Raw genomic sequence first — 143,597 nt, 5'->3', positions numbered from 1 at the left:
CGACTTATTGTTTACTCGCCATTCACATAATGGCGCCAAAGAACTAGAAGCAAAAGTCAAGTCTAATACGGATTCCTTACCAGAGCTAATATCAGTTCGTGTCTTCCTCCCATCATTCAAACATACAAGATTTTTACTGTCCAGAAATTCCTCTAACACTCCCCCATTGTAGTCTGTTTTGTCACTCCCCCATAACAAATGGTGTGCATTAAAATCCCCACACCATATAATATTTCCTTTCATGTCCATTTCCTCCAGCTTATTTAACTCTAACTTTTTACAAGGATTATAAAAATTAACAACCATAATCACCTTCCCTCCCATCCAAACCTTTATCACTACATACTCCAAATCCCCTTCCCTGTCACCTATCTTGTACGGAATACCTTCCTTAATCAACGTAAGACACCCACCACCAGTCCCTTCTTCCCTATCATATCTAACAGCAATATACCCATACAGTCTAAAATCCAAAAAAGGCTTCAACCATGTTTCCTGAATACAAATTAGGTCAGGTTTTTCTGTCTGTTCGTATATAAACTGCTTAAAATCTTGACCATTTGACAAGAGACTCCTGGCATTCCACTGTAAGAGTAATATGGTTATAAGAACTAACCACCACATTATCCCTCTTGACTTGCCTGACTAATTAGTTCACCTCTTATATCCTCCCACCTGATATTCTTCATGTCTAAACTATGACATGCCGCCTTGACAATAATCTGGATACTCTCCGTCTTGGACTTCACATCTGAAGTTGCATTTATTACCCCCGCAACGAATGTCACCATCTTCTTCTTCTCTTCTTCTGTTTTCCTTTCAACCATTGCCATAACCTTCTCCACTACTTGTTTCTCCTCTACCCTGTGTTTCCCAATCTGTCTCTCTTGCTCCACCATTTTACATGCCTCTGCATATGTCACTCTCTGCAGTACCCTGGTTTTTTGAACGACTGTCTGCTGCCTCAACACTTGACACCCCCAAAAAGCAACATTGTGCTCCCCTCCACAATTACAGCATTTAGGTTTTACTCCCACACCACACTTCCCATATTCATGATCACCAGAACATCGAGCACATCTCCTCTTCTCTTTACACACTTTGGCAATATGTCCAAATTCTTGGCAATTGAAACACCTCATTGGTTTAGGCACAAACTCCCTCACACTGAATCTTATTAATCCAAAGAAGACCTCTTTTGGTACCTCTTTCGTGTCAAATTCCACCACCACAGTTTCTGTTTCTACTTTCTCCGGACCTCTCGACATTCTCCTTGCTCCTTTAACTTCCCCATTTCTCAGTTTTAAATTCTCCATCAGGTCTTTCATATTTACATTCAACGGCACACCCACAATAACTCCTTTATTTCCACTAGTGCTCCTTTCCCCTACTCTTGCAGTAGTCTTCACTTTGACTTTGCACACCCCCACAAGTTTCCTAGCTCTTTCCACCTGCACTTCTGTGTTACAACCCACCTGTAAATTTCCATCTCTGAGGATCTTAGCATACTTGATTTCCCCAACTTGTGCCTTAAGTGCTCTTGTCAGCTTAAGTGGATCTATTTTCTTCACACCCTCTTCCTCAAACCTGACAATGACATTCATACTCGGATTCGTTCCTTCTTCATTACCTTCACTGTCAGTCCCTTCCGTACTACCCTCATTTCTCTTTTTCCTCTTCCTTTCACTAGCTCTGCGCCTCTTCCCCCCCTTTCCCACTTTTTCCCACTCATTCTCGTCACCCTGACCACCAATCTCTTCCTCTTCACTACCATCCATACTATTCCACTCACTCCTCCCGCTCTCCATCGGGTGCCAACCCTGGTCTATGAGAAGAAGTCTGCAGGAGACCGTTACCGGACCTGTACAGGCCTTCGGCCGACTCTCCTACTTACCTCACTCACACACCAAACCACCAAAAGACAAATCACAAAACACGCCAGTTAACTCAGTGAGGAGCAGACCCTGTACGCCCCCAACTCCTGCTGCTTCAGTTAGGGAGGAGGACGGTAGTGACGTGGCATTTTCAAAACACATCTTTCATCCTTCCGCACTGAGAAGCAAAACTTCCAGCTTACTTAGTTTTTCTAAGTTAAGAAAACTCAAATAAATTGAGTTTATCAGCGTTTTTGCATAAAAGGTACTGGTAACTTATTTAATTTAAATCGAGTTCTAATAACAAATTAATTAAAATTGAGTTCAGCCTATTTAATATTTTTAATTAAACACAATATTACATTTTACAGTGTAAATAGTTGTTTTTTTGTATTTTATAATTTATTTTTTACATTTTATGAAAAGGGACCGGTTGGAACACTCCGTTTTGCATAACTATTTTTAAATCCCTGTAAAACTGCAACCACATAAGCTAGCGCAATAATTTTTTTGGTATATGAAACCGGAGGAATTGTACTTATATTTTATGCCATCAGCTTGTCCTAAGCTGTGGTTTCCTTCCACATATGGCCTTTCAAAAAATTTCTAAAAGGTATTTACAGCAACAAAAACATAATATTCCAGAAACACACTTTGCTGACCCAACCAGCTGTTCATAACACTTCCTAAGTCGGAATAGACATCAGCGTGAACTACCGCATGCTTGCCATTACCTGCCTGAAATTGGAAGTGATGTCATTTTCGCCGAAAATTTAGTTTTTACCTTCAGGGCTGTATAAGCCTATACTGTTGTTTTTAAAAATCATGTTGACTTTATTCCTTTTCGTTTCTGGGATGCTTAGAACTCAAATTGCACTGCTGGAAATAGTTTATTTTGATGCACATGATGTTTTTTTGTTTTTTTTTGGGGGGGGGGGGGGGGGTTGTTGCAAATTTACATTATAATATTTATATTCGATTTTCCTGCAGTATATAAAAATTGGTATATCTAAAAAATAAAACTATGAAGACACTCAAAATAAATTTCCTGTGGTGCGAAAATATTTTGTGCATTTTTTTGTATTTAAAGTTTTGAGGGATAAACCTTTTAAATTTCTCTAACTAAAAACTAAAACTAAAATGATTTTCATTTTTTTGTAGTTTTTTTTGCACTTTTTTGCAATTTATGTAGTTACTATGGACTTAATGCATACATATTATTACAATTTGTGATACAACGGTTGTATTGATGTATAGAAACTTGAAATGCTCCCAAAAATGGCACTAAAGCATGTAAAAATAAATATAATATAATAAAATAAAAAGATAAGCTCTGGTGGACTTGGCTCTATGGTAGGTCTTAAAGGTATTATTAAAAGCATATTTATATATAAACATATATAAATAAAAAACATGTTTTTTACATTAGTAATTCATTTTTTACATAATTTTATATTATTGGTGATAATAAATTAATTAAAGCAACAAAACAACCTACGCCTACGCTCTGTTCTTCAGCTATACTCTGAAGGCCACATAAAGTTTGGAGGTCTGCAGTGATTGACTGAGTAGAAAGTTGGAGACCTCTGCATGTATCAGTATCCAATAGATTTTACGTAGCCTACCACTTCATGTCTGAGTTGCTGTCGTTCCCAGTCAATTCCACTTTGTTATAACACCACTAACAACTGACTGTGAAATATTTAGTAGTGACAAAATTTCACCACTGGACTTGGAATTGGACACAGTTGGCATCCTATCACGGTGCCACACTGAAATTCACTGATCTCCTCAGAGTGACTGATTCTTTCATAAATGTTTGTAGAAGCAGCCTGCATGTCTAGGTGCTCGATTTTATACACCTGTGGCCATGGAAGAGCCACAGGTTTCAATGTGAATTCAATAATTTGGATGCGTGAGTGAATACATTTGGCAATATAATGTACCTTTTGAATATTTATTCATACTAATTATTATAGTACAGTAAGTATTTCTTATCCATTTACTTGATTACTCAGTTGAATAATCAACACAGCACTTGATTACTAAAATAATCAATAGCTGTAGTTCTAAATAAGACTCAGTACTGTGACCTGTTTGAATGGTCAGTAGTAACAGCTGCATATGTGAACTGGAAGAAAAACACCATTTCTTACCTTCAGCATTTCCAGAGATGACAGTAATGAGCACTAAAATTATAAATAAATTAACGCTCATTAGACCTTATACAACTGACTAAATCCAAATAAATATAAAGTAAAGCTTCTGTTAATGAGTCAGTGCCATTCAAACAATGTCAGACGTGTACTTACAGAAAAATCCCATCGTGCAGAGCAAAGAGTGCCCCATCGTCACATCCAGCCCTGCTGCACAAAGAGTTTTAATTTGAACAAAGAAGATGAAGAAAAAAATGAAGTTGTTTTTAGTTTAGATACAACAAGAGTTTTTCTACAGTTTCTTCCTCTGATTGGTCTCTCTGTGCTTCCTTCCCTTTACACAAAACTCAAACAGCTCCTGTAGCTTTGACCGCAGAGGTAAGGGGGCAGATTTACATTTCCTGTCCAATGCAAAAATAGAAGTTTGATTCTTTTGTTGACATCTTTCTCTGTAACATACAAAACTGTTCTGTTGTTCCAAGTCAGGAGGTCATTTTTATATTTACCATTTTCTTCTTTAAAGCTCTTCTGTGATTTTTGCAGTTTCCAGTGGATCATTGTCACGCTGCATTATTGCTCTTCTAACACTGCGAGTAGAAATATGAAAGCATCCTTTTCTGCTTTGGAGCCTGTATTTTCTGTAAGGTCTTTTTAATTAATTTGTTTTTTTGTCTTTGTTTATGAGTCTCTTCATGCAAACATGTACATTTTATTTGACAGTTAGGACAAACACTATCATGCAGTGAAAAGGCTCCTTTGATATTTGAATGTTTCCACCTTGTGGTTAAATTCTGGTTTTAAGTTTAGTTGAGACCCAAACACAGGAAATGACTCAGTGTGTGGCTGAACTGAAACTAAAGACCTTTATGTTTCACAAAGTAAAGTAACAAAGAGCAAATAAATTCATAGTTACATTTATTATCTGTTGCTATTTAAAACAAAGCACAAACTGATTTATTCTGAATTATTTGTGTTGCTTTGACATCTTACCATCTGACTACATGTAAACACAATAAAAGGATACAAACTGATGATGTGAAATAATCATATAAACACTGTAATAATGATGTTTGTGTTGAACACTATATGTTACCAACCAAGATCATGTGATTCTGTTCAGAGACAGTTCAAAAAGTAAACCCACATGCAGAGCAGGACTCAGAGTACAAAACAAGGGTGACCTTTATTTCCATAAGAACACATCATTAGAAAGAATGAGCATGATTTATTGATGAACAGAACATAGGTAGGTGTTTGGCGGTCAGACTCCGATGGCCCATCTCGGTAGAACAGAGAATTTAAAATTTACAGTTTGATGATTTAAAGTCTCACACACAACCCGTCAAAATGGGAGGGGGGGCGGCTGCTTCCAAGTAGAGCATATTTCATTCATAATGATGTCAATCCAAGCCCATTATGTATTCATGATTTGAATCCTGGGTTGTGCAAAATCACAGAAATAAACCCTAGACAAAGCATATCTGTGAACTAAGGTGTAGGTCTATTAGATTATGTTGTGATGATCTGATGATCCTCGGGTTGGGGAATTTGTGTTAATACTGGAGTGCAAAATTAAAACCAATGGAAGATGGACAAGAAAAGTTCAAAGCCATCAGGTCTTCAGTTTAGAAAAAAAGAGAAAAGAAGAGGAGGAGAAACAAGCAAAAGATGCAGGTAAGCAGATGTGTCATTGGATAATGGCAGGTCATCCTGAAACAATCAGAATCAGAATACTTTATTAATCCCTAAGGAAATTATGTGGATTACAGTTGCTCCAAGAAGAAATTCTGGTAAAAATAGTAACAGTAACAGACTAAACTCCAAACAACACTATGTTACAGATTTTAATATTAATTAGTCATTGTCACTTGTTGATTTGTCCTGTTCTCATTATATGACAAATTATGATGGCTGTTTGGTAGCCGTTTGCATGCTATGGATACTTTCTCTCTTTTAATATATATGTGTGTGTGTGTGTGGGGGGGGGGGGGGGTCAGAGTTCAAGATATCAGTAAACACTTTCTGGATATGTTTATGGTCTCAATCGCCAAAGTCTTAAATGTTACTCACGTCTTAATTTTGTAAAATGTGATCCTCATCAGAGTCAAAAAGGTAAATGAAGCACCGTGTGCTTCAGGATGTTGCTACCTTCTGACTGAAAAGCCCCTTCCTCATGTGTGCTGTATGGTGATGACTTAAAGCAAGACACGTGCTTCTCAAAAGAAACCATGGCAAAGATAAAAGTGAGGCCAGACTAGACAGTAACTAACAACAACAGCTTTTGACACTCATGTAAGCACTGTAGCTGCTCAGAAAAACACGGGCATTATTCTGTATTGTCTTGTTTATAGTGACTTTAGACGTAATGCACAAACAATTACATGCATTACGTAATCGGGGGGGTGGGGCAAAGGAGAAGTGATGGTATCCCTATCATGAGTGTTAATGATGAAGCTTAGTCTTCATATTTAAGTTTCGTGGCGTTTCTTTTCGGAGATTCTTCAGATGATGAGGATATAAATCAAGCTATATTTGCCAGTTCGGAGAGTCACATGTGAGTAGCAAACTAACAGAATTTGAGCTTGAGAGACAGTCATAGCTTTCCCGAATTGTCAAATTAATAGAAATAGTTTTGGGTATAAATCGTTATGATCAAAATGACACATACATATTGTATTAACTGGTTTCATAAGACCAGTTTCTAAAATCGTGTAAAATGTGTGGCTGATACTTTTTATTTTCTGTTTTGGGGGAAAAAAAATTCTCAGTTTAAGAGATACTACTGGAACTGTCAAGGAAAATTAGCACAAACAGCAGATCAAATTTACTGTAAGTCGCTCTGCTGTGTGGGAGAGAGCCTTGCATAGTATCTAAATGATATCTTACAATCTCAACTGTGTACAATTCTAGTAACTATTATTCAGCTGCAGGACTTGATTTTCCTGCGAGTGGAAAGAAGATTTTAAGGCCAGATAAACATGTTGAACAACATTCACTGGAGGTGATGGCAGACTTTGTTTACCTGCTTTTTTCTTGGCTTTTTCTTTTTTGGGGCGTTTGACCTCAGCATACATCAGACTGTCCTCTAAAAGAGAAGTCAGAGCTCAGGATACATTTGATCAGCAGATATATGAAATAAACCCAAAGCACTTGGGTCTATATGGACTTAGAGGGGGGTTTAAAAAAGCTGTGGCTCAACCAGTTACCCCTATACAGAAAGTCTCCTCTGGCAGTGGCGGTCCTAGCCTGTTTGGCGCCCCGGGCGAACACACCCTCTGCCCCCCCCTTATTGGAAGCAGCAACCCCCCCTCCCGACGGGGTTGTGTGTGAGACTTTAAATCATCAAACTGTAAATTATAAATTTTAAATTGTTATTGATCCCTTTACCCCTGGTCCTAAAGTGTATATTTATTTTCTTACTCTTCTTATATTTATTGTTTGTTTACTTGCGCTGTTGTAACTGGAGCCTCGTCGTCTCATCTCTCTATATACTGGACTGTATGTAGCGGAGATAATAAATAAATAATAAAGTTTACTTTGACTTCAGCACAGCAGCAAGTAGTAGTGATGTGCGATACCACTGATTTCCTTTCCGATCCGATACCAAGTAAAATCCAGGGTGGTATCGATACTGATCCGATACCGATACTCTGTACAAAAACTTAATGTTTAATTGTATTTCATAGTACAATATAGAATTGCATTATGTAATTGTAATAATAATATAATAATATAGCTTCACAATGATTACAGGACATCAGACTACTTGTTCTTATTGCTTAATGATGCAGAATTATCATATAGAAATAAAAAACTTGAAGTTGTGCACTATTTGAACATGTTGCCTGCCTGCAGCACTAAAGGACACCGCAAGACACGTCTGTCTCGCCCTAGCAGCACCTGTCCTTCTCCTCCTCTTCAGTTCGCCTCAACATAAGCTCATCATATTCTGTGATATGATTTACTCTGAGGTGTTTGACGAGGTCAGTGGTGTTGCCTCACAACACCTCACTGTCTTGCCACATATCGCAAACAGTGTTGGTCAAGTTACTTGAAAAGAGTAATCAGTTACTAATTACTGATTACTTCCCCCAAAAAGTAATCCCGTTACTTTACTGATTACTTATTTTCAAAAGTAATTAATTACTTAGTTACTTTTTAAAAACACGATTTACAACCTGAATAGGTAATAAAGCGATAGATCTTTCAGCCCAATTCTACTTTTTCTGCCTAATCCATCATACAAAATGTAATCAAATGGAAAAGTCTCTTTTTAAAACTTTAAACTTTAAATCTTTTAACTTTATGCATCAAGCAAAAACTTAATTATATGCAACATTCTCTGACTGGAAGAAATTTGTTTAACATTTAAACCTATTTTCTGTACATTCCAGCACATAAAATAAAATATTTTTTTGTATTTACACTCACTCTTTCAAATACAAGTAAAACACAGCAGAAAATAAATAAAATCAAAGACTAGCGGTCCTGTTGCTCTATTTTTGTCAGGGTTCCTGGGTCGTTGACCCAGTGTTTTCCGTTTTGTCATGTTCAGTTTATTTTCACATCCATGTTTTCTGTGCCAGCCTGTCTCATGTTCCAGTTCCTTCCATACATCATTAGTTAGCCTACACATCAGCTGTGCTCTCACCTGTCTCCAATCATTGTCATTTATTAGTCACGTATTTAAGCCCTCTGTTCCCTTCAGCCCTTGTCGTGTCATTGATGTTCGTATGATGTCCGTATGTATGTTCAGTTCAGTCAGTCAGCCATCCATCCAGTCTTTCAGCCAGTCAGTCAGTCTTTCGTTCCTGCCCTGTTCATCCACGCTTGATAATAAACCACCTTCAGTTCTTCACTATCCACGAGTCCTGCGTTTGGGTCACTTCCTCGCCTCCACACACGATGCCCCTGACAGAATGACACGACCCGCTTTTGAAGAGGGAGCGGCGCTGGCCGCGGCGCTGGCCGTGACAGTACCCCCCCTCTAAGGGCTGGCTCCCGACAGCCATAAACAAAAAACCAGAACGAAACAAGAGCACCAAACCAGGGCGGGCGGAGGGGGCCCAGGATGGAGGGACAGAAACCAAACAAAAAACAAGGAGCACAAGAGTCCAAACAGTCCAAACAACACAAGAAAACAGTTCAAGAACACCGGAAAACACATCAAAGACCAAAACAAAACTAGAGCTCAAGAGTCCATGAAAGGTTCAGGGGGTCGACCGGGAGGTCGGCCACACAGGAGCCAACACAGGTCAGGGGGCCGGCCAGGCACACGGCAACGGGCAAACAGTTCAGGGGGCCGACCGTGCACACGGCAACGGCGGCGACGGGCAAACAGTTCTGGTGGCCGACCGTGCACACGGCAACGGCGGCGACGGGCAAACAGTTCTGGGGGCCGGCCACGTGGAAGGCAGTGGCGGCCACTGAGCAGATCCGGAGGTCGGCCGCGATGCCAGCGGCGGCGACGAACTCTTTCTGGAGGCCGTCCTCGACGGCCATGATGCCAACTTAGAGGCCTGGAAAACGGCCGGCAGAGCGGTGGCGGAACAGGACGGACCGGGTCCCATGACGGTGCGGCAACCGCAGGGCCAGACGATGGCAGAGCAGAGGCCGGGCCAGGCGTGGACGAAGACACAGAGGCCGGGCCAGGCGTGGACGAAGGCGGAGCAGAAGCCGGGCCAGGCGTGGACGAAGGCGGAGCAGAAGCCGGGCCAGGCGTGGACGAAGGCGGAGCAGAAGCCGGGCCAGGCGTGGACGAAGGCGGAGCAGAAGCCGGGCCAGGCGTGGACGAAGGCGGAGCAGAAGCCGGGCCAGGCGTGGACGAAGGCGGAGCCGCTGCGGAACCAGAGGGCAGCGAGACGGCTGCTGCGGAACCAGAGGGCAGCGAGACGACGGCTGCGGAACCAGAGGGCAGCGGGACGGCTGCTGCAGGCGTGGATGAAGCTGCGGCTGCTGCAGGCGTGGATGAAGCTGCGGCTGCTGCAGGCGTGGATGAAGCTGCGGCTGCTGCAGGCGTGGATGAAGCTGCGGCTGCTGCAGGCGTGGATGAAGCTGCGGCTGCTGCAGGCGTGGATGAAGCTGCGGCTGCTGCAGGCGTGGATGAAGCTGCTGCAGGCGTGGATGCGGATGCTGCAGGCGGCGATGATGATGATGATGCTGCAGGCGGCGATGATGATGATGACGGCTGAACAGCCCTCCCCGGACCGCCAGCAGACGGGAGGATGTGCTGTCTGGGTCCTCCAGGACCCTCAGCTAAAGAGGTGTGGTGCTGGGTGGGCTCCTCGGACCCACCAGCAGATGTGGCATAAGGCTGGACGGGCGACTCCGGCCCTCCAGCTGACGACATTTGAGGCTGGCTGGGTTCTCCCGAACCCCCAGCTGACAACACTTGAGGCTGGCTGGGCTCCTCAGGCCCTCCAGCCGACGAGGCAGGATGCTGTCTGGGCTCACCTGAACCCCCAGCTAACGAAACTTGAGGCTGGCTGGGTTCTCCCGAACCCCCAGCTGACGACACTTGAGGCTGGCTGGGTTCTCCCGAACCCCCAGCTGACGACACTTGAGGCTGGCTGGGTTCTCCCGAACCCCCAGCTGACGACACTTGAGGCTGGCTGGGTTCTCCCGAACCCCCAGCTGACGACACTTGAGGCTGGCTGGGTTCTCCCGAACCCCCAGCTGACGACACTTGAGGCTGGCTGGGTTCTCCCGAACCCCCAGCTGACGACACTTGAGGCTGGACGGGCTCCTCGGACCCTCCAGCTAACGACACTTGAGGCTGGCTGGGTTCTCCCGAACCCCCAGCTGACGACACTTGAGGCTGGACGGGCTCCTCGGACCCTCCAGCTAACGACACTTGAGGCTGGCTGGGTTCACCTGAACCCCCAGCTGACGACACTTGAAGCTGGACGGGCGACTCGGGCCCTCCAGCCGACGAGGCAGGATGCTGTCTGGGTTCACCTGAACCCCCAGCTAACGAAACTTCAGGCTGCACGGGCTCCTCGGGCCCTCCAGCTGGAGTAGATGCAGGGCCAGAGGCAATTGGGACCCCTGACTGAGGGTGAAGATGAGTGGCTGACTGAGCAGAAGAAAAAGCTAACGATTCCTTTACTAACTGCGCTACTGACTGGGTTATGGACTGTAACAAAGTTTGTAGTAAGTCTGATTGTGGAAATGACTGAGCTATGGGTAGCGGAGCTGAATGTGGTGGAGGTGGAGACCGAGCTACGGGTGACTGAATTTGAGATGAAAACATTGGTGGAGGTGGAGACCGAGCAACCGGTGGCTGCTGAGCAGGGAACACTGGACACTGAGCTACAGGTGACTGCTGAGCAGGGAACACTGGACACTGAGCTACGGGTGGCTGCTGAGCAGGGAACACTGGACACTGAGCTACGGGTGGCTGCTGAGCAGGGAACACTGGACACTGAGCTACGGGTGGCTGCTGAGCAGGGAACACTGGACACTGAGCTACGGGTGGCTGCTGAGCAGGGAACACTGGACACTGAGCTACGGGTGGCTGCTGAGCAGGGAACACTGGACACTGAGCTACGGGTGGCTGCTGAGCAGGGAACACTGGACACTGAGCTACGGGTGGCTGCTGAGCAGGGAACACTGGACACTGAGCTACGGGTGGCTGCTGAGCAGGGAACACTGGACACTGAGCTACGGGTGGCTGCAGTGAAGGTTGTAGTGATGGTGGTTGAGATGGTGACTGAGCTAATCCTCCTGAGCCTTCAGAACACGAGAAAAACGGCTGGAAGCGCTCACCTGAGCCTCCAGCTGACACAGAAATGGGTGCTGGCACCAGCTGAACACCAACCCCTCCCACCTGAGGAACTGAAACGGGTGGAGGGGAATGCTGGGCTCGAGCTACCCTAGGAGCAGGAACAAGAGGAGGGAGAAGCTCAGGAACGGTCTCAAAATGCCCAATATCACAAACTGGGTCTCGGCATTTAGTTTTTGCAGAGTGGGCAACCTCAGAAACATGCAACTGGGACACAGAACAGTCCTTGGGGGAAACAGTCTGTTTATCCCTAGGCACGAAAGGTGACTGAAGGGAGACTCCGTCACTCACCCTAGGCGGTTGTTTGAGATGAATCCCAGGCTCCTGCTGGAGCTGTGAGTGCTGGCGGCGTGTTCGCGGCCTCCCTGTTGAAGAGGGAGCGGCGCTGGCGGAATGTGACGAGGAAAGACTCTGCTGTGGTTGCTCCTTCGGTGATGTGGAAACGCTGGGTGAGTCGGGTGGCACGATAATAATTCCTAACATTTTGTAGAACGCCTGTGCAGGCGTAAGCTGGTTGTTTGCAGGCTCGTAGTAATCCTCCCGGGACCGGCTGGAGCGTTTTCTGCGCGACCGGGGCGTCCGAGGGGAGGAAGCAGATGAGTGGGCCGAAGGGTAGGCTGCTAGTGAGGAACGGCAGCACGGAGGCCCTCCAAGCGCTAGCCGGGTCCCGTCAAAACGGGAGCTGCGCTTCCACAGTGAGTCCGCTGGATCCATTACTGGTCGCGTCGTTCTGTCAAGGCTCTGTGTGCGGGCAGGCGGAGAGGAGGATCCAAACGCAGGACTCTGACACTGAATTGTAACTTAAAACCTCAGCTTTATTGCTGGCACGAAAACAAAACATGAAGTGAACACTGAAAATGGAGAACCAAAACACACAGGCATAAACTGATGGTACGACGCGACGCTGGGTTGAGGAAAACACAGGGCTTAAATACACAGGGTAGTAATGAGGGAATGGGCAACAGAAGGGAGACACAGCTGGGAGAGATCAGGGCTGACGAGACTGGGGAACGAAGCTAGACACACTAACATAAGACAAGGACTTTCACAATAAAACAGGAAACATGAATCACTACTCAGAGACACGGACTCAACACAGAGAGACTGACAGAAAATGACACATGGAACTGAACTATAAGTGAAACCACAATTCCTAAAACGTGGATAACAGAAACATGAAACTCCAATAATAATAATCATCATAATCATCACCACAACAAGAGAACAACAAAACAATCCCAGAAGCAAAATAAACCAAAGCATAATAAACTCAAAATACTGGGTCCGACGGACCCAGAACCGTGACAGTTTCACCTCCTCAGATGACTAGGGCCCAGCCTACACCCACACCAGTGCCAGCTCCCAGGAGGAGGGCAGCTGCGATCCAGTCTACCTCCACACCCGCTCCTGTCTCTCGGGTGGGGGTGACTGGTGTCCAGCCACCTCCCGTGCCTGTCCCAGCGCCCAGGCTGAGGGCAGCCAGAACACAGCCTGACTTCCCTAGAGGCTTGGAAGAGCTAACTGGTCCACCTGCTACTTCACCTCTTCAGCCACCTCCTGATCCAGCCTTTCACGCCCTCGCATTATCACTGGTTAGGCTAGCTGAGGTTTCTCCTGCTCAGGCACCAGCTTTACTAGCCCAGGCTGTAGCTTTATCTCTGTCACTAGCTCAGTCTGTAGCTCAGCCATTAGCCACGCTCACCTCAGCTCCGTCGTTAGCCACACCCACCTCTGTTCATTCCTTAGCATCCCCGGTCCAGTCAGCTCCCTCTCCTGCTGTTCAGCTCCCGGTCCCGTCAGCTCCCTCTCCTGCTGTTCAGCTCCCGGTCCAGCCAGTTCACTCACCTGCTGTCCAGCCTGCTCCAGTCCAGCCTGCCCCTGTTGTCCAGCCTGCTCCAGTCCAGTCAGTCCAGCCTGCTCCAGTCCAGTCAGTCCAGCCTGCTCCTGTTCAGTCTGTAGCGCAGGCTGCTCCACTCCAGTCAGCTCCACTCCAGTCAGCTCCACTCCAGTCAGCTCCACTCCAGTCAGCTCCACTCCAGTCCTCTCCTGTCCAGTCAGCTCCACTCCAGTCAGCTCCACTCCAGTCAGCTCCACTCCAGTCCTCTCCTGTCCAGTCAGCTCCACTCCAGTCCTCTCCTGTCCAGTCAGCTCCACTCCAGCCCTCTCCTGTCCAGTCAGTAGTCCAGTCCTCTCCTGTCCAGTCAGTAGTCCAGTCCTCTCCTGTCCAGTCAGTAGTCCAGTCCTCTCCTGTCCTCCAGTCTCCCGTAGCCCAGTGTCCTGTTCCTCAGGCCCCTATAGCTCCGTCTCCTGTCCCCCAGTCTCGTCCTCTCCAGTCTTTTTCTGTTCCCCAGTCGCCGATCCTCCAGCCTGTTCAGTCTGTCCTCCGGCCTTCCGTAGCCCAGCCAGTTCAGTCTGTAGCCCAGCCAGTTCAGTCTGTAGCTCAGCCTCCTGTAGCACAGCCTTCTGTCGCCCAATCACTCATCCACCAACCTGTTCTGTTCCCGGACCTGCAGCCACAGCATCCAGAGCCAGCTGTGAGCTCTCCTGGTCCTCAGCCAGGGGTTTCCGCACCCGCTGGCCCGGCCGCTCCTCAGCCAGGGGTTTCCGCACCCGCTGGCCCGGCCGCACCTCAGCCAGGGGTTTCCGCGCCCGCTGGCCCGGCCGCACCTCAGCCAGGGGTTTCCGCGCCCGCTGGCCCGGCCGCACCTCAGCCAGGGGCCTCCGCGCCCACTGGCCCAGCCTGTCTCCAGCCAGGGGCCTCCGCGCCCACTGGCCCAGCCTGTCTCCAGCCAGGGGCCTCCGCGCCTACTGGCCCAGCCTGTCTCCAGCCAGGGGCCTCCGCGCCTACTGGCCCAGCCTGTCTCCAGCCAGGGGCCTCCGCGCCTACTGGCCCAGCCTGTCTCCAGCCAGGGGCCTCCGCGCCTACTGGCCCAGCCTCGGCTTCGGATTCGCCTTCTGCTCCGCCTGGCCCAGCCTCGGCTTCGGATTCGCCTTCTGCTCCGCCTGGCCCAGCCTCGGCTTCTGATTCGCCTTCTGCTCCGCCTGGCCCAGCCTCGGCTTCGGATTCGCCTTCTGCTCTGCCTGGCCCAGCCTCGGCTTCGGATTCGCCTTCTGCTCCGCCTGGCCCAGCCTCGGCTTCTGATTCGCCTTCTGCTCCGCCTGGCCCAGCCTCGGCTTCTGATTCGCCTTCTGCTCCGCCTGGCCCAGCCTCGGCTTCTGATTCGCCTTCTGCTCCGCCTGGCCCAGCCTCGGCTTCTGCTTCGCCTTCAGCCTCACCTGGCCCAGCCTCGGCTTCTGCTTCGCCTTCAGCCTCGCCTGGTCCTGCGGCTGCCACGCCGTCGCCCAAGCCACGTTCTGGAGGTCAACGCCGGCGTGGCCGCCCACCAGACCTGCTCAGTGGCCGCCGCCGCCTTCCTCGCGGCCGCCCACCGGACCTGCTCAGTGGCCGCCGCAGTCTTCCTCGCGGCCGCCCACCAGATCGCCTCCAGCGTCTCGGCCACCAACCACGTGGCCGCCCGCCTGAACTGTCTCGTTTTGGACTCCGTCCCTCCGTCCTGGGCCCCCTCCGCCCGCCCTGTTCTGGTTTTTTTTTCCTCTTTCGGCCGTCGGGTGCCGGCCTTTGGAGGGGGGGGTACTGTCAGGGTTCCTGGGTCGTTGACCCAGTGTTTTCCGTTTTGTCATGTTCAGTTTATTTTCACATCCATGTTTTCTGTGCCAGCCTGTCTCATGTTCCAGTTCCTTCCATACATCATTAGTTAGCCTACACATCAGCTGTGCTCTCACCTGTCTCCAATCATTGTCATTTATTAGTCACGTATTTAAGCCCTCTGTTCCCTTCAGCCCTTGTCGTGTCATTGATGTTCGTATGATGTCCGTATGTATGTTCAGTTCAGTCAGTCAGCCATCCATCCAGTCTTTCAGCCAGTCAGTCAGTCTTTCGTTCCTGCCCTGTTCATCCACGCTTGATAATAAACCACCTTCAGTTCTTCACTATCCACGAGTCCTGCGTTTGGGTCACTTCCTCGCCTCCACACACGACGCCCCTGACAATTTTCACCTATAAAGCAGGAGTGGGTTAGGTGGAGGTTTACCCTGGTGCAGGTGTGCCGCGGGCGGTCAGTTGAAGACTCCGCGAGTTTCTTTGTGAATTTCGTAGCGCACTCGCTGTTTGCTTGGAAGTTTAGGGGTTTTGTCGCTGTAAAAAGAAGTTTTCTTCCCACGCACAAGGGACACTAATGTTTTTGTCACTTTTTATGGAATCAAACTCAAAATAAGGTCAGTACTTCCACGCTTTAAACGTCACTGTCATGAGACATTCTCGCAAAAAATCACGGTTTTAGTAACGCAGTAACGCAGCGTTCCTACATGAAAGTAAGGGTAATCTAAGGGTAATCTAAACCGTTTTTGCAATAGTAATCCAGTGTTGCCAATTTAGTGACTTTGTCACTATATTTAGGGAGTTTTCAGAGCCCCTTAGCAACTTTTATTCTAAAAAAAAACGACTAGTGACAAATCTGGTGACTTTTTCTGGTGTTATTGGATATATGACAACTTTTTGACGTGAAAGCGCATATCGCTCTTCTCAACAAGCAGCGGGTGCTGCCGTGGGCACCTCGACCATGCCAAAGCGCTCACAGGCAGAGGATAGTCCTCCCCCAGCTGCTATCAGGGCAGGAGATGTTCCCACCTATGCGTCCAAACTGCAAATGAATCGCTTATTAGTGAAGCCGCTGCTCCCGCACTGACTGTAACGCAATCAGTTCTTATTTTACTGCTATGTTACTTAAACACACACACAAAGTAACTCCACCAGAGTGCCTATTTCGGGTCACTTTTGCCGGTCCAAGCACAGATAAAGGAATAATTGCGACATAAACCCCCCCCCCAATAATTGCTAAAAAAAATTAGTTTGTAATTCTATATAAATTCTAAATGCATTTAGAACGTTTTTTTACTCACTTTATGTCTCTTCTTTTTTTCTCTCCTACAACATGGGTTACAATGATATTAGCATGACCAATTATGCAAATTAGGCGATGATGTCGTTTAGCAAGATTTTTAGCAATGATATAGTTTCTTTCCACTGTGTTCCTGTTAATAAAAAAAACTACAGATTTACCCCAAAGTACTAAAATATCGACATTTTAATATGAGAATCGATTCTAGAACATAAATTACTGGAATCGGAAGAATCGATATTTCAGTATCAATCCGCACACCTCTAGTAGGAACCATCGATGAGCTAATATGAGTAACACTTAACAAGGTTTCCTTTACTGTTACAGAGAAAGTGGTGCTGTCAGCGTTAATCTCGTTGAAATGACTTGAATGCCATAACAAATCTCTGTTATCGAGTTAACCCAGATCGCCCCATGCATGGGGCTGCACAGCTAACATGTTAACGACCTAACCGCGCTTTGAGGCCATGCTATACGTAAAACAACTATACGTAAAACAATTACACCATAAAGATGGTTTGTTTAGTGGTTTATTTCATTGCAACCTGTAATTCATTGCAGTTTACTTTTATTTGTTTAATTGTTTACAAAATGTTTGATGTGAGGAATAAACTGCAGTGGAGTTTGAAAACAACATGGCTGTGTGTGTTTGGAGGATGTTTTTGTGCAGAAGATTTTCTTGTAAAACAAAGCAAAAAAAAAAAAAAAAGTTTGGGAACAACAACTGCACTAACATGTGATCAGATTTATGTGAAGGAATTTATGTTTAAGCAATTTTACTTTCAATGTAAGTGATATTTTCATTTGAAAATGCCCTAAATTGACTAGTTTTAACAGGAGACCTGGTAACTAGCCTGGGAAATTTTTAGCTGACGCTTAATTTTTGTATCAGTAGGTGACAGTGTGAGACCGTGGTTTGGCCTGTTGTTCACAGTCAGAAGCGGATGCTTTGCGCTGGTCTCTCATTATGGTAGAGTATTCAGGAACAACAAGCCACGTCTCCCTGTCTGATCTTTTTGTTCCTGCTTGCAGGACACATATAGCTGTCTACAGGTGCTGCCACTCGGTACCTGTAACACATGATTAACCATTAGCAAAATCACATATAGATATAATTAGCACTCTGTGTTACGCTAACCATAAGGATGTGGATGTTACAGTATGTCCTTTACTTCACCCTTGGATGGAGATAAGCCAGAGGACTTGAACCTTGTTGAAAAAATAAACATTTAAATATATTTACAACATGTAACAACTAGGAAGAAAACAATATTGTTCCTACAGAATCTGATTTTCAACTAAAAGATGGACTTTCCTCTCCAGTAATCTGGCATAGATCTTCCAGGACAGGCTGCGAACTGTGATCCTGTAAAGTTGGAATACACTCTCCAGTCTCCCTGCCTGAAGAGAAGAACCCTCACCCCAGTCTGCCAATCCAAAGGCGCTGTCCCCAACTTCCACACAATATTGCAAGAGTGTGTCAGCCATAAATCCATGAATCCCTTCCACACTATATACAGTGTGGGTATTTAAAGGCTTAAAACCTTCATTTTTGATAAAGCTTATAGTTAGGCCTGGATCACAAGACCCAGAATCCTCCTTTAGTGTAGGCTACTGCAGGCTTCCCATGATGCACTGGGTATTTCTTGTCCACTCACCTTTTTCACGCATTATGTTGTTTACTTTCTCCTCTCTCTCCTCCCACCCAACTGGTCACAGTACATGGCAGCCCCTCCCTAAAAAATTAAATTGATACTTCTATATTTAAATTGCAAAAATGTTGACTATAGCCCTCCAGTCAACCTCAATAAATAAATGAAACTTATGTACTCTACAAATCTACAAAAAGTAAGCCGCCTGTAAAAGATAAACTATTATTATTCCCAAGGATGGGAAATTCACTTTGTTACAGCAGCAAGATGTTTCACACACAGAGGTGCACCTCTGTGTGTGAAACAAGAAAGCTACCCAGGAATTTTCTGTGCTGAATAAATGGCAATATTTTGATTATTGTCTTGTTTAGATATCTGAAGAATTTCATCAGATCACAAGCAAAGACCTCCTGGGGACCTTCAATGCATCCCTCGACAAATTTGGGCCTGGCCTGCTGAAACTGTACCGGTCTAAGAAGGGAGCTCTTGGTGAGGACATGGAAGACCTCTTGGATAAACTTGATGAACAGGTAAGTGCTCCTTTACCTGACATTTTTAGAAGAGAGTATACTTTTCTCATAACAGAAACAGAAAATAACGTTAGCTTCAGCCAAAACACATCAATGGAAATGAATGTCATCAGTCATCACTTTGTTTTTATTTGGCGGTATTTTATTTAATTTGTAAAAAGAAAGTAAAATTGTTAACATGGTGTTTTGTTTTTTAAGTTTTACGTGTTGCTGGGTCTGACCTGTACTTTATTTTCATTAATCATTACAATAAGAGTTCAGATTTTGCATTGTGTGTAAGTACACCACGTTACTATACTAATTTAAATGCTTGTTCTCCACTGAATACTCTTTAGACATCCAACATTGTGTCCCACCGAAAGACAGCAGCACTGAGAGGCAGTGCTGCTGTCCTCAGAGAGGATGCAACAGAGGTTTTCCTGAAGTGCTTAGTAAGTACAAAAAAGTAATGAAAGTAAAACTAATTGCTATGAGATGTTTTTAAAGTATGATTTAATCCAAAGTGGAAATGTACACCTCCTCAGTGCAGTCCAGATAATTTTATGGTGAGGATTGCAGTTGTCATAACTCTCGCTGCTTTTTTTACCTGGTCATTGTTAGTGGGTGTTCAACAGCAGAAAATATTTTTGTACAAAACTCATCACAAGGTTGGTTGGTGAAAGATATTGTGCCATTAATTAAAGGAAAATAAGCTTTTTCTTTTTAAAACCTCCATGAGTCAAATGACCATCATGGTATAGAGGTTAAAGTTAAGATCTTTAGAAATGTATTTTGTCTTTAATTTTTCTTACATTTTGTTCAACAGTTCAACACTGATTTTGGAATCAGTGTTGAACGGTGCATCAGTTGCCATCCTCACCATCCTACAAGATGACGATGCCGATACGTCTGTGCGAGAACATGCTGTTGTGTTGGAAAGAGACATTGTGCTACATAATATTCCCGACCTCTCTACTGCCTTGGCATACCTCTTCGGCCTTCTGTATGCCCTCAACATTGATTATCCAAAGCAGATGAGTTATACCTTTGAAGCAATTCAGGCCATCTTTTTTGAGCTCGGTGGCTCTCAATGCTCACAGCGCATAAGGTCTCTAAAAACAAAGCTTTTGCTCTGACTGTTAATGGGGAAGCCAGACATGAGTTTAACTTGTGTTCTTAAACCTAAATGTCCACAGTACAACATTATGGAGCACATGACCAGCAACAGGGTTGGGTAGGGGATGAGGAGTAATCCTAGGCAACACAGCAGTCATCCTGCCACTTCGCCGTCTCTCCAGCGCGGGCCCAGACCTGCCCGTGTTCTCCAGGAGGAAACAAGCATCAAAGGCATTGGAAGGGGAGGGGGGATGAGTGAGTGCTTATCAGTGTAAGTGTATGTGTGTGCGTGTCCATAGCTCAGCTGAGACAGTGTCCTTCGCCCTGCCAGGCTAAGTAAACAGTCTGCAAGCCAACCCAAGTGGCCTTGCATAGAGTGGGAAGAACAGTCTAAACACAGTCGTTATCAGGGAGTTTTTGTTCAGCTCCAGCCTTGAGCCCACTGCTGGTGCTGAGGGGATAGCCGCATTATGATGGTAGTTTTTCTTTTGTGCGAACAACTCATGAGAATTTCAAAGCTGTTTTTTAACACTCCGACACTGGTCTCTCAATCTCCCGTTGGAGAGCCGCGAGCTCTCAAACTTGCACTCCGTGGTCTTGTCATTCTTGTGCTCAAAGAGCCGATTCTGAGAACTCACTACTGCAGTGAGCTGCTCCACGATGTGATCCAACTTTCACTCAGAGATGTTATTCTGAGTGAACCTCTCCTTGATGTAATCCAATGTACGCAGCCGTAAGCTTCTCCAAGATATTAACCATGCTGCACTCAGTGAGCCCATTCTGAGAAGTCACGCCTCGTCCCATCGTTTCAATCCGAGCGGGCAGCCTTTGGGGGGGTTTGAACAGCCGGTTCCGCTTTCTTAATTCTTCGATAAGCCAGGGCCAAGCCAGCTGCGATCAGCAGGAACCCTGTTATCATGGTTCCGAATAGGTAGATATCTTCAGCGTCCTCGATCGACAGTCCCGCCAGGCACACGATCCTCCATGTCTGCCATCCGTCCATCGTGTATCCAGCAGGGAAAGTCCCTCCAGAGCACTCGGGCTTTCCCGAGCCCAGACTTCTCGTTGAGAAAAGGGTGTCAGTAGCATTCAGAGACGAGTTGATCAAATCCATTCTCTTTTAGGTTTTAGAGAACAGACTGTGAGAGAGTGTTCCAGGGAAAGTAATACACACGAGACAAGACAGGGACACAAGAGGCTAAGCAGGGAAGCTAAGGGGAAGGAGGAGAGGAGAAAAAGTGTGACTGCCTTCGCCGAGAGCCAAACGAGAAGGTCAGATGAATCTGTATTGTTGAGAATATATGGTGAAATTTTGTCTTGTAATATTTTAAAAGATTTGTTATAGTGTTTTTCACTCCACCTGAAGCATAGAACTGGTATTTTACCTGGTAGTTCCCTGTTCATTGATGGTAACATTTCTAATAACTTTTAACTTCTGTAGTTCATCATAGTAAGCCCATGTAAAATGTCAATGTCTGGGTATATAGGCAATCGTTTGTTGCACTACCCTATTTAGTGTGCAATAGTTAAGTTAAGCTTTTACAAGAAGTTAGTGTGTGAGCGTGAATGACTAAGCTGCTGGAAAGTTTTCTTTTTTGGTTCTGGACTCTGGAATTTGAATGTCTCTGCTGGGGTGCTCAAAGCACCCAAAAGAAACTGGCAACATGTTTTTTTTTTCTGTTTGTTTACTTTTTTTACAGAAATTCACCCCACTACCCATGACCTTCTGATATATATACTAAAAGCACTGTTGAACAAAATAAACAAGTTTTTAGATAACATTCAGTTGTGCTTTGTTTTATTCTATATCTGTTTGAGTGTTTTACAATAACAATAACAGCATACATTTTCCTTTATTTATATAGGTACTGGAGTAAGAATTGCATGTTAATTCAACAGGAATATCTTTGTTTGGTGAAGGCAGAAATACATGGCATTGAAACCAGAATTTCTTTGTTAGACTTACAGGATTATCCTAATTAGGTGAACAAGTAGATCCAAGCTGGCAGAACTTGAAAATCTTAGTTAAGTCAACAACAGTTGGCAAAAGTTGAGAAAACTCAAAAATATCTTGCATCATGTTGCCTTGAAATTTTACGTTTTCTCAACTTTTTCGTTTTTACAGTGTGTAGTGCTGGTTGGACCAACTGAAGCCTTTTGGTTTGTTTGTTTTTGTTTCTCCAGACAGAATATAAAATATTCACATTTTCTTTAATTCAAATTGTGCTGTCACTTAAAAAGTAACATTTCATATGTCATGCAAGAAACATAAACTGTAACGTAAATGTAAAATGAGCAGTCAGACTTTCATCATGAAATTTCAAAGCCAGATTTAGTATAAGCCTTATTATGCATCAAACAGCTCGTGTCCAGGTTCACCAAAGAGTCAGTTTTGTGACTCAAAGCTGTCGGCCAAATTCGCACGATGAAGTGTTTCCACGGGAGAGGAGCTGCATTATTATAAACTGTTCCACCACATAAACCTGAAAACTGCCTGTAGCAGCTGAACTGTGTGATGTGTAGAAGAACATCAAATTTTATTTAGCATCAAATCCATGTGTTAATGAAGAACATGTTCCTGTGCCATGTGCATAAATACACATCAATCTTGTTTTTGTTTTTTTTTCTGTGGGCTTTGTGAGGATGCAGGTATTTACGAAAGTCTGACAGACTAACACAGTCATGTGACGACACTGTGAAGAGCTGAGAGTAGCTTCTTCCTCTGTGCAGAAATTTAACTTAAAACCTTAAACCAGCTTTAATTCTGTTTAATTTCAACAAAATCCATGTATCATTATTGGAATGGACTAACACTGCACCCAAATCTCATCCACCTGTGATTTCTCCCTCTTATCGTGTGTTTTGAAAGTGAAAGTCATTGACAAGCGAATATGAGAGTGCACTCATCCAGCTCTGAAACACCACAGATCACTGTCAGATCTGCGACGTACAAAATTTAAGTATCTGTCAAACTGCTACAATTAATGCAAATCAGAAAGATCGGAAATGTTTAGGCTGATGTCTGAATTGTGCAGCATATAATAGTGTAACGATTGTTAGAGGTTATTTTACTGTGATAGGTTGATTATCTCTGTGCACTGTTGCTGTTTCTTTAAGAGACATGTTTGTTTGACAGAAGTAATAATCACTCAAGTCAGTGTGAGGGCTTTCTTTCCCTTTTTGTACTTTTAGGCCACATGTTGAAACTCATAGCCACAAATTTCTCTTTTTTTGGTGAAACCTTGGACTCGTCTCTAAATCTTCCAGCAGAGATCATCCAATCGGATCCTTTTAGGGAATCGGACCTCTAAACTGTCGGTCGTCATGAGACAGGACCACCAACAGATACCTCTTTCCACATTTATCTTCGCCTGTGTTATCACTCCGCAACAAACTTGATGCGCTCCAGACAATTGTCAGGTTCCCGAAGGAGTAAAACTGCGCCTTTCTGTTTGTTGTAATGGAAACTCGGCTTAAAGAACAATGATGTGTTCATGTTGAAGTCGGAAGTTTGGAATTTTCAGCTGGAACGCCCCATCAAGACAGCTACCAAGTCAATAAGCTCCACCTGCCCTGACTTAACGGGAGTGGCGGATGAGGAAGTTGGAGGAAGGAGAGATGACTGACTTTTAATTACTTTTATACAAAATGATTGATTACACGGATATAAGAACAAACTAAGCATTTTGTGTTTTATGATCTTGGATTATGTTCCTTTGGACTCCCTTGGAAGCTAATTATGGCACAGCAGGGAATCAAACTGAAGAAGAAAAGTAGGGTCAAAAGAGCCAAACCACAGAGAGGGATAGGTCTGAGTGCAGGAGTGGGAGTGTTACAGTGAGCTTGGGGTACATGAGCTATCATATTAGGCATTCCTCCATCACTCCATTGTGATGCAGTGTTTTGGTCCTGTAGCAGCAGTGTGCAGTATTTTCTTTAACAAGTAAAAAAAAGTAAAAATAAAAGTATAAATCTGTAAGTTTGGTCAGCAGCTGTGGTTCCAGAGGAGATCTTTGGGGTTAGACCAGGATCTCTGAGTTTATGGTTTCACTACAGTTAGCTACAATAATGCCATAAATTCACAAAGTTACACATTAAATGGTGGGAAATAACACCAACAACTATATAGTGTATTATGAAGTACTACAAAACAACAACAAAGTAAAACTCCTGTGCTGTGGTGTTTCATTGGCTACTTTAAAAAAAGGGATATCAAGTATTACTCTAACAGTGTCCTCAGCATCTGTAGCCCACTACACCCCAGATCGTTCAATGACGCCAGTAAACTGAGGACTCATCATCTCCATCCACAAACATAAGTGTAAAGTTTTCTGGGTTGTAACACTTCTCACATGCTAAACTGCTCCAAAAGTCTTTTTTATAAATCTTCTTTGGAAACATGTTGACTCGACTTATTGATCACAGTCCTGTCAAAGCAGATCAGCAGATTCATTATAATTAAGCTGTTGAATGATCAGCTCATAAACAAAAGATATTTTCATGTTTTCAGTGTTTTCTCCATCCAAGCTCATCCCAAAGTCCAGACATGCAGTTGATTAGGAAAGAGAGCTGATCTGAATGTGCTGCTGACTCTTTGAATATTGTGATTTCCTGATGACCAGGAGGAAAATGTCTGGAAAACATGCAGAATGTTTAGAATGAAGTAGGCTGTGGAAATGTGCAGTAAATGAAGGTTATAGTGGGAGACACCTGGTCCTGGTCAGATGAGCCACTTTAACTTGCTCCTTTCTTTTTAGCACACAATGATTATTTTGATCTGTGTTTTATTGTCATTATTTTAAATGGACTCAGTTGACAAAGGACCAGTATAGCAGTAAAACAGCACAATGGATGCAAACAGTAAAGTTAGATTAAATTAAGACATCAGCCTAAAGAGCAACATAACAATGAGGTCACACAAAAGAAGCAATTATGAAAGTTTGACTGCAAACTACAGATCTGCTAAAATAATGAATCAGCCAACTAGACTTGATAATTACATTATAACAAGATGTTGAAATTGATGTTATTTATACAGCAGTTTAACCTGAAAAGAGGACGTTACTCTCAAATGGTGAGGGATTATTTACAGGTAACATTTAGTGCAGAAAAGGGTGTGTGGATAAACTGCACACATGCATTCCTGGGATTACTGTTCCAGAGTAATGCAATAAGAAACCAGCAGGTGGCAGCAGTGTGCTGTTGGCACTGTCTCCTCACAGCAAGAAGGTCCTGACTGGGTTTTCCCCGGGTCTGTGTGGCCTGTTAGATTGACTGGTAATTCTAAAGTGGTCGTAGGTGTGAATGTGGGCCTGAACGCTTGTGTGTCTCTGTCTGATAGTCATATGACACAATTGTGACTTGTCCAGGTGTACACTGCTTCTGGATTGAGGAGTAATAATATTTTAAAAACAAACAGACAAAGAAAGCAGAGCTACACCTCATAGTTTTTATTGCTATTGCACTTGCTATTGGCAGAGGATACATTCAAAATTTTATATTAAAGCTTAAAAATGAATAAAAATATCAGCTGAATATAAAGAGCATGGATCTGAAACAGGACACATCTCTGTGTGCTTTATGCTAAGACACAGTGCCAACTCTATATTATATTATTATTCAATATCATCTTCATAAACACTAAAAACTGAGCATGTCTGATATTTGGGCAGCAGAGGAGCAACAGTGGATTCATTAAATGCTTCTTTTGGCTTTGCTGCTGCAGCTCTCTTCACTGACCTGTAAGACAAACACACAAAGAACAGAAATGTCCAAGTTTCAGGATGTTCGCCATTTAATAACTTGAAGAATAACTCATCCTGCATGGTAGCATAATTACCAGGAAAGCTTCCTAATGTGATTTCAGAATAAACTGCTGCATCAGCTGCACGACTTGATTTTCCTGTAAGTGGAAAGAAGATTTTAAGACCAGATAAACATGTTGGACAACATTCACTGGAGGTGATGGCAGACTTTGTTTACCTGCTTTCTTCTTGGCTTTTTCTTTTTTGGGGCGTTTGACCTCAGCATACATCAGACTGTCCTCTAAGAGAGAAGTCAGAGCTCAGGATACATTTGATCAGCAGGTATATGATACAAAGCTGTTGGACACATGTGGATTTAAACTCTGCAGTTTTGTCAACTGCAGCCATTAACAGCATTAATGCTACACTCCCCTTAATGATTCTCGCTCTTTGTAGTTTCACTAGGTCATTACTTTAGCTGCCAAGAAAAGAACAGACTACTTCAAGTGCTAAGCGCAACATGTAAGAACTATTGACGGGATGTAATACGTCACAAGGTTTCCTTTACTGTTACAAGAAAGTTAACAATTTAGAATTTTGAACAGAGGATATTTTATTTAAGCAAATTAGCAGGGGCAAAGCAAAATCTTAATCAACTAGTAATAATCACTTGATTCATTCACCTGAATTTTATCCTAATATAACTAATCTACTCTGTGCTAGCGCTGATTTCAGATATAGTGTTGAGGTGAGGAGAGGGGTAATCAGCGCTCCTCTCCATCCTGTCCCTGAAAGTCCAAATGAGGAAGCAGTAACCCAGTACAAAGTCTTCCAACTCTTTTGAGAGACAAAAAAATAATTATTTCAGTTCATGAGTTCACAGTGATTGGGCAACTGAAACTTTTGACTGTGAACTCCACAGTGCTTTCTTCTGATGTTGCTGATGTTACTCATTTGCAGCAAACTAGAGAATGAACCTCAAACCTTCCTAAACAGCTCCATTTATACTCATCTGCCCGTCTGCATCACTCCCTTCTTTCATCCCTTACTCATATTTTATATGCCCTACATCTATTCCACATACACACGTTTCCATGCTATTGGCACATCCAATACTTCCCTGTATCAAAAACAGCTTAAACAGTGCTCTGCTGTGCCTCCAGTGATCGAGCACACTCAGATTATGTGTTTTATTTGATGGTGTTTGGTTATGTGATCAGTGGTGTGATTCAGAAGCTATGGATGCTGTAAATCCAGTTGAAAAGTGGACTTTTCTGCTTCCCTGATTAAAGACTTTAATAAAAGGCAACCTAAAAGATTAACCTGTGATCTGATGTAGAGACTGAACTCAAACTGTGGAAGAAGTTGTTTTGAGTTCTTTGCAAAATGTCTGACCTGCTGTGCTTCTGAATCACTCAATAAATTTGTTCTCCAGTGTGTTTGAGTGCTTTGAATGAACACAACAACACAACAACACAGTATCATTTTAAACAAATACACCTGATTTAATGACTAACCCACCAAAGACATAAATGACTGCAGATTAACTCTGCTGATGTGTAGCAGCTAAGCTTGGTAAGTGAATAACTAAACTCCATGTTGACCTATAATTAGCTGCAACATAATGAAATGACACATTTCAGTACAAACACTGAATGAGACTGTTGTGACTGTACCTGCAGCTCCCGTCTGCACCTCAGAGTAAACAGCACTCTGCGCTGGTTTATGATGCTTCCCTGTGAAGATGATCAGAATATTTATCATGAGAAAATAATTAACTGTTAAAGTTTTTAAAATATTTATTTATTATATTTTTACTTTACATTTACATTTAATTGCACATGCGTTATGTACTTACGCTTCTTTCCAAAGTTTTTAAATTCAGTAAGAGCGTATGTGACATCTTGATGTTCATCTGATCCTGAAATGTTCATATTTTAGTTTCAGGATTGTAAACATTTCACATGGAATTAGTTTCATTAAATCAAAAACACGTTTCATCTGTAACTGCTCTGTGCTTTTCAACACATATACTGCACCATTTCTGTTGTCTTCCACTTGGCTAACAGATTCATAGAGGTTATTGGTACCTGAAATAAGATGAACAAGTTAAAGATGCAATCAGGTTTGAAAAATTCCTTTTCTTTCTAAAATCCAAATCTAAAAACTGTTACTGTTAATGAAGACAGATATAAAAGTCAATATTAACATTGATAATAAAGATGGATTAAATACTGACCAGGATGAACAGAGTCGTACACATGAGTTTCATTCAGGTTGACTCCATGATTTGTGGAGGAGCCCGGACTGTGACTCTCAGACTGGATCGACCTAAAACATGAAATAAACACAATAAACTCAAAAGTAACTGATGTTTGTTTAAAATAATAATAAAAAGTATTTTACCAACCTGGTGAAGCATGAATCTGTGAAAGAGACAAATGTTATTACACATGTTTGTCATGTATAAATTGTTCCACTGATATTTAGTGTCATGAGATCAGAATACATGTATATGTGTGAATAATTAAAGTGTATGTAGTAAATAAACTCTCTAATACAGCATGAAAAGAAGAGGCTCTTACACTTGGACTGTCTGCAGCGATACAACAAGAGCAGGAGAATAATAATGAGAGAGACTCCACAAACCAGTCCAACCATCAACCACACAGGAGATGAACTGGGTCCAGTTACTGTAACAACAAAGAATAATTAATTAATAATAACATGTAAAAGAAGCATTCTGAGAGCACAAAGGCAGCTCACTCTGTTGACAGTATTTACTTTCAAAGAAAAAAATATTGTATTTTCAGTGTATTTTGTTTTATTTGTACTGTGAGAAGTTTGTAGTGAAGTAAAAATAGGTCCAAAGGCAGATATCTTTCACCTATAAATGAGTCTATCTACTGTGTGTGTGAGTGTGTGTGTGTATGTGTTGACCTTAACTGCACTCAGTTTCACCTCTCACCTCACCAGCTAAAACTTGCAACCTTTCCACCAGACTGAAGGCCCGCACGTACACAACTGAAACTATATGTGTAATATATTGAATAAATGTTTTATTCAAATGCCACTACTCAAAGGTTAATCTTCTTCCTTATATAAAAATATAAATGGATAACAGATAATCAAGAATAACATGATATAAGTGTGCTGTAAGCGTGCATGCAATCTTTCCCCAGCTCTAGTCAACCTCACAGTAGATTGGCTAATCATAGCGCCAGCCAAAAGCTCTTGACCCTCAATTAACGGACTGAGCCACAACTCCTTTAAAGGCACAGAATGCAATGTGTATAAAAATGATTATAACCATTCCTGCAACAAAGGTTAAATGTTGCCAGTATATTTGCTCTTCTCAATGTGGTCTGAAGCTATATCCTGTTAATACAATATGTATGCTGTTGGTTATATGATAGCAAAGAACATTTTCCTTTACCCCACACAACAAAGGCAGATGTGAAAAGTAAAAGTGAGGTCAGAGGTCAAACAAATGATATTATAAATCTTTATACAGTATTTTCTATATGTTGACAAGACCCACATCTTTGTAAGAATCATAGTTTCTGTGTTATGAGGATTTTTATTTAGTCATAAAGTTGACCTTGAAGTCCTCGGTGGATGTAAGCCAAATGTTAATGGATAGTTAACATGACTGCAGCTCGTCAGTGAGGTAACCAGGCAGGTCTGCTGGATCCTTTCTAGGAAAATAAGGTTTGTATGCTAACAGATTTTCCCCTTTAAGATTCATTTTCATGCCATCATTCACCTCCAGTCAGACGCCTGCCACCTTGGATCATTACCCCCCTATTCACCACCACTGCTGCCCCCCTCGGAGCCTCTTCCTCACTTGCCTGCCTGCCCACCCTTCAGCAGTTTCCACGGACCTCTGCTTTATCCTTTACCCCCAGCTAGTCTGGACTCCAAGTAAGTCATTGTTGCAGCCACTTTATGAACACTCTCTGTCTTGTCACATTCCCTCTCAGATTTCCTGCCCTAACTGCTCTCTCCTCTCCCACAGATCTGTCGCCCTCACGCTGTTATGTCCGCTCCTCTTTCCTGTCTCTCTCACCTCAGTTAAGATGTTTTTGTAGGACTCGCTCCTTAAGTTTAGGTTCATTTATGTTTTGTTCTTGTCGACTGAGTCAAAGCTCGCAATCTGTTGTGTTAAATAAATTATACTTTGTTTGAATAAAGAAACTTTCACTGATTACATCCTCTGCTGTTTTCACCTGAGTCCCACACATGAGTCCTGAATCACAACGATATTAAACCTGACAATTTAGAGATATTACATAATAGTTTTATAAAGTTCTGACTAAACAGACCCAGGTGGCTTCAAACATTAAAAGAGATAATATGATGTTATTTGTCAGTCATGAAACTCATTTACAGAAACACATCAAATGTTTTGATCCTGCTCACCTTTAACTGACATCCAGCTCTGTGCTGACTCTCTTCCTGAGTACTGACACTTGTAGAAACCTTCATCAGACTTTGACACTGCAGAGATCTTCAGCTCCCCTCGGGGATCATTTTGAATAAGTTTGTCATTGTGATAGAAAAACACATTGGAAAGTATTTTTTGTGTTCTCAAACTGCAGCTCAGACTAACAGAAGCTCCCTCAGTCACAGGATGAACAGGACTCACCAGGATAGGACCATTACCATCATCTGTGAAACAATCACACACAATTGTTTCAGTCAGACCAGCTGATGCAAACCTTTGAGAAAAAGCTGTGAGTCGTGTCTCATGATCTACATGCAGACCTGGTTTTCTGAGTGATTATGAGGACTGGAAATATAGTTGGGATGTTCCCTGCAGGAGTCAAATTATTGATGGTGACGTTATTGAATGGTTAAAGGTGAAATTGTAAATCTTTGTATGTTTGTGTTATTTCGCATGACGTGTTTCCCAAATTTCTCTCTATTGAGACATTAAAAGTTCATCTAATCTGACGACAGAGATGTTGAGCTTTTTTGAGTTTTATTCTGACAGAGAAAATAAAACATACTGTTGGCAAATTATGACAAACTGGATTATGAAAAGATGAAGAGAAATTAGACCAACAACCAAGAATATTTTGATGCTTCGTTGCCTGAAATTGTCTGAAATTCTCATTTTTGTTTGTTTTGCCACATAGAATTTCTTCACATTCAGCAAAGCTGAGACAAATGTTCATGTGACGTCTAAATCATTCAGATCCAAGAAGTAAATGTATAATAACATACTCTGTACAGTGATGTTGACTGCACTGCTGAACTCTCCTGATCCAGACTCACACCAGTACACTCCAGTATCTGACTTTGATGTGTGGATGTTACATGTGGATCCAGTCATTCTCCTACAGTCAGAGTACAGTCGACCGTCCTCAGAGAACTTCCTCACTCTCCACTCAGTGAAGTTTCCCTCACAGGTCAGTGAGACAGAGTCAGAGGTGAAGTGTTGCACTCTGTCAGGACTCACTGTGAGAGACGCTGCTGAATGAACATCTGGAAACAACATGCAGTGAAGAGACAAAGCTCACAGATGTTAGGATTCAAAATATCACAGTGAAAATATTTGTTTATTTGAAGCTTTTGTTTTGAAGATCAAATTTAATAGTTCAATATGATAAAGTGTTTGTTTGGTGAGACAACACTGAGTCTGACAACAAGCCCTGAATCACACAGACAGTCAAATCAATGGAAAACAAAGGAGCCGAATACTGACATGTTTAAGATGATCTAACCCACATGCTTTATCTGCTGGCAGCTCATGTAGAGCTGGGTACACGTCATGTGACATCATGAGCTTTGAGTCATCACTCTCAGCATTATCCACCTGATACAGATCACTCTGAACACACTTCAGTCATTTGCTGTAATGTTTCTGTCATAATTCTGTGATATTGTCTGTTTCACAGATTCCTTCTACAGTGAGATATTTTGCAGCAGCAGGACCAAAACTAAAAACCTTGAAGTATATTTTAAATGAACAATAACAGCAGCTGTTATTTGTGACGTCTTCTTCTAGCGTCCATCTGTAGTCAGTGTTTTTCTTGTATTTGTCAGAGCTGTTAACCTGCCTGCTGACATCTTTGTTTCTTTATTAACTATATTTGACTTTTTTATCTGAACACCTACCTGAGCACTAAACAAAGAGTCTTAACTGTGTAAATCCTGTCTGTGCACTAAGTAAAAATAATCAGTACAAACAGTAACATGAGTTTAAATATCAAAGTAAAAGTATTCAAAGAGAAAACATTTAAAATCTCATAGATGTCTTTTGTTTTTCATGTTATCACATTAAAGAAAAACTGAAAATTAAGAAAAGGAAACAAAGAAATTCAGTTTGGTTTGATCACAGAGAAAAAGGAAAATATTCAGTTCAGTTTTAATGTACACAGACATCAGTGGTTGTCATGGAGATGAGATTTTAATGGTCTAAATCTTGGTGAATAAAAATGATGACCTAACATGAGCTTATTGAAAGGACAGAGAGAAACAAACTGACCTGCAGACCAGACAAACTTTGGTTGACTGTGATCAGTGTGATACTCTGGGTCTCCTCTTCCAGCTCTGCACACATATCCTGCTGTGTGTGTCTGTCCATGAATGATGTAGGAGTCCTGTGCAGTCCCACTGCCATCAGGTAGCAGCTCATAACTGGAGGATTTCTCTGATAGATCAGGAACAGCTTTATACCAGTAGAAGCTCCATCCTGCAGACGGATGTTCAACCTCACAGTTCAGAGTTACTGAGGCTCCAGGACTCAGCCATGATGGAGACACAGTGAGGACAGGACGGGGTTCATCTGTTCAACAAAGATTTTCTCTCAGTGAACATGTAGTACAGTCTCTGAACAGTGAGCTCAGTTTATACAAAGAATAATAATCTCAGTCTATATGAACAGAAACACATTTTACAAAGTGTTCAAACAGCTTAAAGCAAATATGACTTACTGTCAGAAACTGTCAGTGTGACTGAATCACTCCACTCTGTTGTGTTATGCTGTGAACTTTTCATTCTGCCCTTACAGCGATAGTTTCCACTGTTGGATGATGAAGCAGATCTAATCCTGTATTCAGTTTGATTTGGAGGTTTTATGGTGCTGTTTGTTTCCCACTCATAATCCCACTCAGTGTCTCCTCCATGGATCTCACAGCTGACAGTGATCGTCTCTCCTCTGTATATCTCAGACCAGTTTGGATACAGAGTCACAACAGGCCTGTTTGACACTGTTAATGTTCAAGAAAGTACAATAAAAACACATGAAAGACGAAAAATTCAATTTCCATCAGATGTAGTGATTTGTAGGAAGTTACATTTAAACTCACCAGTTGTGTCAATCCTGACTGACTCACTGTCCTCTGTGTAATAAACTGGTTCTCCTCTTCCTCCTCTGCAGCTGTAGAGTCCTCCCTCTGAGACACTGATTTGTCCATTTGTCACAGGTTGAAAAGATTTCCCATCTCTGTACCAGTAGTATTTCCATCCAGATGATGATGATGATGATGATGATGATGGGCTCACAGAGCAGGTCAGGGTCACACTGCCTCCTACTGGAACAGCTGTCCTATCAGCTCTCAGTTCAGCCTTTGGTTTCGCTGCAGTTCAGTTTAGAACAAGAACATAAAAGTAAAAATGACTGAATCAGAACAATTTAAAGATCTGGATGGAAACATGTGAATGATCAAATATCACAAAACCATAGTTGAGATAAAACAAACTGTGCCACACAAAATATTCTGTAATACTCTTTTGATCAAAACAGTGAATCTTTTTTATTTACTTTTGTGTATTTTCATTTATTACATACATGCACATTTCAAATAATTAATTTGAAGCATGACTGAGTTTATTGATCAATAATGAGGAAGTAACCCAGGTTAATATGATCTGATTGTATTTTGAACATTTGAGAGTGTGAGCAGTTATCATTTCATTGGTGTTGTTTTGTACTTTTGTTTTTGGTGTATTGGAATTTGGTGAGTCACAGTTGGTTTTCTTTGGTGTCAGTTAGCATGTTATGTGCTTGTGTTCTTTACTCAATCTGATGTTGAAGCCTCTGATAGCTAAGATGAGACCTAGTAAGTTTGTTTTATATTCTTTTGCTGTGGAAGCTGACATTTCCTGTCGCACAGATGTCTTTAGACCACACTAATACACATAGTCAAATTCACCGCTGCCATTACAGGGAGCAGTTTGGATGTGATTTTCAGCTGAGCTGTTAGGAATGCTGGAAATAAGACTCCAGTGTTTGTGTTGCAAAACAGATCAGGTTTATTAGCCGAGTGCAGATCTTGGCGCTGAAATCTGAGACTGTTGAACCTCGATGGTGATCCACGCCTAGCAGATCTGAACTTCCACTGAAATCTTCTGTTCCTGCTGGATCAACTCATATTCCAGAGATCAAGAAACTGACTCACACTTCTGAACTGTGGTAGGACTCCACCATAATCTCTGTTACTGCGACGCACAGAGGACTTAATCCAAGAACTGATTCCACACCAGACTGTGACTGTGAAAGGTTTTCTCTGTAAACCTGTGGACAGCTGATTTTGTGCGTTCAGTGTTGTAATTCCATCCATTGTGTTGGTGTTGTACTGGTAACTCATTGTGTTACTGATTATAACTAACCAGCCACTCTGCAGGTCTAGTGCATGCACTGCAGAGTGGCTGGTTAGTTATAATCAGTAACACAATGAGTTACCAAAGTTAACAATGTTAACTTTCTTTCACTGCAGCTCTCTGCACACCGCAAGGTAAATTTGTCTGTATATTGCACTGTGTTTAAAGGGTAAAAGAACTCCATGAAACGTAGTTTTGAGCACTGATTTTGTTTTGCAGACGCACAAAACTGCTGTGGTGGGGTGGCTGTAGCTCAGGAGGTAGAGTGGGTCAGCTGCTGATCGGAAAGTTGGTGGTTCGATCCCTGGCTCCCCTAGTTTGCATGCCAAATATCCTTGGGCAAGATACTTATGGCGTATGAATGCGCATGACTGATAGTTAGAAAGCACTTCACGTAGTGCTTGTGTGAATGGGTGTGTTGTATAGAGCGCTTTGAGTAGTCCAGGAGAGTAGAAAGAACCAGTTCATTTACCATGTGGAACTTGCACTCCTGTAACGTGTTGAGCTACAGAGTTCATGTATTGTGTGAGCAATACATGAACTCTGGTGAGTCTCGAATTGTGCAAATTAAATTGTGATTCACAGTCCCGTTTCTAACTTATAAAAATTATAAAACTTTATAAAACAGCTTCTATGTGATTGTAGAAGCCGTTAACGATGTCTTAGATGTGTTAGCCCTGTGAAAAGTATGCTAGTGTACCCACGTGCTACCTCTGCAGGTGCAAGTGTTGCATTTTAAGGAGAATTTGATTTTGAGGAAAGAAAAGCTAAATTTGAGTGAACAAAATTAATTGCTGTGTGCAAAAATGTATTTCAGTGTTTGTTGCTTGCATTTCTCAACATTTCTGCGCTGCGCGTTCAACTCTTTCTGTACACCGTTATATTTGTGCCACAAAACCAACCAATCACACACTTGGATGCAAAAAATTCTGATGGGCTGTTTTATACTTCAATCAGCTCGAAATAACGAAATGCAATATCCCAGAATGCATTTCGTCCAAAACTCAAACGGATCACAAAATAAACTTTTGAGATATTTTCAGGCGAGAATGGTGCTGTGTAAACTTCAAACATCTGCTCGATTTATTAAGACGTCACATATTTGCAAAAGTGCTCTAACGTTTTCAGAGATGCTTTTTACCCACCAGCTGACCACATAGCTGGACTGGCCATTGGGCATACTGGGTATTTGCCCGGTTGGCCAATGGCAATTTTTAGATTTTTCATGTTTGTTTGTTTTTGTAACAGTATAAACAATGAAGGGTGGTGGGTTAGCCAATTGGTCATGATCAAGTCTGGGTGGACCAATTACACACAAAGCTGGAGTTATTCTGTGTCTTTGCTGCACAGCTGCCTCTTCTTCTCTTGTTCTCACCCCCTCCCTCTCTTGTTGCTACTTCAGTCATGGAACAGATCAATAATCAGCTGATTGGCTTTTCTGTCGGCTTTTCTGCGAGTCCCGTCTCTCTTGTTTGTTTATCGCCCACTTTGCACCAAAAAGAGGAAACCAGTGGATGTCGCTCGAAACAACAGCAGCATGTTTAAGCTTGATCAGCTGTCATTTGAACTTATTTAATATTACTTTCTAGTATCAGCTGATGTTTGCTGGAGCCACAGCTGTAAAAGCTGCTGCTCATGATATCGGTTTGGATATGTGGTGAGAGGGAAACATGAACGTGATACACTGAATACAAATCATATATATATATATATATATACCAACAAGACAGTGTATATTACTGCCACAAAAGCGTTTTTTTTCATTTAAAGGATTTATGGGTTTTCCTATAATACTTGGTGGTCTAGTCAATACACGGGCAGATTTTTGGACGGCACACTTGGGATGTCATTGTCCTCCATTGTCCATGATTACATTCGTTGCAGAGAAACAAGCACAGGGCTCTCATTGATTTAGCGTTATGACTAATTATATATTTTCATGTACTTTATATTTATTTTTTAGTTGAGGACATTTTAGGAGGACACTGCCAATAAAGTTACACAATTACGCAGTGAATTTGTGTTTATTATTATATCTACAAAATTAAACCAATTCATGGCGCAAAAAAATGTTAGGGACCGCTGATCTAAGTGACTTATATACAGTGGCGGTCCTAGCCTGTTTGGTGCCCTGGGCGAACACTCCCTCTGATAGGTATAACGTGGCAATGAATTACGCATTTGTGGCCACGAAATAGATAACGTGCGCACATCATATTGATACAATTCCTGGACAGCTGCGTAGAGACATAAGCATAAGATTAGGCTAAACCTATACACCATGGACAGAGACAGTATGAATGAGTTTTATTTTAGGCTGGGAATGAGCTACAAATGCATTTTGAAAAGCCTGCAATGCAAGGAAACGTTGTTATGGAGAGACATTTAAACAGGATATTGAGAGCCAAGTTGCTTTACAGACGTAACTGTGACCTGGATGCTGGGATAGATTTTATTGTCAACCAACTGCAAGGGCCTGGGAAGGATCACGGTTATGGGTCAAGTGTTTCGTGGCTACAAATAAGTATTTCGTGGGCACGTGATACCCATTTCGTGCACACGAAGTAGTATTTTGTGGCCACAATTCATTTATTATTTGGACCATGTCATCAGAGGGGCAGCATGAGTACGAGCAATTTTTTTTATCTTTTTTTGACAATGCCCGTGATGCCGCCCTGGGCAACTGCCCGTATCAAAACCCGCTACTGCTTATATATTATGTTTAACCCTAGTAGGGAAAGACCACGGGGGGGTTGAAAACGATGTGCTGGGAGCCTTGACCAGCCGATCAGCTGGTGGGTAACAGGCATCTCTGAAAACGTTAGAGCACTGTTGCAAATATGTGATGTCTTGATAAATCAAGCAGATGTTTGAAGTTTACACAGCAACATTCTCGCCTGAAAATATCTTAAAAGTTTATTTTGTGATCCAAATGCAACACTTGCACTTGCACAAAATTTTTTATACGTGCGCTTAAAATAACGGCACAAAAATAACGCCATAGCTTACATGTGAGGTTTTAACTAACTGACCATTTGAAACACTTTTCATGGTTTAATTGATTTGCACTGAAATGTATTTTTGTCGTTGGTATATTGGTATTGGCCACTAGGGATGGGTACCGATATGGGTTCTGACAAAAAAATAAAAATATAAGAGGCTTTTGGACAAAGTTTGTGTTCTCCATTCTTTAAGCAACGGTTTGAGCAACGTTTAAGCACCGGCACTGTTCAAAAGTAACGGTTTGGCACCGGATAAAACCTAAATGATACCTATCCCTATTGGCCAGTAAGAACTGTATAGATGATATCTAAAGAAAAAATATAACACTTAGAGGAATTTGATTTTACCCTTGTTTAAATGACATACAGGGAAAATTAGTCGGTAGCAGGGCCTTTTTTAGCCAATTTTTGGGCGTGCTGAAGCAAATTTTTTTTTTTTTTTTTTTACAATATTTGCTGTTTGTTTGACACACTACTAAAAATATAAAAATCATACAGTACTTGGTTGAGACGTAATATTTTAACAACAAAAGTATAGATACCCCCCCCCCCCCCCCCCTCTCCCAAAATGGTTTGTTCCAGCTCACCTCTCCCCTCCCCTGACTCTAGCGCCCTTTCTGCCAAACCGATGGTGGCTGAGACACAGCAGAGCGGAGGTGTGAGTGCCTGGCTTAAAACAGGACATATTAGCTGCATTTAACCATCAGTTACTCTTTATATAGTTAGGTAGGAGTCAGGCCATGTTTCTTTTTAGCTGAAAAACATTACACCCAGGTAAGCTGCAGTGTTCAAAACGTGTTTTCTGACGATGTTTGCTACCCTACAATCCGTCCTGCTCTGTAGTAAAATCAGCAACATTTGACCTTCCTGCTGCTCCCATTCAAATGTATACAGCCTATTTAAAATCTAAAACTTAAAATTGCCTGTAGCCTACTGTTGTTACCATTATCCTGTTTTAAATGGGTACTAACTAGCTAACTGACTGGGTGCCCATTAACCTTATAAATCCTGTTGTGTGTGTGTGTGTGTGTGTGTGTGTGTGTGTGTGTGTTTGTACAGAGAGACAGCCAGGTTCATAATGGACATTAGGACGTTTTCAACAAAAAAAAGGAGCCACATTCAGGTAAAAGTGTAAGAACAAATGATCCATCAATCAAGAATAATGTTGGATCAGTGTTTCAATATTTATATCTTTTATTAGATGTTCATGTGGTTTGGTTATTTGCCTTTTGGTTGAAAGTACACTGAGAGAGGACTTCTTGTTAGGGATCTTAATAGTATTTTTTCATATTAATGTCATTTTTTCATCTAATTGAATCTATTTGTGTATGATTGTCAGTCCAAAGAGGGAGAGAGGAAAGAGGGGAATGTGAGGAGAAAGTACAAGGTCAGGAAGAACCAGGTGAGGAAACAGACAGGGAACAGTGACAGGCAAAACAGAAACTGTTAAACTGACAAGAGAAAAAAATTAATTTTCCTCATACAATTTGGAAGTTGTGTTCTCCTGATATTAAAGGTGCTATACAGAATCTGCAAAACAAACTGTGTTGAAACATTTTTTGAACACAACATTATCATTGATTGGGGAGATTAAAATTAATGATATATTTTTATGTGGTTCAGCCACAACTCTACTAAAACCTCAGGTAATAATAGATTGGGACAACTTTTGGAAAATCCAGTTGTCTGAGTGACTGCCGCAGTACGTACATCACATTTGCATATCATAAAGTGCCAAACGGTGCCCTGGTGGAGTGAGGAGCTGTAGAGAGAAGCAGATGCTCTGTTTATATTCTAAAGATGTTTTAAGCTTGTTTCAAAGATTCTGTACAGCAGCTTTAAATGTTTTCCACAAACACACATACACTTATCAGTGTTTCTCAAACTTTTTACAGTGTGTACCACCTGAGAAAATGTCAAGCTCTCCCAAGTACCACTATGAAAGCATGAAACTCATAAATCTTACAACACAAAATTAGTATTAGTAAATTAGTCAAATTAATATCTGCAGTAAAGATTTCTTTCATACATTGTGTGCATTGTACCATAGGCAAAGTTGCCCCCATTTTTATAATTTTCTTAATCAATATTTTGTACATTTCAAGGACTCTTCTGTTTTTGGAGTGTATTTTTATGTGTCTGTATTATATTAAACATACACATTAAAAGTGAATCTCTGTCCAAAACATGCAGTCAGTTTACTTTTTACTCACTGTAAGCATCATTCATTATTCTCCCCCAGTAATTAAGGTTAGAAATTTGCAGACTTGCACAGAGATGGCAAAATTATTATGATGAAAATGGAGACGAAGCTAACAGACGACGAGGACAAGGAAGCACCAAGGAGACAGTCAGAGAGAACTCGAAAATAGCGAGCTAACTTCCTGCTAACTTCTAACTTCGTTAAATTTAATACATTTTGTTTTCATCAATACCTGGATGTTAAACGTAATTGTTACACCTGGTAAAGCAGTAACACTGATCATTTTATTAAAGATGATACAATTTAGTCAGTTTTTAACTCTCAGTGATGCTGCAGGGTTCGTTTGACTTTGGGACCTGAAGTGGACGGAGGTTTGGAACCAGATTATTCTGCGAGGCTCCGACAATCCACCAAGCAATGCGGCTTCGTAGCTTACCATTTTTTGACAGATTTTTGAGCGCTGTGGACCACATAAAATCGGTTCGAGGTCAGTAAGCACAGCCAGAATTCATATATAAGGCGCACTGTTGATTTTTGAGAAAATTAAAGGATTTTAAGTACGCATTATAGTGTGTAAAATACAGCATACAGAAGAAAATAATATATCGCGATATATTTAACGTTAGCACACATGCTTCAAATTATACCATGATATGGATTTTTGTCCATATCGCCCAGCCCTAACCTGAATTAACAGACCAGCGTGTTCTGACAAACCATCCTACTTTGACAAACCGTCCTACCGTAACTAGTTTATGCACATTTCTGCTGTCACAGAGTAATTCCAGCACAAATTTAAGTTTGTATGACGCTTTGCCACTTAACTTTGCCCATCAGAGTCTGCTTGTAGCTCATAATTATAAAGCCAGGACGGTTTGCCACTTCATTTTACCCGTTAAAGTATGCTTGTATGTAACAATCACAAAGGTAGCATGGTTTGGCACTTCATCTTATCCATCAGAGTATGTTTCTAGCTCTTATTAACAAAGGTAGGATGATTTGGCACTTAATTTTAGCTGTTAAAGTATGCTTGTAGGTCATATTCACAAAGGTAGCATGGTTTGCCACTTCATTTTACCCGTCAGAGTATGTTTCTAGCTCTTATTAACAAAGGTAGGATGATTTGGCACTTAATTTTAGCTGTTAAAGTATGCTTGTAGGTCACATTCACAAAGGTAGCATGGTTTGCCACTTAATTTCGTGTTGTGCGCATGCCCAGAAACAAGGATGGTAGGATGGTTTGTCAGGTAGGATGGATTCCCAGAACACCACGTCCAATAAAATGAGTCCATATTGTCGTCTGCAGTTCATAGTTCATTAAGTGAAAAACATGCAGTGTGTGTTGTTCATGAGACCAGACTCTTTAACTCAAACCTGAAACCTCTAAGATTCATTTCAATAATGGACAACATGTACGGGCTCAAATTGTGGTCATAAGTATTTTGTACTATCAAATGTGTATTTGTGAACTGAGTTTTGTTTTGTAACCTTGTAAACCAAAATATGTGAAAATTGTATTTTTGTGCATCTACAGATGAGAATGTGTGTGTGTAAAAAAGATTTGTTTGTAAAAAAATATTTACACGGGTTACATTTATTTTTTGTTAAGGTCTGCTTACTGATATAAAGCAAAAAACTATTTGTGATTTTATACTACACACAGTAATTTTGACCTGATTGTTCTTCCTTTCAGCTGATTGGTTAATGTCAATCACAAATGTAACGATCCAATCAGAAAACAGATGGTTTGGCTGCTTGGGGTGCTTTACTGAGCTTCAGGTCCTGGAAGGGTAATACAGTTTAGTGATGTGCAATACCACTGATTTCCTTTCCGATCCGATACCAAGTAAAGTTACGGGTGGTATCGACGATACTGATCCGATACTGATACTTTGTACAAAAACTTAATGTTTCATTGTATTTCATAATACAATATTTAATTGTATTATGTAATTGTAATAATAATATAAAGATATAGCTTCATAATGATTACAGGACATCAGACTACTTGTACTTATTGCTTAATATTGCAGAATAATCATATAGAAATTAAAAAAACTTGAAGTTGTGCGCTATTTGAAGACCTGCCTGCAGCACTAAAGGACTCCGCGAGAGACGTCTGTCTCGCCCTAGCAGCACCTGTCCCTCTCCTCCTCTTCAGTTCACCTCAACATACGCTTTTAATATTCTGTGATAGGATTTACTCTGAGGTGTTTGACGAGGTTAGTGGTGTTACCACAAAACTTCACTGTCTTACCACATGTATCAAATACCGCATCTTGGCTTTTTGTGGAGGTAAAATACGTCCACACATCACCCTGTTTACAAACAGCCATTGTTGTGAGTGCGCACGCCAGAGGCCGCAACACATTTATACAGCCGTATTTTGCATATGACTATGAAAGGCGTAAGAGGAAGTAGTTCCTTCCGATTTCGACGATCCGAATGATATTGTTTCTTTCCACTGTGTTCCTTTTAATGATAAACTACAGATTTACTCCAAAGTACTAAAATATTGATATTTTAATATGATAATCGATTTTAGAACATAAATTACAGGTATTAGAATACTTTACTTAACTGTATGATTACTGTATGCTGTTATAATTAAATTAAATGCTGTTTTATGCTACTTTTGATACAAGATTAAAAACAAAACCTGTTGTGTTTGAAATACAAAGTATTTTGTTGTGTTTTTGGATGAAACATTGTGCAGTAAAAATTAAAATGACTAAAATGTGTCCAACTTACATAATACAGTTAATTTGGTGATATCACTCCACTTCGTTGAGGAAAAGCTTCTTCTACCCCGGCAGCTGTATCCTCCTCTGTCAGACTCAGCAACTGTGATGATTCTGTATTTTCTGGATGTTGGAGGTGTGTTTAACTTGGCTGGTCTCCATTCATATGTCCACTGAGCTCCTTCACCTCCATAAATCTCACATCTGACAGTGACTGTCTCACCGCTGTATATCTGAGGCCAGGATGGCTGCAGGGTCACAGTGGGCTTAATGGGAACTATTCACATAACAATGATCCAGTTAGAAGAAGAGAAACATGAAAACTCTGCTGTTTATAACATAAGAGCAGAGTCATTACAAAACAGCTGATTCACAGAGAAACAAGTTAAACATTTAAAAAAGTCACAACATAAAAGTTTAAACTGTAACACAATATTTTCAGTAAAATGTAAAAGGTAAAGTATTTACTTTGCACATTTTTTGTTCAGATTCCTAAAATTACAGATTATTTTTCATGAGTTGACAGCAGATTAAGAAGACTGGAAGAAATTATCATGTGAGAAACATTTTCTAAAAGTTCTGATGAGGTCATCATGTGAAACTGGTGCAGCTGCTGATTTGGGACATTGGAGTGTGTCACACTTGTAGTTGTTGTATAACAAACAGCTTCTTGTGGCTCTCACTGATTTTCCATGAACTGAACCTTAAACCACTGATCCACTAATGGATCTGTTCTACACTGGAGGTTCTTCTAGCTGTCGTATCATTAAAGACATTATGACACTCATGAACACCTTTATTTTTCATTAATTAAAAAAGTAGAAATAAATTGATGCCATTAACAATAATTACAGGAAATAAACTAAGTGGAACCTGTAATGTAGCAGAACAGTCTCTAATAAAATGAGGTTATATTGTAGTCAAACCTGAAACGTCGAGGAATTAATGTAAAAATGCTAAAAACAAAGGAAGTAACTGATCTGCAGTGATAAACTCCACATGTGCAGCCATGAGGTCAAGATGGGACAGACTGGGATTATTACATTTGGACTGAATTTTTTCATCAAACTAACAAAATCTTTTTCAGATGTTTCATTTAGTTATTATTAAATATCTTTATAATGATATTAAAAGATATTTTAAACTACTTTTGATACTAAACAACTAAATAAACCTACAGTGCTGTTGAAAGACAAAGTGTTTGGTTGAGTTGATGAAAATATGCAGTATAAATTAAAATGTGTGAAATATGTCCAACTTACCTGTTACTCTCAATGTGGTGATGTCACTCCACTTGGTCCAGGAAGAGCTTCTTGTGGCCCGACAGCTGTATCCTCCACCATCAGACTCAGTAACACTGTTCATTGTATATACACTGGATGTTTCATGTATGTTTTGCTGGCCTCGTCTCCATTCATACGTCCACTGAGCTCCTTCATCTCCATGAATCTCACATCTGACAGTGACTGTGGTACCGGTGTATATTTCTCCTCCATATATCTGAGTGTAGTGTGGCTGCAGGGTCACAGTGGGCTTAGGAGGATCTGTTCAAATAGAAAATATCACATCATCAGACTTATAGAAATATAAAATGATCATTAAAGCTTTCCTGGTTTTATTGCTCTTGTTAGTGGTAATCACATTTTTTTTTATCCCAGTGACAATTTGACTGAAAATCAACAATAAAAAGGTTAATTTAAAAAAGAATCATATTAAACCTGGTAATTTGCTGATATTTAGAATCTACCAACAGAGTGACTGGAAACAACCAGGTGTGCACAAATCTGTGAGACTGAACATCAACACATAAACACATAATATCATCTAAACAACTTCAGTCTCTCAGATTTTACATTGTAGAAAAGAAGTTTTATACTCGCACTCTTTATTTATTTCTAAATTTGCATATTTATACATTTATGAACATATAATCCAGAGTTGTCAGTGGGCTGTGATTCTTCTGAATAACCTGAGACCTTAATTTCCTGTCAGGTATAAAATCCCTAACATATTATACACAATATCCATTTTACTTTAACTGTTTTTAACAAATTAAATTTTTACTTTTCTTTTTCACTGCTGTAAATATAAAAATTCCTGCGCTGTCTCATAGTGTAAGGCCCTATTTTCACTTTTTATGCTGCTCTAACACAACAATTTGCTTTGTGGATCAATAAAGTATCTATCTATCAGTATTGACCTGTTTAATATGTGTCATGTTGTAAACTCATTGTGCTAACTGCTGGATTATTCACTTACAAGATCTCTGTCGCTAGTTTACAGGTTTCCCAGTGTTTTTGTTATTAGTTCCCAGTTTTTAGTTTCATTTTGTTTTTGCAAGTTTTTTTCTTTTCGTGAACATTTTACCACTGCAATAAAGCAGCATTTTAAGTTCATTCCTCTGATGATTGTTTTGCGTTTGTGTCCTACATCCTCCCTGCCACACAGCCGTATCATAACACTGTGAGCGATTTACTCTACTTTTGATACTAAAATAAGAACAAAGCCTGCAGTTTTATTGAACGACATGATATTTTGTTGTGTTTTTGCATTAAACATTTTTTTTTTTTAAAAAAGGTGAAATATGCCCAACTTACATGACACAGTCAGTGTGATGATGTCACTCCACTGTGTTAACAAATACCCCAGAAACCCACAGTACTGTTGAAATTATTTTGTTTTGTTTGTGAAATTAAAATGAGAGAAATATGTTCAACTTACAGAAGACAGTCAATGTAATGACATCACTCCACTCAGTCCAGGAAGAACTTCTTCTGCCCCGGCAGCTGTATCCTCTACTGCCAGACCAAGTAGCTCTGATGATTTTGTATTCACTGGATGTTGGAGGTGTGTTTAACTGGCCTTGTCTCCATTCATACGTCCACTGAGCTCCTTCACCTCCCTGAATCTCACATCTGACACTGACTGTCTCACCGCTGTATATCACATCACTGTATATCTGAGTCCAGGATGGTTGCAGGAACACAGTGGGCTTCGGACGAGCTGTTCAAATAAAAAGATATCATTAGCAGTCTGATAATTTGACTTGAAAATCAACAATAAAACATTTTGTTTTTATTAAATAAATTAAACCAGGTAATTTACTGATCTTTATATTTGGCTGTTTACTTATTTCTACATATTTGCATGTACATATTTATACATTTATGAACATGTAGGGTATGAGCTGTAAGTTAGCTGTTGTTTGCAAACAATGCTGTTGAACATCCAATACATCCAAATAATCTTCATTCAGAAAAAAAAAATGAATTCTTTCTTTGCCGTAAATTCATGATATTTAATTTGGGAATTACAAGATGAACAAATCAAAAAACTGCTGCTATGAGTAAACATACCAGCAGTTAGAGAAAGGCTAACGTAGCAGAGCAGTCTCTCCTAAAATGAGGCCAAATTGTAGTCAAATGGAAACTTTGAGGAATTAGGAAAAAAGAAAAATGCTAAAACAAAAGATCTGCATCATGACACTGAGCTGCAGTGATGAAAAGCAACTGAGCTGAATAAACTGGGATAATTAAATGTAGTTTTTCAACAAATGTACTGAATATGTTTTTCTTTCCCAGATGTTTCACTGTCAGTGATCACTGTATGTTGTTATAATTAAATTAAAAGCTGTTTTATGCTACTTTTGATACTAAATTAACAACAAAACCTGTAGTGTTGTTGAAAGACAAAGTATTTTGTTGTGTTTTTGGATGAAACATTGTGCAGTAAAAATTAAAATGAGTGAAATGTGTCCAACTTACATAATACTGCGAATGTGATGGTATCACTCCACTCTGTCCAGGAAAAGCTTCTTCTGCCCCGGCAGCTGTATCCTCCAGTGTCAAACTCAGTAGCTCTGATGGTTCTGTATTCGCTGGATGTTGGAGGTGTGTTTAACTTGGCTGGTCTCCATTCATACGTCCACTGAGCTCCTTCACCTCCCTCAATCTCACATCTGACAGTGACTGTCTCACCGCTGTATATCTGAGTCCAGGATGGCTGCAGGGTCACAGTGGGCTTAGTGGGAACTGTTCACATAATAATGATTCAGTTAGAAGAGAAATATGAAAACTCTGCTGTTTATAATGTAAGAGTAGAGAGACTGCAAAGCAAATGATTCACAGACAGCCTGAAAATCAAAACAAAGTCACAATGAAACAATTTATAGCTTTCACACTGTAACACAACATTTTAACATAAAATGTAGTAGAATTTACTTTGTAAAGTTATATTTTATTTATACTCTAAAACTCACAGATTTTTCTGCTTTACATTTACTTTGAGGTTAAAATCAGCGTGGATAACCAGAACACTGATGAAGCTGGGAGCCAGTATAAAAAATGGGAGTGCTGGGATCCTATGTGATGTGATGTGTTCGAGCTCAAAGCCTGGCAGCTTAAATCTGTTTGGTCTGCAGTCATTCAGCTGATTGTTTGCTGAGACTGTTGCAGTAATCTAGGCAGGGGCACCGTAAGAGGAAGAAAAGTGATGACGAGTCTAAGAGCCTGTGACTGACAGGGGCCCAGGAAAGAACAGGCAACTATTTTTTTTATGAAGATTATTCAACTATCACCACAAAATAATGTTTGCTTCACATGGTACTTTTAAATGATTATGTTTCATTGTGTTAGTTTTGTTTTTTTCAACAAAGAAGAAAATCTGCCTCTCCCTTCCTATTTCATGATTTGGTTTGGTCCAGGTGCAGCTGATGCTGAGGCTAGAGCAGCACCTCTGCAGGACAAAGACTGTAGGATGGGTCTGTTAGAAGTAAGGTCTGTTTTTTTAAAAAGAAAAGTGAGACAGGTGGAAATTAAACTCAGAGGAAGTCTGCAAGAAAAGCTTTCCTACTATTAGCCAACTTACTTCACTTCTAACAGAAAACAATGTGTTTGTGTGTTTTTTAGCCAACATGCAGTTAGTTGGTGCAGTCAGACCCTTTGTACATATGTATGTTAAATCACTTATCTGCTGACCTGCTGGCAAGACAAACAGATCAAACCTCTGGCTCAGGCTGAGCTGTCCCACTGCCTCTCCCCACACCCACACTCCTGAAACTGAACCAGCCCACTGATATCTGAAGGAGGAGGTGAGTCTTTTATGTCAAATGTGTCTAGTTGAGGGAGGCCCTTTGGGAATTGGATTTTTTTCTACACAATATTTATTTGGTAATCAAAGAGTAATTTGAAGGGCAGACTGTGCCAAAGTTCAGGCAAAACAATCACAAAGGCCCAGTCTTAGTCTTAGCCTGTGTTTTAGTCTGCTTCTAGGAACAATTAGAAGCAACTTATCAGCTGACCTTAGAGTTCTGTTTGGAGTTTGTTTATTTAAACGATCAGAGAGCTCTGAGGGAGTGAATCCATTCAGAGACTTAAAAACAAACAGTTAAACAATCATTAGAGCCTGACTGCTACCAAAATAAAGCATATCACACTAGCCTGGATGAAATAAATGCATGAATTACTTTCTCAAAGTGAACAGATGACAAAACGTCCTTCATTTTTGCAAAGGCCCTCAGGAGGCAGAGTCTGGCTTTTACAACAGAATTTATTTATTTCTCAAATGAGAAACTGTCATCAAAGATCACCTGCAGAGTTTTTACAAAGGGAGTTCTGAACTTTTTCAGAGGAACAAGGTTACACTTAACAGCAAAACGAGGTTCAGGAGGTTCAAATAATACGATTTGTTTTTTGATCGTTTACATTCCAAAAGTTTATTGGCAAACATGATTTTATGTCGTCAAGTCAGTCTAGCAAAACTTTTAAAGAGACTGTAAAACTCATGTCATCTGTTGGAAGGGTGATTTATAGGAGTTTGATGGGCAGCAAACATTAAAATCCCCAAGAGTTAGAATGCAGTCAAATCTTTATATGATTCCAAGTAAAAGGGTGGAAATAAAATCCTTGTTTAACTTGAGGGGATGATAAACAAGCACAGGAGGAGACAGATCCACCATAAATAATTATAGTTCAGAGCTGCCATAAATATCAGCAGTGAGGTGTTGGCAGATAAAAGGGTTCAAATAGATGCAAGACCTCTGCTGTAACCAGGTTCCTGCAGGAAGCTGCCTGTGACTGTTGCAGGTGGTGAGAGCTTTCAGTCAGCTGAAAGAATTAAAACCTTTTTAGTTCCACCAGGTCTCAGCACAGAGACATATTTTAATTGGCTTTACTTTGTTTAAAAATGTTTATCCAAATAATTACTTAGGTTATATTTGCCATTATTTAATAGCATAATTACAAACAGTAATTTAAGCAGTAAAAATGTCTTCTGCACCTTTTTATAGATAAGAATTTAAATTTCAATCATTAAAAATATAAAAATGTAATAAATAGTTTGTGTACATGTCATGGGTCTTGTGCAAAATTTAAAACAACATCTGTTCAGCATCTGTTCAGGCAATGTGTTTCAACAACAACATTTAAACTTTTGTCTGAGTTTATTTGGAGGACAGTAGCTCACATTCAGTTTTGAAACACTGATGCAAACTCTGCATTTGCAGCCAAAGACATAAAGAAATTGGGAATGTTTATTATTTCATTTGAAAAAATTTGATTTTTTTCTATTCCAGATGTTTCACTGTGAGTGATTACTGAATGGTATTATAATGGCATTAAACACTGTTGTACAAAGCTTTAGACACTAAACTAAAAAAAGAAACACACAGTACTTTTGAAATTATTTTGTTTTGTTTGTGAAATTAAAATGAGAGAAATATGTTTAACTTACGTAATACAGTCAATGTGATGACATCACTCCACAAAGAACCTGGGCCCCGGCAGCTGTATTCTCCACCATCAGACTCAGTAGCGCTGCTGATTGTGTATTCTGTGGATGTTGGATGTATGCTTGACTGGCCTCGTCTCCATAAATACGTCCACTGAGCTCCTTCACCTCCCTGATTCTCACATCTGACAGTGACTGTCTCACCCCTGTATATCACACCGCTGTTTAACTGAGTCTTGGATGGCTGCAGGAACACAGTGGGCTTAGGAGGAGCTGATCAAATAAAAATATATCATTAGCAGACTGATAATTTTGACTTGAAAATCAACAATACATTTTTAAAAATAAATTAAACCAGGTAATTTACTGATCTTTATATTCCACTATTTGCTTTTTTCTACATCTTTACATTTACATATTACACATTTATAAATATAATCCATGAGTCATCAGTTAGCTGTTGCTAACAATGCTGTTAAACCTCCAGTGATGGATTCAAAGCTGGAGGCTGCTCTGCTCTCATAAAGTGATTATTAATTCATAAATGGTGAAATACAAAGTTTTCATGTCGCACCAAAGTCAAAACTAGACTGGCAAAGAAAAACTAAGAGTAAAGGTTCAGTAACCAGGAAAGGAGCACAAACTGTTTTTTAAATCACTCTAAAAATACAAAACAGCACCATGAACTCCTCTGTGTCTGTAAGTGATCTGAAGACTGAACACAGGTGAAACGATGTACTGAGCCTAATAATTAATAATTTGACAGATTTAGTGGCTTAAGTGCTGGTGATTAGTGAATAGTGATTTCCTCTACAACTGGGAGAAGACCTTTTTCAACTCTCAAAAAATATTTAAACTCATCAGTTTCCTGAATGACGACTGAATCGCTTTCAGTTGTGACTAAACTTGTGTTTCTTCTCCTTCCTCTGCAGGTGTAGATGCCTCCATCAGAGACAGAGATTGCACTCTTAGAGCTAAAAGAGATGATCTCATTTTCAGATGAGGTTTTTCTGAGCTCATATTCTATGTCAGCAGAATCCTTCACATCACAGGTCAGCGTCACACTGCCCCCTGCTGGTGTGGTTGTGCTGTCTGCTGTCAGAGTGGCCTTGATTTTAAGTTCTGTAACTTAGAAAAATACGAGGCTATTATTGTGGCCCGTTTAGTGGAAGAAGGAAAAACCCACCACATCTGCCACACAGATGTTCCAGCTGCAGTTTTATTTCCTACTGCAACTGTGACTCAAATACAAGGTGAAGAGCAGGTGAGCCTGGCTGAGTAATACGCCACCTGGTGGTTTGTTCTGAGTGTGACAGAAAGCCTGAGACTGTGAGCCTGAGCTCAGGGTTAATGAACATGACTAACAGAAAACCGTCCACACTCATCTGTGGATCTGTCACAGCAGACGTGCAGCAAAAGTCACAAGTAATAAAACAGACAACTGGAAAGCAGGTGAGCTGTAACTTGACCACATGTCTGTATTTTAAGTGCTTCAGGCAAAACTTTAAGACTTTCCAGCTGATAATATCTGTGCACACAGATGTTTTTACAGATTTACAAACCTGATTATACCCACACGGATAATAAAATGCACACAAGAGTTTATATATGTACACATGACTTTGATAAAATCTCCAAACTAAGCTACTATCATAGAAACACCAAATTTGAGAAAAAAGTATTTTGTCCATTCTTCCAGTAGAGTCCACAGACTTGTAAATATGTGTCTCTGTAACAATGAGTGGAGTGCAGAGGTGTGAACTCAAATGCAGGAAGCAAAATCACTTAAATAAAACTGAATTTTACTACCCAAATCGTCTAAAAATGAAAATACATACAAAGAATCAAAACGTAAAACTAGAAATAAATAAACTGTCAATAGCAACAACTACGAGATGAACACACGTGAGTGTTCACAAAGACTGAGAAGACACAGCAGGACAATTTAAACATGAAAGAAACCAAACCTTCAAATTAAAGAGGAAATATCTTTTAAAAAAACTAAACAAAGACGAGGAAGAAGCACTCAGACTAAAATGATGAAAGACTCTTGTGTATGTGAAGCCTTTTGCATTTATGACTTTAACAACTTTTAGAGGTTTTTTTCAAGAGGACACTGAGGCAGACAGCACACCATGCCACTATAAATAACAGAGTAAAAATTCATAATAACACTCACTAAAGTCTTCAGGCAGGACTTTAACTGACTGACCTGTGGTTGAGTCTGTTTTCAGATTAGAGTTTCCTGCATTTACCCTAAACTCATCACGATGTGCTGTAAAAAATTAGATCGATCCTCCAGTTCATCAGCATCTTGTGAATCATAACTGTGATCTGTGAGGATGGACAGATAAATACTCATGAAATGGAAATCAGTCAGTTTCAAGGCAACAAACTCTAGTAAATATAAAGTTTGTGTAGCAGCTGAGTGAAACATCTGCTCACATGGTTGCACTCTTGATATGATCATTTTAATATTTTAACCAATAAATGCAGTGGAGTGTGAGCTGTATTATATACAATATTTTGTCCCTCAGGTTATTCCTGAAATATATTTTGTTTCAAGTTTGACATATGACGGGTCACATTTATTCATCTGCTTCTTCCTGGTCTGTCCATGTCAAAGTCCGCCATCTAGTGGTTAAATGGAGGAAGTGCCGAGTAATAATGGCTAGAGCTCCGTGTCTGTGATAGTTCTGCATCTGTTGCTCTTGAGATGGGATAAAGTGTAAGTTTGGGCAGATGATAGATTGTTTCTACATATTAGTGCTCTGTCCTTCTTGTGGGTCTGTGAAGTTTGTTACATTACTACTGTAAGCTAACTGTTAGTGCTTTGTTTTGCCTGTTAGCATAAAACATGTCAGCATGTGGTTCTTCCTACATTACTTGACAGGCTTTGTCCATTTATTGTTAATGTTATGATCTTGCATTGGTTATGTGACATTTGTGCATCTACACTGAGATTAAATGTACCTGCTCTGTGTTGTTGTTACAGTTTTACAGAATGAAAGTGGTACAAATGGTACATCAGTAAAAGCTCTGAAGAACGCCACAGTCTCCACATGGAGCGCTTACTGAAGCCATTTATGTTTAACTGCACAGGCTGAATAGAAGCATTCAGACTGTGCAGAAGATAACATGTAAACACAGGGAGGATATTATTGAGCACATTATTGGAGATAACAGCTACATTGTCACGGCGAGTGAGATGAGCCGTGTGGAGATGAAAAAGGAGGATCCAATTGTATATTTTTGCACTTGTAAAGGTGTGAAGGTGGTTTATTGAATAAACAACAAAGGGAAAATGGCAAACGAAGCCAAACTGAACTATACTGGAAAACAACTAAACTACAGCGCAGAAACCAGAACATGAATGAGAGCGGGCGGAAACAGATGACAGTTGACAGCAGGAAAACACACAGATGAAGCAGGGTGGATACACAGACAGACCAGCAACTACAAAGACAGAGGACGCGACTTAAATACACACAGAGAAACACAGGGAGATTACACACAGGTGGGGAACACAGCTGGGAATAATCAACAAGACGAGACAGAGGTAAAACTGAACACACTCACATGAGACGCAGACCTTCACAATAAAACAGGAAACGAGAACACTACACCAAGACGCAGACCTGACACTGAGAGACAGACAGACAGAGAATGACACATGGAACCTGAACTAAACTAAACGTGAGATACAACCGAGAACAAATCCTTAAACATGAATAAACAGAAACATAGAATTCAAATAATAACCAACATATCACAAAGGTAACAAAATGATCATACAAGAATAAACCAAAAGATTAGAACTCAAAATACTGGGTCGCACCGACCCAGAACCGTGACATACATATATGAACAGGAAGAAAATAATCATTTCTTACCTTCAGCATTTCCACAGATGACAGTACTGAGCACTAAAATAATGAATAAAACCTCATCAGACATTATACAACTGACAAGATCAAAACAAAAACAAATTAAGACATTATTAAAGATAAACAGTATTAACCAGTAATCTGTTTGTCAATAAAATAAAATAAACATAAAAAGTCTGTTGTAACACAGTGTGTAACTATAAGTGATGCAAAAAGCAGCAGTGTATCAAACATTTAAACACTTGAAGAATCACAAGTCTGCTTTGTTCCAGCTCTCAGGTAAACAGGTTAAAGCAGTGACACACTGTAATTCTCACAGATCAGAAACATTTTCATTAATCGCTGCCATTCAAACAATGTCAGACGTGTACTTACAGAAAAAGCCCATCATGCAGAGCAAAGAGTGCCCCATCGTCACATCCAGCCTGCTGCACTCTGATCCACAGATAATCAAACAGTTTTACTTTACAGATAAAGAGAAGTCATATTTAATATAGACATGACAAGAGTTTTTCTACAGGCTCTTCTTCTGATTGGTCTCTCTGTGCTTCGTTCCCTTGCACACAAACTCAAACAGCTCCTGTAGCTTTGACCGCAGCAGTTGGTTGACATGTTTATATTTCCTGTCCACTGCAAACATAGAAGCTTGTTTCTTGTGTTGTGTTGTTTCCTTTCTCTATAATATACAAAGCTGTTGTGTTGCTTCATGTAAGTATGTTTTGCCCTTTTGGGGGATTTTTTGGGTGCAATATTGTTTATTATTTGTCTCCTGGCAGGTCTCTGCAGACTGGGAGTCACTGAGAGTGAATATACCAAAACAGCTTTTCTACTTCGGTGCCTGTATTTTCACAAAAGCCTTTTTAAATGTGTTTTTGTCTCCTTTTGATTGTTTAACAGATGAATTAAATTAAATTCTTACTTTAGGCTGCATTAAAATGTCTTTATTTTATTTGACTCTTAGCTGAAACATCATCATGCAGTAATATAGTGAAAAGGCTCCTCTGACCTCAGACCTGTGAATGTTTTCACCTTGTGGTTAAATTCTGGTTTTAAGTTTGGTGGAGACCCAAACACAGGAAATGACTCAGTGTGTGGCTGAAGTGAGACTAAAGACCTTTATGTTTCACCAACTAAAGAACAATTAAATTCATAGATAAATTCAAAGTTATATTTATTATCTGTTGTCATTTCAAAGTAAAGCAGGAACTCATTTATTCTGCAGACTGTTCTTTGTCTTGCTTTGACATGTATGTACAGATGCACACTGACCTTAGCCTCTGACTACATGTAAACACAATAAAATAAAACAAACTGATGATGTGAAATAATGATTGAAACACTGTAATAATGATGTTTGTGTTGAACACCACATGTTACCAACCAAGATCATGTGATTGTGTTCAGAGTCAGTTCAAAAAGCAGACCCACATGCTAAATGGTTCTTATATAGCACTTTTTCTACTCTTCTGAGCACTCAAAGCACTTCACACAACTTGTGCATTCACCCATTCACACTCGCACATTTTTCTTAGTGCTTTCTGACAAACATTCACACTCTGATGGATCTCTCGGAGAGCAATTTGGTGTTAGTATCTTGCCCAAGGATATGTGATAAGCAGACTAGGGGAAGCCAGGAATTGAATCAACAACCCTCCGATCAGTAGATGATCTGCTTTACCGCCTGAGCTACAGCCACCCATCCAGAGCAGGACTCAGAGTACCAAACAAAGGTGACCTTTATTATGAAGCTGATAGTTTCAGGCCTCAATGGTAACAAATGAAGAAAACTGAGTTACAGATAACTGATCACAGGAACACAGAGACTTACCTGTGGGTCATCACAAAATCTCTATTGAGATCACAAAAGTGTCAACTTACACTTTCCAGTCAACATAAATAAATGACTGAGACTTAAACACTGTGTGATTCCACAGACGTTAATCTGTCTGTCCAAATGATTCAGTGATGTGTGGACTAATATATCAGAGGATACTGTGGTGTATTACCTACAACATGACTGTAGACGGATCTTATCATAATTATTCCTGAAAGACTTTTACCTTTATTTTTACTCATGTTGCCATAGTAACTTTAACCTCCGGAGACCTGAACTCTTTCATAGCATTTTTATTTCTCTTTGCTATTTGGGCTGATTGGGACCTGATGAATGTAAAAACAAAGAATTACTTTTTACTTGATTTTGCTGTACAAGGGCCTGATATCCACATATGGGGACATTCGTTTGAAAGTTCGATAGAACAGTGGCAGTAAAATGTCCTCGTGAGTGGATATCAGGCCCTTGTAGAGCAAAATATAGTATTGTGGTCTAGACAAGCCAAAATGTGATGTCCACATATGTGGACGCCACCGGTTAAATCTTGAAAGCATGCTGAGAAAATGCACAAAGCATTGCAACAAACCACATGTTGCTTCATTGTGTTCAACTGTTCACTTATAACTGGACCAATCTTCCAGTTCTCCTTTACACTCACTGAGGTTTGATGACAAGAATAAGACGACACCACATTCACACCAGAGTTTTTGAAGTGTTTTAGAGCAGTGGGTTGATGTAGATGGTTGTTTGTCCTTGTATATTATGTGCATGTGATCACAGCCCTGGGCCCTGTCCTCAGGCCTACGTCTTCCTTCTGCTCTCTTTCAGGTGCTGTTTGTTTTCTGTGTCGCTTCCTCTTTTTTCTTTTTTCTTTTTTTTCAAAATCTCTTTGCTTCTTCTAATTTCTTCTTCCTAATCTGGACCTCCCCACCTGTCAGCTCTGACACTGTTACAGTAAAGATGTTTAATCTTTTTTTCTTTTACTTTAATACCTGCAAATAGTTAATTTAGCAGTTAAAGCACAGTTTCTATGATGAATTATTCTCCCTCATTTTAACTCTGCAGGCTGACGAAGGAAACAACAAAAGATCATTGAGGTTTGTTTCAGTGCAGAGATGGTGCAGCTAAGACTGCAGCTCTGTGTGAACTTGCAGTTATACAAATAACAATGTTTACACAATATTTTCCATCATTCACGTCTTTTTGAGAAGTGATCCTTCCTGTCACAGTCTGATCTACAGGTCAGAGTTTAAACACTTTCTGCATATGTTCATGGTCTCAATCATTAAAGTTTTACATCTTATTGACATGTTAATATTTTAAAGTATTGTCCTCATCAGGGTATGAAGAGGACAATAAAGTGCAGTGTGCTTTAGGACCTTATGTTTGCTGGATACTGATGGCTTAAAATAAGACACTGCTACACACTAAACTGTTGGCTCAAACCACAGGCTGCATTTCCTCTTTTGTATGTGGCCAAGACGAAAATGAGGTCGTTCAATAGATTAAAAATAAACCTGTGGCAGAACAGACAGTAACCACCAACAACCCTTCACACACATATCGGCACTGTAGCTATTCTGTATTGTCATTTTTGTGGTTTGATCTTAACGTCTTTAAATTTAATGCAGAAACTGATGTCATGGTCCTCCAGTCCTCTCTGACTTCCTGTCAGTGCTGTTGTTGTTCCTCTCTCTCTCTCTTGCTGTACTCTCCACCTGGGTGGTGCACCATTCTGGGTTCCTGCCTTTGGCCAAAGCAACTGCTGCTCATCTGTAGGCTTTGCTGGATTGTTGTACTTACCTTAGTTACTGTAACCATGGTTCTCTCTTGCTTCCTTTGTCGTGTTTTTTGTTTGGATGTGTTTCCCTTCCCTGGATTCCCTGGAGCTCCCTTTCCCTTCACCATTGTATAAAGCACTGGTGTCACTTCTGTAAATAAACTCACCTTTATTATGAACATTCAGAGTCCCACGTTTGATGCTCAACATCTCATCACGTTTTTAAGTTGTTGAGTTTGACTATACACTGCGTATTTGGACACATGTTGGCAGTGCTGCCTAAAACAGTGCAGTGTAATAGCAGTAAACAGTGAAGGGACAGTTTATAAAAAAGATCAAATTAATTTTGAGCAGAAATGAGTTCAGCTTATTTGTGCAGCTTTTACAACAGTTCTTGGTTCTCATGTGACCTCTCAGGAAAATGAGTTGCCGACCCTGTTTCAGAGGGTCTCTGTGCCACAGCAGCGACCCAACGTCACACCGACACCTATGTGACGTTGATCTGTGAGGTGCAGAGCAGGTCATCTACTAATTGGAAGGTTGATGGTTCGATCACTGTCTGCTCCAGTCTGCATGCCTAATATCCTTGAGCAAGATACTAACCGCACGTTGCTGTCAGATGCATCCATTGAAGTATGAATGTGGTGAATGTTAGTTACAGATGATCTCACACCACCTCAACATAGTATAGTATAGCAGGTATTGGTTTATAGGTTAGCCTGTAAGCATTTGTATACACACACAAACAACAGCAAACTAAAAAATCAACAACACAATATAGTGTTTGGGATTTCTGAGGTCCCTCAGAGGTTCAGCAGTGCTGGGAATAGTGGGAGTGTCTGTGGGAGGTGCTTGGGTAATAAAAGGCCATGCAGCAGGTGTAGTAGGCCTCTTTGTCTCAGTCTTAGTTTTAAAAACTAGTGTTAATGAGGTACCAGCTGACTTATTATATTTTTTTAAGTTATAGTTTAATAAGAATGTAATCATTTTGGACCACTCAGCATTACAGTCAGTTTGGCTCCTCACGAATCAGCTCTGAGCCTGAAGGACTGAAAAGAAACCATTTAAACTTTCATGGCTGCAGAAAAAGATTCAGGGACTTTGTGATTTTTTCCTTATTTTCCAGCAGAGACCCAAAGTTCAAATGTGGCCTCAGACATTTTCACGAATCTCAACTCTGTTTAAGATGCTGACACAATGTGGACAAATGCTTTTGGGCAGGTTTGTGCATTACAAATGTTTTATCATGTCAAATCATATAAGTAATAATAATACTGTTTCATCTTTGTGTCGGTTATTCTAGTACGTTTTTTTATTTATTCATCATTTCTATGAGAAAAACAAGAAGGGAACATTTTCTGACATTAAAGTGGCAAATTTATGAGAAAAAAGTGGCTCTTAGTGCTGAATTGCCGTCACCTGCAGTAACTGATACTCAATGTCTCATTTACAACAGAGACCTGTTTCAGACAAACATAAAATTTACAACAGCATGTTTGTGATATCAGTGTTGTGACCTGTGTATTGTTTAAGAAATGATATGCTCATTCATACAAACAATCACCGATCATTTTAATCCTGTAAGGAGACAAAAGTGATCCAGAGGAAACGTTTTAAGTGCACTGACGTCTGCTGCATCAGCAGTAAGATTATTTCTAAATTATTGAACCTAAAATCTTCCAGATTTAAGACGAGGATTATTTCAGAGGCTTAACTGGTGCAAACAGTCAAAACTCAACATATGATTAAATGATTTGTTAACACATATTTGATTATTATTTTTTAGCCTTTTTCTCTATGACTTTACTTTGTATTTACTCAGCCCAGAAACAAAAGTAGGCTAAATAAATAACTTAAAAATTTTGCAGTAAGAAAGTAGAAACAAAACACTTTTATTTAAAAAGCTCGATTTGTGAAAAAAAAAAGATTGCTATGGTTACTGCAGGATGTTGCTTATAAGTTTGCTTAGAGGCATGAAAAACAAAAACACCAAAGAACAACAATGTCAGCTCTTTCAAACAACAAGGATTTTATTTCTCAGTTTTACTGACAAACTGAATTTATATAATTTATTAGGCAAGAGAATTTAAACAAAAACAAAGTCAAGCAATAAATGTTGTAATGAATGAAAAAACATTTTCCCACATATTAGATAAAACATTAAAGAGTGGCGGGTTTTATAACACATATTTAAAGTGTTGCAGTGACATATTTCTAGGATCTAATCCAGCTCATTACCAAAACTGTCTTTTAATAATTTTACAGAGAGCACAGGCAGCAGCAAAACAGAACAACACAACCAAAGATTTTACAAAAACATCAGATGATGCCAGGAAACAGACCAGTTTACTGTTCTTTAGTATAATACTCTATAGAGGAAAATCCTGAATGCATAGTTGTTATTAGGGCTGTCACAAATAATTATTCTGATAGTCGAGTAGTGACCGATTATTTTTTTTTGCATCAATTGGACATAAAACGTACAGCTTATTGCATCAGCATGCATCTGCTCTTATATAACTATCATTAGCTTACAGCTTGAAGTGTTTAAGGTAAGTGCTAACTAAAAATAAAGACAAGATCATAGTGCCATGTGAAGGCTGTGTGCAGGCAGGAAAAGGACCCAAAATGCACACTGACGGAAGCAAAAGGTGAAATTAAATACAGCTTTAATGCTGGACGACAAAACAGAAAACTGGCTGAACTAAAATACAAAATAAACTTACGCAGGCAGACAGAACACACAACATGAATGAGGGTAGATCATGACATATACAGGGAAACACAAGGCTTAAATACACAGAGGGAGCAGTCAGGGAATGGGTAACAGGAGGGAAACACAGCTGGGGCAAACCAGGCCTAATGAAACAGGGGAAGCAAAACCAGACACATTAACATAAGACATGGTCCTTCAAAGTAAAACAGGAAACACAACACAGAGACGCAGACTTTACACAGGGATACAGCAACTATGGAACAGAACAGAAACCAGAAGGCACAACTCTGACAAAGAAACCAAAAGACTAGAAATGATAAATAAAGGCAAAAACCAAAGTACTATAATAATGAAAACTCAAAACTCTGGGTCAATGACCCAGGCACCAACACATAGTTCGAAACAAACCAAAAACAAGGAGCCAGAGACCAACAGCACTGAGGCCTAGGAACAATTCAAAATGAAACAAACAAAAAGTCCATGAAAGGCGCAGGGGCCCAGGTAACGGTCTCGAAAAGGTTCAGGGGGCCGGCCTGGAGGTTCACAGCACAACAGTCGAAAAACATTTTAGGTCAGGAGGAAAAACTGTGCGAAAAGCAACGGCGGCGACGCTGCAGGCCGGACAGGACGAAGTGAGGCAGGACCAGACGGTGTGGCTGAACGGGCCCCTGGGACTCTCCAACAGAGGCAGAAATCTGGACGGGCCCCTCGGACCCTCCAGCAGGAACAGGCAGCTGAGTAAATGACTGAGGAGGTAACTGAGCTGGTGACTGAGCTGATAGGTGAGCTAATGTTCGAGCTATGGATAGAAGTTTTAGATGTATTGATATTTGTAACGATGGTAGTAATGGTGGGTGAGGTGCTGGATGAGCAGATGGCTGAGCTAGGTTTTCTGAGCCTACGGAGCCTGAAGAAAACTGCTGGACGGGCCCACCTGAGCCTCCAGCGGGGTCAGAAACAGGTGCAGGGGCCTGCTGGGCACTAGCTGCTCCCACCCGCGGGTGTAGGTACTGGTGCAGAGGAAGGCTGTGTCCTGGCCAGCCTCACCCTGGGAACCGGAACAGGCACCGGCGACGGCTGGGCAGCTGCTGTCCCACCCGAGGAACAGGTACGGGTGCAGGGACTAGCAGAGCTTCAGCTGGCCTGAGAACCGGAGCAGGGATCAACTGGGCCCTAGCCCCCCTCACCAGAGGAACTGGGTCCATGGGATGGCTGGACCACAGCTGCCCTGAGAGCAGGAGCACAGAGAGGCAAAGGAGCAGGCTCAATGAAAACCAGCTCATCTATAATAGGTGTCGACCCTTTCCCACCACGTTTAACAGTCTTTGTTTTGGCGAAAGCGAGCTTCCATAAAACACTTGTTTTACAACATTTGTAAGTTATCTAAGTGACTTACTGTATATGTCATGTTTAACCTGAGTAGTGAAAGACTGCGGGGGTTTTGAAAACGTGAGCCTCGACCTCCCAGTCAGCTAAGGAGCTGGTGGGTGACAGACGTCTCCGAAAACGTCGGAGCACGTTTGCAAATATGTAATGTCTTGATAAATCAAGCAGATATTTGAAGTTTACACAGCTACATTCTCAACTGAAAATATCTTAAACATTTATTTTGTGACCCAGAAAGAGTAATATTAAAACAAAGTAGCTGCCGCCATAGTTGGAAACTGGAATTGGCTGGGCCGCACTATGAATTCTGGGTTAGGTTGGGCCACAAAGAATACACCCAACCTATTCTTCCAATCTAAGGAAAAGGACGCATTTGGAGGAGTCTTCGAGGTTGGACAGTCTTTGTTGTGTTGCTGTTATCAACCTACAAATGCGCCCTGCAAAGGATGCAGCCCCTGAATTTGGACACAGCTACGATACTGGAGACGGCTTCTTCTTCTTTGGCGTTTAACACTAGTTGACGTGATCGTGACTAGTCAACGAATCGTGGCAACCCTAGTTGTTATTATGGGATGACTCTACACAGGTTTAGCTGAGAGGTCGGTGACAGAAAGTGATTATAGGGTTGTAGCTTACACCGTCCCGATCATTGTGTTCTTATTTCTTAGAGCAAAAGAAGTGTGAGTCTGGACAAATGAACAGAAAAACTAAACAGAGGCAGATTTTGTTGGCGTTGATATTTTTTATATTGTCATTTGTGCTAAAATATATAGATATATAATCATCGCCTTTATGTGTCCTAATATGGCTATCATTATGAAGAAAAAAGTCCATGAGGTCAGAGGATTTATTTTAAACCTTCTACTATTTCCTTTATCTGTGTCTGTGCTGACAAAATGTGCTTTCTTTATTTAGAGAGCAGCTTAGTCCAGAGATGAGCTATGTTATACATTAGGAAAGCACCATGTTCTGTTTCTTTTCAAGTGCAAGACTTCACACCTTTAAATGTTCATTTGAGACATGACCTATTACAAGGTCCTGTTTTTATAGTTTAGCAAAGCGCTTATTTCTGCTTTTCTGCAAACCTCATACACACAGTTTAAGCTCATTGAAAGGTCGCGTGTCTATGTATGGTATAGCTGGAAACACACACACACACACACGCACACACACACACACACACACACACACACACACACACACATACACACACACACACACACACACGCAGTCTGAGCAGAAGAAAAGCTGCTCTGGAAACATGAGCAACAGTTTGACAGGTGACCAGAAAGATGGTGAAGCTCAGCAAACACGAAGCAATTTGATACCAGAACAAAAGAGAAATGTCTCCTAAGCACAGCAACGACTTCACAGTTTAAAGAAGAGCAATGATTCATAACCATCAAAGAACAACTCAGAGGATAAACAGAAGAAAGTGATTTGATTGGAGAGGAGAGTGATTCTCAGAGACGGTAACTGAACAGGAGACGTGACGACTTTCAGGACACCTCACTGACATTCATTGATGCAGATGATGATTTGGACTGTGAGTAACACAAAGATAACAGTTATATTTGTTACCATTTATGATATTTTGACTCTAAATGATGTATTTGTTATTATTGTAAAGCATTTCTAAAACCAGTAAGACTGAGATTTTATCCACTTCTGTCTGTAGTTTTGTGTCATGGTCACAAGTCTGTGAATATAAAGTGAGTGTAATCTCTAAGAGTTCAAACTTAAGTGCAAATTAAAATATTTTGATGAAAATAAAACCATCAGAAATGTTTACATGAACCAAATCACAAAAACTGGAAGATGGAAAACATGTAAAACAATCAGGTACTGAGCAGAATTAATGTGTGGAAATGTCACATCAGGTGTTCAGCATTAAAGGGGACATGAAACACTACATGTATTAATGCTAATGTACATCATGGAGCCCAGCTCTCAAAAACTGACACAGATGTAACTCTGACTGTGAAGCTTCATTTAAGAAATAAGTGCTTAAAGTTATAAAAACACGTTCAGCGCCATCTTCTGTCAGTACAGAGCATCACATCACCAGGTCAGTTGGTTAGTTTCAGTCAAAAGACTCACATCAGTTTATGTTAAGTAACTAATAGCAGAACTAATAACTCAGTGAAAATAAGGACACTAAAACTAAACATCAGTTTAATGGGGTCACTGTTGTGCTGCAACAATGACTTTTATGTTAAAGCCGAGGATATACTGTCTGCTTTCACCGTCTGTCTCTTTCGCAGTAAGAGGTTCTGCGTTGTTTGGCGAGCTGCACTGACACAGGAAAATCCAGCTGTTAGCTGTAAGGTTCAGGTCTGTGAAGCACTTTATGAAGGAGGACTTCATGGACGAAAGTCTGTTTGACATGTTTTATGAACTTTAAGTTCTTATTTCTTAAATCTGGTTTCACAGACAGTTACATCTGAGTCAGTGTTTGAGAGCAGGGCTCTAAGATGTAAATTATCGTTCATACATGTAGTGTTTTTAATGTCCACTATAACAGACAAATATAATTTCATGCATTTGTCATTTGAACCTGTTTTACATACAAGAACATGTTTGAGTTAATATTGAACTAATTTTCATGTAGAACCAGTTAACAGTGTCCCAGCTGTAGATCTTCTGACGTGAGCTGAGAAAAGAAGTGTTTCTATAATCTGCTGCAGAGGACTGTGGAAATGCTTGCTGCATAAATCAGCAGCTACAAACACTGAGAACCTGCCTGGATATCAGCATAAGGACGTGTGTGAGGGGTCACTGGCTGCCCCTCATGCCTGTCCCACCTGTGGCTTCCTGTTGGAGAACAATAAAGTTTATTATAAAAGCATTGTGTCCCCTTGATGCAAAGTGAAGTTTGCTAACACGAGAAAAATGCCGCCGGACCAAACTTATATTATTACCCCCCCCCCAAATTAATTTAATACTAATTAAAAAAAAACTTTCCAAACCAGGTTTTTGTTTTTATAAAATTAACTTTGGTGTACTCACTCTTAGTTCTAAGATCTTTAAACTCGATAAGAGAGGAGGTGATGTCCTCATATTCATCTGAACCTGAAATGTTCATATTTTTATTTACAGGATTGTAAAAACATGTCACATGAAATTAGATTCATTATATCAAAAACAAGTTTCATCTCTAACTGCTCTGTGCTTTCAGCACATATACTGACCATTTCTGCTCTTCACTTGTGTGACTGATTCATAGACGTCAGCAGTACCTAAAGAAAAAAACAAGCCAGGCTCACATTAATCATTTTAAGATTAATGTGACTCTGTAAGATCTTTAAATGTTATTTAAAAAACTCGTGAACTCAAACTGAACCCAATAAATGTTTGTGTTAATGGAGGTGTAATAAAAGTCTATATTAATAATGATAATAAAGATCAGTTTAAATGCTGACCATGTTGAAGAGAGCCGTACACATGAGTTTCATTCTGGTTGACTCCATGATTTGTGGAGGAGCCCGGACTGTGACTCTCAGACTGGATCGACCTAAAACAGGAAATAAACACAATAAACTCCAAAGTAACTGATGTTTGTTTAAAATAATAATAAAAAGTATTTTACCAACCTGGTGAAGCAGGAATCTGTGAGAGAGACAAATGTTATTACACATGTTTGTCATGTATAAATTATTTCACTGATATTTTGTGTCATGAGATCAGAATACATGTATATGTGTGAATAATTAAAGTGTATGTAGTAAATAAACTCTCTAATACAGCATGAAAAGAAGAGGCTCTTACACTTGGACTGTCTGCAGCGATACAACAAGAGCAGGAGAATAATAATGAGAGAGACTCCACAAACCAGTCCAACCATCAACCACACAGGAGATGAACTGGGTCCAGTTACTGTAACAACAAACAATAATTAATTATTAATAAAGTGTAAAAGAAGCATTCTGAGAGCACAAATCTCTGCTAAGGAGGCTCACTCTGTTGACAGTATTTACTTTTAAAGGAACAGTATTTTATTTTCTGTGTGTGTGTGTGTGTGTGGGGGGGGGGGGGGGGGGGGGGGGGGTTTGCTTGTTTTATTTGTACTGTCAGAAGTTTGTAGTGCAGTAAAAATAGGTCCAAAGGCAGATATTTTTCAACATGGCAACAAGGGCAGATGTGAAATATAAAAGTGAGGTCAGAGGTCAAACAAATGATATTATAAATCTTTATACAGTATTTTCTATATGTTGACAAGACCCACATCTTTGTAAGAATCATAGTTTCTGTGTTATGAGGATTTTTATTTAGTCATAAAGTTGACCTTGAAGTCCTCGGTGGATGTAAGCCAAATGTTAATGGATAGTTAACATGACTGCAGCTCGTCAGTGAGGTAACCAGGCAGGTCTGCTGGATCCTTTCTAGGAAAATAAGTTTTGTATGCTAACAGATTTTCCCCTTGTTTCAGGGCCTTCCTGCTTTAAGATTCATTTTCATGCCATCATTCACCTCCAGTCAGACGCCTGCCACCTTGGATCATTACCCCCGCTATTCACCACCACTGCTGCCCCCCTCAGAGCCTCTTCCTCACTTGCCTGCCTGCCCACCCTTCAGCAGTTTCCACAGACCTCTGTCTTCATCCTTTACTCCCAGCTAGTCTGGACTCCAAGTAAGTCATTGTTGCAGCCACTTTATGAACACTCTCTGTCTTGTCACATTCCTTCTCAGATTTCCTGCCCTAACTGCTCTCTCCTCTCCCACAGATCTGTCGCCCTCACGCTGTTATGTCCGCTCCTCTGGCCGGTCTCTCTCACCTCAGTTAAGATATTTATGCAGGACTCACTCCTTAAGTTTAGGTTCATTTATGTTTTGTTCTTGTTGACTGAGTCAAAGCTCACAATCTGTTGTGTTAAATGAATTATCCTTTGTTTGAATAAAGAAACTGACTGATTACATCCTCTGCTGTTTTCACCTGAGTCCCACACATGAGTCCTGAATCACAACAATATTAAACCTGACAATTTAGAGATATTACATAATAGTTTTATAAAGTTCTGACTAAATAGACCCAGGTGGCTTCAAACATTAAAAGAAATAATATGATGTTATTTGTCAGTCATGAAACTCATTTACAGAAACAAATCAAATGTTTTGATCCTGCTCACCTTTAACTGACATCCAGCTCTGTGCTGACTCTCTTCCTGAGTACTGACACTTGTAGAAACCTTCATCAGACTTTGACACTGCAGAGATCTTCAGCTCCCCTCGGGTATCATTTTGAATAAGTTTGTCATTGTGATAGAAAAACACATTGGAAAGTATTTTTTGTGTTCTCAAACTGCAGCTCAGACTAACAGAAGCTCCCTCAGTCACAGGATGAACAGGACTCACCAGGATAGGACCATTACCATCATCTGTGAAACAATCACACACAATTGTTTCAGTCAGACCAGCTGATGCAAACCTTATAGAAAAAGCTGTGAGTCGTGTCTCATGATCTACATGCAGACCTGGTTTTCTGAGTGATTATGAGGACTGGAAATATAGTTGGGATGTTCCCTGCAGGAGTCAAATTATTGATGGTGACGTTATTGAATGGTTAAAGGTGAAATTGTAAATCTTTGTATGTTTGCCCATACGGTAAAAAAATATATTTTAAAATACATTTTGAAATATATTTCAAAATATACAAAAAATGGCCAAAAAATATATGTGCTAAAATATATTTTAAAATATATTTATATACTTTGCATTTACTGAATATGTACTTACTAAGTACCACTGTTCAAAAGTTGAATAAAGAAACAAACAAATGTTTGCCTATTTTTAATTAAAAGCACTTTGTAGAACATCAAATCAGTTACAATGTAGAATCAATGTTATGTATAGTTTACAAATGACAAAATGTTCACATAAAATCATGACAGCATTTAAATAATATCACCCACTACTAGCATTCTGTAATTTACTGTCTCTTTTGAAAACTTATCACTACATAAACAGCACAAGACTTAAGAGCATTTAACAGGAGCAGGAAAATAAAAAATACTGTTGGCAAATTATGACAAACTGGATTATGAAAGGATGAAGAGAAATTAGACCAACAACCAAGAATATTTTGATGCTTCGTTGCCTGGAATTGTCTGAAATTCTCATTTTTGTTTGTGTTGCCACATAGAATTACTTCACATACAGCAAAGCTGGGACAAATGTTCATGTTATTTCTAAATCATTCAAATCCAAGAAGTAAATGTATAATAACATACTCTGTACAGTGATGTTGACTGCACTGCTGAACTCTCCTGATCCAGACTCACACCAGTACACTCCAGTATCTGACTTTGATGTGTTGATGTTACATGTGGATCCAGTCATTCTCCTACAGTCAGAGAGTCGGCCGTCCTCAGAGAACTTCCTCACTCTCCACTCAGTGAAGTTTCCCTCACAGGTCAGTGAGACAGAGTCAGAGGTGAAGTGTTGCACTCTGTCAGGACTCACTGTGAGAGACGCTGCTGAATGAACATCTGGAAACAACATGCAGTGAAGAGACAAAGCTCACAGATGTTAGGATTCAAAATATCACAGTGAAAATATTTGTTTGTTTGAAGCTTTTGTTTTGAAAATCAAATGTAATAGTTCAATATGATAAAGTGTTTGTTTGGTGAGTCTGACAACAAGCCCTGAATCACACAGACAGTCAAATCAATGAAAAACAAAGGAGCCGAATACTGACATGTTTAAGATGATCTAACCCACATGCTTTATCTGCTGGCAGCTCATGTAGAGCTTGGTACACGTCATGTGACATCATGAGCTTTGAGTCATCACTCTCAGCATTATCCACCTGATACAGATCACTCTGAACACACTTCAGTCATTTGCTGTAATGTTTCTGTCATAATTCTGTGATATTGTCTGTTTCACAGATTCCTTCTACAGTGAGATATTTTGCAGCAGCAGGACCAAAACTAAAAACCTTTGAAGTATATTTGAAATGAACAATAGCAGCAGCTGTTATTTGTGACGTCTTCTTCTAGCGTCCATCTGTAGTCAGTGTTTTTCTTGTATTTGTCAGAGCTGTTAACCTGCCTGCTGACATCTTTGTTTCTTTATTAACTATATTTGACTTTTTTATCTGAACACCTACCTGAGCACTAAACAAAGAGTCTTAACTGTGTAAATCCTGTCTGTGCACTAAGTAAAAATAATCAGTACAAACAGTAACATGAGTTTAAATATCAAAGTAAAAGTATTCAAAGAGAAAACATTTAAAATCTCATAGATGTCTTTTGTTTTTCATGTTATCACATTAAATAAAACCTGAAAAATAAGAAAATTCAGTTTGGTTTGATCACAGAGAGAAAGGAAAATATTCAGTTCAGTTCTTCTTTTGGGGAGTTTTAATGTACACAGACATCAATGGTTGTCATGGAGATGAGATTTTAATGGTATAAATCCTGGTGAATAAAAATGATGACCTAACATGAGTTTATTGAAAGGACAGAGAGAAACAAACTGACCTGCAGACCAGACAAACTTTGGTTGACTGTGATCAGTGTGATACTCTGGGTCTCCTCTTCCAGCTCTGCACACATATCCTGCTGTGTGTGTCTGTCCATGAATGATGTAGGAGTCCTGTGCAGTCCCACTGCCATCAGGTAGCAGCTCATAACTGTAGGATTTCTGTGATAGATCAGGAACAGCTTTATACCAGTAGAAGCTCCATCCTGCAGACGGATGTTCAACCTCACAGTTCAGAGTTACTGAGGCTCCAGGACTCAGCCATGATGGAGACACAGTGAGGACAGGACGGGGTTCATCTGTTCAACAAAGATTTTCTCTCAGTGAACATGTAGTACAGTCTCTGAACAGTGAGCTCAGTTTATACAAAGAATAATAATCTCAGTCTATATGAACAGAAACACATTTTACAAAGTGTTCAAACAGCTTAAAGGAAATATGACTTACTGTCAGAAACTGTCAGTGTGACTGAATCACTCCACTCTGTTGTGTTATGCTGTGAACTTTTCATTCTGCCCTTACAGCGATAGTTTCCACTGTTGGATGATGAAGCAGATCTAATCCTGTATTCAGTTTGATTTGGAGGTTTTATGATGCTGTTTGTTTCCCACTCATAATCCCGCTCAGTGTCTCCTCCATGGATCTCACATCTGACAGTGATCGTCTCTCCTCTGTATATCTCAGACCAGTTTGGATACAGAGTCACAACAGGCCTGTTTGACACTGTTAATGTTCAAGAAAGTACAATAAAAACACATGAAAGACAAAAAATTCAATTTCCATCAGATGTAGTGCTTTGTAGGAAGTTACATTTAAACTCACCAGTTGGGTCAATCCTGACTGACTCACTGTCCTCTGTGTAGTAAACTGGTTCTCCTCTTCCTCCTCTGCAGCTGTAGAGTCCTCCCTCTGAGACACTGATTTGTCCATTTGTCACAGGTTGAAAAGATTTCCCATCTCTGTACCAGTAGTATTTCCATCCAGATGATGAAGATGATGATGATGATGATGGGCTCACAGAGCAGGTCAGGGTCACACTGCCTCCTACTGGAACAGCTGTCCTATCAGCTCTCAGTTCAGCCTTTGGTTTCGCTGCAGTTCAGTTTAGAACAAGAACATAAAAGTAAAAATGACTGAATCAGAACAATTTAAAGAACTTGTTGGAAACATGTGAATGATCAAATATCACAAAACCATAGTTGAGATAAAACAAACGGTGCCACACAAAATATTCTGTAATACTCTTTTGATCAAAACAGTGAATCTTTTTATTTACTTTTGTGTATTTTCATTTATTACATACATGCACATTTCAAATAATTAATTTGAAGCATGACTGAGTTTATTGATCAATAATGAGGAAGTAACCCAGGTTAATATGATCTGATTGTATTTTGAACATTTGAGAGTGTGAGCAGTTATCATTTCATTGGTGTTGTTTTTTACTTTTGTTTTTGGTGTATTGGAATTTGGTGAGTCACAGTTGGTTTTCTTTGGTGTCAGTTAGCATGCTATGTGCTTGTGTTCTTTACTCAATCTGATGTTGAAGCCTCTGATAGCTAAGATGAGACCTAGTAAGTGTGTTTTATATTCTTTTGCTGTGGAAGCTGACATTTCCTGTCGCACAGATGTCTTTAGACCACACTAATACACATAGTCAAATTCACCGCTGACATTACAGGGAGCAGTTTGGATGTGATTTCCAGCTGAGCTGTTAGGAATGCTGGAAATAAGACTTCAGTGTTTGTGTTGCACAACTGGCCAGGTTTATTAGCCGAGTGCAGATCTTGGAACTGAAATCTGAGACTGTTGAACCTCGATGGTGATCCACGCCTAGCAGATCTGAACTTCCACTGAACTCTTCTGTTCCTGCTGGATCAACTCATATTCCAGAGATCAAGAAACTGACTCACACTTCTGAACTGTGGTAGGACTCCACCATAATCTCTGTTACTGCGACACACAGAGGACTTAAGGACAGCTGATTTTGTTTTGCAGCTGCACAAAACTGCTGTGGTGGGGTGGCTGTAGCTCAGCAGGTAGAGCGGGTCAGCTGCTGATCGGAAAGTTGGTGGTTCGATCCCTGGCTCCCCTAGTTTGCATGCCAAATATCCTTGGGCAAGATACTTATGGTGTATGAATGCGTATGATTGATAGTTAGAAAGCACTTAACGTAGTGCTTGTGTGAATGGGTGTGTTGTATAGAGCGCTTTGAGTACTCCAGGAGAGTAGAAAGAACCAGTTCATTTACCATGTGGAACTTGCAATCCTGTAACGTGTTGAGCTACAGAGTTCATGTATTGTGTGAGCAATACATGAACTCTGGTGAGTCTCGAATTGTGCAAATTAAATTGTGATTCACAGTCCCGTTTCTAACTTATAAAAATTATAAAACTTTATAAAACAGCTTCTATGTGATTGTAGAAACCGTTAACGATGTCTTAGATGTGTTAGCCCTGTGAAAAGTATGCTAGTGTACCCACGTGCTACCTCTGCAGGTGCAAGTGTTGCATTTTAAGGAGAATTTGATTTTGAGGAAAGAAAAGCTAAATTTGAGTGAACAAAATTAATTGCTGTGTGCAAAAATGTATTTCAGTGTTTGTTGCTTGCATTTCTCAACATTTCTGTGCTGCGTTCAACTCTTTCTGTACACCGTTATATTTGTGCCACAAAACCAACCAATCACACACTTGGATGCAAAAAATTCTGATGGGCTGTTTTATACTTCAATCAGCTCGAAATAACAAAATGCAATATCCCAGAATGCATTTCGTCCAAAACTCAAACGAGGCAGTGAAATATTACTCTTTCTGGATCATAAAATAAACTTTTGAGATATTTTCAGGCGAGAATGGTGCTGTGTAAACTTCAAACATCTGCTCGATTTATTAAGACGTCACATATTTGCAAAAGTGCTCTAACGTTTTCAGAGATGCTTTTTACCCACCAGCTGACCACATAGCTGGACTGGCCATTGGGCATACCGGGTATTTGCCCGGTTGGCCAATGGCAATTTTTAGATTTTTCATGTTTGTTTGTTTTTGTAACGGTATAAACAATGAAGGGTGGTGGGTTAGCCAATTGGTCATGATCAAGTCTGGGTGGACCAATTACACACAAAGCTGGAGTTATTCTGTGTCTTTGCTGCACAGCTGCCTCTTCTTCTCTTGTTCTCACCCCCTCCCTCTCTTGTTGCTACTTCAGTCATGGAACAGATCAATAATCAGCTGATTGGCTTTTCTGTCGGCTTTTCTGCGAGTCCCGTCTCTCTTGTTTGTTTATCGCCCACTTTGCACCAAAAAGAGGAAACCAGTGGATGTAGCTCGAAACAACAGCAGCATGTTTAAGCTTGATCAGCTGTCGTTTGAATTTATTTAATATTACTTTCTAGTATCAGCTGATGTTTGCTGGAGCCACAGCTGTAAAAGCTGCTGGTCATGATATCGGTTTGGATATGTGGTGAGAGGGAAACATGAACGTGATACACTGAATACAAATCATATATATATATATATATATATATATATATATATATATATATATATATATATATATATATATACCAACAAGACAGTGTATATTACTGTCAGAAAAGCGTTTGTTTTCATTTAAAGGATTTATGGTTTTTCCTATAATACTTGGTGGTCTAGTCAATACACGGGCAGATTTTTGGACGGCACACTTGGGATGTCATTGTCCTCCATTGTCCATGATTACATTCGTTGCAGAGAAACAAGCACAGGGCTCTCATTGATTTAGCGTTATGACTAATTATATATTTTCATGTACTTTATATTTGTTTTTTAGTTGAGGACATTTTAGGAGGACACTGCCAATAAAGTTACACAATTACGCAGTGAATTTGTGTTTATTATTATATCTACAAAATTAAACCAATTCATGGCGCAAAAAAATGTTAGGGACCGCTGATCTAAGTGACTTATATACAGTGGCGGTCCTAGCCTGTTTGGCGCCCTGGGCGAACACTCCCTCTGATAGGTATAACGTGGCAAGGAATTACGCATTTGTGGCCACGAAATAGATAACGTGCGCACATCATATTGATACAATTCCTGGACAGCTGCGTAGAGACATAAGCATAAGATTAGGCTAAACCTATACACCATGGACAGAGACAGTATGAATGAGTTTTATTTTAGGCTGGGAATGAGCTACAAATGCATTTTGAAAAGCCTGCAATGCAAGGAACCGTTGTTATGGAGAGACATTTAAACAGGATATTGAGAGCCAAGTTGCTTTACAGACGTAATTGCGACCTGGACGCTGGGATAGATTTTATTGTCAACCAACTGCAAGGGCCTGGGAAGGATCACGGTTATCGGTCAAGTGTTACCGCCCTGGGCAACTGCCCGTATCAAAAACCACTACTGCTTATATATTATGTTTAACCCGAGTAGGGAAAGACCACGGGGGGGGGGGGGTGAAAACGATGCAGCAAATTTTTATTATTTTTTTTACAATATTTGCTGTTTGTTTGACACACTACTAAAAATATAAAAACCATACAGTACTTGGTTGAGACGTAATATTTTAACAACAAAAGTATAGATACCCCCCCTCTCCCAAAATGGTTTGTTTGTTGTTTTTTTAATCAATATTTTGTACATTTCAAGGACTCTTCTGTTTTTGGAGTGTATTTTTATGTGTCTGTATTATATTAAACATACACATTAAAAGTGAATCTCTGTCCAAAAAATGCAGTCAGTTTACTTTTTACTCACTGTAAGCATCATTCATTATTCTCCCCCAGTAATTAAGGTTAGAAATTTGCAGACTTGCACAGAGATGGTAAAATTATTATGATGAAAATGGAGACGAAGCTAACAGACGACGAGGACAAGGAAGCACCAAGGAGACAGTCAGAGAGAACTCGAAAATAGCGAGCTAACTTCCTGCTAACTTCTAACTTCGTTAAATTTAATACATTTTGTTTTCATCAATGCCTGGATGTTAAACGTAAGTGTTACACCTGGTAAAGCAGTAACACTGATCATTTTATTAAAGATGATACAATTTAGACAGTTTTTAACTCTCAGTGATGCTGCAGGGTTCGTTTGACTTTGGGACCTGAAGTGGACGGAGGTTTGGAACCAGATTATTCTGCGAGGCTCCTGACTACGGCAGTAATGCTCCGACAATCCACCAAGCAATGCGGCTTCATAGCTTACCATTTTTTGACAGATTTTTGAGCGCTGTGGACCACATAAAATCAGTTCGAGGTCAGTAAGCACAGCCAGAATTCATATATAAGGCGCACTGTTGATTTTTGAGAAAATTAAAGGATTTTAATAGTGTGTAAAATACAGCATACAGAAGAAAATAATATATCGCGATATATTTAACGTTACCGCACATGCTTCAAATTATACCATGATATGGATTTTTGTCCATATCGCCAAGCCCTATCCTGAATTAACAGACCAGCGTGTTCTGACAAACCATCCTACTTTGACAAACCGTCCTACCGTAACTAGTTTATGCACATTTCTGCTGTCACAGAGTAATTCCAGCACAAATTTAAGTTTGTATGACGCTTTGCCACTTAACTTTGCCCATCAGAGTCTGCTTGTAGCTCATAATTATAAAGCCAGGACGGTTTGCCACTTCATTTTACCCGTTAAAGTATGCTTGTATGTAACAATCACAAAGGTAGCATGGTTTGGCACTTCATTTTACCCGTCAGAGTATGTTTCTAGCTCTTATTAACAAAGGTAGGGTGGTTTGGCACTTAATTTTAGCTGTTAAAGTATGCTTGTAGGTCACATTCACAAAGGTAGGAGGGTTTGCCACTTAATTTCGTGTTGTGCGCATGCCCAGAAACAAGGATGGTAGGATGGTTTGTCAGGTAGGATGGATTCCCAGAACACCACGTCCAATAAAATGAGTCCATATTGTCGTCTGCAGTTCATAGTTCATTAAGTGAAAAACATGCAGTGTGTGTTGTTCATGAGACCAGACTCTTTAACTCAAACCTGAAACCTCTAAGATTCATTTCAATAATGGACAACATGTACGGGCTCAAATTGTGGTCATAAGTATTTTGTACTATCAAATGTGTATTTGTGAACTGAGTTTTGTTTTGTAACCTTTTAAATCAAAATATGTGAAAATTGTATTTTTGTGCATCTACAGATGAGAATGTGTGTGTGTAAAAAAGATTTGTTTGTATAAAAATATTTACACGGGTTACAATTTTTTTTTGTTAAGGTCTGCTTACTGATATAAAGCAAAAAACTATTTGTGATTTTATACTACACACAGTAATTTTGACCTGATTGTTCTTCCTTTCAGCTGATTGGTTAATGTCAATCACAAATGTAACGATCCAATCATAAAACAGATGTTTTGGCTGCTTGGGGTGCTTTACTGAGCTTCAGGTCCTGGAAGGGTAATACAGTTTAGTGATGTGCGATATCACTGATTTCCTTTCCGATCCGATACCAAGTAAAGTTACGGGTGATATCGACGATACTGATCCGATACTGATACTTTGTACAAAAACTTAAAGTTTCATTGTATTTCATAATACAATATTTAATTGTATTATGTAATTGTAACAATAATATAAAGATATAGCTTCATAATGATTACAGGACATCAGACTACTTGTACTTATTGCTTAATATTGCAGAATAATCATATAGAAATAAAAAAAACTTGAAGTTGTGCGCTATTTGAGAACTAAAGGACTCCGCGAGAGACGTCCGTCTCGCCCTAGCAGCACCTGTCCCTCTCCTCCTCTTCAGTTCACCTCAACATACGCTCATCATATTCTGTGATAGGATTTACTCTGAGGTGTGTGACGAGGTTAGTGGTGTTACCACAAAACCTCACTGTCTTACCACATGTATCAAATACCGCATCTTGGGTTTTTGTGGAGGTAAAATACGTCCACACATCACCCTGTTTACGAACAGCCATTGTTGTGAGTGTGCACGCCAGAGGCCGCAACACATTTATACAGCCGTATTTTGTATATGACTATGAAAGGCGTAAGAGGAAGTAGTTCCTTCCAATTTAGACGATCCGAATGATATTGTTTCTTTCCACTGTGTTCCTTTTAATGATAAACTACAGATTTACTCCAAAGTACTAAAATATTGATATTTTAATATGAGAATCGACTTTAGAATATAAATTACAGGTATTAGAATACTTTACTTTACTGTATGATTACTGTATGTTGTAATAATTAAATTAAATACTGTTTTATGCTACTTTTGATACACAATTAAAAACAAAACCTGCAGTGTTTGAAATACAAAGTATTTTGTTGTGTTTTTGGATGAAACATTGTGCTGTACAAATTAAAATGACTAAAATGTGTCCAACTTACATAATACAGTTAATTTGGTGATATCACTCCACTTCGTTGAGGAAAAGCTTCTTCTACCCCGGCAGCTGTATCCTCCAGTGTCAGACTCAGTAGCTGTGATGATTCTGTATTGATGGGATGTTTCAGGTATGTTTTTCCAGCCTCGTCTCCATTCATACGTCCACTGAGCTCCTTCACCTCCCTGAATCTCACATCTGACAGTGACTGTCTCACCCCTGTATATCTGAGTCCAGGATGGCTGCAGGGTCACAGTGGGCTTAGTGGGAACTGTTCACATAATAATGATTCAGTTAGAAGAGAAACATAAAAACTCTGCTGTTTATAACATAAGAGGAGAGTCATTACAAAACAGCTGATTCACAGAGAAACAAGTTAAACATTTAAAAAAGTCACAACATAAAAGTTTCAAACAGTAACACAATATTTTCAGTAAAATGTAAAAGGTAAAGTCTTTACTTTGCACATTTTTTGTTCAGATTCCTAAAATGACAGATTATTTTTCATGAGTTGACAGCAGATTAAGAAGACTGGAAGAAATTATCATGTGAGAAACATTTTCTAAAAGTTCTGATGAGGTCATCATGTGAAACTGGTGCAGCTGCTGATTTGGGACATTGGAGTGTGTTAGAGTGAATTGTTAAATGTTTGTCATTTTTAAGCTTACCATCTACATTGTTTAACTGTGTGAGGAAAGGAATTCTTTCTGTCCTCCCCTCCCTAAATTCTCGAGGTTCTGGGTGGGGGCTGTAGTCTTTTATTACTTGTGAAGGTCTCCAAAAGTTGAATCTGTTCATCTGGACGTAGCGTTTTGTGGGAGAAACGTTTCGTCACTCATCCAAGTGACTTCTTCAGTCTCAGCTGACTGCAGGTTTCCCCAAATCTTATAAACAGTACATTTGCATAATGACTGAAACCAGCCCACTGAGGGAACAATGGGCTGTGAGGTCAGTTCCTTAATCATAATTATGCAGATTCCCATGGCCATTGATCAACAATCACTGACCAAAACCCACTTATCAAAGAGCACTGATCAATGGCCATGAGTACCATTCACAGAGAGTTGGGGAATGGCTGCAATCACAGCATTGTAAGATGGTGAAAGATGTACCCTTAGGCCCCCTCCTCGATTCAGAGATGGTCTTTCCCTTTTCATGTAAATGGCCTCCTTGACTCCGCGCTCAAACCAGCGTTCCTCCCTGTCCAAGATGTGTACATCCTCATCATTGAAAGAGTGTCCACTGGCCTGTAGGTGTAAATAGACTGCAGAGTCCTGGCCTGACGAGGTAGCTCTTCTGTGTTGTGCCATCCGCTTCGCCAGAGGTTGTTTGGTTTCCCCGATGTATAAATCCTGGCAATCCTCCTGGCACTTAACAGCGTACACTATGTTACTCTGTTTGTGTCGGGGGACCCGATCCTTGGGGTGGACCAGTTTTTGGCGCAGCGTATTTTGGGGTTTAAAAGCCACAGAGACGCGGTGTTTAGAAAAAATGCGTCTCAACTGCTCCGATACTCCTGACACATATGGGATCACTACAGGTTTTCGCTTGGGCAGCGGTTGTCCTTCTCTCCTGGATCGGCTGGAGCTTTCTTTAGGTGTCTTTCCAGCTTTGACAAAAGTCCAGCTGGGATAACCACATTTACTCAGGGCCTTCTTGATGTGCTGTTCTTCTGCCTCCCTGGCCGCTGTGTCTGTGGGGATGGTGTTCGCTCTGTGTTGTAGCGTCCTGATGACACCCAGTTTGTGCTCCAGTGGATGATGAGAGTCAAACCTTAGATACTGATCCGTATGTGTAGGTTTACGGTGCACGTCAGCTTTTAGATGTCCCCCATTACTGACGGAAATCTCACAGTCTAAGAAGGCTAACCTGCCACTTTTCATATCCTCCCTGGTGAATTTGATGTGTCGGTCCACCAAATTAATGTGATCCGTGAAATGTAGTACGTCCTGAGATTTGATTTTCACCCAGGTGTCATCCACATACCTGAACCAATGGCTTGGTGGTGTTCCAGGGTAGGATGACAAAGCCCTCTTTTCCACTTCTTCCATGTACAAATTGGCCACGATGGGTGAAACTGGGGAGCCCATGGCACACCCATGTTTCTGCCTGTAGAACTGACCCTTGTATGTGAAGTAGGTGGAATGAAGACACAGGTCCAAAAGCAAACACACTTGGTCGATGCTGAGAGTGGTCCTGTTGCTGAGGTTGGTGTCATCCTGTAATCTCTTACGGACTACCTCCAACGCTTCCGTGACTGGGATGCAAGTGAAGAGAGATGTAACGTCGTACGAGACCATGGTTTCATCTGCCTCCATAATGACATCTCTCACCTTCTCAACAAAATCCAGGGTGTTCTGGATGTGGTGTTCAGAGCTGCCCACCAGCGGGTTGAGGATCGAAGCCAGAAACTTGGAGATGTTATAGGTGACCGAGTTGATCATGCAGACAATTGGTCTTAAAGGTGCACCCTGCTTATGTATTTTCGGTAAACCATACAGACTTGGTGTAGACTCCCCTGGGTACAGCCTGTGGTATGAGGTCCTGTCGATAGCCTTGACTTGTTCTAACTGCTTCAGACAGTCTATCACCCTCTTCCTGTAGCCACTTCCTGGGTCTCGTTTCAGTCATTATGCAAATGTACTGTTTATAAGATTTGGGGAAACCTGCAGTCAGCTGAGACTGAAGAAGTCACTTGGATGAGTGACGAAACGTTTCTCCCACAAAACGCTACGTCCAGATGAACAGATTCAACTTTTGGAGATTTACTTTCCTGGATGATTGAGAATGCATCAAGACTTGTGAAGGTCCTTTTGATGTAAGCTTCCTGCCCAGCAGGAGGTCTCTGACACACACATACACACACACACACACACACACACACACACACACACACACACACACACACACACACACACACACACACACACACATATGCATACAGTCTTTGTAACCAAGGGGGTTTATGAGGGGAGGTACTATTGTTTTGTGTGAACTGTGTTCTCAATAAAAGGCAGCAGGAGGAGGCCATCGTCGGGGTCATTTTCGTGCAGGACACAGATGAGGCCTCCCTTGCGCAAGTAATCGATCGATCGCTGACTGTCTTGTTTTCTTTCATGATGAATAAGTCTCTAGAACTATCGGGTTTGTGGAAACAGACCCAACAGAGTGTGTCACACTTGTAGTTATTGTATAACAAACAGCTTCTTCTGGCTCTCACTGATTTTCCATGAACTGAACCTTAAACCACTGATCCACTAATGGATCTGTTCTACACTGGAGGTTCTTCTAGCTGTAGTATCATTAAAGACATTATGACACATGAACACCTTTACTTTTCATTAATTAAAATAAATAAATGCCATGAACAACAATTACAGGAAAGAATCTAAGTGGAACCTGTAATGTAGCAGAACAGTCTCTAATAAAATGAGGTTATATTGTAGTCAAACCTGAAACGTCGAGGAATTAATGTAAAAATGCTAAAAACAAAGGAAGTAACTGATCTGCAGTGATAAACTCCACATGTGCAGCCATGAGGTCAAGATGGGACAGACTGGGATTATTACATTTGGACTGAATTCTTTCAAATTAACAAAATATTTTCCAGATGTTTCACTAAGTGATTATTAAATATCTTTATAATGACACTAAAATATATTTGAAACTACTTTTGATCCTAAACACAAAATAAACCTACGGTGCTTTTGAAAGACAAAGTGTTTGGTTGAGTTGATGAAACATTGTTCAGTATAAATTAAAATATGTGAAATATGTCCAACTCACTTATTACTCTCAATGTGGTGATGTCACTCCACTCTGTCCAGGAAGAACTTCTTGTGGCCCGACAGCTGTATTCTCCACCATCAGACTCAGTAACACTGCTGATTGTATATTCACTGGATGTTGGAGGTGTGTTTAACCCGTTTCGTCTCCATTCATACGTCCACTGAGCTCTTTCACCTCCATGAATCTCACATCTGACAGTGACTGTGGTACCTCTGTATATCTCACCGTTGTATATCTGAGTGTAGTGTGGCTGCAGGGTCACAGTGGGCTTAGGAGGATCTGTTCAAATAGAAAATATCACATCATCAGACTTCTAGAAATATAAAATGATCATTAAAGCTTTCCTGGTTTTATTGCTCTTATTACTGGTAATCACGTTTTGTTTTGTTTTTTTTATCCCAGTGACAATTTGACTGAAAATCAATAATAAAAAGGTAAAAAGAAAAAAAAAATCTGATTAAACCTGGTAATTTGCTGATATTTAGAATCTACCAGCAGAGTGACTGAAAACAACCAGGTTTGCACAAATCTAATCTGTGAGACTGAACATCAACACATAAAAACACAATATCATGTAAACAACTTGTGTTTCTCAGATTTTACATCGAAAAAAAGAAGTTTTATACTCGCACTATTTACTGATTTCTACATCTTTACATTTGCATATTTCTACATTTATGAACATATAATCCAGAGTTGTCAGTTGGCTGTTCTCCTTCTGAATAACCTGAGACCTTACTTTCCTGTCAGGTATAAAATCCCTAACATATTATACACAATATCCATTTTACTTTAACTGTTTTTAACAAATTAAATTTTTACTTTCTTTTTCACTGTTGTAAATATAAAAATTCCTGCGCTGTCTCATAGTGTAAGGCCCTATTTTCACTTTTTATGCTGCTCTAACACAACAATTTGCTTTGTGGATCAATAAAGTATCTATCTATCAGTATTGACCTGTTTAATATGTGTCCTATGTTGTAAACTCACTGTGCTAACAGCTGGATTATTCACTCACATTAGGAACAACATGTAGAAAGAATTTACCGACTGTTACGCCCCTCAAAACAGAAACGCAAAACAACACGGGAAAGGTGTGTAATGCACGCAAAAACCACAAAGTTGCTGCTGAATTGACAAGGTTTATTTTTCCAAAGCTGAAAAAAAGGAAAAGACTCGCAATAAACACAGCTGAGCCAGGAAGCTAAAAGCATCAGGGTCTCCAAGGCCAAAATAACAAACAAAAACTCTCCCCCTTACAAAACACAGGGTAAAACGTCCCTGATCAAGAAAAGGAAGATGCAATGCCTGAGCTTCCTGGCTGTCCACAAAACAGGAGAAAATTGGGTCAATAAAAGTGGCAGAGAACGACTGCCTGCTTCCGCTCTGCTGAAAACTGATGAAAACTCCACATGTGCAACAACTGAGCTGAATAAACTGGGATCATTACATTTCTGTTTCATTTTTTATGAAATTTATTTACAGAATATGGTTTTCACTCCACATGCTTCTGTCACAGTCCTGGGTCGGGAACCAGTGTTTTGATTTTGTATTACAGTGGTCCCTCGCTATAACACGGTTCACCTTTCGCGGCCTCACCGGGACCGTGAGTCATTTGATACCAGGCAGCGAGAGTTGAGGCTGAAGTGTGAAATTTATGGTTTTTTTGAGTTTTTATTGTTAACTCTGTTTCCCTGGATCTTTTCCTGGTTGTTATTAGTAAATTATGAGCTTTGCCGGTGTAGCCCGAGAATACCCCGAGATTCCCACAACAGCACTAAAAACCCTGTTGCCATTTCTGACATCATAACTGTGTGAAACTGAGTTTTCTGCAGTGCAGCTTCCAAAACAAAATTGCGGAGCAGACTGAGCAAAAGCAACACACTTCAGGTGTCACTGTCCCCCATTATGTCCAGGTGGGACCGTCTCGTTGCAGAGAAACAAGCACAGGGCTCTCACTGAATTAGCGTCATGGTGAATTATATATTTTCATGGACTTTATTTTTATCTTTTTGTAGTTTTGTGTCTTATTTTGAAATAAATATTTACGTGTTACAATAGCGATCAGAGCATCAAGGAGAGAGGATCTTACTCTCAGTGTTGTTGGCGCATTTCAGGAGGACGCTGCTAATAAAGTTACACAATTACACAGTGAATTCATGTTTATTATTAAATTTACAAAACACCACAGTTTTTGTCTTGGTCGTATCATTTTAATTTGATGTATTTATCTGTGACAGCTTAAAGGTCGGTCCGTGAAAATACTGTCTGACATTATCCGGTCCGTAGCGCAAGAAAGATTGCAAGAAAGGACCGCTGCTGTCCAGTACAGAATGCACTCAGCTTGTCAAGTTTACATAAATCTTTGATTGCTAGCAGTGTGACTCTGAAGTGCTGCACTGTATGTTTGTACGTTTTCTCCCCAACAAACAAAACACTGGCGACAAAACGTTTTATACCGTCAAAGGCAACCGCAGGTGTCTTTGGTTTCATTCTTTAATTTTGGACTTATTTTTCTAGAAGGTTTAAACTTTGAGAGCGTTTAAACAGGAGAGAAAACTGTGAAAATGTTCATGCCTGTCTGAGAAAAGTGAATAAAGTGTGTAGTCAGGGGTTTACAGCCTTAAAACATCTATAATAATTGTAAAAAATAAAGTTGACTACTTCGCAGATTTCACCTGTCGTGGATTATTTTTAGAATTTGACTCCTGACATAAACGAGGGAACACTGTGTTTTCTTGTTCCCCACTCAGTCGTGTCCAGGCTTGGTATCGTCACTGATTTCTAGAAGTCGATTCGATTTGAATCTGGGAAATTTTGTCTCAGACAGTCAGAAACATTATAATTCTGATCACTTATCAGGACATATCCATATTTTTATGTCTATATAAACAAAGCTGACACTTGTGAGACTTTATCAAAGGTGTGAGCATCACAGAAGGTGCCTGCTCTCATTTACTGTTTTAGCAGGTTGGCGGTTGTCGAAATCTTGTGGTTTAACATGAGACTCTCGCGTTTCGGACAAAATACATTTATATTTAAAAATCGATTCAGGATTTTAATGAATTAATATCAAGTTATTCAAGCTAGAATCGATTTTAATCAGAAAATAGATCATCAAAACCCACCCTAGTCGTGTCTTTTGTCTCTCTGGTCTCTGTGCTCCGTGTTCCCTTTGTTCAGTATAGTCCGTGTCTGTGTTATACTTCCTGTTTTACTTTGATGGTCGCTTGTCCTTTGTCAGTGTTTCTAGTTTTGCTTCACCCTGGTCTCGCCTGTTCTCCCCTCGTGTGTCTCATTCCCTCATTTCGCTCAGTGTATTTTAGACCTGTGTTTCTCTCTGTCAGTGTCACATCGTCCCCTCACCATGCTGCGTGTTTCCGTGCTCCCTGAGATCTCTGTCGCTAGTTTACAGGTTTCCCAGTGTTTTTGTTTTTGTTCCCAGTTTTTACTTTTATTTTGGTTTTGCAAGTTTTTTTCTTTTCGTGAACATTATACCACTGCAATAAAGCAGCATTTTAAGTTCATTCCTCTGATGATTGTTTTGCGTTTGTGTCCTACATCCTCCCTGCCACTCAGCCGTATCATAACACTGTGAGCGATTTACTCTACTTTTGATACTAAAATAAGAACAAAGCCTGCAGTTTTATTGAACGACATGATATTTTGTTGTGTTTTTGCATTAAACATTGTGCAATAGAATTTTTTTTTTTAAAAAAAGGTGAAATATGCCCAACTTACATGACACAGTCAGTGTGATGATGTCACTCCACTGTGTTAACAAATACCCCAGAAACCCACAGTACTGTTGAAATTATTTTGTTTTGTTTGTGAAATTAAAATGAGAGAAATATGTTCAACTTACATAAGACAGTCAATGTAATGACATCACTCCACTCTGTCCAGGAAGAACTTCTTCTGCCCCGGCAGCTGTATCCTCCACTGTCAGACCAAGTAGCTCTGATGATTTTGTATTCACTGGATGTTGGAGGTGTGTTTAACTGGCCTTGTCTCCATTCATACGTCCACTGAGCTCCTTCACCTCCCCGAATCTCACATCTCACAGTGACTGTCTCACCTCTGTATATCACATCACTGTATATCTGAGTCCAGGATGGCTGCAGGAACACAGTGGGCTTCGGAGGAGCTGTTCAAATAAAAAGATATCATTAGCAGTCTGATAATTTGACTTGAAAATCAACAATAAAACATTTTGTTTTTATTAAATAAATTAAACCAGGTAATTTACTGATCTTTATATTTGGCTGTTTACTTATTTCTACATATTTACATTTACATATTTATACATTTATGAACATGTAAGCTATGAGCTGTAAGTTAGCTGTTGTTTGCAAACAATGCTGTTAAACTTCCAATACATCCAGATAATCTTCATTCAGAAAAAAAAAATGAATTCTTTCTTTGCTGTAAATTCATGATATTTAATTTGGGAATTACAAGATGAACAAATCAAAAAACTGCTGCTATGAGTAAACATACCAGCAGTTAGAGAAAGGCTAACGTAGCAGAGCAGTCTCTCCTAAAATGAGGCCAAATTGTAGTCAAATGGAAACTTTGAGGAATTGGAAAAAATAAAAATGCTAAAACAAAAGATCTGCATCATGACTCTGAGCTGCAGTGATGAAAAGCAACTGAGCTGAATAAACTGGGATAATTAAATGTAGTTTTTCAACAAATGTACTGAATATGTTTTTCTTTCCCAGATGTTTCACTGTCAGTGATCACTGTATGTTGTTATAATTAAATTAAAAGCTGTTTTATGCTACTTTTGATACTAAATTAACAACAAAACCTGTAGTGTTGTTGAAATACAAAGTATTTTGTTGTGTTTTTGGATGAAACATTGTGCAGTAAAAATTAAAATGAGTGAAATGTGTCCAACTTACATAATACTGCGAATGTGATGGTATCACTCCACTCTGTCCAGGAAAAGCTTCTTCTGCCCCGGCAGCTGTATCGTCCACTGTCAGACTCAGTAGCTCTGATGGTTCTGTATTCGCTGGATGTTGGAGGTGTGTTTAACTCTGCTGGTCTCCATTCATACGTCCACTGAGCTCCTTCACCTCCCTCAATCTCACATGTGACAGTGACTGTCTCACCGCTGTATATCTGAGTCCAGGATGGCTGCAGGGTCACAGCGGGCTTAGTGGGAACTGTTCACATAATAATGATTCAGTTAGAAGAGAAATATGAAAACTCTGCTGTTTATAATGTAAGAGTAGAGAGACTGCAAAGCAAATGATTCACAGACAGTCTGAAGTCTGAAAATCAAAACAAAGTCACAATGAAACAATTTATAGCTTTCACACTGTAACACAACATTTTAACATAAAATGTAGTAGAATTTACTTTGTAAAGTTATATTTTATTTATACTCTAAAACTCACAGATTTTTCTGCTTTACTTTTACTTTGAGGTTAAAATCAGCGTGGATAACCAGAACACTGATGAAGCTGGGAGCCAGTCTGAAAAATGGGAGCGCTGGGATCCTATGTGATGTGATGTGTTCGAGCTCAAAGCCTGACAGCTTAAATCTGTTTGGTCTGCAGTCATTCAGCTGATTGTTTGCTGAGACTGTTGCAGTAATCTAGGCAGGGGCACCGTAAGAGGAAGAAAAGTGATGAGGAGTCTAAGAGCCTGTGACTGACAGGAGCCCAGGAAAGAACAGGTAACTAGTTTTTAATGAAAATTATTCAACTATCACCACAAAATAATGTTTGCTTCACATGGTACTTTTAAATGATTATATTTAATTGTGTTAGTTTTGTTTTTTTCAACAAAGAAGAAAATCCGCCTCTCCCTTCCTATTTTCATGATTTGGTTTGGTCCAGGTGCAGCTGATGCTGAGGCTAGAGCAGCACCTCTGCAGGACAAAGACTGTAGGATGGGTCTGTTAGAAGTAAGGTCTGTTTTTTTAAAAAGAAAAGTGAGACCAGTGGAAATTAAACTCAGAGGAAGTCTGCAAGAAAAGCTTTCCTACTATTAGCCAACTTACTTCACTTCTAACAGAAAACAATGTGTTTGTGTGTTTTTTAGCCAACATGCAGTTAGTTAGTGCAGTCAGACCCTTTGTACATATGTATGTTAAATCACTTATCTGCTGACCTGCTGGCAAGACAAACAGATCAAACCTCTGGCTCAGGCTGAGCTGTCCCACTGCCTCTCCCCACACCCACACTCCTGAAACTGAACCAGCCCACTGATATCTGAAGGAGGAGGTGAGTCTTTTATGTCAAATGTGTCTAGTTGAGGGAGGCCCTTTGGGAATTGGATTTTTTTCTACACAACATTTATTTGGTAATCAAAGAGTAATTTGAAGGGCAGACTGTGCCACAGTTCAGGCAAAACAATCACAAAGGCCCAGTCTTAGTCTTAGCCTGTGTTTTAGTCTGCTTCTAGGAACAATTAGAAGAAACTTATCAGCTGACCTTCGAGTTCTGTTTGGAGTTTGTTTATTTAAACGATCAGAGAGCTCTGAGGGAGTGAATCCATTCAGAGACTTAAAAACAAACAGTTAAACAATCATTAGAGCCTGACTGCTACCAAAATAAAGCATATCACACTAGCCTGGATGAAATAAATGCATGAATTACTTTCTCAAAGTGAGCAGATGACAAAACGTCCTTCATTTTTGCAAAGGCCCTCAGGAGGCAGAGTCTGGCTTTTACAACAGAATTTATTTATTTCTCAAATGAGAAACTGTCATCAAAGATCACCTGCAGAGTTTTTACAAAGAGAGTTCTGAACTTTTTCAGAGGAACAAGGTTACACTTAAGAGCAAAACGAGGTTCAGGAGGTTCAAATAATACGATTTGTTTTTTGATTGTTTACATTCCAAAAGTTTATTGGCAAACATGATTTTATGTCATCAAGGCAGTTTAGCAAAACTTTTAAATAGACTGTAAAACTCATGTCATCTGTTGGAAGGGTGTTTGATAGGAGTTTGATGGGCAGCAAACATTAAAATCCCCAAGAGTTAGAATGCAGTCAAATCTTTATATGATTTCAAGTAAAAGGGTGGAAATAAAATCCTTGTTTAACTTGAGGGGATGATAAACAAGCACAGGAGGAGACAGATCCACCATAAATAATTATAGTTCAGAGCTGCCATAAATATCAGCAGTGAGGTGTTGGCAGATAAAAGGGTTAAAATAGATGCAAGACCTCTGCTGTAACCAGGTTCCTGCAGGAAGCTGCCTGTGACTGTTGCAGGTGGTGAGAGCTTTCAGTCAGCTGAAAGAATTAAAACCTTTTTAGTTCCATCAGGTCTCAGCACAGAGACATATTTTAATTGGCTTTACTTTGTTTAAAAATGTATATCCAAATAATTACTTAGGTTATATTTGCCACTATTTAATAGCATAATTACAAACAGTAATTTAAGCAGTAAAAATGTCTTCTGCACCATTTTATAGAGAAGAATTTAAATTTCAATCATTAAAAATATAAAAATGTAATAAATGGTTTGTACACATGTCATGGGTCTTGTGCAAAATTTAAAAAGAAACAAAAAATAAAACAGTTTATCTAATCATAATATTCATCCATGTGTGCACAGTGTTATGTTTTTAGCATCGGCATGGTTTGCAATATTAACGTGGTCTCTGTGGTTCCTCTGAATCCAGGTGTGAGGAAATAAGACATGTAAAATAGTGTCTTTGTCTTTAAATGATGAAACATTTTTTATTATTTTTGAATTATTTCCTAAAAAGATAAATATATGACTGCTTTTGTCTTGTGACAAGGAGACAAAATTTATGTTTCTTTCACTTCTGAATTTTTGTTGTTGTTGTTGTCTTGAAATCTTCCAGCAGAGATCAGCTGGTGGCAGCATGTGTTCAGTCGAGGAGATTCAATGACAACGTTACAGTTTTGTCTGAGTGTAGCTGGAGGACATTAGCTGACATTTAGTTTGAACCTCACACAGACAATCATTAAGAGAAATCATCACAGGTCACATGGTCTAAGTGCAAGTACTGCGTATTATTATTATCTGTCCAAGAAGAAGCATAAATGAGACTGAGCCCCTTCTAGTGTACACAGTAGTAGATTTGCCACCATTTGTTTTCTACAACATTTGATATAAATAAATTTTTTTTAGCAGTGTCTTCATACTGAGACTTTGTAAAATAATCATAAATGTAAACGTGTGACAGGAAACAGTTAAAAACATTAAGCAGGCTGGGCCCAGCAAAATGTATAACTTATAAAACCTTATGAAGCAGGTCTTTAAGAAATTGTGTTCTGACGTTTAACAAAACCATTATTTGTCATTCATTTAAAATTAATAAATAAATTCATGTCATGAACATCAGTTAGTGGAATCAATCTAAGTGTAACCTCTAATGAGAAAGGCTAATGTAGCAGACCAGTCTCTAATAAAATGAGGCCAAATTACAGTCAAACCTGAAACTTCAATGAATTAACTTCAAAAATGCTAAAAACAAAGGAACTAACTGATCTCACTGCACATGTGAAGCTACTGAGGTGAAGAAACTGGGAAAATTACATTTGTATTTCATTTTTTGTTCATAGTTCATACAAACAAAATCTTTTTCATTCTTCAGATGTTTCATTTTGAGTGATTAATGTTTATTTCTATAAGTACATCAATACTTTTTTTTACTACTTTTGATAATAAACAAAAAAGCCTTCAGTGTTGTTGAAAGACAGATTATTTTGTCTTTTTTAATGAAACATTCTGGAAAATAAATTAAAACATATAGTGTGAGTGAAATTTCTCCAACTTACGTTTTACATTCAGTGTGATGATATCACTCCACTCTGTCCAGGAAGAGCTTCTTCTGCCCCGGCAGCTGTATTCTCCACCATCAGACTCAGTAACTGTGATGATTCTGTATTCTCTGGATGTTGGATGTATGCTTGACTGGCCTTGTCTCCATTCATACGTCCACTGAGCTCCTTCACCTCCCTGAATCTCACATCTGACAGTGACTGTCTCACCGCTGTATATCTGAGGCCAGGATGGCTGCAGGGTCACAGTGGGCTCAGGAGGAGCTGTTCAAATAAAAAATATATCATTAGCAGAATTATAGAAAATCATCATTGAAACTGTCCTGTTTTGGGGTTTTTTTTGCTCTTGTTATTGATAATTATCATTTTTAATCATTTTTATTTGAAAAATTAAAAAAGGTAATTTGATGATATTTAGAATCAGCAGAGTGAATGACAACAATCAATAACCCTGAGTTTTCTGTTTCTGTCTCACTTTGTGTCTTCTGTGTGTTTTGGTCTTAATGTTGTTTTTATAAATCTGTGGAATAATTGAAACATCTTTTATGTATAAAAACTTTTTTTTGTTCTGTGGCTGATTGTGACTCAGAGTAAATGGATGTCTTTTCATGTTGGGTCTCTGCCTTCTAGAGAGGACATGACTGTAATACAGCTGAGTTTCTTTTACTCCTGAATTTGTTTTGCTATTGTCTGAAATGTTCCAGCAGAGAAGCAGCTGATGGCAGCATCTGTTCAGCATCTGTTCAGCATCTGTTCAGCCAAAGTGTTTCAACAACAACATTTAAAGTTTTGTCTGAGTTTTTTTGGAGGACAGTAGCTCACATTCAGTTTTGAAACAGTGATGCAAACTCTGCATTTGCAGCCAAAGACATAAAAAAATTGGGAAAGTTTATTATTTCATGTGAAAAAATTAGATTTTTTTCTATTCCAGATGTTTCACTGTGAGTGATTACTGAATGGTTTTATAATGGCATTAAACACTGTTGTACAAAGCTTTAGACACTAAACTAAAAAAAGAAACACACAGTACTTTTGAAATTATTTTGTTTTGTTTTTGAAATTAAAATGAGAGAAATATGTTTAACTTACGTAATACAGTCAATGTGATGACATCACTCCACAAAGAACCTGGGCCCCGGCATCTGTATTCTCCACCATCAGACTCAGTAGCGCTGCTGATTCTGTATTCTCTGGATGCTGGATGTATGCTTACTTGGCCTCGACTCCATTCATACGTCCACTGAGCTCCTTCACCTCCCTGAATCTCACATCTGACAGTGACTGTCTCACCGCTGTATATCTGAGTCCAGGATGGCTGCAGGAACACAGTGGGCTTAGGAGGAGCTGTTCAAATAAAAACATAACATTAGCAGACTGATAATTTTGACATGAAAATCAACAATACATTTTAAAAAATAAATTAAACCAGGTAATTTAATGATGTTTATATTCCACTATTTGCTTTTTTTCTACATCGTTACATTTACATATTACACATTTATAAACATATAATCCATGAGTCATCAGTTAGCTGTTGTTTTCTAACAATGCTGTTAAACCTCCAGTAATCGATTCAAAGCTGGAGGCTGCTCTGCTCTCATAAACTGATTAATAATAAAATATAAATGATGAAATACAAAGTTTTCATGTGGCACCAAAGTCAAAACTAGACTGGCAAAGAAAAGCTAAGAGTAAAGGTTCAGTAACCAGGAAAGGAGCACAAACTGTTTTTTAAATCACTCTAAAAATACAAAACAGCACCATGAACTCCTCTGTGTCTGTAAGTGATCTGAAGACTGAACACAGGTGAAACGATGTACTGAGCCTAATAATTAATAATGTGACAGATTAAGTGGTTTAAGTATTGGTGAATAGTGAATATTGATTTTCATTACAATTAGGAGAAGACTTTTTTCAATTCTCAAATTTTTTTAAACTCATCAGTTTCCTGAATGACGACTGAATCGCTTTTAGTTGTGACTAAACTTGTGTTTCTTCTCCTTCCTCTGCAGGTGTAGCTGCCTCCATCAGAGACAGAGATTGCACTCTTAGAGCTAAAAGAGATGATCTCATTTTTCAGATGAGGTTTTTCTGAGCTCATATTCTATGTCAGCAGAATCCTTCATATCACAGGTCAGCGTCACACTGCCCCCTGCTGGTGTGGTTGTGCTGTCTGCTGTCAGAGTGGCCTTGATTTTAAGTTCTGTAACTTAGAAAAATGTGAGGCTATTATTGTGGTCCTTTTAGTGGAAGAAGGAAAAACCCACCACATCTGCCACACAGATGTTCCAGCTGCAGTTTTATTTCCTACTGCAACTGTGACTCAAATACAAGTTGAAGAGCAGGTGAGCCTGGCAGAGTAATACGCCACCTGGTGGTTTGTTCTGAGTGTGACAGAAAGCCTGAGCCTGTGAGCCTGAGCTCAGGGTTAATGAAACCTTGACTTACAGAAAACCTTCCACACTCATCTGTGGATCTGTCACAGCAGACGTGCAGCAAAGGTCACAAGTAATAAAACAGGTGAGCTGTAACTTGATCACTTGTCTGCATTTTAAGTGCTTCATGCAAAACTTTAAGACTTTCCAGCTGATAATATCTGTGCACACAGATGTTTTTACATATTTACAAACCTGATTACACACACAGATAATAAAATGCACACGAGGGTTAATATATGTACACATGACTTTGCTACAGTAAAATCTCCAAACTAAGCTACTATCATAGAAACACCAAATTAGAGAAAAAGTATTTTGTGTCCATTCTTCCAGTAGAGTCCACAGACTTGTAAATATGTGTCTCTGTAACAATGAGTGGAGCGCAGAGGTGGGAACTCAAATGCAGGAGGCAAAATAACTTAAATAAAACTGAACGTTAATACCTAAATAGTCTAAAAATGGAAACATACAAAGAATCAAAACGTAAAACTAGAAATAAATAAACTGTCAATAGAAACAACTAAGAGATGAACACACATGAGTGTTCACTGATGCAAAGAATGAAAAGACACAGCAGGACTATTTATACATGAAAGAAATCAAAGGATGAAAGAGACCAAACCTTCAAATTAAAGAGGAAATAATTTTTTAAAAAGCTAAACAAAGACAAGGAAGAAGCACTCAGAGTAAAATGATGAAAGACCATGACAGTCATAAATAATCCGACAGTATATCGACGGTATTTTGTCCAATTTGTTTTACTTGTTACTCTTGTGTATGTGAAGCCTTATTCATTTATGACTTTAACAACTTTTAGAGTTTTTTTTCAAGAGGACACTGAAGCAGACAGCACACCATGAACCTATAAATAACTGAGAGTAAAAATTCACAATAAGACTGATTAAAGTCTTCAGGCAGGACTTTAACTGACTGACCTGTGGTTGAGTCTGTTTTCAGATTAGAGTTGCCTGCATTTACCCTAAACTCATCACGCTGTGCTGTAATAAATTAGATTGATCCTCCAGTTCATCAGCATCTTGTGAATCATAACTGTGATCTGTGAGGATGGACAGATAAATACTCGTGAAAAGGAAATCAGTGAGTTTTAAGGCAACAAACTCTAGTAAATATAAAGTTTGTGTATCGGCTGAGTGAAACATCTGCTCACATGGTTGCACTCTTGATATGATCATTTTAATATTTTAACCAATAATTTCAGTGGAGTGTGAGCTGTATTATATACAATATTTTGTCCCTCAGGTTATTCCTGAAATATAGTTTGTTTCAAGTTTGTTATATGACGGGTCACATTTATTCATCTGCTTCTTCCTGGTCTGTCCATGTCAAAGTCCGCCATCTAGTGGTTAAATGGAGGAAGTGCCAAGTAAGGGCTAGAGCTCCGTGTCTGTGATAGTTCTGCATCTGTTGCTCTTGAGATGGGATAAAGTGTAAGTTTGGGCAGATGATGGATTGTTTCTACATATTAGTGCTCTGTCCTTCTTGTGGGTCTGTGAAGTTTGTTACATTACTACTGTAAGCTAACTGTTAGTGCTTTGTTTTGCCTGTTAGCATAAAACATGTCAGCATGTGGTTCTCCCTACATTACTTGACAGGCTTTGTCCATTTATTGTTAATGTTATGATCTTGCATTGGTCATGTGACATTTGTGCATCTACACTGACATTAAATGTACCTGCTCTGTTTTGTTGTTACAGTTTACAGAATGAAAGTGGTACAAATGGTACATCAGTAAAAGCTCTGAAGAACGCCACAGTCTCCACATGGAGCGCTTACTGAAGCCATTTATGTTTAACTGCACAGGATAACATGTAAACACAGGGAGGATATTATTGAGCACATTATAGGAGATAACAGCTACATATATGAACTGGAAGAAAATAATCATTTCTTACCTTCAGCATTTCCACAGATGACTGTACTGAGCACTAAAATAATGAATAAAACCTCATCAGACATTATACAACTGACAAAATCAAAACAAAAATCAATTAAGACATTAATAAAGATAAACAGTAATAACAGTAATCTGTTTGTCAATAAAATAAAATAAACATAAAAAGTCAAACTGTTGTAACACAGTGTGTAACTATTAGTGTTGGGTAAGTTACTTTAAATTAGTAACTTAGTTACATTACTAGTTGCTTCCATCAAAAGTAACTCAGTTACTTCAAGTTACTCGTTACTTTCAAAGTAACTAGTTACTAGGGAAAGTAACTTTGGTTTTACTCAGAAATCTCTTGCTAATGTGTTGCTTCCGTAACTGGATACCCAGCAAGTTTGCCAGTCTTCTAGCTTGCTTACTTGCCACAAGTGCACTGTGCCACCTACCAATAGAAAGGAAAAAATAATGTGCACATTTCCACGAGAGAAATCCCACGCCTGGACCGTTGTTGACCGCCGCATGATTCTAGCCTACGTCACAGTGTCATGTGCGCTTTTTACATCCAACACAAAAACTGCAGTCGTGGTGCTTTCCATTGCACTCAGAACTTGGAAATTCTGCCTTCTGAATAGGAAGATGTAGGCAACACCAGACTGCAGATGAGCTGCATACAGAGCTGGACTGGGACAAAAAATCAGCCCGGGCATTTTGACTAGAGACCGGCCCACCATTATAGGAAAAATCATAAAGCCTTTGAATGAAAACAAACACTGTTGTGACAGTGATGTACACTGTTCTGATGGTATATATGTATCAATCTATCAATTCTTTGTTGTAAGACTCTAATTATTTATTAAAAGCTAGACATTTTAAATGAGAATAAGGAAGAAAAGTATTTCTTTGTGCCCCCCTCTCCCTGTTAATGCCCTACCTGCCCCCCTGGCAACACTTTGCTAGACCTGCCCCTGCACAGTTACCAGCTGTCAGCTACATAGAAAAGGATCCTGGTGTTATTTGTCTCTCAGAAACAGTTCATAACTTCCCTTCAACTCATTCATGTCACCTAAAAGGTAAACCTGTTTCTCCATCACCTGTTCAGCTCTGATGATTCAGTAAGGACATCTCCTGGTTTCATCTTCATCTTTCCCTCTCACCACATATCCAAACCAAAATCATGACCAGCAGCTGTTACAGCTGTGGCTCCAGCAAACATCAGCTGATACTAAAAATTAATATTAAATAAATTCTAACAACAGCTGATCAAGCTTAAACGTGCTGCTGTTGTTTAGCGCGACATCCGCTGGTTTCCTCTTTCTGGCGCAAAGTGGGCGATAAACAAACAAGAGAGAAAAGCCGATCAGCTGATCATTGATCAATTTCATGATTGAAGTAGAAACAGGAGAGGGAGGGGGAGAGAATGAGAGAAGAAGAGGCAGCTGTGCAGCGTAAAGACAGAATAACTCCAGCTTTGTGTCTCTTTCATTGTAGCTGAAGTCAGGGACAAACTGTGTTCCTTTTCACCTCAGTACGAAACGCGTAATAATTTCTCTGAATACCAGACGATTCTGTTTTTTACAGGACGGTTGGCAACTCTAATAATTAACTTTATGAACAAAATAAAGTTCAACATCAGTAACATCATAGCACCCACGCAGCTGTATAGAAACTCCGTCATGCTAGCTAGTACGCAGTACGAAAACGTCAGCATAACGAAAATAAACTTGGTTTATATCTGAGTCAGATAGACTGCAGGTCATAACTTCTTACCTGAAGTTCAGTTCACCTGATACTCGGACCGGCGGCCGCCTCGGGTCTCTGCTCTTGCCTCCACTTTCCTCATCCACCTGCTGGCCTCCACCACTTGCTAATGTTACTGAATCTGTGGAAGCTCCACGATAGCCACCACATGAAGTAACGAATAACGAGCCTATCTAAATCCCAGTAACGAGTAACGCGTTCCTGATTTTGGCATAATAACTAGTTACCGTGCTCGTTACCACAATAATAACGTAGTTACTGTAACGCGTTACTTAAAACGCGTTAGTCCCAACACTGGTAACTAAAAGTGATGCAAAAAGCAGCAGTGTATCAAACATTTAAACACTTAAAGAATCACAAGTCTGCTTTGTTCCAGCTCTCAGGTAAACAGGTTAAAGCAGTGACACACTGTAATTCTCACAGATCAGAAACATTTTCATTAATCGCTGCCATTCAAACAATGTCAGACGTGTACTTACAGAAAAAGCCCATCATGCAGAGCAAAGAGTGCCCCATCGTCACATCCAGCCTGCTGCACTCTGATCAACACATAATCAAACAGTTTTACTAAAAGAGAAGTTGTGTTTAATATAGATACAACAAGAGTTTTTCTACAAGCTCTTCTTCTGATTGGTCTCTCTGTGCTTCCTGTCCTTACACACAAAACTCAAACGTCTCCTGTAGCTTTGACCGCAGCAGTTGGTTGACATGTTTATATTTCCTGTCCACTGCAAACATAGAAGTTTGTTTCTTATGTTGTGTTGTTTCCTTTCTCTATAGTATACAAAGCTGTTGTGTTGCTTCATGTAAGTAGACATGTTTTTCCCTTTTGGGGGATTTTTTGGGTGCAATTTCTTTTAGTATTTCTCTCCTGGCAGGTCTCTGCAGACTGGGAGTCACTGAGAGTGAATATACCAAAACAGCTTTTCTACTTCGGTGCCTGTATTTTCACCAAAGCCTTTTAAAATCTTTTTTTTTTCTCCTTTTAATTGTTTAACAGAGGAATTAAATTAAATTCTTACTTTAGGCTGCATTAAAATGTCTTTATTTTATTTGACTCTTAGCTGAAACATCATCATGCAGTAATATAGTGAAAAGGCTCCTTTGACCTCAGACCTGTGAAAGTTTTCACCTTGTGGTTAAATTCTGGTTTTAAGTTTGGTGGAGACCCAAACACAGGAAATGACTCAGTGTGTGGCTGAAGTGAGACTAAAGTGCTTTCTGACAAACATTCACACTCTGATGGATCCCTCGGAGAGCAATTTGGTGTTAGTATCTTGCCCAAGGATATGTGATAAGCAGACTAGGGGAAGCCAGGAATTGAACCAACAACCCTCCGATCAGTAGATGATCTGCTCTACCGCCTGACCTACAGCCACCCATGCAGAGCAGGACTCAGATTACCAAACAAATGTGACCTTTATTATGAAGCTGATAGTTTCAGGCCTCAATGGTAACAAATGAAGAAAACTGAGTTACAGATAACTGATCACAGGAACACAGAGACTTACCTGTGGGTCATCACAAAATCTCTACTGAGATCACAAAAGTGTCAACTTACACTTTCCAGTCAACAGAAATAAATGACTGAGATTTAAACACTGTGTGATTCCACAGACGTTAATCTGTCTGTCCAAATGATTCAGTGATGTGTGGACTAATATATCAGAAGATACTGTGGTGTATTACCTACAACATGACTGTAGACGGATCTTATCATAATTATTCCTGAAAGACTTTTACCTTTATTTTTACTCATGTTGCCATAGTAACTTTAACCTCCGGAGACCTGAACTCTTTCATAGCATTTTTATTTCTCTTTGCTATTTGGGCTGATTGGGACCTGATGAATGTAAAAACAAAGAATTACTTTTTACTTGATTTTGCTGTACAAGGGCCTGATATCCACATATGGGGACATTCGTTTGAAAGTTCGATAGAACAGTGGCAGTAAAATGTCCTCGTGAGTGGATATCAGGTCCTTGTAGAACAAAATTTAGTATTGTGTTCTAGACAAGCCAAAATGTGATGTCCACATATATGGAGGCCACCGGTTAAATCTTGAAAGCATGCTGAGAAAATGCACAAAGCATTGCAACAAACCACTATTGAACTGTTCACTTATAACTAGGGATGGGTATCGTTTAGGTTTTATCCGATACCGGTACCAAACCGGTACTTTTGAAACGGTGCTCGAACCGGTGCTTAAAGAATGGAGAACACACACACACACACAAAGTGCCATCATGGCACCGGATACCGGTACCCATCCCTACTCAAGACAGCTTTCCTCCCTCAAATCCAAATGTTCCCATCAGCATGGCCTCCCAAACCCAGAGCAACTCCTAAATAACTACACAAGGAGTGAGGAGGTAATAAAGTGCAAAACTATAACTACCTCTGTTTGCTGTCACACACACAAACAATCATTGCTCAAGAGTTATAACTGGACCAAGCTTCCAGTTCCCCTTTACACTCACTGAGGTTTGATAACAAGAATAAGACAGCACCACATTCACACCAGAGTTTTTGAAGTGTTTTCGAGCAGTGGGTTGATGTGGATGGTTGTTTGTCCTTGTATATTATGTGCATGTGATCAGAGCCCTGGGCCCTGTCCTCAGGCCTACGTCTTCCTTCTGCTCTCTTTCAGGTGCTGTTTGTTTTCTGTGTCGCTTCCTCTTTTTTCTTTTTTTTCAAAATCTCTTTCCTTCTTCTAATTTCTTCTTCCTAATCTGGACCTCCCCACCTGTCAGCTCTGACACTGTTACAGTAAAGATGTTTAATCTTTTTTTTCTTTTACTTTAATACCTGTAAATAGTTAATGTAGCAGTTAAAGCACAGTTTCTATGATGAATTATTCTTCCTCATTTTAACTCTGCAGGCTGACGAAGGAAACAACAAAAGATCATTGAGGTTTGTTTCAGTGCAGAGATGGTGCAGATAAGACTGCAGCTCTGTGTGAACTTGCAGTTATACAAAAATAAATGTTCACTCAATATTTTCCATCAGTCACGTCTTTTTAAGGAGTGATCCTTCCTGTCACAGTCTGATCTACAGGTCAGAGTTTAAACACTTTCTGCACATGTTCATGGTCTCAATAATTAAACTTACATCTTACTGACATGTTAACATTATAAAGTATTGTCCTCATCAGGGTATGAAGAGGACAATAACGAGCAGTGTGCTTTAGGACCTTATGTTTGCTGGATACTGATGGCTTAAAATAAGACACTGCTACACACAAAACTGTTGGCTCAAACCACAGGCTGCATTTCCTCTTTTGTATGTGGCCGAGATGAAAATGAGGCCGTTCAGCAAATTAAAAATAAGCCTGTGGCAGAACAGACAGTAACCACCAACAACCCTTCACACACATATCGGCACTGTAGCTATTCTGTATTGTCATTCTTGCGGTTTGATTTTAATGTCTTTAAATTTAATGCAGAAACTGATGTCATGGTCCTCCAGTCCTCTCTGACTTCCTGTCAGTGCTGTTGTTGTTCCTCTCTCTCTCTCTCTTGCTGTCCTCTCCACCTGGGTGGTGCACCATTCTGGGTTCCTGCCTTTGGCCAAAGCAACTGCTGCTCATCATCCACATCCGATGCTTAAGGTGGTGGCTGAGCTGTAGTCTTTGCTGGATTGTTGTACTTACCTTAGTTACTGTAACCATGGTTCTCACATTATCTCTTGCTTCCTTTGTCGTGTTTCTGATTTTGATGTGTTTCCCTTCCTTGGATTCCCTGGAGCTCCCTTTCCCTTCATCATTGTATAAAGCACCTGGTGTCACTTCTGTAATTAAACTCACCTTTATTATGAACATTCAGAGTCTCGCGTTTGATGCTCAACATCTCGTCAAGTTTTCAAGTTGTTGAGTTTGACTATACACTGCATATTTGGACACATGTTGGCAGTGCTGCCTAAAACAGTGCAGTGTAATAACAGTAAACTGTGAAGCAACAGTTTATAAAAAGATCAAATTAATTTTGAGCAGAAATGAGTTCAGCTTATTTGTGCGGCTTTTAAATGGCCTGTATTTGTATAGTGCTTTACTTGTCCCTAAGGACCCCAAAGCGCTTTACACTACATTCAGTCATTCACACACATTCACACACATTCACACACTGGCAATGGCAAGCTACATTGTAGCCACAGCTGCCCTGGGGCGCGCTGACAGAGTTGATGTCATGTAAGTAATAGTAATACTGTTTCATCTGTGTGTCGGTTATTCTAGTAAGTTTTTTTATTCATCATTTCTACGAGAAAAACAAGAAGGGAACATTTTTCGACATTAAAGTGGCAAATTTATGAGAAAAACGTGGCTCTTAGTGCTGAATTGGCGTCACCAGCAGTAACTGATACTCAATGTCTCATTTACAACAGAGACCTGTTTCAGACAAACATAAAATTTACAACAGCATGTTTGTGATATCAGTGTTGTGACCTGTATATTGTATAAGAAATGATATGCTCATTCATACAAACAATCACCGATCATTTTAATCCTGTAAGGAGACAAAAGTGATCCAGAGGAAACGTTTTAAGTGCACTGACGTCTGCTGCATCAGCAGTAAGATTATTTCTAAACTATTGAACCTAAAATCTTCCAGATTTAAGACGAGGATTATTTCAGAGGCTTAACTGGTGCAAACAGTCAAAACTCAACATATGATCAAATGATTTGTTAACACATATTTGATTATTATTATTATTTTTAGGCTTTTTCTCTATAACTTTACTTTGTATTTAATAATAATAATGCATTGGATTTATATAGCGCTTTTCAAGGCACCCAAAGCGCTTTACAATGACATTATTCATTCACGCTCACATTCACACACTACGGTACGGCAAGCTACGGTTGTAGCCACAGCTGCCCTGGGGCAGACTGACAGAAGCGAGGCTGCCATATCGCGCCAGCGGCCCCCTCTGGCCAACACCAGTAGGCGGTAGGGTAAAGTGTCTTGCCCAAGGACACAACGACCAGGACAGAGAGGCCGGGGATCGAACCAGCGACCTTCCGGTTACAGGTGCCCTTCCCAACCCCCTGAGCCACGGTCGCCCCATTTACATAGAAACAAGACACTTTTATTTTAAAAAAAGTAAGCTCGATTTGAAAAAAAGATTGCTATGGTTACTGCAGGATGCTGCCTATAAGTTTGCTTAGAGGCATGAAAAACAAAAACACCAGAGAACAACAATGTCAGCTCTTTCAAACAACAAGGATTTTATTTCTTACAGTTTTACTGACAAACTGAATTTAAATAATTTATTAGGCAAGAGAATAAGTCAAGCAATAAATGTTGTAATGAATGAAAAATAGTTTCCCACATATTAGATAAAACAGTAAAAAGTTGCAGGTTTTATAACACATATTTAAAGGGTTGCATTTCTAGGATCTAATCCAGCTGATTAGCAAAACTGTCTCTTAATAATTTTACAGAGAGCACAGGCAGCAGCAAAACAGAACAACAGAACCAAAGATTTTACAAAAACATCAGATGATGCCAGGAAACAGACCAGTTTGCTCTTGCTTAGTCTAATACTGTATAGGGGAAAATTATGAATGCATAGTTGTTATTAGGGCTGTCACAAATAATTATTTTTATAGTCGACTAGTCACCGATTATTATTTTTTTGCATCAATTGGACGTAAAACGTACAGCTTATTGCATCAGCATGCATCTGCTCTTATATAACTATCATTAGCTTACAGCTTGAAGTGTTTAAGGTAAGTGCTAACTAAAAATAAAGACAAGATCATAGTGCCATGTGAAGGCTGTGTGCAGGCAGGAAAAGGACCCAAAATGCACACTGACAGAAGCAAAAGGTGAAATTAAATACAGCTTTAATGCTGGACGGCAAAAAAGAAAACTGGTTGAACTAAAATACAAAATAAACTTAAGCAGGCAGACAGAACACACAACATGAATGAGGGTAGATCATGACATGGCTACAGGGAAACACAAGGCTTAAATACACAGAGGGAGCAGTCAGGGAATGGGTAACAGGAGGGAAACACAGCTGGGGCAAACCAGGCCTAATGAAACAGGGGAAGCAAAGCCAGACACATTAACATAAGACATGGTCCTTCAAAGTAAAACAGGAAACATAACACAGAGACGCAGACTTTACACAGGGATACAGCAACTATGGAACAGAACAGAAACCAGAAGAACTCTGACAAAGAAACCAAAAGACTAGAAATGATAAATAAAGGCAAAAACCAAAGTACTATAATAATGAAAACTCAAAACTCTGGGTCAATGACCCAGGCACACCAACACATAGTTCGAAACAAACCAAAAACAAGGAGCCAGAGACCAACAGCACTGAGGCCTGGGAACAGTTCAAAATGAAACAAACAAAAAGTCCATGAAAGGCGCAGGGGCCCAGGTAACGGTCTCGAAAAGGTTCAGGGGGCCGGCCTGGAGGTCGACAGCACAACAGTCGAAAAACATTTTAGGTCAGGAGGAAAAACTGTGCGAAAAGCAACGGCAGCAACGCTGCAGGCCGGACAGGACGAAGTGAGGCAGGACCAGACGGTGTGGCTGAACGGGCTTTGGGACCCTCCAACAGAGGCAGAAATCGGGATGGGCCCCTCGGCCCCTCCAGCAGGAACAGGCAGCTGAGTAAATGACTGAGGAGGTAACTGAGCTGGTGACTGAGCTGATAGGTGAGCTAATGTTCGAGCTATGGATAGAAGTTTAAGATGTATTGACTGTTGTAACGATGGTAGTAATGGTGGGTGAGGTGCTGGATGAGCAGATGGCTGAGCTAGGTTTTCTGAGCCTACGGAGCCTGAAGAAAACTGCTGGATGGGCCCACCTGAGCCTCCAGCGGGGTCAGAAACAGGTGCAGGGGCCTGCTGGGCACTAGCTGCTCCCACCCGCGGGTGTAGGTACTGGTGCAGAGGAAGGCTGTGTCCTGGCCAGCCTCACCCTGGGAACTGGAACAGGCACCGGCGACGGCTGGGCAGCTGCTGTCCCCACCCGAGGAACAGATACGGGTGCAGGGACTAGCAGAGCTTCAGCCGGCCTGAGAACCGGAGCAGGGATCAACTGGGCCCTAGCCCCCCTCACCAGAGGAACTGGGTGCATGGGATGGCTGGACCGCAGCTGCCCTGAGAGCAGGAGCACAGAGAGGCAAAGGAGCAGGCTCAATGAAAACCAGCTCATCTACAATAGGTGTCGACCCTTTCCCACCACGTTTAACAGTCTTTGTTTTGGCGAAAATGAGCTTCCATAAAACACTTGTTTTACAACATTTGTAAGTTATCTAAGTGACTTACTGTATATGTCACGTTTAACCTGAGTAGTGAAAGACTGCGGGGGTTTTGAAAACGTGAGCCTCGACCTCCCAGTCAGCTAAGGAGCTGGTGGGTGACAGACGTCTCTGAAAACGTCGGAGCACGTTTGCAAATATGTAATGTCTCGATAAATCGAGCAGATATTTGAAGTTTACACAGCTACATTCTCGACTGAAAATATCTTAAACATTTATTTTGTGACCCAGAAAGAGTAATATTAAAACAAAGCAGCTGCCGCCATAGTTGGAAACTGGAATTGGCTGGGCCGCACTATGAATTCTGGGTTAGGTTGGGCCACAAAGAATACACCCGACCCATCCTTCCAATCTAAGGAAAAGGACGCATTTGGAGGAGTCTTTGAGGTTGGACAGTCTTTGTTGCGTTGCTGTAACGTAATCGACCTACAAATGCGGCCTGCAAAGGATGCAGCCCCTGAATTTGGACACAGCTACGATACTGGAGACGGCTTCTTCTTCTTTGGCTTTTAACACTAGTTGACGTGATCGTGACTAGTCAAAGAATCGTGGCAACCCTAGTTGTTATTATGGGATGACTCTACACAGGTTTAGCTGAGAGGTCGGTGACAGAAAGTGATTATAGGGTTGTAGCTTACACCGTCCCGATCATTGTGTTCTTATTTCTTAGAGCAAAAGAAGTGTGAGTCTGGACAAATGAACAGAAAAACTAAACAGAGGCAGATTTTGTTGGAATTGATATTTTTTATATTGTCATTTGTGCTAAAATATATAGATATATAATCATCGCCTTTATGTGTCCTAATATGGCTATCATTATGAAGAAAAAAGTCCATGAGGTCAGAGGATTTATTTTCAATCTTCTACTATTTCCTTTATCTGTGTCTGTGCTGACAAAATGTGCTTTCTTTATTTAGAGAGCAGCTTAGTCCAGAGATGAGCTATGTTATACATTAGGAAAGCACCATGTTCTGTTTCTTTTCAAGTGCAAGACTTCACACCTTTAAATGTTTGTTTGAGACATGACCTCTTACAAGGTCCTGTTTTTATAGTTTAGCAAATCGCTTATTTCTGCTTTTCTGCAAACCTCATACACACAGTTTAAGCTCATTGAAAGGTCGCGTGTCTATGTATGGTATAGCTGGAAACACACACACACGCACGCACACACACACACACACACACACACACACACACACACACACACGCACACACACACACACACACACCCACACACACATGCAGTCTGAGCAGAAGAAAAGCTGCTCTGGAAACATGAGCAACAGTTTGACAGGTGACCAGAAAGATGGTGAAGCTCAGCAAACACGAAGCAATTTGATACCAGAACAAAAGAGAAATGTCTCCCAAGAACAGCAACGACTTCACAGTTTAAAGAAGAGCAACGATTCATAACCATCAAAGAACAACTCAGAGGATAAACAGAAGAAAGTGATTTGATTGGAGAGGAGAGTGATTCTCAGAGACGGTAACTGAACAGGAGACGTGACGACTTTCAGGACGCCTCACTGACATTCATTGATGCAGATGATGATTTGGACAGTGAGTAACCCAAAGATAACAGTTATATTTGTTACCATTTATGATATTTTGACTCTAAATGATGTATTTGTTATTATTGTAAAGCTTTTCTAAAACCAGTAAGACTGAGATTTTATCCACTTCTGTCTGTAATTTTGTGTCATGGTCACAAGTCTGTGAATATAAAGTGAGTGTAATCTCTAAGAGTTCAAACTTAAGTGCAAATTAAAATATTTTGATGAAAATAAAACAATCAGAAATGTTTACATGAACCAAATCACAAAAACTGGAAGATGGAAAACATGTAAAACAATCAGGTACTGAGCAGAATTAACGTGTGGAAATGTCACATCAGGTGTTCAGCATTAAAGGGGACATGAAACACTACATGTATTAATGCTAATGTACATCATGGAGCCCAGCTCTCAAAAACTGACACAGATGTAACTCTGACTGTGAAGCTTCATTTAAGAAATAAGTGCTTAAAGTTATAAAAACATGTTCAGCGCCATCTTCTGTCAGTACAGAGCATCACATCACCAGGTCAGTTGGTTAGTTTCAGTCAAAAGACTCACATCAGTTTATGTTAAGTAACTAATAGCAGAACTAATAACTCAGTGAAAATAAGGACACTAAAACTAAACATCAGTTTAATGGGGTCACTGTTGTGCTGCTCTCAGCTGCAACAATGAGTTTTATGTTAAAAGCGAGGATATACTGTCTGCTTTCACCGTCTGTCTCTTTAGCAGTAAGAGGTTCTGCGTTGTTTTGCGAGCTGCACTGACACAGGAACATCCAGCTGTTAGCTGTAAGGTTCAGGTCTGTGAAGCACTTTATGAACGAGGACTTCATGGACGAAAGTCTGTTTTAAATGTTTTATGAACTTTAAGTTCTTATTTCTTAAATCTGGTTTCACAGACAGTTACATCTGAGTCAGTGTTTGAGAGCAGGGCTCTAAGATGTAAATTATCGTTCATACATGTAGTGTTTTTAATGTCCACTATAACGGACAAATGTAATTTCATGCATTTGTCATTTGAACCTGTTTTACATACAAGAACATGTTTGAGTTAATATTTAACTATTTTTCACGTAGAACCAGTTAACAGTGTCCCAGCTGTAGATCTTCTGACGTGAGCTGAGAAAAGAAGTGTTTCTATAATCTGCTGCAGAGGACTGTGGAAATGCTTGCTGCATAAATCAGCAGCTACAAACACTGAGAACCTGCCTGGATATCAGCATAAGGACGTGTGTGAGGGGTCACTGGCTGCCCCTCATGCCTGTCCCACCTGTGGCTTCCTGTTGGAGAACAATAAAGTTTATTATAAAAGCATTGTCTCCCCTTGATGCAAAGCGAAGTTTGCTAACACGAGAAAAATGCCGCCGGACCAAACTTATATTATAATTAATTTAATACTAATTAAAAAAAAACTTTCCAAACCAGGTTTTTGTTTTTATAAAATTAACTTTGGTGTACTCACTCTTAGTTCTAAGATCTTTAAACTCGATAAGAGAGGAGGTGATGTCCTCATATTCATCTGAACCTGAAATGTTCATATTTTTATTTACAGGATTGTAAAAACATGTCACATTGAATTAGTTTCATTATATCAAAAACAAGTTTCATCTCTAACTGCTCTGTGCTTTCAGCACATATACTGACCATTTCTGTTCTTCACTTGTGTGACTGATTCATAGACGTCAGCAGTACCTAAAGAAAAATACAAGCCAGGCTCACATTAATCATTTTAAGATTAATGTGACCCTGTAAGATCTTTAAATGTTATTTAAAAAACTCGTGAACTCAAACTGAACCCAATAAATGTTTGTGTTAATGGAGGTTTAATAAAAGTCTATATTAATAATGATAATAAAGATCAGTTTAAATGCTGACCATGTTGAAGAGAGCCGTACACATGAGTTTCATTCTGGTTGACTCCATGATTTGTGGAGGAGCCCGGACTGTGACTCTCAGACTGGATCGACCTAAAACAGGAAATAAACACAATAAAGTCAAAAGTAACTGATGTTTGTTTAAAATAATAATAAAAAGTATTTTACCAACCTGGTGAAGCATGAATCTGTGAAAGAGACAAATGTTATTACACATGTTTGTCATGTATAAATTATTTCACTGATATTTTGTGTCATGAGATCAGAATACATGTATATGTGTGAATAATTAAAGTGTATGTAGTAAATAAACTCTGTAATACAGCATGAAAAGAAGAGGCTCTTACACTTGGACTGTCTGCAGCGATACAACAAGAGCAGGAGAATAATAATGAGAGAGACTCCACAAACCAGTCCAACCATCAACCACACAGGAGATGAACTGGGTCCAGTTACTGTAACAACAAACAATAATTAATTATTAATAAAGTATAAAAGAAGCATTCTGAGAGCACAAATCTCTGCTAAGGCAGCTCACTCTGTTGACAGTATTTACTTTTAAAGGAACAGTATTTTATTTTCTGTGTGTGTGTGTGTGGGGGGGGGGGGGGGGGGGGTGTTTGTTTTATTTGTACTGTCAGAAGTTTGTAGTGCAGTAAAAATAAGTCCAAAGGCAGATATTTTTCAACATGGCAACAAGGGCAGATGTGAAATGTAAAAGTGAGGTCAGAGGTCAAACAAATGATATTATAAATCTTTATACAGTATTTTCTATATGTTGACAAGACCCACATCTTTGTAAGAATCATAGTTTCTGTGTTACAAGGATTTTTATTTAGTCATAAAGTTGACCTTGAAGACCTCGGTGGATGTAAGCCAAATGTTAATGGATAGTTAACATGACTGCAGCTCGTCAGTGAGGTAACCAGGCAGGTCTGCTGGATCCTTTCTAGGAAAATAAGATTTGTATGCTAACAGATTTTCCCCTTGTTTCAGGGCCTTCCTGCTTCAAGATTCATTTTCATGCCATCATTCACCTCCAGTCAGACGCCTGCCACCTTGGATCATTACCCCCCTATTCACCACCACTGCTGCCCCCCTCAGAGCCTCTTCCTCACTTGCCTGCCTGCCCACCCTTCAGCAGTTTCCACAGACCTCTGCCTTCATCCTTTACTCCCAGCTAGTCTGGACTCCAAGTAAGTCATTGTTGCAGCCACTTTATGAACACTCTCTGTCTTGTCACATTCCCTCTCAGATTTCCTGCCCTAACTGCTCTCTCCTCTCCCACAGATCTGTCGCCCTCACGCTGTTATGTCCGCTCCTCTGGCCTGTCTCTCTCACCTCAGTTAAGATATTTATGCAGGACTCGCTTCTTAAGTTTAGGTTCATTTATGTTTTGTTCTTGTTGACTGAGTCAAAGCTCGCAATCTGTTGTGTTTAATGAATTATCCTTTGCTTGAATAAAGAAACTGACTGATTACATCCTCTGCTGTTTTCACCTGAGTCCCACACATGAGTCCTGAATCACAACAATATTAAACCTGACAATTTAGAAATATTACATAATAGTTTTATAAAGTTCTGACTAAACAGACCCAGGTGGCTTCAAACATTAAAAGAGATAATATGATGTTATTTGTCAGTCATGAAACTCATTTACACAAAAACATCAAATGTTTTGATCCTGCTCACCTTTAACTGACATCCAGCTCTGTGCTGACTCTCTTCCTGAGTACTGACACTTGTAGAAACCTTCATCAGACTTTGACACTGCAGAGATGTTCAGCTCCCCTCGGGGATCATTTTGAATAAGTTTGTCATTGTGATAGAAAAACACATTGGAAAGTATTTTTTGTGTTCTCAAACTGCAGCTCAAACTAACAGAAGCTCCCTCAGTCACATGATGAACAGGACTCTCCAGGATAGGACCATTACCATCATCTGTGAAACAATCACACACAATTGTTTCAGTCAGACCAGCTGATGCAAACCTTTGAGAAAAAGCTGTGAGTCGTGTCTCATGATCTACATGCAGACCTGGTTTTCTGAGTGATTATGAGGACTGGAAATATAGTTGGGATGTTCCCTGCAGGAGTCAAATTATTGATGGTGACGTTATTGAATGGTTAAAGGTGAAATTGTAAATCTTTGTATGTTTGTGTTATTTCGCATGACGTGTTTCCCAAATTTCTCTCTATTGAGACATTAAAAGTTCATCTAATTTGATGACAGAGATGTTGAGCTTTTTTGAGTTTTATTCTGACAGAGAAAATAAAAAATACTGTTGGCAAATTATGACAAACTGGATTATGAAAAGATGAAGAGAAATTAGACCAACAACCAAGAATATTTTGATGCTTCGTTGCCTGGAATTGTCTGAAATTCTCATTTTTGTTTGTTTTGCCACATAGAATTACTTCACATACAGCAAAGCTGGGACAAATGTTCATGTGACGTCTAAATCATTCAAATCCAAGAAGTAAATGTATAATAACATACTCTGTACAGTGATGTTGACTGCACTGCTGAACTCTCCTGATCCAGACTCACACCAGTACACTCCAGTATCTGACTTTGATGTGTTGATGTTACATGTGGATCCAGTCATTCTCCTACAGTCAGAGTACAGTCGGCCGTCCTCAGAGAACTTCCTCACTCTCCACTCAGTGAAGTTTCCCTCACAGGTCAGTGAGACAGAGTCAGAGGTGAAGTGTTGCACTCTGTCAGGACTCACTGTGAGAGACGCTGCTGAATGAACATCTGGAAACAACATGCAGTGAAGAGACAAAGCTCACAGATGTTAGGATTCAAAATATCACAGTGAAAATATTTGTTCGTTTGAAGCTTTTGTTTTGAAGATCAAATTTAATAGTTCAATATGATAAAGTGTTTGTTTGGTGAGACAACACTGAGTCTGACAACAAGCCCTGAATCACACAGACAGTCAAATCAATGGAAAACAAAGGAGCCGAATACTGACATGTTTAAGATGATCTAACCCACATGCTTTATCTGCTGGCAGCTCATGTAGAGCTTGGTACACGTCATGTGACATCATGAGCTTTGAGTCATCACTCTCAGCATTATCCACCTGATACAGATCACTCTGAACACACTTCAGTCATTTGCTGTAATGTTTCTGTCATTATTCTGTGATATTGTCTTTTTCACAGATTCCTTCTACAGTGAGATATTTTGCAGCAGCAGGACCAAAACTAAAAACCTTTGAAGTATATTTGAAATGAACAGTAACAGCAGCTGTTATTTGTGACGTCTTCTTCTAGCGTCCATCTGTAGTCAGTGTTTTTCTTGTATTTGTCAGAGCTGTTAACCTGCCTGCTGACATCTTTGTTTCTTTATTAACTATATTTGACTTTTTTATCTGAACACCTACCTGAGCACTAAACAAAGAGTCTTAACTGTGCAAATCCTGTCTGTGCACTAAGTAAAAATAATCAGTACAAACAGTAACATGAGTTTAAGTATCAAAGTAAAAGTATTCAAAGAGAAAACATTTAAAATCTCATAGATGTCTTTTGTTTTTCATGTTATCACATTAAATAAAAGCTAAAAAATAAGAAAATTCAGTTTGGTTTGATCACAGAGAGAAAGGAAAATATTCAGTTCAGTTTTAATGTACACAGACATCAATGGTTGTCATGGAGATGAGATTTTAATGGTCTAAATCTTGGTGAATAAAATGATGACCTAACATGAGTTTATTGAAAGGACAGAGAGAAACAAACTGACCTGCAGACCAGACAAACTTTGGTTGACTGTGATCAGTGTGATACTCTGGGTCTCCTCTTCCAGCTCTGCACACATATCCTGCTGTGTGTGTCTGTCCATGAATGATGTAGGAGTCCTGTGCAGTCCCACTGCCATCAGGTAGCAGCTCATAACTGGAGGATTTCTCTGATAGATCAGGAACAGCTTTATACCAGTAGAAGCTCCATCCTGCAGACGGATGTTCAACCTCACAGTTCAGAGTTACTGAGGCTCCAGGACTCAGCCATGATGGAGACACAGTGAGGACAGGATCTGTTCAAGAAAGATTTTCTCTCAGTGAACATGTAGTACAGTCTCTGAACAGTGAGCTCAGTTTATACAAAGAATAATAATCTCAGTCTATATGAACAGAAACACATTTTACTAAGTGTTCAAACAGCTTAAAGCAAATATGACTTACTGTCAGAAACTGTCAGTGTGACAGAATCACTCCACTCTGTTGTGTTATGCTGTGAACTTTTCATTCTGCCCTTACAGCGATAGTTTCCACTGTTGGATGATGAATCAGATCTAATCCTGTATTCATTTTGATTTGGAGGTTTTATGATGCTGTTTGTTTCCCACTCATAATCCCACTCAGTGTCTCCTCCATGGATCTCACATCTGACAGTGATCGTCTCTCCTCTGTATATCTCAGACCAGTTTGGATGCAGAGTCACAACAGGCCTGTTTGACACTGTTAATGTTCAACAAAGTACAATAAAAACACATGAAAGACGAAAAATTCAATTTCCATCAGATGTAGTGATTTGTAGGAAGTTACATTTAAACTCACCAGTTGTGTCAATCCTGACTGACTCACTGTCCTCTGTGCAGTAAACTGGTTCTCCTCTTCCTCCTCTGCAGCTGTAGCGTCCTCCCTCTGAGACACTGATTTGTCCATTTGTCACAGGTTGAAAAGATTTCCCATCTCTGTACCAGTAGTATTTCCATCCAGATGATGATGATGATGATGATGATGGGCTCACAGAGCAGGTCAGGGTCACACTGCCTCCTACTGGAACAGCTGTCCTATCAGCTCTCAGTTCAGCCTTTGGTTTCGCTGCAGTTCAGTTTAGAACAAGAACATAAAAGTAAAAATGACTGAATCAGAACAATTTAAAGAACTTGATGGAAACATGTGAATGATCAAATATCACAAAACCATAGTTGAGATAAAACAAACTGTGCCACACAAAATATTCTGTAATACTCTTTTGATCAAAACAGTGAATCTTTTTTATTTACTTTTGTGTATTTTCATTTATTACATACACGCACATTTCAAATAATTAATTTGAAGCATGACTGAGTTTATTGATCAGTAATGAGGAAGTAACCCAGGTTAATATGATCTGATTGTATTTTGAACATTTGAGAGTGTGAGCAGTTATCATTTCATTGGTGTTGTTTTTTACTTTTGGTTTTGGTGTATTGGAATTTGGTGAGTCACAGTTGGTTTTCTTTGGTGTCAGTTAGCATGTTATGTGCTTGTGTTCTTTACTCAATCTGATGTTGAAGCCTCTGATAGCTAAGATGAGACCTAGTAAGTTTGTTTTATATTCTTTTGCTGTGGAAGCTGACATTTCCTGTCGCACAGATGTCTTTAGACCACACTAATACACATAGTCAAATTCACCGCTGCCATTACAGGGAACAGTTTGGATGTGATTTCCAGCTGAGCTGTTAGGAATGCTGGAAATAAGACTCCAGTGTTTGTGTTGCAAAACAGATCAGGTTTATTAGCCGAGTGCAGATCTTGGCGCTGAAATCTGAGACTGTTGAACCTCGATGGTGATCCACGCCTAGCAGATCTGAACTTCCACTGAAATCTTCTGTTCCTGCTGGATCAACTCGTATTCCAGAGATCAAGAAACTGACTCACACTTCTGAACTGTGGTAGGACTCCACCATAATCTCTGTTACTGCGACACACAGAGGACTTAATCCAAGAACTGATTCCACACCAGACTGTGACTGTGAAAGGTTTTCTCTGTAAGTCTGTGAACAGCTGATTTTGTGCATTCAGTGTTGTAATTCCATCCATTGTGTTGGTGTTGTACTGGTAACTCATTGTGTTACTGATTATAACTAACCAGCCACTCTGCAGGTGTAGTGCATGCACTGCAGAGTGGCTGGTTAGTTATAATCAGTAACACAATGAGTTACCAAAGTTAACAATGTTAACTTTCTTTCACTGCAGCTCTCTGCACACCGCAAGGTAAATTTGTCTGTATATTGCACTGTGTTTAAAGGGTAAAAGAACTCCATGAAACGTAGTTTTGAGCACTGATTTTGTTTTGCACATGCACAAAACTGCTGTGGTGGGGTGGCTGTAGCTCAGGAGGTAGAGCGGGTCAGCTGCTGATCGGAAAGTTTGTGGTTCGATCCCTGGCTCCCCTAGTTTGCATGCCAAATATCCTTGGGCAAGATACTTATGGCGTATGAATGCGTATGATTGATAGTTAGAAAGCACTTAACGTAGTGCTTGTGTGAATGGATGTGTTGTATAGAGCGTTTTGAGTACTCCAGGAGAGTAGAAAGAACCAGTTCATTTACCATGTGGAACTTGCAATCCTGTAACGTGTTGAGCTACAGAGTTAATGTATTGTGTGAGCAATACATGAACTCTGGTGAGTCTCGAATTGTGCAAATTAAATTGTGATTCACAGTCCCATTTCTAACTTATAAAAATTATAAAACTTTATAAAACAGCTTCTATGTGATTGTAGAAGCCGTTAACGATGTCTTAGATGTGTTAGCCCTGTGAAAAGTATGCTAGTGTACCCACGTGCTACCTCTGCAGGTGCAAGTGTTGCATTTTAAGGAGAATTTGATTTAGAGGAAAGAAAAGCTAAATTTGAGTGAACAAAATTAATTGCTGTGTGCAAAAATGTATTTCAGTGTTTGTTGCTTGCATTTCTCAACATTTCTGCGCTGCGTTCAACTCTTTCTGTACACCGTTATATTTGTGCCACAAAACCAACCAATCACACACTTGGATGCAAAAAATTCTGATGGGCTGTTTTGTTCTTCAATCAGCTCGAAATAACGAAATGCAATATCCCAGAATGCATTTCGTCCAAAACTCAAACGAGGCAGTGAAATATTACTCTTTCTGGATCATAAAATACAGTTTTGAGATATTTTCAGGCGAGAATGGTGCTGTGTAAACTTCAAACATCTGCTCGATTTATTAAGACGTCACATATTTGCAAAAGTGCTCTAACGTTTTCAGAGATGCTTTTTACCCACCAGCTGACCACATAGCTGGACTGGCCATTGGGCATACCGGGTATTTGCCCGGTTGGCCAATGGCAATTTTTAGATTTTTCATGTTTGTTTGTTTTTGTAACAGTATAAACAATGAAGGGTGGTGGGTTAGCCAATTGGTCATGATCAAGTCTGGGTGGACCAATTACACACAAAGCTGGAGTTATTCTGTGTCTTTGCTGCACAGCTGCCTCTTCTTCTCTTGTTCTCACCCCCTCCCTCTCTTGTTGCTACTTCAGTCATGGAACAGATCAATAATCAGCTGATTGGCTTTTCTGCGAGTCCCGTCTCTCTTGTTTGTTTATCGCCCACTTTGCACCAAAAAGAGGAAACCAGTGGATGTCGCTCGAAACAACAGCAGCATGTTTAAGCTTGATCAGCTGTCGTTTGAATTTATTTAATATTACTTTCTAGTATCAGCTGATGTTTGCTGGAGCCACAGCTGTAAAAGCTGCTGGTCATGATATCGGTTTGGATATGTGGTGAGAAGGAAACATGAACGTGATACACTGAATACAAATCATATATATATACATATATATATACCAACAAGACAGTGTATATTACTGCCACAAAAGCGTTTGTTTTCATTTAAAGGATTTATGGTTTTTCCTATAATACTTGGTGGTCTAGTCAATACACGGGCAGATTTTTGGACGGCACACTTGGGATGTCATTGTCCTCCATTGTCCATGATTACATTCGTTGCAGAGAAACAAGCACAGGGCTCTCATTGATTTAGCGTTATGACTAATTATATATTTTCATGTACTTTATATTTATTTTTTAGTTGAGGACATTTTAGGAGGACACTGCCAATAAAGTTACACAATTACGCAGTGAATTTGTGTTTATTATTATATCTACAAAATTAAACCAATTCATGGCGCAAAAAAATGTTAGGGACCGCTGATCTAAGTGACTTATATACAGTGGCGGTCCTAGCCTGTTTGGCGCCCTGGGCGAACACTCCCTCTGATAGGTATAACGTGTGCACGAAATGCTAATTTGTGGGCACAAATTGGGGATAACGTGGCAACGAATTACGCATTTGTGGCCACGAAATAGATAACGTGCGCACATCATATTGATACAATTCCTGGACAGCTGCGTAGAGACATAAGCATAAGATTAGGCTAAACCTATACACCATGTACAGAGACAGTATGAATGAGTTTTATTTTAGGCTGGGAATGAGCTACAAATGCATTTTGAAAAGCCTGCAATGCAAGGAACCGTTGTTACGGAGAGACATTTAAACAGGATATTGAGAGCCAAGTTGCTTTACAGACGTAATTGCGACCTGGACGCTGGGATAGATTTTATTGTCAACCAACTGCAAGGGCCTGGGAAGGATCACGGTTATGGGTCAAGTGTTTCGTGGCTACAAATAAGTATTTCGTGGGCACGTGATACCCATTTCGTGCACACGAAGTAGCAATTTTTTTTATCTTTTTTTGACAATGCCCGTGATGCCGCCCTGGGCAACTGCCCGTATCAAAAACCACTACTGCTTATATATTATGTTTAACCCGAGTAGGGAAAGACCACGGGGGGTTGAAAACGATGTGCTGGGAGCCTTGACCAGCCGATCAGCTGGTGGGTAACAGGCATCTCTGAAAACGTTAGAGCACTGTTGCAAATATGTGATGTCTTGGTAAATCGAGCAGATGTTTGAAGTTTACACAGCAACATTCTCGCCTGAAAATATCTTAAAAGTTTATTTTGTGATCCAAATGCAACACTTGCACTTGCAAAAATCTTTTATACGTGCGCTTAAAATAGTGGCACAAAAATAACGCCATAGCTTACATGTGAGGTTTTAACTAACTCACCATTTGAAACACTTTTCATGGTTTATTTGATTTGCACTGAAATGTATTTTTGTCGTTGGTATATTGGTATTGGCCACTAGGGATGAGTTCTGACAAAAAAATAAAAATATAAGAGGCTTTTGGACAAAGTTTGTGTTCTCCATTCTTTAAGCAACGGTTTGAGCACCGTTTAAGCACCGGCACGTTTCAAAAGTAACGGTTTGGCACCGGATAAAACCTAAATGATACCCATCCCTATTGGCCAGTAAGAATTGTTTTTTTTTCTTTTTACAATATTTGCTGTTTGTTTGACCCACTACTAAAAATATAAAAAACATAAAGTACTTGGTTGAGACGTAATATTTTAACAACAAAAGTATAGATATCCCCCCCTCTCCCAAAATGGTTTGTTCCAGCTCGCCTCTCCCCTCCCCTGGCTGAGACACAGCAGAGCGGAGGTGTGAGTGCCTGGCTTAAAATAGAACATATTAGCTGCATTTAACCTTTTAACCAGACCTTGTTTCTTTTTAGCTGAAAAACATTACACCCAGGTAAGCTGCAGTGTTCAAAACGTGTTTTCTGACGATGTTTGCTACCCTACAATCCGTCCTGCTCTGTAGTAAAATCAGCGACATTTGACTTTCCTGCTGCTCCGATTGAAATGTATACAGCCTATTTAAAATGTAAAACTTAAAATTGCCTGTAGCCTACTGTTGTTACCACTGTCCTGTTTGAAATGGTTACTAACTAGCTAACTGACTGGGTGCCCATTAACTTTATCCCTCTACAGCATAGCGTTGCCCTGAGGCAACAAACCACATTTTCATGCCTCACACTGGCCCTTCAAAAATAAAAACTTTTTTTTTTCAAATAATGCTACCAGACACATCTCTTTCCAATAAAATGATGAGTTGAAGGTGGTGTGACTTTAATTTGGGGGGGGGGGGAGGACCCCTTTCTGCAAGCTGCACTACATGAGAGACATCTCCATTAGGAGGCAAGATAAAGATCACTATTTTACATGTTTATAGTGAAATAAATGTATATTAAAAAATATTTATATGTGCATGAATATGTTAGGAAGCATATTTGATTGTTTATTCTACTTTTTAAAATTTATTTATACAGTGAAACTGTTCATTTTCATTCGTTGCCTCAAGGCAACACTGCGCTGTTAATTTTTTTCATAGTATATGTTTTTTACTTTACAATCTACTCATAATTACAGGACATGGATATAAATACCTATTATGGAAGGAAACCAAGGGAATGTGCACTTTCTGTCCTCAGAAAGTGAGCTCAGTGAGCTTTCAGGGAGTGACAGTGAAGCAGAGGAGTGGATCCCTGAATGAGGTTTGAGGGACACTTAGGAGCTCAGGGGTCAGGGGTCAGTTGGTAAAGTAACTGTGTCTGTGTGTGTGTTAGTGCCCACATAGCAAGCAGGTCTGGCCAGGATCTGGTATCAAGTCGGCACTGCTGGCCTACTTCTGGCATGATATGTCATCCAGATATGGGCCAGGCCTGGCACAGATGGCACTGTCTATGTAATGGCATGCCATATCTTGCTTGATTGTGGTTTGGTTTATGTGGCCCAGGCCTACAGAAAACCGGTCTGGCCCAGATCTGGCATCAAGCTGGCACTTCTGACTGACTGGTGTCATGGCAGGGTGTATGTCAACCAGATATGGGCCAGGTCTGGCAATGATGGCACTATTTATGTTCCTATTTTCCTATTTTAGTTAGAAGACCCAAATGCCATGTTGTAATACTATACTGCTATGGTAGCCAACGTTTCAAATGCAGGTTTGACAGGTTTGTGAGTGTACACTTTATCCAAAACCTAGTGACGGTTTACTCATGTTTACCAACGGGGGGCTGAAGCAGAGCAGGTCACCTACTGATCGGAAGGTTAGTGGTTCGATCCCCGCATGTCAAGAGTGTGAATGTGTATGAATGTGGTTAGGAAACACTCAGTTTAGAGAAAGTGTGTGATTGGGTGAGTGTGGCGTGTTGTACAGAGCACTTTGAGTAATCTGGGAGAGTAGAAAAGCGTTATTCAAGAATCCATCCATTCACTCTCTGAACAGAGTTTTGTCATGTTACTTTTGCACTATTACATTCTGGCACATTGTTATTACATGGCTTGATTAAGGTACACATTAGGCTGACATCTAATGTGTCTAATGTGGGGCCAGAGCTGAAACTGTTCTGGGCCAGCACAGGACCACCAGTGTGTCTGAAACTGGCCTTGTGCTGGCCCATGTCTGGGCCACCTCTGGCAAACCAGGTCTGGGCCACCAAAGGGCCGTCATTCTTTACGGTATGTGGGCCATGTGTAAGCACATTGTGTGGGCCTGATCCGGGCCATACCAATTTTGCTTTGTGTGTGTGTGTGTGTGTGTGTGGTCGTGTATTACTTATTGTTGTAGGGACACAAATTTGTTTACACACTCACATTGTGAGGTCTCGCCTACTTTATGGGGACAAATTGCAAGGTAAATCATCAATTTTAGGGTGAAGGCTTGAGTCAGGGTTAGGGTAAGGTTCAGGCAGGGACTTGTGATGGGTAGAGTCAAGATAAGTCTCCAGGAAATGAATGGAAGTTAATATAATGTCCCCAAAAGTGATGGAAACACAATGTGTGTGTGTGTGTGTGCGCGCGCACACGTGTATGGGGTTAGGGTCAAATGTTGGATGTATTTTGATGTTTTATTGTTCTGTGAAATGTTTACATTGTTTATTTGTTGTTTATTTATTTGTTCATCCTTGTTGTACTAATACAACTTATTATGGAATAACTTGGCGTTTTACTACCCTTGTCGCACAGTGTTGCCTTGAAGCAACAAACCAATATCTGTTTGGGGGGGGGGCAGGGTGTCAAATTTTATGATTGATATATTATTAGTGACCCTAAAGCTTCCCCAAAATAGGGAGAAACATTTTTTTCCCAAGAAATTAAAAAGTCATGCAGTAGAGGGTTATAAATCCTGTTGTGTGTGTGTGTGTGTGTGTGTGTGTGTGTGTGTGTGTGTGTGTGTGTGTGTGTGTGTGTGTGTGTGTGTGTGTGTGTGTGTGTATACAGAGAGACAGCCAGGTTCATAATGGACATTAGGACGTTTTCAACAAAAAAAGGAGCCACATTCAGGTAAAAGTGTAAAATCAAATGATCCATCAATAAAGGATAATGTTGGATCATTGTTTCAATATTTATATCTTTTATTAGATGTTCATGTGGTTTGGTTATTTGCCTTTTGGTTGAAAGTACACTGAGAGAGGACTTCTTGTTAGGGGTCTTAATAGTATTTTTTCATATTAATGTAATTTTCTCATCTAATTGAATCTATTTGTGTATGATTGTCAGTCCAAAGAGGGAGAGAGGAAAGAGGGGAATGTGAGGAGAAAGTACAAGGTCAGGAAGAACCAGGTGAGAAAACAGACAGGGAACAGTGACAGGCACAACAGAAACTGTTAAACTGACAAGAGAAAAAAATTAATTTTCCTCATACAATCTGGAAGTTGTGTTCTCCTGATATTAAAGGTGCTATACAGAATCTGCAAAACAGACTGTGTTGAAACATTTTTTGAACACAACATTATCATTGATTGGGGAGATTAAAATTAATGATATATTTTTATGTGGTTCAGCCACAACTCTACTAAAACCTCAGGTAATAATAGATTGGGCCAACTTTTGGACCATCCAGTTGTCTGAGTGACTGCCACAGTACGTACATCACATTTGCGTATCATAAAGTGCCAAATGGTGCCCTGGTGGAGTGAGGAGCTGTAAAGAGAAGCAGATGCTCTGTTTATATTCTAAAGATGTTTTAAGCTTGTTTCAAAGATTCTGTACAGCAGCTTTAAATGTTTTCTACAAACACACATACACTTATCAGTGTTTCTCAAACTTTTTACAGTGTGTACCACCTGAGAAAATGTCAAGCTCTCCCAAGTACCACTATGAAAGCATGAAACTCATAAATCTTACAACACAAAATTAGTATTAGTAAATTAGTCAAATTAATATCTGCAGTAAAGATTTCTTTCATACATTGTGTGCATTGTACCATAGGCAAAGTTGCCCCCATTTTTATAATTTTCTTAATCAATATTTTGTACATTTCAAGGACTCTTCTGTTTTTGGAGTGTATTTTTATGTGTCTGTATTATATTAAACATACACATTAAAAGTGAATCTCTGTCCAAAGAATGCAGTCAGTTTACTTTTTACTCACTGTAAGCATCATTCATTATTCTCCCCCAGTAATTAAGGTTAGAAATTTGCAGACTTGCACAGAGATGGTAAAATTATTATGATGAAAATGGAGACGAAGCTAACAGACGACGAGGACAAGGAAGCACCAAGGAGACAGTCAGAGAGAACTCGAAAATAGCGAGCTAACTTCCTGCTAACTTCTAACTTTGTTAAGTTTAATACATTTTGTTTTCATCAATGCCTGGATGTTAAACGTAAGTGTTACACCTGGTAAAGCAGTAACACTGATCATTTTATTAAAGATGATACAATTTAGACAGTTTTTAACTCTCAGTGATGCTGCAGGGTTCGTTTGACTTTGGGACCTGAAGTGGACGGAGGTTTGGAACCAGATTATTCTGCGAGGCTCCTGACTACGGCAGTAATGCTCCGACAATCCACCAAGCAATGCGGCTTCGTAGCTTACCATTTTTTGACAGATTTTTGAGCGCTGTGGACCACATAAAATCGGTTCGAGGTCAGTAAGCACAGCCAGAATTCATATATAAGGCGCACTGTTGATTTTTGAGAAAATTAAAGGATTTTAATAGTGTGTAAAATACAGCATACAGAAGAAAATAATATATCGCGATATATTTAACGTTAGCACACATGCTTCAAATTATACCATGATATGGACTTTTGTCCATGTCGCCCAGCCCTAACCTGAATTAACAGACCAGCGTGTTCTGACAAACCATCCTACTTTGACAAACCGTCCTACCGTAAGTAGTTTATGCACATTTCTGCTGTCACAGAGTAATTCCAGCACAAATTTAAGTTGGTATGACGCTTTGCCACTTAACTTTGCCCATCAGAGTCTGCTTGTAGCTCATAATTATAAAGCCAGGACGGTTTGCCACTTCATTTTACCCGTTAAAGTATGCTTGTATTTAACATTCACAAAGGTAGGAGGGTTCGCCACTTAATTTCGTGTTGTGCGCATGCCCAGAAACAAGGATGGTAGGATAGTTTGTCAGGTAGGATGGATTCCCAGAACACCACGTCCAATAAAATGAGTCCATATTGTCGTCTGCAGTTCATAGTTCATTAAGTGAAAAACATGCAGTGTGTGTTGTTCATGAGACCAGACTCTTTAACTCAAACCTGAAACCTCTAAGATTCATTTCAATAATGGACAACATGTACGGGCTCAAATTGTGGTCATAAGTATTTTGTACTATCAAATGTGTATTTGTGAACTGAGTTTTGTTTTGCAACCTTTTAAATCAAAATATGTGAAAATTGTATTTTTGTGCATCTACAGATGAGAATGTGTGTGTGTGTAAAAAAGATTTGTTTGTATAAAAATATTTACACGGGTTACATTTATTTTTTGTTAAGGTCTGCTTACTGATATAAAGCAAAAAACTATTTGTGATTTTATACTACACACAGTAATTTTGACCTGATTGTTCTTCCTTTCAGCTGATTGGTTAATGTCAATCACAAATGTAACGATCCAATCAGAAAACAGATGGTTTGGCTGCTTGGGGTGCTTTACTGAGCTTCAGGTCCTGGAAGGGTAATACAGTTTAGTGATGTGCGATATCACTGATTTCCTTTCCGATCCGATACCAAGTAAAGTTACGGGTGGTATCGACGATACTGATCCGATACTGATACTTTGTACAAAAACTTAATGTTTCATTGTATTTCATAATACAATATTTAATTGTATTATGTAATTGTAATAATAATATAAAGATATAGCTTCATAATGATTACAGGACATCAGACTACTTGTACTTATTACTTAATATTGCAGAATAATCACATAGAAATAAAAAAAACTTGAAGTTGTGCGCTATTTGAGCATGTTGCTGCCTGAAGCACTAAAGGACTCCGCGACAGACCCAACATATGCTCTTAATGTTCTGTGATAGGATTTACTCTGAGGTTATTGACGAGGTTAGTGGTGTTACCACAAAACCTCACTGTCTTGCCACATGTATCAAATACCGCATCTTGGCTTTTTGTCAAGGTAAAATACCTCTACCTCTACTAAATGCTTCTTGTAGTTTCTATCTCTGACTTTATGTCCTCTACTAGAGTTTGTGGTGTTTTATCTTTAATTGTTTAATAAAAACATGGATCGCTAATTCATAATGAAGAAAGCTTTGTAACTCTCCCCACTACTGAAGACTGTCATTTCCACAACACTGCTTTTCCCAGCGCTGTTGAAAAGGCTCTGGAGGTCCCTGTGTAAGCACGTAAACCTGTGACACAAAAATCACCAAACTGGGACAAACACAGACTGTTTTCCTGTTCTGCAGAGCTGCACAGCAGAGAAGTTACTCTGATGTGTTTTTTTTATCTTCACTGTGAGTAAAAAGTTGCTTTTCACGTTTTTTTGTTGTCAAACTGAAACCAAAATATTTTAGTGAGCAGCACAAAAGAATCAGCTACAAATCTGCAAGAAAGCGAGTTTTCACTTATTTTAACAAAACGAATTATCTGTACGGAACATCTTTAACTTACATGATACAGTCAGTCCAGTAATTTTACTCCAATATGTTAACAAATAGTCCCTTGTGCCCCTGCAGCTGTACAATCCACTGCCAGATTCAGTAACTGTGATGATTCTGTATTCACTGGATGTTGGAGATGTGTTTAACTTTACTGTATGATCACTGTATGTTGTTATAATTAAATTAAAACACTGTTTTATGCTAATTTGATAAAAGATTAACAACACAACCTGTATAGTTGTTGAAATAAAAATTATTTTGTTGTGTTTCTGGATGAAACATTGTGCAGTATAAATTAAAATGAGTGAAATGTGTCCAACTTACATAATACAATCGATATGACGATGTCACTCCAGTCTGTCCAGGAAAAGCTTCTTCTACCCCGGCAGCTGTATCCTCCACCATCAGATTCAGTAACTGTGATTCTGTATTCACTGGATGTTTCAGGTATGTTAACCCAGCCTCGTCTCCATTCATACGTCCACTGAGCTCCTTCACCTCTCCGAATCTCACATCTGACAGTGACCGTCTCACCCCTGTATATCTGAGGCCAGGATGGCTGCAGGGTCACAGTGGGCTTAATGGGAACTGTTCACATAACAATGATCCAGTTAGAAGAGAAACATGAACTCTGCTGTTTATAACATAAGAGTAGAGTCATTGCAAAACAGCTGATTCACAGAGAAACAAGTTAAACATAACAAAAAGTCACAACATAAAAGTTTCAAACTGTAACACAATATTTTCAGTAAAGTGTAAAAGGTAAAGTCTTTACTTTGCACATTTTTTGTTTAGATTCCAAAAAATTACAGATTATTTTTTTCATGAGTTGACAGCAGATTAAGAAGACTGGAAGAAATTATCATGTGAGAAACATTTTCTAAAAGTTCTGATGAGGTCATCATGTGAAACTGGTGCAGTTGCTGATTTGGGACATTGGAGTGTGTCACACTTGTAGTTATTGTATAACAAACAGCTTCTTGTGGCTCTCACTGATTTTCCATGAACTGAACCTTAAACCACTGATCCACTAATGGATCTGTTCTACACTGGAGGTTCTTCTAGCTGTAGTATCATTAAAGACATTATGACACTCATGGACACCTTTATTTTTAATTAATTAAAATAAATAAATGCCATTAACAACAAATACAGGAAAGAATCTAAGTGGAACCTGTAATGTAGCAGAACAGTCTCTAATAAAATGAGGTTATATTGTAGTCAAACCTGAAACGTTGAGGAATTAATGTAAAAATGCTAAAAACAAAGGAAGTAACTGATCTGCAGTGATAAACTCCACATGTGCAGCCATGAGGTCAAGATGGGACAGACTGGGATTATTACATTTGGACTGAATTCTTCTATCAAACTAACAAAATATTTTTCAGATGTTTCACTGAGTGATTATTAAATATCATTATAATGACACTAAAAGATATTTGAAACTGCTTTTGATCCTAAACACAAAATAAACCTACAGTGCTGTTGAAAGACAAAGTGTTTGGTTGAGTTGATGAAACATTGTTCAGTACAAATTAAAATGTGTGAAATATGTCCAACTCACTTATTACTCTCAATGTGGTGATGTCACTCCACTCTGTCCAGGAAGAACTTCTTGTGGCCCGGCAGCTGTATCCTCCACCATGAGACTCAGTAAGTCTGCTGATTGTATATTCACTGGATGTTGGAGGTGTGTTTAACCCGTTTCGTCTCCATTCATACGTCCACTGAGCTCCTTCATCTCCCTGAATCTCACATCTGACAGTGACTGTGGTACCTCTGTATATTTCTCCTTCATATATCTGAGTGTAGTGTGGCTGCAGGGTCACAGTGGGCTTAGGAGGATCTGTTCAAATAGAAAATATCACATCATCAGACTTCTAGAAATATAAAATGATCATTAAAGCTTTCCTGGTTTTATTGCTCTTGTTAGTGGTAATAATATTTTTTTCATCCCAGTGACAATTTGACTGAAAATCAATAATAAAAAGGTTAATTAAAAAAACCTGATTAAACCTGGTAATTTACTGATATTTAAAATCTACCAGCAGAGTGACTGGAAACAACCAAGTGTGCACAAATCTAAACTGTGAGACTGAACATCAACACATCAGCACATAAAATCATAATATCATCTAAACAACTTCAGTCTCTCAGATTTTACATCGAAAAAAATAAGTTTTATACTCACACATCGCACTATTACTGATTTCTACATCTTTACATTTGCATATTTATACATTTATGAACATATAATCCAGAGTTGTCAGTGGGCTGTGATTCTTCTGAATAACCTGAGACCTTACTTTCCTGTCAGGTATAAAATCCCTAACATATTATACACAATATCCGTTTTACTTTAACTGTTTTTAACAAATTAAATTTTTACTTTTCTTTTTCACTGCTGTAAATATAAAAATTCCTGCGCTGTCTCATAGTGTAAGGCCCTATTTTCACTTTTTATGCTGCTCTAACACAACAATTTGCTTTGTGGATCAATAAAGTATCTATCTATCAGTATTGACCTGTTTAATATGTGTCCTATGTTGTAAACTCGCTGTGCTAACAGCTGGATTATTCACTCACATTAGGAACAACATGTAGACAGAATTTACCGACTGTTACGCCCCTCAAAACAGAAACGCAAAACAACACGGGAAAGTGTGTAACGCACGCAAAAACCACACAGCTGCTGCTGAATTGAGGGGTTTATTTTTACAAAGCTGGAAAAAAGGAAAAGGCTCGCAATAAACACAGCTGAGCCAGGAAGCTAAAAGCATCAGGGTCTCCAAGGCCAAAATAACAAAAACTCTCCCCCTTCCTAGAAACAAAACACAGGGTAAAACGTCCCTGATCAAGAAAAGGAAGATGCAATGCCTGACCTTCCTGGCTGTCCACAAAACAGGAGAAAACTGGGTCAATAAAAGTGGCAGAGAACGACTGCCTGCTTCTGCTCTGCTGAAAACTGATGAAAACTCCACATGTGCAACAACTGAGCTGAATAAACTGGGATCATTACATTTATGTTTCATTTTTTATGAACTTTACTGAATATGTTTTTCAACTCCACATGCTTCTGTCACAGTCCTGGGTCGGGAACCAGTGTTTTGATTTTGTATTACAGTGGTCCCTCGCTATAACACGGGAGTTGAGGCTGAAGTGTGAAATTTGTGGTTTTCAGAGTTTTTATTGTTAACTCTGTTTCCCTGGATCTTTTCCTGGTTGTTATGAGTAAATTATGAGCTTTGCCGGTGTAGCCCGAGAATACCCCGAGATTCCCACAACAGCACTAAAAACCCTGTTGCCATTTCCGACATCATAACTGTGTGAAGCGGAGTTTTCTGCAGTTACAGCTTCCAAAACAAAATTGCGGTGCAGACTGAGCAAAAGCAACACACTTCAGGTGTCACTGTCCCCCATTATGTCCAGGTGGGACCGTCTCGTTGCAGAGAAACAAGCACAGGGCTCTCACTGATTTAGCGTCATGCTGGTTAAGGTTAGGAATAAGGTTATGGTTAGGTTTAGCGATAAGGTTAGGTTTAGGCTTAGGTATACGGTTATGGTTAGGTTTAGGCATAAGGTTATGGTTAGGTTTAGGGATAAGGTTAGGTTTAGGCGTAGGGATACGGTTATGGTTAAGGTTAGGAATAAGGTTATGGTTAGGCATAAGGTTATGGTTAAGGTTAGGCATAAGGTTATGGTTAGGCTTAGTGATAAGGTTAAGTTTAGGGCTGCAGTACAGGGCTGGAAACTGCCGCGTACCATAACAACGTGGAAGGTCACCTTTCGCGTTCCTCAGGAACGCCGCAGGACGTGACAAAACGTCGGGATGTTACGCCTCGGGAGTGAGAACGGGCTTTGGTTTCATTCTTTAATTTTGGACTTATTTTTCTAGAAGGTTTAAACTTTGAGAGCGTTTAAACAAGAGAGAAAACTGTGAAAATGTTCATGCCTGTCTGAGAAAAGTGAATAAAGTGTGTAGTCAGGGGTTTACAGCCTTAAAACATCTATAATAATTGTAAAAAATAAAGTTGACTACTTCGCGGATTTCACCTGTCGTGGATTATTGTTAGAATTTGACTCCTGACATAAACGAGGGAACACTGTGTTTTCTTGTTCCCCACTCAGTCGTGTCCAGGGTTGGTATCGTCACTGATTTCTAGAAGTCGATTCGATTTGAATCTGGGAAATTTTGCCTCAGACAGTCAGAAATATTATAATTCTGATCACTTATCAGTACATATCCATATTTTTATATCTATATAAACAAAGCTGACACTTGTGAGACTTTATCAAAGGTGTGAGCATCACAGAAGGTGCCTGCTCTCATTTACTGTTTTAGCAGGTTGGCGGTTGTCGAAATCTTGTGGTTTAACCTGAGATTCTCGTGTTTCGGACAAAATACATTTATATTTAAAAATCGATTCAGGATTTTAATGAATTAATATCAAGTTATTCAAGCTAGAATCGATTTTAATCGGGAAATAGATCATCAAAACCCACCCTAGTCGTGTCTTTTGTCTCTCTGGTCTCTGTGCTCCGTGTTCCCTTTGTTCAGTATAGTCCGTGTCTGTGTTATACTTCCTGTTTTACTTTGATGGTCGCTTGTCCTTTGTCACTGTTTCTAGTTTTGCTTCACCCTGGTCTCGACTGTTCTCCCCTCGTGTGTCTCATTCCCTCATTTCGCTTTTTTTAGACCTGTGTGTCTCTCTGTCAGTGTCACGTCGTCCCCTCACCATGCTGCGTGTTTCCGTGCTCCCTGAGATCTCTGTCGCTAGTTTACAGGTTTCCCAGTGTTTTTGTTATTAGTTCCCAGTTTTTACTTTCATTTTGTTTTTGCAAGTTTTTTTCTTTTCGTGAACATTATACCACTGCAATAAAGCAGCATTTTAAGTTCATTCCTCTGATGATTGTTTTGCGTTTGTGTCCTACATCCTCCCTGCCACACAGCCGTATCATAACACTGTGAGCGATTTACTCTACTTTTGATACTAAAATAAGAACAAAGCCTGCAGTTTTATTGAACGACATGATATTTTGTTGTGTTTTTGCATTAAACATTGTGCAATATAAATTTTTTAAAAAATGCAATAGAAATAAAAAAAGGTGAAATATGCCCAACTTACACAGTCAGTGTGATGATGTCACTCCACTGTGTTAACAAATATCCCAGAAACCCACAGTACTGTTGAAATAATTTTGTTTTGTTTTTGAAATTAAAATGAGAGAAATATGTTCAACTTACATAAGACAGTCAATGTAATGACATCACTCCAGTCGGTCCAGGAAGAACCTCGACTACCCCGGCAGCTGTATCCTCCTCTGTTAGACTCAGTAGCTCTGCTGATTTTGTATTCACTGGATGTTTCACGTATGTTTGAGTGGTCTCGTCTCCATTCATACGTCCACTGAGCCCCTTCACCTCCCTGAATCTCACATCTGACACTGACTGTCTCACCTCTGTATATCACACCTCTGTATATCTGAGGCCAGGGTGGCTGCAGGAACACAGTGGGCTTAGGAGGAGCTGTTCAAATAAAAAGATATCATTAGCAGACTGATAATTTGACTTGAAAATCAACAATAAAACGTTTTGTTTTTATTAAATGAATTAAACCAGGTAATTTACTGATCTTTATATTTGACTTTTTACTTATTTCTACATATTTACATTTACATATTTATACATTTATGAACATGTAAGCTATGAGCTGTAAGTTAGCTGTTGTTTGCAAACAATGCTGTTGAACATCCAATATATCCAAATAATCTTCACTCAGAAAAAAAAAAAGAATTCTTTCTTTGCCATAAATTCATGATATTTAATTTGGGAATTACAAGATGAACAAATCAAAAACCTGCTGCTATGAGTAAACATACCAGCAGTTAGAGAAAGGCTAACGTAGCAGAGCAGTCTCTCCTAAAATGAGGCCAAATTGTAGTCAAATGGAAACTTTGAGGAATTAGGAAAAATAAAAATGCTAAAACAAAAGAACTGCATCATGACTCTGAGCTGCAGTGATGAAAAGCAACTGAGCTGAATAAACTGGGATAATTAAATGTAGTTTTTCAACAAATATACTGAATATGTTTTTTATTACCCGGATGTTTCACTGTCAGTGATCACTGTATGTTGTTATAATTAAATTAAAAGCTGTTTTATGCTACTTTTGATACAAAATTAAAAAGAAAACCTGTAGTGTTGTTGAAAGACAAAGTATTTTGTTGTGTTTTTGGATGAAACATTGTGCAGTATAAATTAAAATGTGTGAAATGTGTCCAACTTACATAATACAGTTAATGTGATGGTATAACTCCACTCTGTCCAGGAAAAGCTTCTTTTACCCCGGCAGCTGTATCGTCCAGTGTCAGACTCAATAGCTGTGATGGTTCTGTATTCGCTGGATGTTGGAGGTGTGTTTAACTCTGCTGGTCTCCATTCATACGTCCACTGAGCTCCTTCACGTCTCTGAATCTCACATCTGACAGTGACTGTCTCACCGCTGTATATCTGAGTCCAGGATGGCTGCAGGGTCACAGTGGGCTTAGGAGGAGCTGTTCACATAAGAATGATCCAGTTAGAAGAGAAACATGAAAACTCTGCTGTTTATAACATAAGAGTAGAGTCACTGCAAAGCAAATGATTCACAGACAGTCTGAAGTTTTAAAATCAAAACAAAGCCACAATAAAACAATTTATAGCTTTCACACTGACACACAACATTTTAATATAAAATGTAGTAGAATTTACTTTGTAAAGTTATTTTTTATTTATACTCCAAAACTCACAGATTTTTCTGCTTTACTTTTACTTTGAGGTTAAAATCAGCGTGGATAACCAGAACACTGATGAAGCTGGGAGCCAGTATAAAAAATGGGAGTGCTGGGATCCTATGTGATGTGATGTGTTCGAGCTCAAAGCCTGGCAGCTTAAATCTGTTTGGTCTGCAGTCATTCAGCTGATTGTTTGCTGAGACTGTTGCAGTAATCTAGGCAGGGGCGCCGTAAGAGGAAGAAAAGTGATGACGAGTCTAAGAGCCTGTGACTGACAGGGGCCCAGGAAAGAACAGGCAACTATTTTTTTTATGAAAATTATTCAACTATCACCACAAAATAATGTTTGCTTCACACGGTACTTTTAAATGATTATGTTTCATTGTGTTAGTTTTGTTTTTTTCAACAAAGAAGAAAATCTGCCTCTCCCTTCCTATTTCATGATTTGGTTTGGTCCAGGTGCAGCTGATGCTGAGGCTAGAGCAGCACCTCTGCAGGACAAAGACTGTAGGATGGGTCTGTTAGAAGTAAGGTCTGTTTTTTTAAAAAGAAAAGTGAGACCGGTGGAAATTAAACTCAGAGGAAGTCTGCATGAAAAGCTTTCCTACTATTAGCCAACTTACTTCACTTCTAACAGAAAACAATGTGTTTGTGTGTTTTTTAGCCAACATGCAGTTAGTTGGTGCAGTCAGACCCTTTGTACATATGTATGTTAAATCACTTATCTGCTGACCTGCTGGCAAGACAAACAGATCAAACCTCTGGCTCAGGCTGAGCTGTCCCACTGCCTCTCCCCACACCCACACTCCTGAAACTGAACCAGCCCACTGATATCTGAAGGAGGAGGTGAGTCTTTTATGTCAAATGTGTCTAGTTGAGGGAGGCCCTTTGGGAATTGGATTTTTTTCTACACAACATTTATTTGGTAATCAAAGAGTAATTTGAAGGGCAGACTGTGCCAAAGTTCAGGCAAAACAATCACAAAGGCCCAGTCTTAGTCTTAGCCTGTGTTTTAGTCTGCTTCTAGGAACAATTAGGAGCAACTTATCAGCTGACCTTCGAGTTCTGTTTGGAGTTTGTTTATTTAAACGATCAGAGAGCTCTGAGGGAGTGAATCCATTCAGAGACTTAAAAACAAACAGTTAAACAATCATTAGAGCCTGAATGCTACCAAAATAAAGCATATCACACTAGCCTGGATGAAATAAATGCATGAATTACTTTCTCAAAGTGAGCAGATGACAAAACATCCTTCATTTTTGCAAAGGCCCTCAGGAGGCAGAGTCTGGCTTTTACAACAGAATTAATTTATTTCTCAAATGAGAAACTGTCATCAAAGATCACCTGCAGAGTTTTTACAAAGAGAGTTCTGAACTATTTCAGAGGAACAAGGTTACACTTAAGAGCAAAACGAGGGTAAGAGGGTTCAAATAATAGAATCTGTTTTTTGATCGTTTACATTCCAAAAGTTTATTGGCAAACATGATTTTATGTCATCAAGGCAGTTTAGCAAAACTTTTACAGAGACTGTAAAACTCCTTTTAACCTGGTGTCATCTGTTGGAAGGGTGTTTTATAGGAGTTTCATGGGCAGCAAACATTAAAATCCCCAAGAGTTAGAATGCAGTCAAATCTTTATATGATTTCAAGTAAAAGGGTGGAAATAAAATCCTTGTTTAACTTGAGGGGATGATAAACAAGCACAGGAGGAGACAGATCCACCATAAATAATTATATTTCAGAGCTGCCATAAATATCAGCAGTGAGGTGTTGGCAGATAAAAGGGTTCAAATAGATGCAAGACCTCTGCTGTAACCAGGTTCCTGCAGGAAGCTGCCTGTGACTGTTGCAGGTGGTGAGAGCTTTCAGTCAGCTGAAAGAATTAAAACATTTTTGGTTCCACCAGGTCTCAGCACAGAGACATATTTTAATTGGCTTTACTGTGTTTAAAAATGTTTATCCAAATAATTACTTAGGTTATATTTGCCATTATTTAATAGCATACTTACAAACAGTAATTTAAGCAGTAAAAATGTCTTCTGCACCATTTTATAGAGAAGAATTTAAATTTCAATCATTAAAAATATAAAAATGTAATAAATGGTTTGTACACATGTCATGGGTCTTGTGCAAAATTTAAAAAGAAACAAAAAATAAAACAGTATATCTAATCATAATATTTATCCATGTCTGCACAGTGTTATGTTTTTAGCATCGGCATGGTTTGCAATATTAACGTGGTCTCTGTGGTTCCTCTGAATCCAGGTGTGAGGACATAAGACATGTAAATAGTGTCTTTGTCTTTAAATAGTAGAACATTTTTTATTCTTATTTTTGAATTATTTCCTAAAAAGATAAATATATGACTGCTTTTGTCTTGTGACAAGGAGACAAAAATGTATTTTTCTTTCACTTCTGAATTTTTGTTGTTGCTGTCTTGAAATCTTCCAGCAGAGATCAGCTGGTGGCAGCATGTGTTCAGTCGAGGAGATTCAATGACAACGTTACAGTTTTGTCTGAGTGTAGCTGGAGGACATTAGCTGACATTTAGTTTGAACCTCACACAGACAATCATTAAGAGAAATCATCATAGGTCACATGGTCTAAGTGCAAGTATGTGTGTCATTAGCATGAACATGAAAACATGCAGCATGTGTCTCAATTATCTGTCCAAGAAGAAGCATAAATAAGACTGAGCCCCTTCTAGTGTACACAGTAGTAGATTTGTCACCATTTTTTTTCTACAACATTTGATATAAATAATTTTTTTAGCAGTGTCTTCATGCTGAGACTTTGTAAAATAATCATAAATGTAAACGTTTGACAGGAAACAGTTAAAAACATGAAGCAGGCTGGGCCCAGCAAAATGTATAACTTATAAAAACCTTATGAAGCAGGTCTTTAAGAAATTGTGTTCTGACATTTAACAAAACCATCATTTGTGATTCATTTAAAATTAATAAATAAATTCATGTCATGAACATCAGTTAGTGGAATCAATCTAAGTGTAACCTCTAATGAGAAAGGCTAATGTAGCAGACCAGTCTCTAATAAAATGAGGCCAAATTACAGTCAAACCTGAAACTTCAATGAATTAACTTCAAAAATGCTAAAAACAAACAAACTAACTGATCTCACTGCACATGTGAAGCTACTGAAGTGAAGAAACTGGGAAAATTACATTTGTATTTCATTTTTTGTTCATGCTAACAAAATCTTTTTCATTATTCAGATGTTTAATTTTCAGTGATAACTGTTTATTTCTATAAGTACATCAATACTTTTTTTTATTACTTTTGATAATAAACAAAAAAGCCTTCAGTGTTGTTGAAAGACAGATTATTTTTTTTGTCTTTTTTAATGAAACATTCTGGAAAATAAATTAAAACACATAGTGTGAGTGAAATATCTCCAACTTACGTTTTACATTCAGTGTGATGATATTACTCCACTCTGTCCAGGAAGAGCTTCTTGTGCCCCGGCAGCTGTATACTCCACCATCAGACTCAGTAACTGTGATTTTGTATTCACTGGATGTTGGAGGTGTGTTTAACTTGGCTGGTCTCCATTCATACGTCCACTGAGCTCCTTCACCTCCCTGAATCTCACATCTGACAGTGACTGTTTCACCGCTGTATATCAAAAATTAAAAAAGGTAATTTGATGATATTTAGAATCAGCAGAGTGAATGACAACAATCAATAATCCTGAGTTTTCTGTTTCTGTCTCACTTTGTGTCTTCTGTGTGTTTTGGTCTTAATGTTGTTTTTATAAATCTGTGTAATAATCAAAACATCTATTCTGTATAGAAACATTTTGTTCTGTGGCTGATTGTGACTCAGAGAAAATGGATGTGTTTTCATGTTGGGTCTCTGCCTTCTAGAGAGGACATGACTGTAATACAGCTGAGTTTCTTTTAGTCCTGAATTTGTTTTGCTACTGTCTGAAATGTTCCAGCAGAGAAGCAGCTGATGGCAGCATCTGTTCAGCATCTGTTCAGCCAAAGTGTTTCAACAACAACATTTAAAGTTTTGTCTGAGTTTATTTGGAGGACAGTAGCTCACATTCAGTTTTGAAACAGTGATGGAAACTCTGCATTTGCAGCCAAAGACATAAAGAAATTGGGAAAGTTTATTATTTCATGAGAAAAAGTTTGATTTTTTTCTATTCCAGATGTTTCACTGTGAGTGATTACTGAATGGTATTATAATGGCATTAAACACTGTTGTACAAAGCTTTAGACACTAAACTAAAAAAAGAAACACACAGTACTTTTGAAATTATTTTGTTTTGTTTTTGAAATTAAAATGAGAGAAATATGTTCAACTTACATAATACAGTCAATGTGATGACATCACTCCACTCTGTCAAGGAAGAACCTTCTTGGCCGCAGCATCTGTATTCTCCAGCATCAGACTCAGTAGCGCTGCTGATTCTGTATTCACTGGATGCTGAATGTGTGTTTGACTGGCCTTGTCTCCATAAATACGTCCACTGAGCTCCTTCACCTCCCTGAATCTCACATCTGACAGTGACTGTCTCACCTCTGTATATCACACCGCTGTTTAACTGAGTCTTGGATGGCTGCAGGAGCACAGTGGGCTTAGGAGGAGCTGATCAAATAAAAATATATCATTAGCAGACTGATAATTTTGACTTGAAAATCAACAATACATTTTAAAAAATAAATTAAACCAGGTAATTTACTGATCTTTATATTTCGCTATTTGCTTTTTTCTACATCTTTACATTTACATATTACACATTTATAAACATATAATCCACGAGTTCTCAGTTAGCTGTTGTTTGCTAACAATGCTGTTAAACCTCCAGTGATGGATTCAAAGCTGGAGGCTGCTCTGCTCTCATAAAGTGATTAATAATTCATAAATGGTGAAATACAAAGTTTTAATGTGGCATCAAAGTCAAAACTAGACTGGCAAAGAAAAAGTAAGAGTTCAGTAACCAGGAAAGGAGCACAAACTGTTTTTTAAATCACTCTAAAAATACAAAACAGCACCATGAACTCCTCTGTGTCTGTAAGTGATCTGAAGACTGAACAAAGGTGAAACGATGTACTGAGCCTAACAATTAATAATTTGACAGATTTAGTGGTTTAAGTGCTGGTGATTAGTGAATATTGATTTTCATTACAATTAGGAGAAGACTTTTTTCAATTCTCAAATTTTTTTAAACTCATCAGTTTCCTGAATGACGACTGAATCGCTTTTAGTTGTGACTAAACTTGTGTTTCTTCTCCTTCCTCTGCAGGTGTAGATGCCTCCATCAGAGACAGAGATTGCACTCTTAGAGCTAAAAGAGATGATCTCATTTTTCAGATGAGGTTTTTCTGAACTCATATTCTATGTCAGCAGAATCCTTTACATCACAGGTCAGCGTCACACTGCCCCCTGCTGGTGTGGTTGTGCTGTCAGCTGTCAGAGTGACCTTGATTTTAAGTTCTGTAACTTAGACAAATATGAGTCTATTATTGTGGTCCTTTTAGTGGAAGAAGGAAAAACCCACCACATCTGCCACACAGATGTTCCAGCTGCAGTTTTACTTCCTACTGCAACTGTGACTCAAATACAAGGTGAAGAGCAGGTGAGCCTGGCTGAGTAATACGCCACCTGGTGGTTTGTTCTGAGTGTGACAGAAAGCCTGAGCCTGTGAGCCTGAGCTCAGGGTTAATGAACATGACTAACAGAAAACCGTCCACACTCATCTGTGGATCTGTCACAGCAGACGTGCAGCAAAAGTCACAAGTAATAAAACAGACAACTGGATAGCAGGTGAGCTGTAACTTGACCACATGTCTGTATTTTAAGTGCTTCAGGCAAAACTTTAAGACTTTCCAGCTGATAATATCTATGCACACAGATGTTTTTACACATTTACAAACCTGATTATACCCACACGGATAATTAAATGCACACAAGAGTTTATATATGTACACATGACTTTGATACAGTAAAATCTCCAAACTAAGCTACTATCATAGAAACACCAAATTTGAGAAAAAAGTATTTTGTCCATTCTTCCAGTAGAGTCCACAGACTTGTAAATATGTGTCTCTGTAACAATGAGTGGAGTGCAGAGGTGGGAACTCAAATGCAGGAGGCAAAATCACTTAAATAAAACTGAATTTTACTACCCAAATCGTCTAAAAATGAAAATACAAAGAATCAAAACGTAAAACTAGAAATAAATAAACTGTCAATAGCAACAACTACGAGATGAACACACGTGAGTGTTCACAAAGAGTGAGAAGACACAGCAGGACAATTTAAACATGAAAGAAACCAAACCTTCAAATTAAAGAGGAAATAATTTTTTAAAAAGCTAAACAAAGACGAGGAAGAAGCACTCAGACTAAAATGATGAAAGACTCTTGTGTATGTGAAGCCTTTTTCATTTATGACTTTAACAACTTGTAGAGTATTTTTCAAGAGGACACTGAGGCAGACAGCACACCATGCCACTATAAATAACTGAGTAAAAATTCATAATAACACTCATTAAAGTCTTCAGGCAGGACTTTAACTGACTGACCTGTGGTTGAGTCTGTTTTCAGATTAGAGTTTCCTGTATTTACCCTAAACTCATCACGATGTGCTGTAAAAAATTAGATCGATCCTCCAGTTCATCAGCATCTTGTGAATCATAACTGTGAACTGTGAGGATGGACAGATAAATACTCATGAAAAGGAAATCAGTCAGTTTCAAGGCAACAAACTCTAATAAATATAAAGTTTGTGTAGCGGCTGAGTGAAACATCTGCTCACATGGTTGCACTCTTGATATGATCATTTTAATATTTTAACCAATAAATGCAGTGGAGTGTGAGCTGTATTATATACAATATTTTGTCCCTCAGGTTATTCCTGAAATATATTTTGTTTCAAGTTTGTCATATGACGGGTCACATTTATTCATCTGCTTCTTCCTGGTCTGTCCATGTCAAAGTCCGCCATCTAGTGGTTAAAAAGCGGACGTGCAAAGTAATGGGTAGAGCTCCGTGTCTGTGATAGTTCTGCATCTGTTGCTCTTGAGATGGGATAAAGTGTAAGTTTGGGCAGATGATGGATTGTTTCTACATATTAGTGCTCTGTCCTTCTTGTGGGTCTGTGACGTTTGTTACATTACTACTGTAAGCTAACTGTTAGTGCTTTGTTTTGCCTGTTAGCATAAAACATGTCAGCATGTGGTTCTTCCTACATTACTTGAGAGGCTTTGTCCATTTATTGTTAATGTTATGATCTTGCATTGGTCATGTGACATTTGTGCATCTACACTGAGATTAAATGTACCTGCTCTGTTTTGTTGTTACAGTTTTACAGAATGAAAGTGGTACAAATGTTACATCAGTAAAAGCTCTGAAGAACGCCACAGTCTCCACATGGAGCGCTTACTGAAGCCATTTATGTTTAACTGCACAGGCTGAATAGAAGCATTCAGACTGTGCAGAAGATAACATGTAAACACAGGGAGGATATTATTGAGCACATTATTGGAGATAACAGCTACATTGTCACGGCGAGTGAGATGAGCCGTGTGGAGATGAAAAAGGAGGATCCAATTGTATATTTTTGCACTTGTAAAGGTGTGAAGGTGGTTTATTGAATAAACGACAAAGGGAAAATGGCAAACGAAGCCAAACTAAACTATACTGGAAAACAACTAAACTACAGCGCAGAAACCAGAACATGAATGAGAGCGGGCGGAAACAGATGACAGTTGACAGCAGGAAAACACACAGATGAAGCAGGGTGGATACACAGACAGACCAGCAACTACAAAGACAGAGGACGCGACTTAAATACACACAGAGAAACACAGGGAGATTACACACAGGTGGGGAACACAGCTGGGAATAATCAACAAGACGAGACAGAGGTAAAACTGAACACACTCACATGAGACGCAGACCTTCACAATAAAACAGGAAACGAGAACACTACACCAAGACGCAGACCTGACACTGAGAGACAGACAGACAGAGAATGACACATGGAACCTGAACTAAACTAAACATGAGATACAACCGAGAACAAATCCTTAAACATGAATAAACAGAAACATAGAATTCAAATAATAACCAACATATCACAAAGGTAACAAAATGATCATACAAGAATAAACCAAAAGATTAGAACTCAAAATACTGGGTTGCACCGACCCAGAACCGTGACATACATATATGAACAGGAAGAAAATAATCATTTCTTACCTTCAGCATTTCCACAGATGACTGTACTGAGCACTAAAATAATGAATAAAGCATCATCAGACATTATACAACTGACAAGATCAAAACAAAAATAAATTAAGACATTATTAAAGATAAACAGTATTAACCAGTAATCTGTTTGTCAATAAAATAAAATAAACATAAAAAGTCTGTTGTAACACAGTGTGTAACTATAAGTGATGCAAAAAGCAGCAGTGTATCAAACATTTAAACACTTAAAGAATCACAAGTCTGCTTTGTTCCAGCTCTCAGGTAAACAGGTTAAAGCAGTGACACACTGTAATTCTCACAGATCAGAAACATTTTCATTAATCGCTGCCATTCAAACAATGTCAGACGTGTACTTACAGAAAAAGCCCATCATGCAGAGCAAAGAGTGCCCCATCGTCACATCCAGCCTGCTGCACTCTGATCCACAGATAATCAAACAGTTTTACTTTACAGATAAAGAGAAGTTGTGTTTAATATAGATACAACAAGAGTTTTTCTACAGGCTCTTATTCTGATTGGTCTCTCTGTGCTTCCTTCCCTTGCACACAAACTCAAACGTCTCCTGTAGCTTTGACCGCAGCAGTTGGTTGACATGTTTATATTTCCTGTCCACTGCAAACATAGAAGTTTGTTTCTTGTGTTGTGTTGTTTCCTTTCTCTATAATATACAAAGCTGTTGTGTTGCTTCATGTAAGTATGTTTTGCCCTTTTGGGTTATTTTTTGGGTGCAATATTGTTTATTATTTCTCTCCTGGCAGGTCTCTGCAGACTGGGAGTCACTGAGAGTGAATATACCAAAACAGCTTTTCTACTTCGGTGCCTGTATTTTCACCAAAGCCTTTTTAAATGTGTTTTTTTCTCCTTTTGATTGTTTAACAGATGAATTAAATTAAATTCTTACTTTAGGCTGCATGAAAATGTGTTTATTTTATTTGACTCTTAGCTGAAACATCATCATGCAGTAATATAGTGAAAAGGCTCCTTTGACCTCAGACCTGTGAATGTTTTCACCTTGTGGTTAAATTCTGGTTTTAAGTTTGGTGGAGACCCAAACACAGGAAATGACTCAGTGTGTGGCTGAAGTGAGACTAAAGACCTTTATGTTTCACCAACTAAAGTAACAATTAAATTCATAGATAAATTCAAAGTTATATTTATTATCTGTTGTCATTTCAAAGTAAAGCAGGAACTCATTTATTCTGCAGACTGTTCTTTGTCTTGCTTTGACATGTATGTACAGATGCACACTGACCTTAGCCTCTGACTACATGTAAACACAATAAAATAAAACAAACTGATGATGTGAAATAATGATTGAAACACTGTAATAATGATGTTTGTGTTGAACACCACATGTTACCAACCAAGATCATGTGATTGTGTTCAGAGTCAGTTCAAAAAGCAGACCCACATGCTAAATGGTTCTTATATAGCACTTTTTCTACTCTTCTGAGCACTCAAAGCACTTCACACAACTTGTGCATTCACCCATTCACACTCGCACAGTTTTCTTAGTGCTTTCTGACAAACATTCACACTCTGATGGATCCCTCGGAGAGCAATTTGGTGTTAGTATCTTGCCCAAGGATATGTAATAAGCAGACTAGGGGAAGCCAGGAATTGAACCAACAACCCTCCGATCAGTAGATGATCTGCTTTACCGCCTGAGCTACAGCCACCCATGCAGAGCAGGACTCAGATTACCAAACAAAGGTGACCTTTATTATGAAGCTGATAGTTTCAGGCCTCAATGGTAACAAATGAAGAAAACTGAGTTACAGATAACTGATCACAGGAACACAGAGACTTACCTGTGGGTCATCACAAAGTCTCTATTGAGATCACAAAAGTGTCAACTTACACTTTCCAGTCAACATAAATAAATGACTGAGACTTAAACACTGTGTGATTCCACAGACATTAATCTGTCTGTCCAAATGATTCAGTGATGTGTGGACTAATATATCAGAAGATACTGTGGTGTATTACCTACAACATGACTGTACACGGATCTTATCATAATTATTCCTGAAAAACTTTTACCTTTATTTTTACTCATGTTGCCATAGTAACTTTAACTCTTTCATAGCATTTTTATTTCTCTTTGCTATTTGGGCTGATTGGGACCTGATGAATGTAAAAACAAAGAATTACTTTTTACTTGATTTTGCTGTACAAGGGCCTGATATCCACATATAAGGACATTCGTTTGAAAGTTCGATAGAACAGTGGCAGTAAAATGTCCTCGTGAGTGGATATCAGGCCCTTGTAGAACAAAATATAGTATTGTGGTCTAGACAAGCCAAAATGTGATGTCCACATATGTGGACGCCACCGGTTAAATCTTGAAAGCATGCTGAGAAAATGCACAAAGCATTGCAACAAACCACTATTGAACTGTTCACTTATAACTGGACCAAGCTTCCAGTTCCCCTTTACACTTACTGAGGTTTGATAACAAGAGTAAGACGACACCACATTCACACCAGAGTTTTTGAAGTGTTTTAGAGCAGTGGGTTGATGTGGATGGTTGTTTGTCCTTGTATATTATGTGCATGTGATCAGAGCCCTGGGCCCTGTCCTCAGGCCTACGTCTTCCTTCTGCTCTCTTTCAGGTGCTGTTTGTTTTCTGTGTCGCTTCCTCTTTTTTCTTTTTTTTCTTTTTTCAAAATCTCTTTGCTTCTTCTAATTTCTTCTTCCTAATCTGGACCTCCCCACCTGTCAGCTCTGACACTGTTACAGTAAAGATGTATAATTTTTTTTCTTTTACTTTAATACCTGCAAATAGTTAATTTAGCAGTTAAAGCACAGTTTCTATAATGAATTATTCTTCCTCATTTTAACTCTGCAGGCTGACGAAGGAAACAACAAAAGATCATTGAGGTTTGTTTCAGTGTAGAGATGGTGCAGCTAAGACTGCAGCTCCGTGTGAACTTACAGTTATACAAATAACAATGTTTACACAATATTTTCCATCATTCACGTCTTTTTGAGAAGTGATCCTTCCTGTCACAGTCTGATCTACAGGTCAGAGTTTAAACACTTTCTGCATATGTTCATGGTCTCAGTCATTAAAGTTTTACATCTTACTGACATGTTAATATTTTAAAGTATTGTCCTCATCAGGGTATGAAGAGGACAATAAAGTGCAGTGTGCTTTAGGACCTTATGTTTGCTGGATACTGATGGCTTAAAATAAGACACTGCTACAAACTAAACTGTTGGCTCAAACCACAGGCTGCATTTCCTCTTTTGTATGTGGCCGAGACGAAAATGAGGCCGTTCAATAGATTAAAAATAAGCCTGTGGCAGAACAGACAGTAACCACCAACAACCCTTCACACACATATCGGCACTGTAGCTATTCTGTATTGTCATTTTTGTGGTTTGATCTTAATGTCTTTAAATTTAATGCAGAAACTGATGTCATGGTCCTCCAGTCCTCTCTGACTTCCTGTCAGTGCTGTTGTTGTTCCTCTCTCTCTCTCCTGCTGTCCTCTCCACCTGGGTGGTGCACCATTCTGGGTTCCTGCCTTTGGCCAAAGCAACTGCTGCTCATCTGTAGGCTTTGCTGGATTGTTGTACTTACCTTAGTTACTGTAACCATGGTTCTCTCTTGCTTCCTTTGTCGTGTTTCTGATTTGGATGTGTTTCCCTTCCCTGGATTCCCTGGAGCTCCCTTTCCCTTCACCATTGTATAAAGCACCTGGTGTCACTTCTGTAAATAAACTCACCTTTATTATGAACATTCAGAGTCCCACGTTTGATGCTCAACATCTCATCACGTTTTTAAGTTGTTGAGTTTGACTATACACTGCGTATTTGGACACATGTTGGCAGTGCTGCCTAAAACAGTGCAGTGTAATAGCAGTAAACAGTGAAGGGACAGTTTATAAAAAAGATCAAATTAATTTTGAGCAGAAATGAGTTCAGCTTATTTGTGCAGCTTTTACAACAGTTCTTGGTTCTCATGTGGCCTCTCAGGAAAATGAGTTGCCAACCCTGTTTCAGAGGGTCTCTGTGCCACAGCAGCGACCCAACGTCACACCGACACCTGTGTGACGTTGATCTGTGAGGTGCAGAGCAGGTCATCCACTAATTGGAAGGTTGATGGTTCGATCACTGTCTGCTCCAGTCTGCATGCCAAATATCCTTGAGCAAGATACTAACCGCACGTTGCTGTCAGATGCATCCATTGAAGTATGAATGTGGTGAATGTTAGTTACAGATGATCTCACACCACCTCAACATAGTATAGTATAGCAGGTATTGGTTTATAGGTTAGCCTGTAAGCATTTGTATACACACACAAACAACAGCAAACTAAAAAATCAACAACATAATATAGTGTTTGGGATTTCTGAGGTCCCTCAAAGGTTCAGCAGTGCTGGGAATAGTGGGAGTGTCTGTGGGAGGTGCTTGGGTAATAAAAGGCCATGCAGCAGGTGTAGTAGGCCTCTTTGTCTCAGTCTTAGTTTTAAAAACTTGTGTTAATGAAGTACCAGCTGACTTATTATATTTTTTTAAGTTATAGTTTAATAAGAATGTAATCATTTTGGACCAATCAGCATTACAGTCAGTTTGGCTCCTCACGAATCAGCTCTGAGCCTGAAGGACTGAAAAGAAACCACTTAAACTTTCATGGCTGCAGAAAAAGATTCAGGGACTTTGTAATTTTTTCCTTATTTTCCAGCAGAGACCCAAAGTTCAAATGTGGCCTCAGACATTTTCACGAATCTCAACTCTGTTTAAGATGCTGACACAATGTGGACAAATGCTTTTGGGCAGGTTTGTGCATTACAAATGCTTTTATCAAGTCAAATCATATAAGTAATAATAATACTGTTTCATCTTTGTGTCGGTTATTCCAGTAAGTTTTTTTTTTTATTTATCATTTCTATGAGAAAAAGAAGAAGGGAACATTTTTTGACATTAAAGTGGCAAATTTATGAGAAAAAAGTGTCTCTTAGTGCTGAATTGCCGTCACCTGCAGTAACTGATACTCAATGTCTCATTTACAACAGCGACCTGTTACAGACAAACATAAAATTTACAACAGCATGTTTGTGATATCAGTGTTGTGACCTTGTTTAAGAAATGATATGCTCATTCATACAAACAATCACCGATCATTTTAATCCTGTAAGGAGACAAAAGTGATCCAGAGGAAATGTTTTAAGTGCAGTGACGTCTGCTGCATCAGCAGTAAGATTATTTCTAAATTATTGAACCTAAAATCTTCCAGATTTAAGACGAGGATTATTTCAGAGGCTTAACTGGTGCAAACAGTCAAAACTCAACATATGATTAAATGATTTGTTAACACATATTTGATTATTATTTATTAGCCTTTTGCTCTATGACTTTACTTTGTATTTACTCAGCCCAGAAACAAAAGTAGGCTAAATAAATAACTTAAAAATTTTGCAGTAAGAAAGTAGAAACAAAACACTTTTATTTAAAAAGCTCGATTTGTGAAAAAAAAAAGATTGCTATGGTTACTGCAGGATGCTGCCTATAAGTTTGCTTAGAGGCATGAAAAACAAAAACACCAAAGAACAACAATGTCAGCTCTTTCAAACAACAACGATTTTATTTCTCACAGTTTTACTGACAAACTGAATTTATATAATTTATTAGGCAAGAGAATTTAAACAAAAACAAAGTCAAGAAATAAATGTTGTAATGAATGAAAAAACATTTTCCCACATATTAGATAAAACAGTAAAGAGTGGCGGGTTTTATAACACATATTTAAAGTGTTGCAGTGACATATTTCTAGGATCTAATCCAGCTCATTACCAAAACTGTCTTTGAATAATTTTACAGAGAGCACAGGCAGCAGCAAAACAGAACAACACAACCAAAGATTTTACAAAAACATCAGATGATGCCAGGAAACAGACCAGTTTACTGTTCTTTAGTATAATACTGTGTAGAGGAAAACTCTGAATGCATAGTTGTTATTAGGACTGTCACAAATAATTATTCTGATAGTCGACTAGTGACCGATTATTTTTTTTTGCATCAATTGGACGTAAAACGTACAGCTTATTGCATCAGCATGCATCTGCTCTTATATAACTATCATTAGCTTACAGCTTGAAGTGTTTAAGGTAAGTGCTAACTAAAAATAAAGACAAGATCATAGTGCCATGTGAAGGCTGTGTGCAGGCAGGAAAAGGACCCAAAATGCACACTGACGGAAGCAAAAGGTGAAATTAAATACAGCTTTAATGCTGGACGGCAAAACAGAAAACTGGCTGAACTAAAATACAAAATAAACTTAAGCAGGCAGACAGAACACACAACATGAATGAGGGTAGATCACAACACGGATACAGGGAAACACAAGGCTTAAATACACAGAGGGAGCAGTCAGGGAATGGGTAACAGGAGGGAAACACAGCTGGGGCAAACCAGGCCTAATGAAACAGGGGAAGCAAAACCAGACACATTAACATAAGACATGGTCCTTCAAAGTAAAACAGGAAACACAACACAGAGACGCAGACTTTACACAGGGATACAGCAACTATGGAACAGAACAGAAACCAGAAGGCACAACTCTGACAAAGAAACCAAAAGACTAGAAATGATGAATAAAGGCAAAAACCAAAGTACAATAATAATGAAAGCTCAAAACTCTGGGTCAATGACCCAGGCACCAACACATAGTTTGAAACAAACCAAAAACAAGGAGCCAGAGACCAACAGCACTGAGGCCTGAGAACAGTTCAAAATGAAACAAACAAAAAGTCCATGAAAGGCGCAGGGGCCCAGGTAACGGTCTCAAAAAGGTTCAGGGGGCCGGCCTGGAGGTTGACAGCACAACAGTCGAAAAACATTTTAGGTCAGGAGGAAAAACTGTGCGAAAAGCAACGGCGGCAACGCTGCAGGCCGGACAGGACGAAGTGAGGCAGGACCAGACGGTGTGGCTGAACGGGCTCCTGGGACCCTCCAACAGAGGCAGAAATCGGGACGGGACCCTCGGACCCTCCAGCAGGAACAGGCGGCTGAGTAAATGACTGAGGAGGTAACTGAGCTGGTGACTGAGCTGATAGGTGAGCTAATGTTCGAGCTATGGATAGAAGTTTAAGATGTATTGACTGTTGTAACGATGGTAGTAATGGTGGGTGAGGTGCTGGATGAGCAGATGGCTGAGCTAGGTTTTCTGAGCCTACGGAGCCTGAAGAAAACTGCTGGACGGGCCCACCTGAGCCTCCAGCGGGGTCAGAAACAGGTGCAGGGGCCTGCTGGGCACTAGCTGCTCCCACCCGCGGAGTAGGTACTGGTGCAGAGGAAGGCTGTGTCCTGGCTAGCCTCACCCTGGGAACCGGAACAGGCACCGGCGACGGCTGGGCAGCTGCTATCCCCACCCGAGGAACAGGTACGGGTGCAGGGACTAGCAGAGCTTCAGCCGGCCTGACAACTGGAGCAGGGATCAACTGGGCCCTAGCCCCCCTCACCAGAGGAACTGGGTGGATGGGGTGGCTGGACCACAGCTGCCCCGAGAGCAGGAGCACAGGGAGGCAAAGGAGCAGGCTCAATGAAAATCAGCTCATCTACAATAGGTGTCGACCCTTTCCCACCACTTTGTTTTGGCGAAAGCGAGCTTCCATAAAACACTTGTTTTACAACATTTGTAAGTTATCTAAGTGACTTACTGTATATGTCATGTTTAACCTGAGTAGTGAAAGACTGCGGGGGTTTTGAAAATGTGAGCCTCAACCTCCCAGTCAGCTAAGGAGCTGGTGGGTGACAGACGTCTCTGAAAACGTCGGAGCACGTTTGCAAATATGTAATGTCTTGATAAATCGAGCAGATATTTGAAGTTTACACAGCTACATTCTCGACTGAAAATATCTTAAACATTTATTTTGTGACCCAGAAAGAGTAATATTAAAACAAAGTAGCTGCCGCCATAGTTGGAAACTGGAATTGGCTGGGCCGCACTATGAATTCTGGGTTAGGTTGGGCCACAAAGAATACACCCGACCCATCCTTCCAATCTAAGGAAAAAGACGCAATTGGAGGAGTCTTCGAGGTTGGACAGTCTTTGTTGCGTTGCTGTAACATTATTGACCTACAAATGCGGCCTGCAAAGGATGCA

At 39.6% G+C, this 143,597-nt stretch overlaps 3 protein-coding genes across 3 annotated transcripts; all 3 read right to left on the bottom strand.

Annotated features, from left to right (window-relative positions):
• Positions 1-26,037: 26,037 nt before the first annotated feature.
• On the bottom strand, positions 26,038-94,683 carry LOC134623985 (Fc receptor-like protein 5; the record flags this gene model as incomplete). Its single annotated transcript, XM_063468983.2, has 15 exons — positions 94,655-94,683; positions 92,428-92,460; positions 46,113-46,379; positions 45,070-45,351; positions 42,359-42,625; positions 32,286-32,585; positions 31,022-31,282; positions 30,215-30,463; positions 28,378-28,485; positions 28,203-28,218; positions 28,032-28,123; positions 27,832-27,882; positions 27,651-27,713; positions 27,469-27,528; positions 26,038-26,093 (listed from the first exon to the last, which is right to left on the bottom strand). Coding segments are annotated over exons 1-15 (2,121 nt in total), but the record flags the coding sequence as incomplete, so codon positions are not given.
• LOC135932558 (Fc receptor-like protein 4) lies at positions 59,864-76,310 on the bottom strand. Its single transcript, XM_065470043.1, has 15 exons — positions 76,181-76,310; positions 75,519-75,783; positions 68,982-69,256; positions 68,607-68,882; positions 68,159-68,458; positions 66,905-67,162; positions 65,804-66,052; positions 64,446-64,553; positions 64,271-64,286; positions 64,100-64,191; positions 63,869-63,916; positions 63,687-63,749; positions 60,389-60,519; positions 60,226-60,339; positions 59,864-60,025 (listed from the first exon to the last, which is right to left on the bottom strand). The coding sequence occupies exons 1-15, from the start codon at positions 76,308-76,310 to the stop codon at positions 59,864-59,866; spliced, it is 2,487 nt and encodes an 828-aa protein (XP_065326115.1).
• Positions 94,684-104,179: 9,496 nt separating the features above from the next.
• LOC134623984 (Fc receptor-like protein 5) lies at positions 104,180-128,727 on the bottom strand. Its single transcript, XM_063468982.1, has 16 exons — positions 128,708-128,727; positions 126,815-127,008; positions 125,715-125,996; positions 122,034-122,315; positions 120,794-121,057; positions 109,453-109,719; positions 109,071-109,353; positions 108,639-108,931; positions 107,388-107,648; positions 106,581-106,829; positions 105,236-105,343; positions 105,061-105,076; positions 104,890-104,981; positions 104,659-104,706; positions 104,477-104,539; positions 104,180-104,294 (listed from the first exon to the last, which is right to left on the bottom strand). Exons 1-16 carry the CDS (start codon positions 128,725-128,727, stop codon positions 104,203-104,205), a joined length of 2,814 nt encoding a protein of 937 aa, XP_063325052.1. The 3' UTR covers positions 104,180-104,202.
• Positions 128,728-143,597: the final 14,870 nt, after the last annotated feature.

Source organism: Pelmatolapia mariae, linkage group LG3_W, assembly GCF_036321145.2.
Source record: "Pelmatolapia mariae isolate MD_Pm_ZW linkage group LG3_W, Pm_UMD_F_2, whole genome shotgun sequence".
Classification (NCBI taxonomy): Eukaryota; Metazoa; Chordata; class Actinopteri; order Cichliformes; family Cichlidae; genus Pelmatolapia; species Pelmatolapia mariae.
Note: the sequence above shows the minus strand (reverse complement) of the source record. Positions and strands in the feature narration are given on the sequence as shown.

Bases quoted from the DNA above. Each gene is read 5' to 3' on its own strand.
- LOC135932558 (XM_065470043.1), bottom strand. From the start codon at position 76,310: ATGAACAGATTCAACTTTTGGAGACCTTCACAAGTAATAAAAGACTAC. The intron at 68,459-68,606 runs GTAAGTCATATT...TTTGTTGAACAG, and splicing joins CACACTGACAGTTTCTGACA to ATGAACCCCGTCCTGTCCTC. The intron at 63,917-64,099 runs GTCAGCATTTAA...TTTTTTCTTTAG, and splicing joins GTACGGCTCTCTTCAACATG to GTACTGCTGACGTCTATGAA.
- LOC134623984 (XM_063468982.1), bottom strand. From the start codon at position 128,727: ATGTTTGCCAATAAACTTTT. The intron at 107,649-108,638 runs GTCAGTTTGTTT...TGTTGTTTCCAG, and splicing joins AAAGTTTGTCTGGTCTGCAG to ATGTTCATTCAGCAGCGTCT. The intron at 105,344-106,580 runs GTGAGCAGGATC...TTGTTGTTACAG, and splicing joins GAGCTGGATGTCAGTTAAAG to TAACTGGACCCAGTTCATCT.